The sequence below is a fragment of the Lepidothrix coronata genome, unplaced genomic scaffold (genome assembly GCF_001604755.1).
Source record: "Lepidothrix coronata isolate B3197 unplaced genomic scaffold, Lepidothrix_coronata-1.0 Scaffold68, whole genome shotgun sequence".
NCBI lineage: Eukaryota > Metazoa > Chordata > Aves > Passeriformes > Pipridae > Lepidothrix > Lepidothrix coronata.
Window position 1 is genome coordinate 2343242 of NW_016690248.1, and position 125216 is coordinate 2468457.

At 40.3% G+C, this 125216-nt stretch overlaps 2 protein-coding genes and 1 long non-coding RNA gene across 13 annotated transcripts in view; 2 read left to right on the plus strand and 1 right to left on the minus strand.

The window, feature by feature from the left end:
* The first annotated feature begins 1485 nt into the window (after window positions 1–1485).
* CNGA3 (cyclic nucleotide gated channel alpha 3) lies at window positions 1486–30059 on the plus strand. 2 transcript variants are annotated; one of them, XM_017818398.1, is made up of 9 exons: window positions 1486–1588; window positions 10676–10807; window positions 14488–14604; window positions 16037–16216; window positions 17818–17871; window positions 22145–22276; window positions 23395–23502; window positions 24245–24351; window positions 27626–30059. In XM_017818398.1, the coding sequence occupies exons 2-9, from the start codon at window positions 10707–10709 to the stop codon at window positions 29029–29031; spliced, it is 2205 nt and encodes a 734-aa protein (XP_017673887.1). In that variant the 5' UTR covers window positions 1486–1588; window positions 10676–10706; the 3' UTR covers window positions 29032–30059. The 2 variants fall into 2 exon arrangements, with proteins under 2 accessions (XP_017673887.1, XP_017673886.1); XM_017818397.1 differs by lacking the exons at window positions 17818–17871; window positions 22145–22276.
* Window positions 30060–39822: 9763 nt separating this feature from the next.
* Window positions 39823–93965, minus strand: UBE3A (ubiquitin protein ligase E3A). 5 transcript variants are annotated; one of them, XM_017818391.1, is made up of 15 exons: window positions 93868–93928; window positions 90004–90093; window positions 84586–84653; window positions 76794–76940; window positions 76065–76183; window positions 72629–72673; window positions 62501–62811; window positions 57414–58669; window positions 49647–49791; window positions 45773–45978; window positions 43527–43691; window positions 42498–42653; window positions 42331–42404; window positions 41705–41848; window positions 39823–41468 (listed from the first exon to the last, which is right to left on the minus strand). In XM_017818391.1, exons 5-15 carry the CDS (start codon window positions 76082–76084, stop codon window positions 41348–41350), a joined length of 2643 nt encoding a protein of 880 aa, XP_017673880.1. In that variant the 5' UTR covers window positions 76085–76183; window positions 76794–76940; window positions 84586–84653; window positions 90004–90093; window positions 93868–93928; the 3' UTR covers window positions 39823–41347. The 5 variants fall into 5 exon arrangements, with proteins under 5 accessions (XP_017673880.1, XP_017673881.1, XP_017673882.1 ...); XM_017818392.1 differs by lacking the exon at window positions 76794–76940 and having other exon boundaries at window positions 93868–93965; XM_017818393.1 differs by lacking the exon at window positions 90004–90093 and having other exon boundaries at window positions 93868–93886.
* Window positions 93966–111266: 17301 nt separating this feature from the next.
* The window catches only part of LOC108499065, a 45938-nt gene continuing 31988 nt past the window's right edge, over window positions 111267–125216 (plus strand). The window contains exons 1-4 of one of the 6 annotated variants that reach the window (XR_001875406.1): window positions 111286–111424; window positions 113935–114012; window positions 115109–115216; window positions 118951–119258. This is a non-coding gene — a long non-coding RNA (uncharacterized LOC108499065). The other 5 variants (XR_001875405.1, XR_001875403.1, XR_001875404.1 and 2 more) reach the window with 5 other exon arrangements.

Below are 125216 nucleotides of genomic sequence, written 5' to 3' on the forward strand. Positions count from 1 at the left end.
GACAGACAGCTTGAGTTTCTGATGGGGTTTTAAGAGTTTTAGACATGGTCTTTTCTTCTCCTCAGGCCTTGTTGTGTCATGTGGTTCATCTTTCCCATGTAAAATGATTCTCAGTGAGGGGAAAGCAGTGAGTAACTCCACAAACCTGACCACTTCAAATGAATTTCTAATGTCGCATTGCGTTCAATGACATGCAGCAAAATGCAGCAGCTTTTCCTTTAGGAATGACATGGCTTCTGCTGACATTTTCCAGCTGAAGAATCACTTCATATATAATACACACTCTTTGTTTTCAGCTTTTCTGAATCCTGTGAAAAGCAGAATCAGAGGTGAACAGGTGAAGTTCGAGGGAATGCAAAAGCCTTGAGGGAGCCTCAGCATATGAAAATGAGCGTCAGCTCCCTCCAGGAGGTCAGGGAGTGAGGGCCAGAGCACTGAAGAAGAAACCTGTTCAGCGGTACATCGAGGAGAAACGCCTCTCATGAGGGAGAAGGTGTCGGCCCCAGCGGGGAGACCGGCTGTGGGGTACCATCCCCTCAGGTTCGCCTCAGGCTGGGACGGCGGGGCAGAGTCCCGGGAAATCCGCGCCGCGCCGGCTGCCGAGGGGGACGCGCTTTCAGCCGGCAGAGGCACGTCCCCACCCGCCATCCTGCCGATCCCCGCTCCCGCCGGCCCCGCCGCCGCCCCGCTCCGGCCCCTCCGCGCCCGCCGCCGGCCGAGAGGAAGGCGCAGGGGCAGCGTGTGCGAGGGGAGGGCGGCGAGGAGCCGGCCCGGAGATCTCCTCCTGAGAGCCGCCGGCCCCTCTGGGGACGCCGCCGAGCATCCCTGCTCTTCCCAGGTTCTCCCCTCGGCACGGCCCCCGGGGCGGCGGCCGAGGCAGCAGCTGGCGCGGTGAGCGCGGCCGGGAGGCAGAGGGGGGCGGCGGCGGGACTCTGCCTGGCCCACAGGCACCGATGCTCCGGCCCCCGCCCCGGTGAGGCGGGATGAGCTCCGCCCCGCAGGGAGAGAGTGCCGCGGGCGCCGGAGCGTGTGCCGCTGCCGGGAGCCACTTCGCCCGGTCCCGTCCCTTCTCGTGTCGCCGCCCGGGGCTGCGGGTCCTCGCTCCGCCAGCGGCCCCGGGCCGGCCCTGCCCTGCCCTACCCGCGCCGGGCTCCCAACTTTCCTCGGCGTGGCACGAAATGTGCCGGGGCGCCGCCGAGCCGCTTTGACGTCTTGATCCTCTCCGAGAACTTAACAGGATCGCAAAGCCCTTCGAGCGGCTTTTCCCGGTGAGCCGGGTTTAGGCGCTCGGGCTCTGGCCGTAATCCGCCCGCGCCGCGCGGAGGGGCGGCCCGGCGGGCCCTGCCCTGCCCCGCCGCCCCCGCCGGGCCGCGCCGGGCCGGGCTGCGCTGCCGGGGCTGCCGGGGCTGCCGGGGCTGCCCGGCTCCGCGGCCGGGAAAGGTTCCGCGCTGGAACCGCGCCGGGAAGGGCAGCGCTGACCGCCAGCGTCGCTCGAGGATCGCGGCCCCGGGGCATCCGCATCCCACAGGCAGGCGGACGGTAGGACGGAGCTCCAGAGTTCGGGTGCTGCGGAGGAAAGCGTGGGCAGGTGAGTCTGGAAGAGGAGGCAGTAAGCCTCCCTTTCTGTCATGCCCGTGAGAGCGGGATCGTGTCCTGCATCGGACTTCAGTTCCAAAGCTTAGCTCAGAAGCTTGAAATGAAAACGTAACTTACAATAGTTAGTTAGTTAGTTAGTTAGTTAGTTAGTTTTAAATGAAAGTGTTCATTTGGTTAATTGACACAGAGTTCTGCATACTCACAATCAAATTGGATTCAGGACACGAATCCATACAAAAGTGAGGCCGAGGGGCACTTACACCATTCCTGTTGACCGATACTTAATTTTGCCAGTTTGATCGATGTGTCTCTTAACTTCTCTGCTCTCTGGTTGCTGTGGTGTAAGCAGGAGGTTGTTTGTATATGTTGTTTCCTGTATAAAGGAAATGCTAGCAAATAATGCAGGTAGTGAAAGGGAATAATTTTCCAGTGATTCTCAGTGCTCCCAATAAATTGACCTTGGTTCTAGCCATATGACATCTTTTGCAAAACTCCTATAGTGTAATCCAGGCCATAGTGTGCCTAAGAATATGCAAGATACAATAATAACTATAATCAGAGTCTTTCTCTAGTGAGAGGTCCACTCACTTGCTGAGAGAAAAAAGTCAAAAGAAGTCAAGAAAAAATGACCTGAACGTTACAGTTCTCTGAAGAAACGATGTTAATGTAAATGTTGGTACCTGTTGAGTGTGGACACTTTTAACTGTATTTTGTTTTCCAGATTTATAATTGTTGCATTCAAAGCAAGTATTAGAGGAATGTTGTATTTAAAATCTGTAATGTTCATTGTTACAAATAAGTAAAGTGTAGTTTCAGATGTTACAGGTTTTGAAATAGCATAACTTTGCCTTCAGTTACCAGTTTTTTTTCCCTCTGGTATTGTTTATGTAATTTTCTTTGAGTTATGTATGCTAAAATAATCTGATTAGAAAAATACAGGTGTAGATGATAATGGGACTGTAAGGATGTCTAATTAGCAAGGGTAGTCATAGTAAACATGCAGTGAACAACTTGAGGGAAGAGCGCATCAGTGTTAAAAAAGTATACAGCATCCTTCCATATTAGCATCTCTCAGCTTTGCCTTCTGTGTATCCCAGCCGTTGTCATCTAATTTGCACCCAAGCTCAGTCATTTTGGTTCAGCATGTTGTCCTGCAGCCTCCTCTGATGTTGCCATCTCTTTTCATTAACATCTCTTAAATCCTCTTCTGTTGAATGTCTTGTTACTGCTTGTGAAACGTGACAGAATTTACCTCTCAAGCTTTCCTTCCCTAGCCAAGTGGAATAGCTCCAATGGTTTACGTAATGTGGGCAGGGAGTGAATTTGAAGGGGTAACACTCACATGTACGCACGTGCATGCATGAAAACTTACATATATATTTTATAGACATGCATCCAGAAGTATAAACTTGCTGTGTTTTAGCTGTATTCATGCCCCTGTTATGTTCCCTTTTAAGAGTTATCTTGGTAAATGAATGCACTGACAGAGACATTGTCAGAACTGGTGATTTTCAGACAGTGGCTACAGAAGCCTTGCACAGAGCTTATTTGCTGTATAGAAACATGGGTACTGAGTACCTGCATCTTGTTAGCCCGTACCAGCAACAGAAACAACATGATGTAGCTTGGTTGTCTAGTCAGCTGTAATTTGTAATTTACTGCGTTTTAATTTACAACATTATGTTCAATATTCATGGCTAGTTTTTCTTAAATAGTTTCCAGTCTAAAAAAATAATAAATTCACAGAAAATGGTCTGCAAAAAAGTTTAGCAGATCTTAGAAAATTGAACTGCATTACTAATAATTCATAAATACAGAAGGGAAACTCAGTTCAAATAACCATTTATTCTAAAGGTTATTTTGGTACTACAAGGTGCCAGGGACTCAGCCATCAAATGGAGCAAGGCTAATCATGTGCATTTCATTCTAAAACTCTAAATTTTACATACAAGCATATGCAGTGTTGTGTGGAGTATATGCACATCCTAGAGTACCTGTAAAAGGTATTTGACAGATCTTTGGTACTGAGGCTACTAGGCTATGCATGTAAACTATGTTCATTTTCAGGAGATGTCAGTGCCCACAGACTGTGGTAAATGCAATATTTTCTAGCAGAGAGTAATAAAATTTGAAAAGTGTCCTTTTAAAAGAAGTCCTAGGATTTAAGAATTGTTGATTCAAACTGTTATGCATAATGATTCATGAGGGTAAGGTGGTGCAGCTTGCTGATTTTCAGCCCCTTGGGTTTGATCTAGTAGCCTTTATACAAAGTTGATGTCCATGACAACATGCCAGAGTCCTATCTGTGGGTTAATTTACAAACCTCCAAGTGGTTGTGCCTTGTCTTCACATCGTGTAGTTACTTAAAGATCCAGTGTCCAGTCTTTGATGTCCATTTGTTGCCTGTTCTGGTCGTATCATTGGAGCTGCAGGCTGTCACACGTAACATACACAAGATACAGAAATACAGCTGAGCTACAACTATTACCAAGTGATATAACAAGGATCATGTAGGTGGAGGTCAAATCCCAAAATAAATCCCAAAGTCTTAGCAGGGTTGAACCTGAGCGGCTGTGTGAGGATTTAGAATGTGTCTTAACTGAAATGATGTAAGTGATCCTATGCAGCTTATTACTGCTTCCATAGCAATAAATGAAATGTTGAAAGCCTCAAGAACTACAGTATTTTACCAACTAGACAAACACATAAGATCCATTACAAAACTGTATGTAAGGTCATCCTTTACTTTGTGATGGTGAAACATATTTCACCTTGAAAAGCTGGTTTTTGAATTCTGTCATATTTTCCCTCCGTCTAAATAAATAAGCTTTGAGAATATTAAGTGGCGATATAAATAGCTTGATCTGCCATCACTGCTTGATAAACAACTACATTTATTTTGTATCAGGTGTATTAATTCTTGGTTGGTTAATGATTTTGAATTAAGTTAGGGTGAATTAACATATTCTGCCCCAAAGTGGAACTAGTAGAGTAGCCTAAATGTGAACTCTCAGTGCTCTTGAGGACACTGTAGTAATTCAAAGTTCTTTCATGGATGTTTGACAAGCTGTACAATTCATTTTGGTGGCTTAGCTGATGGCCATCAACTTCCTAAATTTTATATAATTTATAATATTAAAGTGTGTGCCTGGGTTTTTGTCCTACTGAGTATGTGCAAAATTGTCTGAAACATAGGACAAAAAGCTACTCAGAGGCCTTGACAGTGTCCAAATAGCCGTGGGTCCTGAAAACAGACATTCCTGCTGCTGCTGCAGTGTATGTCCTCAGAGCACTGAAAACCCATGAGAGAGTTATGTGTGAATATATCCCATAATCTATTGGTAGCAGGCTCTGGAGAAAGGGGAAAAATGGTTTGGCTTTCTTAACTTGAAGCAGACTCAAAAAGCTTTTCATTTTTGAGGTGCAGCTGCTCAGCACAATACAATTTGCTGCACATGAGCGAACAGATTTGAGAAAGAGGGGAGTTAATGTCTGTCAGTTGGGTGCCACCTCTTTTTGACCTGGAGTTAGATGCTCAGTTATTTTCAGTCTCCCATTTTAGCTTCAGTCTTTTCATATTGGCTAGCACATGTAGCTCCCCTCTTAGAGCCTTGTTCCTGGGTACCTGAATTTCTGTATGCCTGATTTAGGATATCCACTGGATGGCACAGCTCCTTAAATTTAGATACTGCAGCCTTCATACCTCTTGTTCTAAGTCTATACAGATATGGTTCTAAAGAGATAAGTAGAACGTGACTTTCAAAACTAGTAAAGGCTTATGTGAATCTGAAGTTTTCATATGTTATTTGAACTCATATTTGTTGTCAAACAACTTGCTGTCTTGATAAAACAGGTCTTTTATACCAGACAGTGCATATAAAATAATTTGACACAAAACATCAGTTTCTATTGAATCCAAGAGGATAAAAGAGTACATGAACTATTTGCATTTGGAGTAGGCAGTGCTATCAGTAATGTATAATTTGTCGCATTTTTAGTAGAATAATACATCTTTGTCATTTAGCTCTAGTTTCAGTCTCAGTGATTTAAGTACTGAAAGGCAATATTCTTGAGTGTGGAATTATTTATTGTTCATCTTTTTCAGGTTAGTACAATTGGTAGCAAGGACAGAAAGACTAAGTGAGAAAGCATGTTAGAATTCTGCTTAAGGCATTGGTAAATATGTCAATCTTTCAAGAGCTAGGAGGGTTTCAGCTAAGTTTTATTTTGCTGGATGACTAGATTGAGGGTCAGAGAACTATCCTTCTGTTTGTCTGTCTGTTTCTCTTGTTCAGTCGCTTGTAGGCTAAATACCTGTTCTGAGGACCTAATGTGGATTTATCAGGCTTGTCAGCCTTGAGGTAATCAAGTTTTACTCTCAATGTAATTACTACCTTTAAATATTCATAGTAGAGAGTGTAGTTCTGGGATAATAGAGATTTTATAGAAGGCAAATACCAATGTGTGGTGGGTGCAGGCCCCCAGGGGCTGGCAGGGTGCTGTGGGGCCCTCTCTGAGGAGCAGCCAGGGCTGCCTGTGCTGGACACAAATGTCTCCAGCTGATCCCTTGCAGCCAAGATGGTGGCACTCTGGGGAAAAGCACTTAAGAATGAGTATAATGCTATGAAAACAGTGTGTTGGGAATGAGGGGAGGAAAAATGGGTGAAAAACAGTTCTGCAGACACCAAGGTCAGAGAAGAAGGAGCAGAGGTGGTGTTCTAGGCACTGGAGCAGAGATTCCCCTGCAGCCCATGGAGGGGACCATACTGGAGCAGACATCCACTGTGGAGGACCCTACAGTGGAGCCAGTAGCTATTTCCTGAAGGAAACTGCAGCCAGTGAAGAGGAGCCCATGTGTGAACAGGTTCTCCTGCCAGGAACTGTGGCCCGTGGAGGATCCACACTGGGGCAGTTTGTGAAGGACTGCAGCCTGCAGCAGGGACCCACACTGGAGCAGGGGCAGTGTGAGGAGGAAGAAGTGGCAGTGAGGAAGCATTATGGACTGACTGCAACCCCTCATTCCCCACCCACTGTGCTGCTGGGTAGGGTGGAGGAGGTTGAGGAGTTGGGAATGTAGGGGTGAAGCTGAATTTGGGGAAAAAATGAAGGATAGAGTTGTTTTTGTTTCTCACCATCCAACGCTATTTTAATTTGCAATAAGTTAATTGAATTTTCCCCAATTTGAGCCTGTTTTGCCTGCGATGATAATTGCTAAGTGATATTCCCGTCCTTCTCCTCTACACATGAGCTTTCGCATCTTACTTTTTCCTGCTGGACTGCTGAGGAGGGGTAGTGAGAGAGCAGCTGGGTTGGCATCTGGCAGCCAGCCAAGGCCAGCCCACCACACTACTGTAACAACTATGTTTTTAAATACAAAGCTGAGCTCTACTCACTTCTTAAAACTGCCTGATAAGAACCAGTATTTAGTAGCAATTTTGGAACTGCAGATCCCAGACAATTGGAGCTGTCTCTCTGTGGCCCTGCAAAAGGTGTTCGCGGACCCTCACGGCTCTTCAGGACTTTCCTGCTGGTTCCTCCTGATAGCTCATGTTAAGCTGCTCCCTAGTCAGTCACTTGCCAGATTTTGGATCCAATGTTGAAATGCTGATCTCCTCCCTAGACCACTGAACACATTTATCATTAGGATTCTTGGAGGCCTAGAAAGAACAAATATTTCTCCTTTATCAGATAGCCAGTAATTTTTCAGAATTTTATGGGGTTCATGCAGTGCCAAACCATGTTACTTCAGGAGGTCTCACCACCCGCTCTGTACTCAAATTGCTGCATTATTTATTTCTATCAGTCCTGTGTTCAGTTTCCCTCCACCACAGCTGGGCACACAAAACACACCTTCATCCACTGTCCCTACCTCCTTCCAAAAATGCATGATTGTATTTTATTGCTTAATAATAGAGTTGTATTTCCATGAAATGTTCCCCTCCTCCTTTCCTCCAGTATAGTGTAGAATAAGAGTTCAGAGCACATTGTATATTGAGTGTGAACTTTACAGCTGAAATTATTGTAACGGATCTGAAATGAGCTCCAATTTTACCTACATAATTTTATTTTATTCTTCATCTTTCTAGGGTGAGCAAGACCATTTTTATTTCTCTCCCTTCTCTATGTCCTTAATCATTCTTGCCATGCTTTTATGCTGCTTTATCTTTCTGTTCAAGAGAAGGACTAATAGTGTGCTAAGTAAGTCCGCGCTGTTGTTTTGTGTTCTTTGTGTCATTAACATTTTCCATGTATATATTGTCAGTTATTGCATCAGCAAGCCTGCAGTGACCTGAACGTGTATCATAAGTTCATACGATGGTCTGAGTTGAAAGGGACCTTAAGGACCATGTAGTTCCAACTCCCCTGCCATGGGCAGGGACACCTTCCACTAGACCAAATTGGTCCCAGCCCCATCTAACCTGGCCTTGAACACTTCCAGGGATGTGGCATCCACAGCTGCTCTGGGCAACCTGTTCCAGTGTTTCACCACCATCATAGTGAAGAATTTCTTTCTAGTACTTAATCTAAAACTACTCTCAGGTTCCCTTTCTGAGAGCATATGGCCCATTTGGAAGCATGTAAGGCGGTAGCTTACATGCTGTTCACCTGTGTTCATTGGTTTCCATTTGCCTATGTTGCACATCACTTGTCATCAAATTGAGAAATTGATATAGTTGTTGGGGGTCACCCTGAAGTTCCTTGCACTCCTTTTGTTACTCCTGCCTATAATGTTTTTTGCCATACTGAGATCTTCTTGTATCACCACTCCTTCTTTTCGTCAGCATCATTAATGACAGATTTTCCTGTGGAGCTCTGAGGAATACTGTTCTTAAACTTCTGCAGTGGTGAGGGAGGCTGTTTAATCCTGTTCTTGTCTGTCTTCTCATTTTTAATCCAATATAGTATTTGGCTTCATATCCTATGACTTGTTTTGTTTCTTTAGTGGCATAGTTTTTGGAAGTCTAAATAAGGTTTATGAGTGTTTTCTGTATTCAGCGCTTCCACTGGCATACTCAAGCCTTTCGAGGAGATTTGGAATATCTAATTCCAGTATCTATTAATAGTGTTTAAGTCCAGACTAGTAATATCTAATTTCAGGAGATTAGTAACATCTAGAGAAGCCATTTCAGTTTTAAGTTTAAAGAAATACTATACTTAATGTTTTCTTAACCAAACTTTCGGGAGCTGATGCACAAGTGTCTGGAAATCCATATTCACACCTACAGCATTTGAAATACAGAAAGGCATTGTTCACTAATCTCCAGATTCAGGGGCAATGCATCTTCTCAGTGAGAGAATACATGTTGTTGGTAACAAATTATCGACATCATCCCAAGACTTCAGAAGGGTTTTATTAAATCATGGTTTTATTGTTTCAACAGTTTTAGTGTTTTAGCAGAGTTATTTATTTGTTGGATATTATAAACCAGGTGACCCTTGCTTAAGAACTGCCAGAGGTAGACATCAATCTGATTGTGAATCATCAGAACTGATCAGTATTACTGTTGTGTTAGGTCATCAAGATCTTAACTCAGTACTAACTTTGTGCTGAAAATACATCTTTAGAAAAAAGTTTAATGCTTTGTTACTTATGAATCATTCTTCTTTTCCCACCACCAAGCTTTTAAAACCTTGAGTTATGTTTTTAGCATAAATTATCTGCACTTTAGAAATTAATTCTTCTGAGTGAACATTCCAATCTGAGGCTGGGTTAGAAGAACTCAATTTTTTATATTGATGTGTAATAAAAATGCCCATTTTTCCCCAGTAAAACTTCAGTTAACCAGCATGAACAGGGCTCAGCTTAAGGTGAGACACAGACATTAACTGACTTACACTGAGGCAAAATTAGTAATGGGAAATACTAATCAAAATTTCAGGTGTTAAATGATATGCAAGTGCTATTTCTAAACTGATTTTATTATTTCTGGATAAAAAAATAACCTATTTTATATTTTGAAATATATTAAATAATTTTAAAAGTTGTATGTGATTTTCTTTAGTTGTCTGGAAGTTGAGTGCAGGGTAAGTTGGGTGTCTATTTTTTAAGAAAGTGGATACATAACATAGTTCTAATCATGGATTATGAGCTTTGCTTCAGGAATAATTTGGGACAGAAAGTTAGTTTCTGAAAGATCTGTGAATATTGTGTAGTCAGTGAGACAGAGGATTTCAGGTGAAAAGAGACAGTAGGTAGTCTGAGGGAGTTAACTGATCCTAAGAGAATTTCATTCTAGTCATATCTCAAACGAAAAAGTTTCCTGAAGGGAGTTTCAAAACTTAAATTTTTCTGTTTTAAAAATTCAAAGCTTTCACTGAAAGTCTTTCAGTTCCTTATTTGTAAGACACTTGTCTTGAGCCTTAAAACTTATTTTGCGAGGATAGATGTGATTTGAATTTGGAAAGGCATTTAAGGTCAAATCTGGAAAGGGATTCAGATCAATATCCTAAAACTTGTAAGAGGTGAGTGGCTAAATATCTTAACAGAGACTGTCTTGAAGCAGTATAATAAAAAATCTGAGTATATGTTTAGTGCAGAGTTTTAATAATATAGAATTACTGCATGGTGTATAATAAGCTGAGGGGTAAGTTTCATTAGTTATCTGCTTGGTTAATATGTATTTTTGGAATAAACAGTTTAGTCACAAAATAGATAAAATTAGCACAAGGGAATCAATGTAAAATGGAATGGGTTGTCCTAGCACATGTATTATCTAGCTATTTTTGGTTGACTTTCTAAATGTAATCTTTTTTTAATGAGATTTTATATGCAATTTCAATGGGTAATAAGTATGACAGTGTAGGTATTCATAAAGCCCAGAAACTAAAAAGAATACGGTGTCATGTAACCCTTTTTTAAGGTCATGATGAATCTTCTTTGTTACACTTTTACTAGCACTTTTTTTTTTCTATCTACTACAAGTAAATCAAGAAACATGTCATATGTATGTGTAAATATCACTGGCTGTTATTCAAATGGTTGAAATTGCTTTTTACTGTTCTTCTGTTTTAATAAAGCACTCTTTTTAGTACTGAGCACATTTCTTTTGCAGTCTTCATATTTTTTTTCCCATTTCAGCTGTCATTTAGATGTTGATATGTAAAGCAAAATGGCAAAAATCAGCACCCAGCACTCCTACCCTGGTATGCACAGACTGTCTGTCAGAACTACTGATGAAGATATTGAAAGGATTGAAAATGGCTATATCAGGTAATACATTCCTTTCATCAGAGTCAAGAGGACAGATTGCTGCATAATTTGTGGAACTCCTCTAGCACCAGGAATAGGAGATAGAGTTATGGGAATGTTGTGTCATCTTGTTGACCCTGTGCACTGAACTGACTTAGCAACGTATATCCAAAGTACTGAAGAGACAGATGCAGGGAGGTTGCCATGGCTTGCAGTTTTGGAACCAGAAGCTGTACTACCTCAGGAATAAAGCTTATTTTCACCTCACTTGAACTTATACTGACTCATTGAGGAGAAACATCTTTCTGAAGTCACCACACAGATAGCAGGGTGTGTGCTCCCGACAGAGTATTTGGAATTTGGTGAAAAAAAAAAAAAGATCCTTTCAGCACCAGTGAAAAGCCTTGGGAAGTTTTTTTAAATGTAGCCTCTGCAAATTGCCTAGTTCATATGATAGGGAACATATGTGATAAACATATGTATAAAGAATATCAACATTTTTGTATTGGATTTTCAGAGTCCATCATTGTACAGAGGAAATGTAATAGTTCCTTTACATTTGCCTTCCTGTTTTAATAGTTTTAAAGCGGCTGTTTAAACTGTGCCAGTGAGCTTGCACTTACATTTTGCACAGTACCAGTCATTTCTCTAAACTGAGCAAACCCTGCTGGGCCTGCAGGAAGGTGTCTGATGATCCACAGCATTTGTACAGGCTGGAAAAAATGTTCTGCTTTTGTCTTGTTACAGTCAACCACCTCATCTATGTGGACCTTGTCAGAGTGTTTCTTGCTGTTCAAACGTATACCCAGACTGGAGCACTCAAACTCCTGCTGGGCTGATAGGACTGCCTGCTTTTTGAGGATTTTTGAATTGCATGCCCCTAGTGTCTAGTATGGATGTGATTCCTGCCCTGTTTGAATTGGTTCTTTTTTCCTTTTTGCTTTGCTTACATGATACCTTTTGTCATGTGAGTGTACCTGTACTAGGGAAAATGGAGCTGCTTCTATTCTGCACAGTATGTCTTGCTTGACTTATTTAGATTTGGAAGAGCCATGTCCCTTTGTCTCTGTTTACAGTGATATCGCAGAAACAGGGAAAACACAGAAATAAGCATCTTCCTTTCCTTTTTTTTATGTCCTAGTTGCAGAGATATCAATGATTGGCAGCTCACAAATGGAATTACTGATGGGGATGTGAGAGTGGGGTCATAAAGGTTTAACTGTAAGATTGAATCTCTTTGGTCATCTGCAATTTCAGAGGCAATGTCTTGCTTTTGACAGATAGAGGGACTGAAATATGAACTGCACTTATATCATCATGATGATGGTCTTAAAGAAACATTTATTTCAAAGAAATTTGCTGCTATCAGCATTAGTTACGGGAGTTCATCAAAGATGAAAAGATTTGAAAAATATAAAGATATAAAAAAGATAAAGATATAAAAAGATAAACCACAAAAAGATAAAAGTATAAGAGCTAAAAAGATACAATATTACTCTTTAAAAAAGATCTCATATTCAGGGGGTTTGGATTGCTCAAGTGATTGCTAGTAAGTATATACAATAGCTTTGTAATACCACTCAAAGAATTTTGGTACAGGTTTTTTAAGTTCAATTTTGTTTTAGAATATGTCTGTACCAAAAGATAGGTCCCATCCAGAATTTTAGCCCTTCTCTATTTTGTGGCAAAATATACAACTATAGACATTGGGAAAAAACCACCAGGTTTTGTATAGTAGCAAGCGTTTCTTCTTTGCCATTGTCTTCCTTCAGCTCCTGTTGGCTGTAGTTCAGCAAAGCAATTAAACACATTACTTAGTTCTCACTAAAGTTAGTGGGTGTTAAATTTATGCCTAATGCTAAGGATGTGCTTAAGCCCTTTTCTGCTATGAAATGAGGCATTATCAAGAAAAAGAATTCACTGCAATAGTTAACAGAGAGCTACTCCTGATCTTTAAGCTGTCATTCTCATATATGCGGGAGTAAGTGATTCTTGTGCCCATATTTTTAGTTCTGTAGCATGTTATGAAGTTGGTTCATTTTGTTAAAATAAAAAAATTGACAAAACAAAAAATAACAAATGAATCTCCATTTTAAAAATCCAGCCTCTGCAGAGAAACAGCTCAAACAGGAGAGGCAACACAATAGTCTATAGGCACAGGTTGCCTGTCTAAAAGTTGGGGTTCAGCTGAGCCCTGTAGACATCTGGATTTTGGTGCCTTTGTGTGAGAAGGTGTCTATGTTCCTGCTGTCATGAGTGGAGATGTAGTCAGTACTCACAGTCAGCAGCACCTGGGAAACTGTTCAGCTTACCCTGGAGCTGAATAACTCTTCAGGCTCATTTGGCTCTGTTGATTATGAGAGAGGTATTTAGTTGACTAAAATAGGCATCTAATGCTATTTGAGATACCATAGGGTATTTGAAGCATTTAGGTGTTGCTAGTGGATGTGAGGAGAGACCTGTGTGCTCTGGAGAGGTCTGATAAAGTGTTTTGAAGTATTCCAAATGGTACTAGACTCCTATATTGAGGCAGCTGAATCAAGCTGAAGATAGCCACTGACTATAATGAGAACTTAGATACTTATTAGGCACTGCCCAGCAGCAGTATTAGAATTTATATATACACAAAATGTATATTTGTCTGTAAACAGGAATGGAAGTACTTAAAAATAGCCATGGTAGTGCAGTCTAAAAGATGGACTAGTCCAGCATCCTTTTGCCAGCAGGTCTGTAGGCCAGTGCTCTAGGAAATAGTAAAAAAGGTGGGCAAACTCTACTACATCTAGCTCAAGAGACTTCTTGAGATGAATGCAGGCTCTGTGTATCTGGTAATCCATAATGAATTTCTATTCCATGAGTTCATTGATTTTCCCCTAGAAGCCATGTGAACTTTAGCAGCCACAATACTCTCAGCACTGACAACATAAACTAGGTTATAAAAGTATTTCAGTACTAGGCAGTGTCTACTGGTGTTTTGTAATTAGAAGAGAAGTAGAAAACAGTTAAAAGTTGAGAATCCTGGGACTTTCAGGATCTATTTTAGTATTCTTTGTGTAGAAATAATAAAATTTTAATTCTATGTTTGTCAGTTTCTCAACTGTGAGTGCACTCCACAAAACTGAGCTGCTAATTATCTTTTTGTGGGCATTGAAAGTGCTGTTGCCAGTTCTTTTGAAGATACTGCAACTATCATTATAGTCAATATTTTCCTGGCAATACGGATGAACAGACTCATGTGAGAGTTCATGTCTGCATTACAAAGGGGGAAAAAAAAGATCCTTAGTGGTCGTGATAAAGTCTTGTAAAAGTGAATACAAAAGACTGGAAAACATAGAGAAAATCTTAGGAGTACTAAAAAAAAATTCAGAGTGAACCCTCATAAAGTCCGGAATTTCAAAACTCCATTACTGAAAGATGAGGCTAAATTTTCATCTCTTTTTCTCAAATGCTATTTTTTCAAGTGCTCATGAATAGTCTCTAGCTTCTGAGCTTGCTGGAACGTATGACAGAGCCTCCCCTGACTTTAATTCACGTTGGATGGCTCCAGAAAAGTCGGAACATAGGATTATCAAACATATGCTGTGTTACTAAGAAGACAATTTGCTGCCCTGTTTCCTGATGTAGTAGGTGGAAAGAACTGGTTAGGGGTAAGTCTGGTGAATGCTATATGGAATTCTTAAAAAAAAAAATTGCCTTTGCAGAACCCATTCACTGTGTGAGGATGCGTCTTCAGAACTGCAGGGAGTCATTTCTGTGGAGGGAAGACATGTATCTGAATCCCAGACGAGCTCATTCACAGGCAGGGGAGCAATGGCAAGGTAACATGCTGACTAGTAGAACTTCCAGCATTAAATTTAATTTGTTGAAAGAGACCACTCACAATTTGGAGTCAAAGAAAGAAGAGCTATCACTTTCCAAAGAAAATGGATGAAGAAAGTCTATTAAGAAGTAACAGAGGTTGCCTTTGACCTTGATTCTCAACTCTTCACTTATTGCTAGTAAAAATCTTAGAATCTGAGAGATGCTGAATAAACCCACACAAAATTGTCAAATATAAAAAAAAATTATTTTTACATAATCAGATCAGAAAATATGTTGAATGCTGTGGAAATGCATGAAGTGAGGCCAAACTGTGAAGTAAATGGGTAAGTGTTTGATTCTGGCTGATAGCAGATGCAATGTTACTGTACTATCAAATAAAACATAACGATGGTTCCCTTTTGGTAGATGGCTCTGGCAAGGGAGGAGACAGGAGATCTTGTGTTGAGAGTGCAAGAGTTTCTCTCAGTTTTTAGAATCCAATTATGTTTATAATGGATTTGGAACCTTAGTCAGCAAAATTGAAGTCAACCATTGACTTAAACTGTTCACATTACCAAGACTTAAACATAAACCTAAAGTGGAGCTTCAAAAACTTATTGTGTCTGCTTTAAATATTTCTGTCTGAGACTGCAGAGCTCTGCCTTTGGATACCATTATTACACACAATACAGACCATGCTCAGTTTAAACGTAGTGTATTCCAAAGAGCAAAGAAAAAAGCTTTTATGAAGCTAAGGTCATTTAAAGAGTGTTGTTTACACTTAAGCCTTTTGTATGGGGAAAATAAACTTCTCTGGTTGTCAGATAGCGACGCCACCACGTGTAGATTAAAAAGTGTGCAAAAAGTTGAGTTTAGATGAAAAATGTTTATAGGTGTGCATTTTGTGTAGACATAAAGCACATGAATATTTAAATTCATACTGAGAACTTCCTTTTTATGCTTTATATTGTTTACCCTTTTTCAGAATAGTTTGAATTACGTGTGTCTGGCTACCGTTAAGTATGCTCTGAATATACAAGGTAGTTTCTGATGAAAACATAAATGCTAAGCAATTTAAATGTTATGGTATCATAACATGACTCCTGACTGCAAATTCTCAAGGACCTAAAACAAGTGCATCTGATGGACTTCATTGAGTATCTCACACTGAGATGGAAAGGCCCTCATTGACAAGAATATTGTATTGCTTCTGCAATGCTAATACTGTGGACTAGGAACTAATGTGCGAGATATTTTTGTGATCCACTGCAAAAGATAATCTGTGAAATTGAGGGAAGTGACTGGGTTTACAGTTGATCCATCAAGTTTAATTTCATGGCAGGTGGAGAAGTGGAGAAAAATCCTCCTGGGCTGCTGTTTGTGAGAATGTTTTAAGGCATCTTATGCTCTTGTCTGGTTCAGTCAATTTTGTGTGTCTGTTCCATGCAGGCTGTCACGATTTGTCTTATCTGTAAGGTCATGGGCCACAAGACATTTGCATCATGAAGACCAAAGGCCTGATTCTTTCCTGGAACGTATCAGAGGGCCGGAGCTCGTAGAGGTGTCCAGTAGGCAAAGTAACATCCGCTCCTTTCTGGGTAGCCGTGAGCGGCCTGGGGCAGTAAACAGGTAAGATGTGTTTATACTTTAAATGAAGATGACTGACGTTATGGTATTTTCTTGGTAATTAGGATCTAAGTTTTATTTTAAGAAGAGGGTAAGGAGCTTAGCATGGGAAATGCTGCCTGGGAATCTTCATATAACTGAAGTATTACAGCTTTCAGCAGACTTTCTCTTTCCCCCTCAAATGCACTGTGGCAGAGATCTTGAAGTAAAGGATTCTGGTCATACTGCTTCAGGCAGAATGATTTCTCAGAACTGGAATTTTATCATAGGCAAGCTGTGCAACTTGATGTTGCTAAACTCATCTCTACTGAGGATGAATATGATTTTTATTTCAAGAATCCAGAATATTGCTAGCTATGGGTTTTCAGGACATTAATATTAATGCACATTATCTGCAAGTATTAGGAAACTTCAAACAAGCAGTTGTGTTGTTATACCTACTCAGGAATTCATCTGCTAACATTACAGAAGGCTTCTGATGCAGAAATGACAAAATCTTTTGGCTGCTGACTTCACTTATTACTACATACTCATTCTTTGGTATGAAAGACAGGTTCAGTGTTATCTTAATTTTTTTTTCCAATAGAGCAACAGAGGCTTGCAAGAGAAAACTTTATGGTTTTTGACTTGCTGGATTATTATTGCTTTGTAGACATATGATACAGTGTTTTAAGTTTAACTCCAGGTAGAAGAGGCAAAAAGGAAGTCCCAAAACAAAAGCTGACTTTCTGTTTATTATGCTTTGAAGCAGAGACTCCCATTTTTTAAATTTGTTTTTTTCTGCATAGTTAAAGATTGGTAGGTAAGCAAGTAATAAGACAATTTGTTTCAAAATCTCAGCTAGTCATTCAGATTAAAGCAAAAATCTTTGAAAGGCTGTGCATGGTACAGGTTACCTTGATTTATTGTGGTCCAGCACAGCCTTATTATCTTCACTTGATCTACTCCTTGGAAATTCAGCTCAAAAGCACGTATTGAATTAGCCAGACTATTGTCTCATTTCTCAGATGTCTGGATCTGTAGCAATTGAAAAGTAGCAACTTCAGATTTGAAGTAATTAGAGAGGACAGCATTGATCCTGGGCCAACAGACCTCTACATGAGGCTATTCAAAGTGAATTTGAGAGTATCCATCCTTGCCTTCTCAGTTTTACATTGTTGCTGCTTGACAGTAACTCCCAGTTGTTATATCCTGAAGGCTTAATTCTGCAGCAGTGGTAGGTATGCTCATTACTTATCCACAAGCCTTGACGCTGCATTCGTGAAGATGAGTTGAAAGGACTGAAGAAAGCTTAAAATAGCAGCCCCATGAGTAAAAGGCTAAAAATAGTGAGGTGCATATTGCCATGCACTGATACACCTAAGAACAAGCTTCAGGCATCAAATGTGGTCACAAATGGGTATGCGAAGCACATGGTAAAGAGAAACTGGTGCCTTGAAGCGGTTATGCAAAGAGGCTTATCACAGCAGTCAAAGTTGACCTTCCTAATCTTATCAGTGCATATGTGAGGTGCTAGTAAATTAGTCTGTCATGTCTGTGAACACGTGCATGAAATACCAACAGTCTTTACACTCTTTAATGTGTTTTATTTAACTTGCTTTCAGTCACTGGCCTTTGGCCAGATTTAATGTCAACTATAGCAACAACACCAATGAAGAGTAAGTACTGATAACTTCTAAACATCTTTCTATACTACTGGCACCTTGTCTTTTTCCCTTTCCAGCCTAGTAACATTTGTAGTTACTGTAGTTACTCCTTAGCTCTCACTAAGCCTTTCCTAGGAATATAGTTTTATTATAGAGAAAGGTCTAGTTTTCTTAGTATGAAAAACATTCTTCCTGCTCCCTGTGAACTTCTTTTTGTCTGAAGTTACCATTTCCTCTCAAGGACTGAATTTGATCAAGAATTCAGTCGCTACCTCCTGTTGTTCAGCTGGCTGATTTTACTGCATCACCAATTGATTTATTAATTCTTCAGTTTTTAAATGAGATTCATGTATTAATTTTCTAATAGTGATTTTCCTCTTTTAACATACTGGTCCGTTTTTGCAAATCAAGTGCCCCAAAAATTTCAGATTGTCAAATGAGAAGTGGATACTGGTCAAGGTACCAAGAAAACACTTCTGTGTGCATCCTTTTAAAGTGTGTTTCAGTTCAGCAGATATTGTTGTTTTAGAGAGAGTGAAAGGCACCATGTTAAGGCCGGTATTGTAACAGAAGCTCTAACAGAAGCTGTCCTTTTGTTTTGTCTGTTTTATATAATTGACAAACTATTTCACAGTGTTACACCAAAGAGAAATTTATTGAACAGTGTGATGAGCTCCTGTAATTTAAAATCACCCAACACCAATGTTTGTTTCTTGCTCAGCTGTTGGAGGACACATCTGCTCTTTAGTATCCAGCAGCAGATCTGTTCTCACGCATGATGATAGTAAATTTTTTCATTGTTTTCCAAATGAAAGCAAAAAAAAAATTAATCAAGACAGCTTCTGATTGTGTCAGAAATACTTTTAGAAAACTCTTGGGGTTTATTTTCTTGAAATAATTTTGTCATGGGCAAGTTCAAACTGTACATTTTAAATGATGCTGCAAAACCTTTGTGCACATACGTGGACAAGAAGTTTTCCTCCTCCTAGAGCAACTGTTTGGTTTTGTTTGCATAACTTTTATTGAAAAGGAAAATCTGTGTGCAGCGAACAGTGAGAGAAATGTGTAGATTTTTATTCAGACTGGTATAAAAGAAGTGCTATAAGCCTGCAGCTTAGCCTCCTAGATGGGGCCCAAAGGATTGATTAGGATGAAATACTTCTGTCTTTCTCTGTTTCTGACAATGACTCATGTACCTTGGGCAAGACTTTCATCCTTCCAATTTTTCGTCATTTTTAAATAAATACAATACCTGTCTGTCTACCTGCCCGACAGTCTGAAACATACTTGATTTTCAAAGTACTTGACACATGAGAAATGCAAATATTTGACTAATTCAAAGACTGTGACAGCATTTTTATGAGGCTGACGAAGATGTTTTCCAAGTCTAAAACTGTGGAAACACAGAATGGATGCTGCTCTGTTGGGGTCAAAAATGGCAGACACAAACAACTGTTTTATTAGTTACTGCGTTCCAGTTTCCTCAGTGGCACTGATAAAGAAAAATGAATGTCTTTTTTAAGCTTTAGGTTTTTTATTATGTTAAAGACCTAGGTGTGCCAGGTCTTGGGGGACTGTTGGTGATGCTTTTGAGTCTTTGATTATGACCAATCTTTTTGTCTGAGTGACTTCCATGGGCAGACTGCAAATAGGTGGGAGTGTGGTAAGGTGGGAGGTATGACAATAGAAAGATGCAAAGAGGCCACATAAATGGAAGAAACTCAATTATGAAAGATACCTGTAGTGGACAGATGAGTTTGTTGAAGATCTCAGGCCAGAGAAAAATAATTATTGGCATGAGATGCTGTGTAAAATAATATTTTTTCACTTTTTAAAAATAAACCATAAACATAGGAGGGAGCTGGAATGGTCAAAATATTCCCTCCAAAGTCCACCACCAACAAGACTTTTTGATTGATTCTCTATCTCAACCTACTTTTCCCTGCATAACAAGATCCACAAATGTATAGCCCTACCCTTTGCAAATTCTGTTTACTTATAACTTTTGGTAAGAATGACAGACATTTGAAATCTTGAGGAGCTACATTGATGTTGATAACAGCACCTGTGAATTGCCTTTAAGATCAGACACCATTTATAGTAATCTGCAGTGAAATCCTGACATGTTTTTTAAACAGGAAGGAGTTTTGGGGTCAGATTTGAAAATGAAGCCATAAAGTTCAGGGCAGTCAGTGAGCAGAGAAACAGATACTTGAGCAGCAGTTCCCACTGCTGTGTAAGAAGCAGCCTTGGTAAATGAAAAGCTGTTTCTTTGATTTGAGATGCATGCATAAATAGAAGATCAGTCAAGCTAAAGGTTCTTTTTTCCTCCAGTCGTACTCCCTTGCAGTGTATAATTTTTAAAGTTTCAGTGGTGTTGGTCAGCTTGGTAGATATTTCCCTGGATGTGGCGAAGTGTAGGATCTCAGCATTTTTTTGCCAAACGAGCCTGGGCTTTCCAAATCACACTGTGTTGCTCCATCACTATGGAAATGTCTAAGGGTAAGAATTAGAACAGCTGCTCATTGCTAACAGGTGAAAGCTGCTACTATCTTAAAATTGGTGACTGTTGTCTTCTCCTTTGGAGTGCTTCTTTCTCCCTGTAACAAGCACAGTCCTCGACATGACTGCCATTCACAGACTAGACCTTTCTGATGTGAGCGGTATGAGCAGGTATGCGTGAAAAGCACAAGTCCTGTTTTTCACCTGTTATTCCATACTCTGCCTTTGCTGTGGGATGTGGCTCTCATTGAACTAATGTATCCTTTCTTGACACTGGTGCAAACGGAGACTCAGACCCAGTCTCGGCAGTTCAGAGAACATGAAGCTCCCATGGGAGCTAGAGTCCCTGGCTTTCATCCAAACCAGACATTATCTGTGGGGAGTTATGTTTAAATATGCATTATCCACATATACTGTAGTGTCAGGAACAGTTTTAGGCTTTTCTGTCTAATGGGGACACTTTCTTCTTCAAGGACTAGACAAATTTCAAATAAAAAGAAGGAGATCTCAGGCAATGCATTACATGATTCTTGACCAAGGCATGTAAAAAATTTAGCTTTAAGATTATGTATTGGCAGAATCTTAAGAGAGATGTTAACTTTCTGCAGTTTATAAAGGATTTGTGGACCTATCTGCTATAAGTTAACATAGATCTGACTTGCCCCATTCTTAGGTTTGTCTGAACAGAAGAGTCTTGAACTGTCTTTATATCTGGCTTATCACATTCTAATGAGCTTGAACAGTATGAAAATCCATGTTTGGAGTTAAATTTTGAAGCCTGAGTCAGTGCTGGATACTTTGAAATGTTAGAATATATCATGTTAAAATGGTCCCTATTTTAATTTATTGAATGGAAAATGATCAATTAACTTGGAGACTATCATGATTCCATCAAGTCTAGGCAAAATTCCCATTGATTTTAGGAAAGGTTGGAACTTCATGCTTAATGCTCAGCCTTTGAATACTGTGGCAATGGAAAATGGGCAGAGCAATTTGAGCATAGCTCCTCTGACCAACCACAGACACTTGCATCTGAGCAGGGCAACCCGTTCTTCTATTACAGTTGATGGAAAGCAAAGAAATCCTTTTGGAGCACAGGTCATCTTGTGGACTCATGGACTATGCCACATCGAATATCTCATAGATATAGTAGATCTCTATCTCTTACATGCAACTAAAATAGGATGGCTTAATCATGTTGACTGTAAAGCATTTGTAAAATGACTACTGTATAGTTAAGTGAGACACACTTCTCTACATTTGCTGATTTTGTTCAGATATTGTCTGGAATTCTTCAAGGCAATTGTTAAAACCAAAGGTAATTAATTAGTTATAACTTTGCTGATTTCAAAGAACCATGAGAGGAAATTGAGCATCATTTTGTTTAATTACTATTAAAGCTTCAGACAGTCACAGTGAGGTTTTAGCTATGCAAAGAATGTTGACAGTTTGTTAAGCCATTTCAAGTTTTGTCATCATTTGATAGATTTCTTTTTAAATGTCTGGGTTCTAAAGAATGAAACAAATTGAGAGCGTTTACTTAAAATCATCCTGGTACACTGATGTCTGAAAAGGTCGAGAAAGTGTGGGTGACTAATGCAGAGAATCAGCCAGCTGGTTACCTGACGTGAGAGTGTGGTGCTGCCAGGGTGAGAGGTCTCCGCTGGATCCCTGTCCTACTCTGTCTGGAGAGTAGTCTAGTTTCCTCTGCCTCAACATCCACCCTCTCCCTAAACTGCTTCAATATTGGTAATATTGCTAAGCTTTGCATTGTGTTGTACAGCAAAAAGGAAGAAAAGAAAGAGGTTAAAGAGGAGAAAAAAGAGGAGAAAAAAGAGGAAAAGAAAGAGGAAAAGAAAGAGGAAAAGAAAGATGACAAAAAAGATGACAAAAAAGATGATAAAAAAAAGGAAGAGTAAGTATAAAGAACAAATATGTGCTTGTGACATACCTCCCTGCACTACAAAACATGGTATGGCATTTCATCATAACACTTTCACTATTACTGTGGACTGCAGAACCTTAGCCTGTCAAGTCTTTAATACATTTTCCACTTTGGAAAGGTTTCAGCTGCTTGGCAGAGTTGTTGCATCTTGAAGACCTATGTTTAGACCTGTGTCACGATCAGCTTCCTATGGCAGTAAAAGGGAATTGAGCTGCCTTTGGTCACTTTGATTTGAAGATCACTTTTTTACTATAAGGACATTTTAGGACAGCAGCCTGCTTTGCAGAGCTGCACAGACTTTTCATTGTTCCAAAATGACTCAGAGTCCATAACGACTCAGAGCAGATGAACCAAAACTCTGGTTCATCTTACCAAGAATCTTACATGTAGAAAATTAAAGATTTGCTAGTAAGTTTAGTTATTTCACTGACTAGTATATTTAATTACTTAGTATGGTGCAGTTGATGGCTAGTGATCACTGAAGTTTGCTTCTGTTTGTTAGGGGATGATGTATTTCTGCAACAAAATGAGATCATTTGAATGCTTTGCTCTTGCTTTGTCACCCTAAAGCTGACACATAGTACAATTTAGTATTAGCAGTTATTAAAAGCAACAATGGAAGCAGATGAAAAAAGAGAATGCATTTGGTTGGACTTCACAGTTAAGGAGTATGTTACAGTAATATACTGTAAATTTATATGTATGTGTGTATATAGTGGCATATTCTATGTAGTCATGGGGACATGTAGTTAGGAATCATTTCCAAAAGGAATCTGCTTGATCTCAAGACCTTTTTCAGTGGGGGGCTTATACATAAAGGCTATGGGTTTCAGCTTGGATGATGTGAACGTCCGGGTTTTTCTTCCCACTCTTACTTACTTTTTCCAAAGTCGGGTCAAACAAAGAAATAGAGCTTGTCAGATGGGATGCAGCTAATGCTTGGTATCCGATCTGGGCTGCCTGCATGGATACTTTCTCTTCTCAGGCAGCTGTGAGTTCCTCACAAGATGAGCAGCCTCCAGAAGAGGGAGATCCAGCAGGTTGCTTGTTTACATTTCCAGTGTAAACCTGCATGTTTTCCTTTCCAGGCCAAAAAAAGAGATCTTTGTGATAGATCCTTCAAGCAATCTGTACTACAACTGGCTGACCATAATTGCTGCACCCGTGTTCTATAACTGGTGTATGCTAGTGTGCAGGTATGGATTTCAGTTAATAATAATTCTATGTTTCAATCATTATGTTTCCCATGTAAATCACCCCCTCACCTCCCTGCAGTATCTTTTGGGTGGCTTACTTAGAAGATTTACCATTCATATACCCTTAGGGATATATGGTATGTCTACCACTGGGAATAGATGGCCAGTGTTTCTTTTTTTATCTTTTAGTCTAAAAACAGGTGGTTGTAACTTGCAATAAGTGTCCTCGTGAGCACTGATGTGGCCTTTGTGTGCCACCTGCTGGCTGGCGGCTGAGGTGTGTTCTGGCCACTGCCAGGGATGAGGGCTTCTCATCTCACAGGAGAGAACAGAAGGGAGCGGTGGGGGCAGTGGTGGGGCGTCTTAAATTAATATAAGGCATCTCTAGAGACGAGGACGGCTTGCAACTGAGAAACAAACCTTTTATTTGGGCACTGTCCTAATGGAGATGTGTAGCCCACGAAACCCGATGCATTTTTAATGGGATATGTTTAGGGATATGTTTAATCCTCCGTAAGTGCACTTGCGTGGCATGTATGTGTTTGAGTTTTGTTCCTGGCCTGAACACCTTTGAATTCTGAAAGATCTTAGTATCTGTTCAGACATGGCTCTAGCCATGGAGATATGGTTCCTGTAATTTTTCAGTTCTAACAATGTGTGCTAACATGCTGCTAGGACACATACTGCAAATACTCTGTGCAGTTGGTGTAATTTTTTTTTTTTTTAATCTTTGTTTCTTTAGAGCCTGCTTTGATGAGCTACAAATGGACCATGTTAAAATGTGGCTGTTCCTGGATTATTGCTCTGATATCATCTATTTTTTTGACATGTTTGTCAGATTCAGAACAGGTGAGTCTTTCTGGGATTTTGGGTGTTTTCAAATACTACATGTATATAAAGGCTGGAAACAGAAATTTCCCTGTGAGGTCTGACCAGTGTAATATCCTGTCTCTGGCAGACCCCAACAGTGGAGGCTTTGGAAAGATGAAGTGGCTGAGCAGTTTGGATTTTTTTTAAGGCTGAACATTCCAGCACTTGTTCTTCATTTGTCTCTAAATTCAGTTCTATCAGTGCTGAATAGGCATGCCAGAAGCTGACTGAATAGGCACTGTAAGAGGCTGTGTGGGGAAGGGACAATAGGGCATTTTGGGCAAGAAATGAACTGTACCACACAAGTGCTGTTTTCTTAACCAAGTTGTGCAGCATCCTGGTCAGAAGTGTCAGCTGAATTGCTCAAGCGCAAGAGCCTGGCACCAATGTCAGCCTTCAGTCTGTGGTCTTCTGCCTGGAACCAGCAGTGCCTCCCACTGTATTTTCTGCAGCCTCTGTGAGGTCCTGGCCAGATCTGCCACTGCCTGGTGCTAGTTAGGGTTAACCCAGGCCCCTTTGTTTAGGTCTTTCCTTCCTGGAGGAAGTGCGAACTTAAAGGGTCTGTGAGGACTGTGCCATGTCATGCTAAGTGGTTCTCTTCAGCTTCCCATTCGTGGTTCTGTAATTCTGGCAGGCTGAGAAGATTTCCTATTTGAGCATGCCCAGCTGATACAGATTCTAACCTTACAGGGATATCTGGTTTTAGCTAAATGAGGTCATAATATAGGCCTAAGCAAGGACATACAGTGATCCATAACATTAAATTGCTGTAGTACTCCTTGGTACACTTTGATGCTTGCACTTTGGTCCACTCAGGCAGTGCCTGGGCACGATAGGAGGACAGCAGGGGGTGGGTTGTTGTTCATGGTGTTGTTGTTGGAGCTGCCTGAAAGAACTTACATGTGAATATAAGCTGTCATGGTAGCTGGTCTCAGAGCCAGGAAGCGTTTCCTGTCTTGTTCTATTGACTGGTACAGACAAAGCCTCAAAATGCCTTGAAAGGGTCCAAACCCACACTGATCATTAAAACGAGAGTCCTTTTAAATCTTTCATTTTAACATGTTATCTATTTATCTATTTTTATTTATTTATTTATTTATTTATTTAAAACTGTACTGACAGCTTGACAATAATTATGGCTTGTGAAAAGTTATAAACATAATTACAAGACAGAGGCTAAAAATGCTGTCATGTGGGAAGCACACAACTCATGGCAAGCCAAATTCTTAAACTTAGCAAGTACCTTGTTCAAAAGGAAAGTAAATTTCAGATACCAGCCTAAATCACAAGACTGCTGTATTTGGGGCAGGGGGAGGGGGGCTTCATCTTCCTTGTGTAGTTAGAATGCCAACTGTGCCAACTAAATTTACCTTCTGCAGTTATATCTGTTATTGTAATGGGAAAGAATCGAGCAGAAATTGGGCATCTCCAGGCAGTACAAGTTATAAATTTCCATGGGCTACCCTGATAATTATATGTCTTAAAGCGTGGTTAGGTTGAATTTGCGGGTGTGGATTGGAACCGCAGAATCACAGCAGTGATCTCCTGAACACTTCAGTGCAGGTGTCTGCTGCAGTTTCATGCACTCCAATAAAGAATTCACTTCTTTTAGGTGCCAAAATCTTTCTCATAACAACCCCTCCTGGCTCTGCCTTTCCCTGCTGCCTTTTTCTCTAAGTCTGCAGGGTCCATCTGCCCTGGGGACAGAGGTCCTGGAAGCCTTTGGGGAAGAGTCTGACTTCTTGCTGTCTGAGGGCAGGGCCTGGCTTTGAACTGGGATCTAGGTAGCCCCATGAATACTCTAATCCCCATCAGCTTCTCTGTGGGGCATTTCTGTCTAACTGCAGGGCCAGTTTCACTGTATTTCACCTATTTGGTGACTATGCACTGTGAAACAGAAAAGATTCATGTCTCAGCAGCTGGTTGTGTTTAGCATACTCTATGTTTTGATGTTTTCAAAAGGTTTTACTGTAAGACTTCAGTTCCATGAGGGGACAAAGAGAGCTGAGGGGGTTTATCTCCCTTCAGGAGGAAGGCATTTTCAAAGTTATTTTTCATAACTTTGAGTTAGAAATTCATCTGCCTGGCCAACTTTTCTGTTTAGTTGCATAACTGTTAGTAAGGGCATATCTGACCAGCCTTTTCAGCAGTTTTCTGGGATGTAACACATTAACGGCACAGGAAATACTTCCATTTGTAGGCACCATCAGTTTGCAGATATCCAAAGCCAGATGCACACATGAGGCATCTCTACAGATCTACCATACATTCCAGAAATATAGCTGTGCTGTGTAGGGCACAAAGAAATGAAGCTTGGTCTTCCTCAGCAGATGCTTCCCTGAAAAAGCTGTAGGTTGCTTGTAGATTGCTAAGGGATTAGTAAAATGTGAAAATCCCTCACATACGGGGAATATTTTGGTTTTTTCTCAGTGGACTTTTCCTCCTGAGTGGCCCAGTGGGCAGACAGTTGGATATCTCCACTCGCAATTGCAGCAAGTATTTTGCAGTGCATAGGCTGTTCCTTGTGGAAAATTTTCAATGCCTTGAGCTTTCAGAGTTACCAAAGAGCACTGTGGCTGTACTGTCTGCAGTAAAGGTCTCTAACTAAGTTTATATCTCCTTGTAATCTTTTTAAATCTAATATTTCAAAATAATTTGAATGAATATCAAAGTGCAAAATTCTAGCTCTCTCACTGGAAACACTAAAAAGTGCAAACCAAGGAAAATCCCGTCAGTTTTACGTTGGACACAAGAGGAAAAGCATGGCTCAGGGAGCAGGTCAATGGGTATCTATATTGTTTGGAAAAAAGTTTCCAACGATCCATTATACCTACTTATTCTTGGTATTTATTTAAAAATATTTCTCTCTGATTTTATACACAATTGCTTAACACTTGCATAACTTTATTTATGACTCATGCCAATGATTCATAAAAAATGAGACATTTGAATCTCCCGTCTCCTTTTGCAAAGATACTTAGAGGAAAAAAATACAGCTGTCCCAGAATAGAGTAGAAAACTTCAGAGAGAACTGTGGTAATAATAGAGTCATTATCCTTAATCATTATATATCAGCTTTGAAACTTGATTGAAATATTTAAATTTTTAGTTAAATGACCTCATAATATATGAATGTCTGTATACATAACAGTAAAAATTTTAACGTTCTCAGCTATCTGAAATGTAAGTCACTCAGTACTGTTGATGGTATTTTTATTCTAACAAGTAAAATCTGTATTTTTGTTCTTTGAAGGCTTCCTTGAACAAGGCTTGCTAGTTAAGGATGAAAAGAAATTACGAGAACATTATACCAAAACGTTGCAGTTCAAACTGGATGTGCTGTCTCTTCTGCCAACAGACCTCGCTTATTTGAAGCTTGGTTTGAACTACCCTGAACTACGATTTAACCGCTTGCTGAGGATTGCTCGGCTGTTTGAGTTTTTTGACCGTACTGAGACCAGGACAAATTATCCAAACATGTTTCGTATTGGAAATCTTGTGTTATACATCCTTATCATCATCCACTGGAATGCGTGTATATACTTTGCGATTTCGAAGGTCATTGGATTTGGAACCGACACTTGGGTCTATCCCAACATTTCTATTCCAGAGTATGCGCGCCTGTCTAGGAAGTACATTTACAGTCTGTACTGGTCGACGCTCACACTGACGACCATTGGAGAAACACCTCCCCCGGTGAAAGACGAAGAGTATCTCTTTGTGGTCATTGACTTCCTGGTGGGTGTGCTGATCTTTGCTACCATTGTTGGTAACGTCGGCTCCATGATTTCTAACATGAATGCTTCCAGGGCTGAGTTCCAGGCCAAAGTGGATTCTATTAAACAGTACATGCAATTCCGAAAAGTGACTAAGGATTTGGAAGCCAGGGTTATTAAGTGGTTTGATTACCTCTGGACCAACAAGAAAACAGTGGATGAGAAGGAAGTTCTCAAAAATCTGCCTGACAAGTTGAAGGCTGAAATTGCCATCAATGTCCATTTGGACACGCTGAAGAAAGTGCGTATATTCCAGGATTGTGAAGCTGGACTTCTCATTGAGCTGGTACTGAAACTGAAACCTACCGTCTTCAGTCCTGGGGACTACATTTGTAAAAAAGGAGATATTGGAAGAGAAATGTACATTATTAAAGAGGGAAAATTGGCTGTGGTGGCAGATGATGGCATAACCCAATTTGTAGTCCTAAGTGATGGCAGCTACTTTGGTGAAATCAGCATCTTAAACATCAAAGGTAGCAAATCTGGCAATAGGAGGACAGCCAACATTAGGAGTATTGGTTATTCTGATTTGTTCTGCTTGTCTAAAGATGATTTAATGGAAGCCCTCACAGAGTATCCAGAAGCCAAAAAGGCTCTGGAAGAGAAAGGGCGTCAAATTCTGATGAAAGACAATTTAATAGATGAGGAGGCAGCAAAAGCAGGAGCTGACCCAAAAGACTTGGAAGAAAAAGTAGGAAGACTTGAAACAGCTCTGGATACGCTGCAGACTAGGTTTGCGAGGCTCATGGCAGAATACACCGCATCTCAACAAAAGGTGAAGCAGAGACTTTCCAGAGTAGAAACCCGAGTGAAAAAATATGGTAGTGGCAGCTTATCAGTTGCAGAAGCAGAGGCTGAAAAACCTGAGGAGAAAAAGCAGTAATGGAGCATTTATATTTCCTCATTTATTCGAGAAAGTTGAAGCACTGAAAGCCATAAATGTATGTAAATATGTGTGTGCATACATAGACATGATTATTTTTATATGAACTCAAGAGAATGGTTTTTAGCACTTTTAACTGAAGCAGTATTTCTTTGCAAATAGACCACTGTCACCATCTTCTTAGGGGGAAATTTGGACTGGCATTTGGGTACTTTTTTGTACTGGGAGTGGGTTTCTTACAAGTTATGCTCAGAATGTCTGTTTTGTTTGGTACCTGTAGGCCTTGACACACTGTCTCTTCCCATACATCTTGTGTTAAGAAGGCATTGTACTTGAAGTAGAAGGAATTGGTTTTTTTCTTTTTTAAGGGCTTAAAAATATTTATAGGGTACCCGCTGTACTTTGCTACCTTAGTAGCTGATTAAATGCATGGACAGAATCCGGGTTTCTCAAAATCTTTGTTCTTTCGCAGTGTAGAGTCTGTGCAAACAGTTGTCTGACAGCAAAGCAGCATCACTTACCTGGCCATTGCAGTGCAGCCCTGCACGGGTATGAAACAGCCATGCATCTGGATGTGTTAGTCTAATTCTTTCTACTGAGCTGGGCTCTGCACAAAGGACCATGCTGAGAGAGTAGCAGTGCTTATTCATGTCCTTTCTGGCATGGTCTGTGACGGCCTTTGCTGCTCTGCAACTGCTTCACTAGGGGACAGATTGTGAAATCCCCCCTTTTGTTTTTCTTAGCACAGTTCCATCCCCACTGGTAAAACATTCACTTGGAAGGGAGTCCCCAAAAGCTCACTGGCGGAAGGCAGCTGGGGCAGTATGGCTTCACCAAACCTGGGAAGAGAAAAGAGGGCCCTGGTGCATGCAGTTCCTGTATGTGGGATGTTGAGTGAATTCCCTGTCAGCAAGCGAGCAGTCCCAGAGGGAGGCTATGGAGAAACTGTGTGGGCTGGCAGCATAGGCTGTCCCTGCCTGCCAGCCAGCTTTCTCCCACAACAGGGTTTCTGTGAGGCAGGGAACAAGCACCATGTTGCAAAGTCATTCCAGTCACTAGGCCTATGTTTTCTTCCTTTTTAAGAACAGGTGCCTACTCCACCTCTCTTTCCTATTTACTGCCATCCTTTCTCCAAAGTAGTTGTCACACTACCACCTTTCTGTTGGTTAGGGAGAATGCAGGCCACATTTGGTCAGGTTGTGTTGGTTGATTTTCTGCTTGCTGCAGAGTAGTTGTCTGGCTCTGAGTTGAATACACGTCTGGTCCACTCAGCCTTTTGTGATATTCAGGTTGGCACTGAGGTTTCTTGCTCTGTCACATTGCAACCTCAGGATTTGCATCCTGCACACCCCCCCTCTTAGCTTTCTCCACACTCCTGCTCCCAGTTTGTTTCTAGGCCTCTCTCCCTCCCATTGAGGGGATTTTTTTTTGGTATTCTCCTGCTGGGAAGATACTAGCTTTCATTTTTTGCTGTACAGTATTTTTCTGTCATGTAACTTTCCCTATGTTACTATCCTCCCTTACCGCACTGCTTTTTGAAAAGTATGGAGTAGCACAGCCTGTTCAGCACCCATGGCACAGGAGCTGGATTCTCCAATGGCATTAGGTATTACCATGGGCACTGCTCTGACTTTTCAATTGTCCTCAGTCCTGACTGAGGAGCCCTAACAGCATGTGGGATTGATGGCATGTGGGAGAACTGGTGAGAAATCCACTGAGGGTGGTTTAACTGCATGGTAGAGGAATAAAAAGGGGTGGTTTTGCTAAACTGAATACAACTGCTCAGAGTACGCACTTATCTCTGGGCAAGCAGCTGTCCCCTTTCTATTGACACTTTTGAGCCTAGTGACGGAGATAAATCTGTCAGTGACTAAGGAACAGGGCTTTGCCAGCAACACTGGCAAAGGGACCATTGGGTAGTAATGTCCACACATGGCCCATGTCTAAACTCCTGTTATCATTGGCCTAGAAGACAACTACACTTAGGTATCCACTGTAGACTGGTCTTAACCTCTATTATCAAAATTTCCACTGACGGTAACAAGTGGTTTGGAAAGTAGCTGAGACCTGTATGTGGCCAGTGGCATTAGGGAGTATTGGTCTGTCAGCTGAATTTTGTCCTTATTTTCTTTAAGGATTTGAGACCAATGGGGAGGTCAGAGAGGCTGCTTTTGGCAGGGTCTAGTGCCCTCGCTACCCTTGAGGAAAGCAAGGCTGAGGTGGAGCTGGGTGTGGGCTCGTGGCAGTGGACCATGGCAAGCACAAACGGGGCAGTCACAGGCTGCTGCACCTCGTAAGAGAGGCAGGTACTGCACTCACCTGTGGCTGATGTTCACTGCTGTGTTACTCCTACACCACATCTGGTAGGTGTTTTGTACTTATTGACGTGTTCTACATCGGTCATTATCCTCTGTAAATATCTGTCTATCTACCCAACATAGTACAGCTGTTCCAGCCCAATAGGTATATACAAGTAAGGCTGTTTAAAGTACTGTTTATACCTGTTTAAAAACCTTACAAACACAAGACTGCTTCTTTACCCGATGGATCAGAACAGCCTAATCTACCAGTTAAATACATATTTGCTATTCCCTTTCCATGCCTCTTGGTCTGGTTTTCATATGCCAGAAAAAGAGGATTGTGATGCTACTGGTTTCAGTCACTTTGAAACATACAGCTTCTGGCATGACGACATCACATCCTTTGATATCAATTTATCTCTGTAAGATGTTTTTTCCCCTTCTTTAATGTGGCTACAGCGTGTACATTAAAATATTCTGAGTAATGTTCAAGCAACTCTGTGTTTTCTCTTACCCATGTCACTACATATTTTAGTATTTCATGACAGACTTTGATCATTTCAGCATTACGTGGCCTGGAAAATCATTAGCTGGAACAAAGATCTGAAGTGACAGAAAGCTAAGTGGGAATGGTGTTCTCCCCTCACTGCAGGGCAGCTGGCACACAGCTTTGGTCTGGTGCCCAGTTTTGACACCATCGCTGTGTTTGCACATATCACTCAGGCACATGAACCCGACCACCACCCCACTGCCCAAGGGGTGCTGGCTCTGTGAGGCACAGAGTCTGATGGGCTTTCCATGCAGCTGCCACCTGTCTCCTGTCCTCCCCTTCCCCAGCTCCATGCAGGGCAGCACAGCAGGGACAGTGCTTTGTCTAGCAGAAATAAGTGTTAACAGCTTTCTGCTACTTGCACACACATCACCTACCAAAAATTACCTGGCAGGGGCTGGGCTGGGCCTTCAACCCACCACGAGAGAAAGCAAGGAATGGGACAGTGCTTACAGAGTGTTTGAATATAGGCCCCAAAACTACAAGTTGGGGATAATGGCCACTGTACCTGGGCCAGTTGGGGGGTATTGCTGCTCCAAACTGGGTGTTCTGAGTGAAACACCAGATGGGCAAAGGAGATGTTTAAACATCTGCTCCACATGCAAAAGGAGAGTAAAGGTGGTGGAACAGCACACCATGCTCCAACTGCTGCTCAGAGCTAACTTTTCTAGGGAAAAGGCCTCCAGTCATGGACCCTGTGCCCTAACAGCAAATGATTAAAGCCTTGCTACTCTTGGAAATGCTCTCAAATCCTTTTACCCTCATCCCCTACTATTATTTACTTTACAGTTTTTACAGCAGAAAACTACTCTGGAAAATTCAATGTACTGGACAACAGAAGGGGCAGTGACAGCAAAACAGCTCCTGTATTTGTACAGCTGAGGGTTGAGGTTAACTTGACTGTGCAGCTCTGTCTTTGGGAACAGCCCAGAGAAAGTACAACCCTGCTTTTAATTCTTTTCTCTTAGGCATCTGCTTTACAGTTTTATTCCTGCCAAATATTTATTAACCTACAAGAGGGCTCTGCTTTACATTAAAAAATAAACTGCTCGTTTTCCTTTCCCCCACAAAAGCATCAGTGCTTTCTCTGAGCTGGTCTGTATGTTGCTGGCTTGGAAAACACATTCCTGTCTGTATCACTGCTGACACCAAGGATGAGAGAGAGGTTCATAGGCCGAACTAGTCCAGGTTGTTCAGTAAGATAACACAGTCAGGCGGACTAAAGGAGAGCTGCTCTTCACCCTGAAGATTTGCAAGATGACAGCATCTGCACTTGGCTTCAAAGGGTCCCAGCTCTTCTGTTAATGTTTCCAACCTGGAACAAACAGAAAGACTCAAACCCTTGTTTATGTAATTCAACATTTGTAAAAACCCTGTGTGTATCCCTTAGAGCAAAATGAATTATGCACTAAATGGATCTGGCAACCATATAGGCAGTTAAAGCACAGGATTTCAGCTGTGGCAGCTTTCCTGAGTGAAGTCATCAATCCTAGACTTCCACTCTCACTCCTTAGCCCCATTCACAGTCCAAAGCAGGAGGAGAATGGTGCCTGGGAAGTCCTTACAAGGAGGATGGGGAAGCCTTCCTCCCTTACACTCTGCCTTGGGTGGATGGGGAGGAAAACACACACAAGCCCTGAGGAACAAGCTCTGGGGCTAAAAATGGTCAGGCCTTTTGTTTCTGAAGTTCAGATTTTGCAACTGTTTCCATCTCACAGATCAATGGCTGAGGCCTGCTGCTGCCAACTGCCCTTGCAGCTTCACTGTGGAAAATACAGTTCTGTTGTTCTGTGTTTGCAATCCTCCCCCTTCCATACCCTAGGAATGGAGTAAGGAGGAAAGACTTGTATTATTTAAGCAATTATTTAAGGATGAACACAAACATCAGCTTTACTGCAGACACACCAGCAATTCTCACACACAGATTTCCTTCATCAGCTCTACTGATTCTGCTATGCTCCTGTAGGGAGAGCACAGGCTGTGATGCCAATGGCTCAACTTCCATGGGCTGTCTTCCCAACAGACCAAGGAGGACACTGTCCAGCTCTAACAGAGACCTGTCTTATTTATATAGGTAAATCAGGGGTAAGTTATTAACACCAGAAATAGAGATGCATGAAAGGAATTACTACTGTCTGCTATTCCATTTTTCTTTCCTTAGCATTTGTGGTGGCTGGTACCAACCTTTCTGTAATAGGCAACTGAAGAACATGGAAAATCAGAAAGCAGAAATGATGGGGAGCTTGATGATTAGCTATTAATTTCTCAGCTTTTTGTCTATTTTACTATGTCATTTCTTCATTTTCCTGGCAAGACAAAAAAACCCCCAGACCATTCCGTTCTTATTGCTAACAGTTATTCCCCCCATTGCTCTGGAAGTGGAGCCTGCCCACAGCAGTCGCAATACCTGAGCAGCTCATCCAGGTGTATAGCATGGCAAGAACCCATCGGCACTACCTGCCTTTCCAGAGAAGGAGACAGAAGCACAAAAGGGTTTTATTTTGGCATAGCCTGTTTCCAGGCCTGATGAATCAAACCAACTGTACTGTAAAGATCTACTCTTTTTAGGAGAACAGACTGGCAGTTACTCACTGAAGTATTTTAATTGCAGAATAGCATAGATAATTCACCCAATTTACTTCAGTGGGATTCCCACTATTTTCAAATTACTTGCAAATTTAGGCTGTTTAGCAAGTCCTCAGGGCTGCTTGTTCACAGGTACTCCTCCAATGTGTGGCACAGGGAAGCCTCCCTTAGAGCACCAGCTTTGGGCACTCTTGGTGAAGGAAATGATCCAGAGGTGAGATTTGTAATAGTTCTGACTACCAAAAAGCCAACGCTCCACCTCTTTGCAATAGCACAGCTGCCTCTGACCACACTTGCGTGAAGGCTAGGAAGAAAGCTTATGTCTACCAACACAAAGCTGCAGAGCTTTTCTAGGAAAGAACCCTTCCAAACACATCAGTTGCCACCACAGCTGATTTATCCTGTCAGCCACAGCCAGGCTCCTCCACGCCTGGTTCAGTCCCAAGTGCTGACAGTACAGATGAGGCTCACAGCTACCAGGCAGATTGACAGAGGAACTGCCCCAACCAGAACACTTTCAGTTCAGCGATTCAAGGCTGACTGTTTCACCTGCCATAACCCAAATGCTGTTAGCAGTGGCAGCCAAAGGAGGAGGGGTGGGATGAGGAAGGAGAGGAGCAAAAGAGCCATGCAGCACCTCGGGACAGCTGGTAGCAGTTCAAAACCACAGCCAAGAGCAGGGGTGACAGACATGCTGTGCAAGGGAGAAGCACCAAGCAGCTCAGCTTACTGTCACTGGGGAAGGAAGGCTGTTAGAGAAGAGATGCTGCAATCTGCAGCCCAAGAAAGCAGACAGGGAAGCCCCTTTCTATCAACCAGTTTTCTGATTTACACTTGAAGTTTGGTGGCCAGAAGGGGCCCAAGCCAGATCAATAAGTGACAAGGACGACTCTGCTGGAGCATGCTCCCCCCCTCCAGCTACTGCCAGTGCCAAGGACAGAAGTGCAGCACAGCAGAGCTGCCTACTCCATACAGGTTTCAGTCCTACAGAGCTTCACTCTCACCTCGGTAGGGGGAAGGGAAAATTGCAGAGCAAACTCAGGAGATGATGAGATCAACTGACATTGCCATCAGCCCCTAGGAAACTCCAGAGGCCACAACCACCTTTGGGATGAGAGATTCCCAGAGGAAACGTGAAAAACAGCAGAGTATAGCTGCTGGAGGCTTTCACCTTACAGATTCTATGAAGAAACTGCTGAAAGAGCCCATTTTTACTACCCACAGCTCAGCAGCAGGAACACTTGGAGGCAGCAGGCAAACGACTGCTGCCACTTCAGCACCACCAGCTGCCTCCATTGCCACTTCTGGTCTGCAGCAGCACGTGGCAGCCAAGAGCGCTGGCTCCAGGCCATCCCCTGTCCTGCAGGAGAAGCCAAGAGCACAAAAGAGAAAGAAGGGACTAAGCACATCTTCTTAAGGTGGTAACAGCTGCAGTGGGTGGTCCCAGAAACAGAATCCCAAATCCAGGAAACCTTTCCTAGGCCTGAGACACTGAGAAGGCCTCTCTTCTCCAAAGTCAAAGCCAGCAAGGAAACTGGCTTGGATGATAAAACTGTTTGTCCAAAAAGCTGCAAGTCTGGAGCAGGATTGCCTCAAAGGCCTGAGGACGCTGTCTGGAACAACTCCGGTGCAGAAGCAATGTTCTCACCTGGGCTGTTTGCTGGATGTTCCAACTGGGGCAGAAAGCAGAGCCTGGTGGCTGCAGCCCCAAAGCAGTCACAGGAATTTTGTTAGAAAGGGTATCTTCCTGTGGATTTTAGTTTGGGAATAAAAGACCCTCCACAGAGAGATTCAAGGTGTAAAGAACTAATGCAAGATAAGCAATCCTTATCAGATGCTCATAAAGAAGTAAGTCTGTGTTGGGCTTCGAAAAGAATGTACTGGTATTGGTGAGGCCAGAATGTCACCTGCTTTGTTTCAGGTGACTTGCTACAAAATTCACAGGATTCATGCATAGATGGCAGTTAAAGAAAACTAAAAATCAGTGTGCATGGCACAGGGAGATTATTCTTTTGAAAATTTGAAAATTCCTTTTCATTTAGGAGAAACATGCTTGTGTCGAATTTCCCATTTTTTGTTAAAAATCAGTTGCATTAGGAAATAAACCCCCTTTATTTGTAACATTGGCTCACCTGATCTTTATCCTTGCTGCTCAAACACTGAGTGCTTGCAAGGGGAAATAACTAAATCAAATGTAGCGGCACACAATGTACGGCAGCTCAAAACTTGGAACAGAAAAGTTCAACTAGCTGCCATGTTATAGACAGTTTCTCCTGAGCATCGTTGCTTGCACTGCTGTACTATACAGGTCTGGAAGCAGAAGAATGCCGTGGGGAGGTAGATTTGAGGGATTTTCTCTGTACACGAACCCACTGGCACAGCAGATACACCAGAGCTTTCGGCAAAGTTAAAAAAGGCTTCATGTCAGCTTTGCACATGACAATAGTTCAGTCACAAATCTTCAGGCTGCTGCAGTTTTTACCTTCACCTGACATTGCTCAGTACAAGCTGCGAGACAAGGCCATAGAAGCAGCAGCATCCCTGCACACACAGTTGTTTATAGCTGAGCTGTGCTGCATGTCCTTCCAAAGGCAGAAGCCTAACTCCAGCAATCGCTGTCTGACTTTCAGAGCCAGCTCTGCTCTCACTCTTTTAATCTCAAAACTCTGCACAAACCTATGCAGCAAGATAACATAAGCAGTTCCTAATGCTACTTTATTGTCCTAAAATAGAATGATGATTCGCATCATTCTACTTGCACCTCCAATGTCCTTGACTCTTAGACACTTCCCCACACAGAAATCCCAAAGCAGGATATAATACTGAGCAAAAGACATCCATAAACACAAGCACAGTAGGTAAACTTCAATTATATATCAGGATCACTTTCTTGATGTAGCCTACTGCAGAACAGAACAAAACTATACTTGCATATTGGAAAGATGCACATCTGCAACTAAAACCCCCTTCACACACACATTTTAATTTTGTTAATGAAAAATAAAACAAATCAACAGCTGAAGACACCTTTAGATGCAGCACTAGAGAAAAATACAATGACATTATTTCATGGGTTTTCTGGGTGAGAAGTGACCTGTCTAAAGACAAATGCCAGTATTAACTCTTATTTCCAAAGCAGCATCCCTTCCATGATATGCTACAAAACTAAATTTTAAAATAAAATTAAGTCCTTGATGGTCTTACAAATTTGGTGACAACTTTAATTAAACTTTTAAGTATAAACAAGAAGTGTAGGTAACCTCACAGACCCTTGTGATTGAGATTAAACATAATAAACTTGACTCTTGTCAGGAAAGGCTTGATTTTGCATAGCTAAACTTAGAAGAAATTCCTGCTCCATCTTGCATGCTGAAACACTGGAGTTTTTCTGCAGAATAAATAAGGCACAACTCAACATTCCATCCAACTGAAACATCTTCATCCTGAAAATTCTTGAGGCAACCAGGAAATTTTTAATCCTCTAGTGAGATTAAAAATTTACCTGCAGGTAACTGGCTACAACAGTGCCAGAGAAACACCTTAAAGCTGATGATGTGGGGGTTGTCCTCTTGCAGAACATCAGCAGTGTGGAAACCTGTGTCCAACTCCCTGCTCCACAGAGCAGAAACCCAGGAAAGCATCTGGGTAGCCCACACTGCAGGCTACCTGGAGGCTCAGCCCACCAGGTCCATCACACCTGAGTGTTATTGTATGTGGTATGAAGCTCCTGCTTCAGCAGCGAAACCCACTGTTGGGTGAGAGGCACAGACTGACTGCTGAAACAGAGTTGCTTGGAGCCCTGGGCCTATTGCCAGCCTGTTCCAGCATCAGCTTTCCTCAAATTGCAGGGTTGGAGGGGTCCCCTTGGCTGCCACAGTCCCGTCTCAGGCTGCTGCCTGCCAAATGGAAGACAAGCGAAGTCAGAAATTCACAAAATGCTGTTCCTTAGTTAACTGAACTGTGCTCACTCCTGACGGTCATTCTGGAAATCTTTTTAGCAAGAAGCAAAAGCTTTCTATTAGGGTGCAGAAGGAGATACTTGAAGAGGCATTTCTCATGTCAAATGAGGCAATGCTGAGACATCCAACACGTTTTCTTGTTAACGTATTAAGGACACCCTGTGGAGAGAGCACCGGCACACTGGCATCAGACTCCTCCCTTGGAAGAGGAATCTTCTGTCTCACGAGAGTTATTTCAGCGACACATAAGTACACTTAAGTTTCCAAGGTAAGCTTTGTATACCTAAAATATGCTAAATGCTGTTGAAGGACTAAGTGAGGATGCAAGACATTTTGTGTGTGCCTAGAGCCGCCACCCCTCCCCCCCCCAAAAAAAATCAAACCCCTAAAAACTTAAAATGTCATGTTCACTTTCAAGCAACAGAAGGCTGACTGGTACTTCTGCAGGGCAGGAATGCAGCCTGCAGCTACAAGACTTCAAGACTTACTTATTTTAAACTTTATCAACTGCTGCTGCTGGACATTTATAACACCACTAAGGAGATATCGAAACTATCTCCTTAGTGGTATTTTGGGGGAGGCAGTATATATTTAAATGAGAAATCAGCCAAATATGAAGTATTTATATCTTACCTGAAAATGACTCCTTGACAAACAGCTTATGCTTTTAAAGGCCAATACAATTATGTACTATTTTAATCTTAATGCTAAAGGAAAACAGAAAAAGCATATTTACAATGTCAACACCTCAATTAGAAGGCTTTGTGTCACTATCCAATTATGCTATCTGCATAGCTTTTAGACCCACATAAAGAACCCCAACATGAATCATGTATACCTGTCAGCTGGGCATACCCACATCAGAATAAAACAAGTTGTAGGGATACAGCTTACAGTATTGGACTGTTGATGCAGTACATACCACACAGCAGTATCAAGATGTTCTCATACTTGTAACGAAGCACCTCAAGGCACTCGGCAAATCTTGTTCTCACCACCTACAGCAAAAGATGCTCCAGACCTGAAGGGCTCAGCAAAGATCTGTTGTCAGCCACACTACTGAGAGGTAGGATATGTTGTGTTTTCCTCTTCAGGGACATGCAACAAGGTGGACATTCAAGAAGGTATGTCCTAAGGTCCACCTTGAGATCAAAGGCCAGAAGACAGACAGCACCTCGCCCTCCCCAACAAGTTTCAGTCCCCACGTCCAGGCCATCTGGCATTGGCTTAGATTTGACAGGGGAACATGGCTGGACCCCACATCACTACAGTTCGCTTCTGGAGTTTCTGTACCTGCAACCCTCAAATTATGCCATACTAGAACATTTTCTAATCAAATAATTTAATATCCAATTTATCAAAGTAAGGAAGTCACTTGTTTTCTTTTTCACTGAACCGTGGTGAAAAAAGGTCATTGTTTTATTCAGCATCATAGTTACATAACAGTTGTCTGTTTCTATTACTAGAAAGAATTTATTAAAATAGTCCTGAAAGACATCTTTTCTTTCTGCAATGATTTCAAAACTATGCCTCTTAATGCCAATTCCACACAGTCACGGGTTTGATCGGTAGTAGCCAGTTATAGCAATTGTCAAGGCACAAGCTCAGCTCTGCACACCCGCTGCAGCTTGTATTGCAAAAGAGATATGCCAGTTATGTCGCCACTTAAAAATGCATAATCCCTTCATCGTATATTGCAACAGGAGAAATTAACATTAAACACAGACTACGAAAGGTAAAGGATTTATTTCTGATATGATTTGTAGAGTTAAATTAAAAACCTACTGAATACTTTATGTAGTAGATGAACATAACCTTAGTACTTACTTTCTAACAGTTTAATGGTTGGAAGTGTACAACATGAAGTAGGCCTCATGTTTAATATTGTTCAATTTTGCTTATTGTTAGATGAGATTAAAATACAGTAGCCATCCCTTTAGATTATGGCGCAACACTGATCATGTGCCTTGATAGGTAGGAAAAATGATTCATTAAATAAATGATGATGACATAACATGTAGGGAAGACTTTGGATTGTCTATTTAAAATGTCAACATAATAGGCAATTAAGAATAAAACTTCATTTTAAGTGCACTTCCACATGCTTTTTTTATAATATAGCAAAAACTTCCTATCTTTTTTTTGAGACACTTCACTCCCTACTCTAAAGCTGTTCATTGAAAATGCACTTTCCCCAGTAAACTTCTTTTTTTAAAAAAGTAACTAAAATTTCTATCCTTTCATATGCTAAGAAATGTTTCCTAATTAAAAACACAGTTTATTACAAGACATGTGAAGACAACATATAGTGAAATGAATTTTAATTGTTGTGCTGTGACTAAAGTAAAGTTCTCAAGGCTGCAATTTAACATTCCAAGTTCTCCCTTCCATCTTTATTGATTCTTAAGATTTTGCACAGAAACTCTTTGGGGGCTAGAACAGCAGTAATTGCATCACACTGTTTTCCAAGACTTCAAGTTTCAAAAGCAAACTTCTCAAAAAGTACAGTTCTTGATTTGATTAGATACAGGGACAAAAATATAGCACATACTTGAAGGTTACATGGTCTACAAATGATGGCAATATTTTCCTTGGGAGAGTACAGTTTGTTTTCTTGTAAATACTCAAAAAGGCTCAACTTCAAGCAGTAATAAACACAAGCAAAAGTGATTTAACCCTTAAAATAAATATTCAGGAAAACCTCTCTGTACATACAAGTGAAAGAATATGTAACACTTTCACGCTAAAAGAAAAAATAAAGATTTTGTTCATATAAGCAGCTGAAATCTGCTGTTCCAGCCCAATGTCCCCAGTAAAGAAGGGAGGCACAAACACAGGTGACTACTGTAGCTCACTATCTTATGGCCTTTTTGGACAGGGACATCATCACCATCATTTTTTAATCCCTTTTGTTATATTTATTACAGCATGCCAAATCCTTTGGCATACGTGATGGCCTTCAATAATCTTTCTTTAAGCTTTTCTTTGCTTGAGTACTCCGGAAGCAAAAGTACATTAAAGCATGTGTGAGATGTAGGTAACCTGGGGGAAAACAAAAACAAACAAACAAGATACTAATTCAGATCTGGGAACATGCAGTACATGCAAAAGAAATACATCGCTATTTCACAAGTACAAAATAATACATTTAAAGGAAATTTACTCTTCTTATAGATTCAACTTTCAGATTTAACTAGGTTAATAACTTAAAAGCACAGAATTCCCTTCCATTTATGAACAAACACAAAAAATGTAGATTTTTTTTTCTTTTTATTTACCTCTCTGTATCTGGGCCATTTTTGGCTATGATCATCTTTAACTTTCCAAGTCCTCCCACAGGGGCTCTGTCTGTGCCTGTTGTAAACTGCAAGAATAGTCTTTTCTGTTCATCCGTAAATGAATGGACTATTTCCCAGAATTCCCTACCAAGGAAGAAATCAAAAAGTAAGTAAACTATAAATTTTCTTTGGTATAAATGAAAAAAGTAATTGAGCTTTGAAGGTGTAGTAATTCTAATTAGGCTTAACATCAAGTTTACAAGTTGTATTCATAAACCAAAACTAACAGAATGTATTTACCAATCAATGAGATTCAGAAGTAGAAATCAGAAATATTATCCAAACACCGCAGTTTAACTGTCTTTAAAACATTAACTTAGCTAGGAAGTGTTCTGCAGATATTCTTATTTTATTTTATTATTCCTATTTCCTAAGGAAATACTGATTCAACAATGCTTATATCATCTCCTCTTTTCTAATAACAATACTTGAGTAAAGTGAAATTATACATAAGACATTTGCATCTCCAGTACTAGAAAAATACCAAAAATTACAATATTAAATTCATTATTAAGACACAGGCAGATAAAGTGCTTTTTTATCTTTAAAAATTAGAAAAAAATTACCTAATAATAAGAGAGTCTCTTGTATAGCCACCATCATACTCTGTGGTTTCTTCTAGTGCTTGAAAATCTAAATTCTGTAAGAAGATGATATTTTTAAAGATGACCACTAATTATATATTTAGGATCAAAAAAAGCTCCACTCTCTGGTGTACATTCAGAATTCTTACCCTACTTCCACAAATAAGTAATTCAATTTCCTCTGGTCTAAATAAATATTTCAAAGGAGATTCATTGGTCACCATGTGGAATCCTCTCCGAAAGGCCTTGAACTGCTTTTCTACCGACTTATTGAGTATGTAGTCAGCGTACAGATTGACAAATTCCTGCAAAGAAATAAATCCCTTAGTGCTTCAACACATGCCACTTGAAGTACCTCCCAAAAATACAAGACCTCAAAATATGTGTAATTCTATAATTCTACATGGATTATCTGGGCTCAGCTTTTATTCAGCAACAATAAAGAATGAGTCTCAATGTTGCTCAAACAGGCCGAACACCACACCCAGAAGCTACACATGCATGTATCGATGCTTTCTTTAAGAGGAGCCTTTTCCATTCACAATTACCCTGTGGTATGCCAATTTTAAAAGGCTTTTAAATTTACATTATAAGTGAGACCAAACCTTTATAGAGTACTACATAATTCTACATATAGTAAGCATATCTAAGAACTACAGATTCTGTTTCGCGGCCCCTGGCCTGGCACGTAGGCACACGGCGCGGCGCTCGGGCCCAGCCCCAGGCGCGGAAAGGAGAGAGAGAGGAGGAGCTTCACTGGCGCGGACTGTGCCCTCGTGGGAGATGAGAGGTGTAGCCTCGGAGCACACAGAAGAGGACAACTCTAAACCTGGGCAGAGGGAGCTCGATTAGCCCTGTAAGGCCATCCATCTAAGAGAAAGTCACTGTAATTAAACCTACATCCTGAGGACCTTGCTGCCACCGTCCAAGCTCGCTTGGCCCCAGCAGATGAACCTTTGGGTTAAAGGGTGGGTTCAGTTCTGCGCATACTGCATCTCACCTAAAAAATCCACTGCGCAGGCTCGAAGGCCTTACCCACATTTGCAAAGCCCTGTAGCGACATCTTACCAGCGCGCTTGTAACAAACGTGGGCAAAGCCCTTCCCAAATCTTCGTTTGCGAAGCCTAGCCATGACCCACGACCATGATGACAGATTCTGCTTAAAAAGTTGTGCGTACCTTTCTGTTTTCATTTGTAATAGGAATTTTATCACCGTTTTCCTTTAAATCATGCATCATCGGATTGCCAAAGAGATCCGTGTGAGATATTTGAAATGTTATCATCATATCATCTTCCACACTTCCTTCATACTCTAGCAAGTCTCTCAAGCTCTGGTAAAGAACCTAACAGAATAAGAAATACAACTCTGTCAAAAAATGAGCTTCAATAGATTTCACCAAGTAATACCAGAGGACATGAAATCACCTGCCTCAAAAAAGGGTTGTTATATTCTGTGACACAAGTCACCTGAAATCTCCCATGGCAGTCCAAACAATGGTTTATTAAGCTCAGCATTTGTAAAAATGAAAAACAGCAGATATTAAGATAAAAAAGAAACATGGCAATGAATATAACTCTTAAAAGAGCCTATCAGTACCCAGCAATATTCCTAAATGCAATGGTCAAACCTGCAACTTAAAAGCCATTAATTGCCTCTTCTTAACTCTTTTGAGACGGTATTTACTTTTGGCATTCAGAACACGTTACACTAGTAAGTGGAACATTTATGTGTTAAAATCAAAGAAAATGCTGTATTTTATATCATATAAAGTTCAGGCATCAGGCTTTTATCTCCTACATCTTGATTTAAAACGCAAACCACATAGGAAGTAATCCTGAAGCAACACAGATGGGGCAGTCTTTAACATAAGAAGACATTTACGAACAACAAAAAATAAATCACAAGTTAGGTCAGAATTTACCAAGTGGAATCTGAAATTACCTGGAAGAGTTTGCTCTATTCAAAGGAGCAACCAGCTTTCCTCCCTGCTATGCCTTAGGAAAAGCCCAAGACTCTCTTGGAAACCAAAGGCTATGCAGAAAAGGAACAATTATTTGGCTGAGACAGATGTACAGAGCTAGAAAATGCAAAGGGAAGGTAAAAGCAACAACTGTGTGCAAGAAGTAATAAATGAAAGTAAGCCTCAACCTCTCACTATCTGTGTCTTTTTGATTCTTCCTCAGGACCTTTAAAAATAACTTGCATTGAAAATGACTGGACTTGGAACTGTTGGTGGTGAAGGCTGGTGAAAACCCTATTGTTCATGCTGTACAGCATTAGAAAAAACATTGTGAGGCTTGACTACTGAGAATTTCATTTTGGTTTGAAAAGCTCTGAAGTGTTTAATTCATTTTAGAATACAAAGAGTTAAAAAAGGATTATTTTAAAAGTCAGTGTAGGTGTCAGAGGAGAAACATAAGAGCACGGGAGAAAGATTAGGAAATGCCCTGACTGCCTTGTTCTGTAGAAATAAATCCACTTTTTCTGTCACAAAAGCTTTTGAGTATATAATAAAAATCAAAGAAAACTCAGGGCACCATCTATTTCTCAATATTATACAGAAAAACTGGTTGAATCTGGTACACTGTTGTATGTAGCCATCCAAAGCAGACTGGATAATGTATTTGTTGATCACACATGCCTCATTTTCAAAAATGAAAAGTTAGTTCTTTCTAAACAGTATCATTATTCATCTTCTTTGAATAGCCTAAGATTTTGCATAACTGCTCATAAAAGGGGAATGTCTCACCATCTGAAATTAAATGAAGCTTACTAACAACTCACACCAGCCAAGATGAGGGGAAGCTGCTGGTGATCTCTGATTGCAGGTGGAGCACGGCCAAGACATCCTGCACAGACACTTAATGCTCTACCTACCAAAGCTCACGTACAGCTCAGTGCTTTTGTACAGCCGCTAGCTGGGAAGGGGTGGGGAAGATGGATGCTGATCACTGCTCCCAGACTGTAGGGATATTCATTAACTGCCTCATCTATCTTTTGCTTTAGACAAAAAATAGGAGCATCACACCTTTGCATGTCTACTATTACTTTGACATTTTTTTCCTAGAAATCTACTTCTACAAATAGCTATAAGAAGCCTAATTTTAGAAGTCTCTTTGGGAAGATACCATTAATATTTGTTTATGCTTAATAGTGCTTAATGATATTTAGCAATTCATGCAGTAAAAAAATAAAATGAAGCTTTACTGATACCCAGCTTTATTTGTTGACTTTACAGTTCTGCCTCCTCCAAACCAGAGGCTTTATTGCTTATGAATTTATTTTAACAAATATAGACTCTTCACATGAGTCACTGGTTATTTCACTTCCACTTCTGACAGTGATCTTGCGTTTAATTTAAATCTACATTAAGTTATTGCATGGAAAATATATTAATAAACTCAAAGAACATAAGGAACTTACAGGATGAGAGTCTGCCAGATCACGGAAAGTTCCTTTTTTGCCCATTAGCTTCCTGTAGACAACCATGGGAAAATGTACATCCAGTATACAGTTGTTGTAAATAGCCAGACCCAGTACTATGCCAATCAGAGTAAACTGACCCTCAGTTTCAAAAGAGGACGGATTAAACCAGAAGAGTTTTGTAGATTCATCGTATGTGAACATCCCTGTTAAAAAAAAAAAAGTTGAACAATATCTGTTACAATTCAATAAAAACAGCACGTAAAACTTATCGTTATTAACCCATTTGCATTAGCCTTGAAAACATGTTTAAACTTAACATTATACTGAATTTAACGGCAAAGAGAAACTATTTACCTTAGGGTAAACTGGAGCTGCTCAAAACACTGTTACTCACATCACCACTAAAAATATGCAAGAGACCTGTGATACATCTGCAACACCCATGAAGCTGCACCTGTGCAAGCTTTCATCCCCTCCATTTCTGAGGAACCAGTAACACATTGTCAGCATCGATTGTAACTTTGACAAATACAACAGGGCAAGAAAAGAACACAATCAAAAACCATGTGGATGAAACAATCCCGAAGGATTCCAATTACTAAAACGTGACAGCCTTTCCTCAAAGGCTTTTTCAGGCCAGTTCCAGCAAATGAACAGGACTAGATGCAGCCCTGTGACTGCATTAGAAACTATGAAGATGGAGCAGGGATTGACTATCACTCATGATTTTAGAGTTAGATGCCCAACAGATTTGTTTGCTTGTTTCAAGGACCATTGTTTCTGCAGCTATTACATACATCTGAACTTGAGGGGAAAAGGGACCATGGGACCACAGGAGGAGCTGCAATTTTACAGCCTGTCACTGTTCAAAGGGAGTCATTTTGCTTTGTCTCCCTCTCTTCATTCAGCTCACTATTTCAGGTGACCAATTTCTGCCCAACTCATGAGCTGAGTGCTGAAGTCTGCAACAAACACCTGAACGGGCACATGACAGAAGTTGCAGGGAGAGGATATGACTGTGCGGACAAGAGATAGGCAAAGAGTCTCTTACCCTTTTGGTTGTATCAAGACACAAGATAGCTCTTCATGAAACCAGAGTTTGTATACAGGCTATAAATTATTTAAATGAATCCTACAATTAAATCCATTGCTTACCTGACTAGATACTGAAACAAGATAAATGCAAACCCCATAGACTTAAGGGGAGAGAGAGACTGCCCTGGACAAGTATAGTCCCAGTGACCTGTTGCTTGTACAGCTAAGTCTCATGATTCCCAGGTAGAACCTAAGAAAAAGTTCCCCAGGCTCCTTATTCCCAACACACAAAAGTCAGATCCATGTGGTCAAGAATATCGACTACATTTGCCACAGGGATTTATCTTGCAGCTCGTAAAAGATATGCTTATTTACAAGCTATGTAGATGTACAAATTGATTACTAAGCCACACGAACAGAGCCACAAAATCACTCTTAACGACTGAAAATGTCACCTTCAGCCAAGAGATAAAGACTGATTTCTCATTCAATGTCAGGATATGAACTGCAAGCTCATTCAGAGACTCTGGCTTTTCCCCAAAATTGATTATTTATCTCAGTAAGGTACTAGGACAGGGTCAGCTATTCAGGAAGCACACAAATAACAGACTGACACATCAGATAAGGTAACTGGAAAATCAGAAACAGATAAGCAACTCAGGCATATATAGGAGAAACATTATATAGAATTATATAGAATCCTGTGTTCCATTTTCTGAACTGACTGAAGTAACCTCTGGATTACTGGCATATAAAAGCAATATGACTTGTACTTTCTGGAAGATGACAGAAGAGTTAAACTGTTAAAACACAAAACACACAAATCCACCAAATGTGTAATCACGAAGGATTAACAGCTTACTCAGATCCACATCTGGAAACACTTTAATGTGAAATACAATATTTTATTCCCTGACCAAAATTAATACTACAGTACATTAAAATAATAATGAAACACCAGAAGAAACTGGAATCTTCAGTAAGAGGAAAACAAGTGTATAGTGTTGCTAGGGATATTATATGAAGTTATCACTTCTTCCCTTTTTCCATAGTGACTGTTGCTCATAAATCCAATATTTTTTCTGAGTTACTGCCTCCTCTGAGAAAAACTTTAAGGTAGTCTAATATGGAAACACTTGAAAAAAAACTATTACAACAATATACATCACTCCATACCTACCTATTAGAGGACAGAAATTTTAAATTCCATTTAAAGGATCTCCTTTGTTTTCTCAGGTAAATAAGTGTTTAAAAATCAACAAAAGGCACACTTGGTACATATGGTGCATACATAACCTGTTATGCTGCAATGCATATTAATAGGTGCCAAAGAAAAGACGACTGTGAATGCAAGCTACATTTTCTGCTTTTACGTATTTATGCCAAAAGCCAATAAATGTCCTTTCCCCTTACCCCCCAAGTTACTATGAATACAAAAAGTGTACATACTTTTTTGTATTTTGAATATAGAAGTAAAATTTAAAATGTGCATGCACATCTAGTCTACAAACACAGTAAGTATATATACATTGGCTGGATCTTAGCTGAAGCAGACTTTAGCACTATTAAAAAAGAGTATTTCAATACAGGCACCCATACAAGTTCTGTTAAGATAAACTTGGGTTAAAAATCTATTTATTTAGCATTGGAAAGATAACTTCATCAGTCAAAGTACTAAGACTTCCTTATTTTGCAATACTTTAATTTATTTCAAGTAAGCTTGCTATCTCAGATTCCAAATCTCTCCGAGTTAATAGTTTTCAGAGTAAGACTTGCCTATGGCTCTGTACCACTTGTTACAAGAACTGTCTTGCATATGGTGAAGGGCAAGTGCCAAGGTTCATATTCTGTTACTGACTCTGGGGACTTCCTCTTTAACCTGGTCAAAATGCATTTCTGTGTATTTTTGTCAATTTTCTAAGCTACAAAACCAAGCTTTCGTTTTTAAAACTGTCCAATGAAATCAAATCAACTAATGGCTGTTGAGCTTCTTTAACAGAAGCCACTACAGGAAGTACAATGTGACATCATATATCACATAGAATATATGAAATTAGTATAGGAACCTGGAAGATCTCATTTCTATTCCAACACAAAGTATTTGTATAATTTTATAACATTTTAATCTTTTCAGAATAGCAGACAAGCTGCATACCAAAAGCAGCATGTCCTTGCATGTATAAAGACAAGCATAAAAGACTGGGGCAGGAAGCAAAGGAAAACAGGGTAAGATGGAGATGTGACTGCTACAATAGAAATGTTAATTTTTGGCCCCAGTATATCAAATTACTCTTGGTTCTTAACTAACTACAATCAAATTTGACATTACGGCCACACTTTGGATCTGTAGAATTGAGACTACCAGATTTATTAAGCTGGAGGAAGGGGAGGAAATAACTCAAAAACTCACCATAGTCCTACTTTTGCTTTATTGCAGAAGCTCTTCCTCTTTGGTTTGATTACTAATTCTAGAAGCTAATCACAAAGCAAAGTGAGGAGAAAGGTGAGAGAACAACAAAGGAACCCTCCAAAGAAACCCTGTACTACTGACTTGTATCTAAACAAGCAATGACAGCTCTTACTAACTACACACAGTTACTCCTTTCATCATTCCTCCTTAGGAGGATGACTGATGATGACAATGAGCCTCAATGTGTGTCAAATACTCTCATGATCACCAGTGAATCTGAAGAGCTTCAGAGAGAAGCAGCAGCGGATATAGAAAGGCAACGTATAAACACAGAACAATCCATATTGGAAGGGACCTTCAAAGATCATCCAGGCAAACCTTTTGTGAGAACAATCCATTAAATTAGTAAATTATTAGAACACATACCAATATCTGGATTGAAGATTTCTTCCACAACCAGCTGAAAAAATTCTTTGGAAACACCTCCTTCATCTACCCCTTGCTCTCCTTCAAATTCAACATACAATTGCTTCTTCAAGTCTGCAGGATTTTCCATGGCAATCATCTCTAGCTATTGAGTGAACAGAGAAATATTTCATTAGTAAATCTGTTTACTAGAAGAATTTAGTCAAAACTACCCTCCAAACTTAAGAAGAAAGCAAGGATAAATCAAAACAGTAAAACAACATAGAAACCAAAAGTAATGCTAAACTACTCTAAACACGTTTTAGAATCTGGGGATTAATGCAGCAAGAAACTTTCCACAGATCTGATCTGTGAGCTCATTAAGGTTCACAGTCTGTTAGCCTTCTCTATTTCTATTCTTCTAAGCACTTATTTTAAATAAGTTATCATTGTGTTGCACACAATTCAGAGAAAACAGGAAGAAAACAAGATATATTACTGGGATAATTAAATTCATCTGACAACGAAAAGAGTCTACAGTCTGATCTACATGTTTGACAATAAATGGTTTTCTGAAGGGATTACACAGATATGTTTTCAGAGTGGAAAACAGAAAACAAGCCTTTGATGAGTAGTTGCATCTCTCAAACAAAGAGCTGAGAAAAAAATTCCAGAAATAAAAAAGACACTAATATTATAGTCAAAGTGATCCCCTGTCCTCAACCCTTATGAGGAAGTCTCAAAAATCTCTTGCTCTTATTTCTTCAGTGCCTCTAAATAGATCTACTGCACTACTTCTATGAAAATGGAAGTTCAGTTAAGGCCAAATAGAAGTTCTGACATTTCATAATAAAGGGTTTCAAGTCTAGATAACGGCCATTACAGGTCATAGAATCACAAAATGGTTTAGGTTGGAAGTGACCTGAAAGACCATCTAGTTCCAACTCCCTTGCCATGGGTGGGGACACTTTCCAGTAAACCAGTTTCCTCAAAGCCCCATCTAGCATGGCCTTGAACAGTTCCAGGGAAGGGGCATCCACAACTTCTCTGGGCAACCTGTTTCAGCGCCTCACCACTCTCAGAGTAAAGAATTTCTTCTGAACATCTAATCTAAACCTATCCTCCTGTCATTTGAAGCCATTCCCCTTTGTCCTGTCACTATGTGCCCTCATAAAAAATTCCTCTCCAGCTCTTGTCAGCCCCCTTTAGGTACTGTAAGGTGCTATGAAGTCTCCCTGGAGCCTTCTCTTCTCTAGGCTGAACATACACAACACACCCAGCCTGTAAGGTGAGGTGCTCCAGCACTCTGATAATTTTTGTGTCCCTCCTCTGGACTTGCTCCAACAAGCCCATGTCATTCTTATGCTGGGGGCCCAGAGCTGGAAGCAGCACTCCAGGTGGGGTCTCACCAGAGCAGGGTAGAAGAGGACAGTCACCTCCCTCGACCTGCTGGTCACAATGCTTTTTATGCAGCCCAGGGTACAGTTGGCCTTCTGGGCTGGGAGTGTACATTGCCAGGTCTTTCATTTTTTTACAACAAAAATGTATTCTTTCAGTAAATCAAAAGTTAAGCAAGAATATTTTGCAGCTGATTAGAATTATGCTGCTTAAAAGCATAAACGCAGCGGTTAAAGTTATGCAGCACAATTACACTAAACATACCTATGTGGCAAAGAAAACTCAAAAGCAGTAAATTACAGCACAGATGGACCTGTACACTCCTCTACCAAGACAATATTACTGGTTAGATTTGCCTCTCATTTGGGCCAGTGCAAACTGTACTTACCAAGTGTCCTTAACACGTTGAACCATTTCTTTTTATTTCGCTACCCTACCTTATGCACACACACATGCTGACACACTCTTTACAACCCAGAAATTTATTACAGAAGTGTAAAGTAAAACAGGAACAGAACAGAGAAGGTAAAGGCAGCAATGACACCATCAAGTCATATTATTACACCACCAGCAAGACACATTTTCTCCTACTAACTGCCAAGTCAGCCATCCGTGTTCCAAGCAGCACAGCAGGGCTGGATGGGTGACAGAGCCAGGGTGGTTATCATAATGGGTTTGAAGACTTTGCAGCACCTCATGCAAAGGAGCATGTGGAGAAAAAATTGCACTATCTGGTACTGAAAACTAGACTCAGAAAGAGAGGGAGTACTGACTTCATAGCATATAAAACTCAGTTAAAAAAGCACGAAGGCAAGCCATGAAGACCCCAATAATGAGAGCAAGTGAGATCAGTCTACATCTCAATCAGGTAAACGACAAGATTTTCTGAGAAATTTAGTTATGTACTACCTAACGTGTTTGGTATTCTATTGTATATTATTTGCAATAAAATATTTTTGCCCCTAAGGAGACCAAATAACATTTATTCTTTGAAATTCACTGTATTTTATCAACAATACTTCTGCTGCAATTCCCCTATCACTGGTATTCTCATCCCATGCTTTCCATAACAGTGCAGTTTAGCACCTTGCCTTTTATGTAAATCTTAAAATTATGCATCTTACAGATGTGTAAAAGATTTATTTTCATGACTATGATAGCAATGGAACTTAAGTCATGTTCCAAGTACAACTGTGACTTTTTAAAAGCAGAGAACTAGCAGTTATTTTAAAACTGTAAATACAGGTTATGTGTTCAAGCTGGAGAGACACAGGTTCTGTCTGAATTCCTTCCACTTAAAACCAGCACTAATAAAGCTTTGGTTTTTTCTCTCCTATTGGCTTGGTAGTATTTACTACCAGTAATTTAGTATACTGCAAGTTTTATGAATTTGGATGGGTTCTGAGAAAGCAAGTGTTGCCTCTGCATTTCTTTTGGAACAGCAACCCTCTGTCACAGTGTGAAGACTCTCTTGTGTCATGAAAATGCACTTATACCTAGGAAAGTGTTCATATTTACCATCATCATCATCATGGCTAGGCTTCGCGAACGAAGATTTGGGAAGGGCTCTACCCAGTTCATATTTATACATATAGTGCAACTAAAGAAATGTCAATGATTTTTTTTAGGTTTTTTTTTACTGAGAAAAACAGCATTAAAAAAAAGGGGAAGGAAACACTCTTAGTTGAGAAATGTTGGCTAGGCAGATTGGAACAGCATGCTGCTTGTGTGCAAGGGAGTCAGATACAGGATTACCCAAAAGCCAGTATTTTGAGCAAAGCCTGATGCTCCTTGAAGTAGATTCTATAAGCAGGACAATGTTGCTAAGCTGCTCAACTGACAGTTGTAGGTTTAGCTGCTCCTTCGAACATCTGTGTCAACACTGATGCTTCACAAGAAAAACTGAATTCAGCAATTACACACAGTAGTACAGAGGCACTGGATTTTAGCAGAACTGCAGCAGTGTTTCTGTAGCAAGGAATTATGACCTTCAGTTATAGTTATTTGGCTCTTGGTTGTTTTTTCCCCTCTTGTTTATAATAATCAGAGCTACCTCAATCTTGTCAACACAGATGTTGCTGGATAAACATAATCTATGTGTGTGAATTACCAAAGTTTTATATCATGATGGTTTGACTGGCCAAGTCATTGAAATCATCATTACATTTTGCAGGGACTTCCTAAAAAGGACATGTGTAGCAGGTCTAAAGCAAGAGCATCAAAAACTGAGTATCTGTGAATCCAAAAGCTGAAAGCTGAGCGACCATGTCATAAAGAACATCTGTATTTTGTTTGTTGAAACACGACACTGTACCACAACTTAAGAGATGGTGTGATTCTACTTTGCCTACAGAATAACACTGTGCTTTCCTGAATTATGGGAATCTTCACTGAATGGCAGAAATATAATAACATTTAAAAGTTTAATGTAACACCAGAGTTTGCCTACCTGCTTAAAACTGATAGTAGCTCAACTACTTTCTATTCAATTAAAAATGGTTGAAAATTATTATAAACCACCTCAAGTTCTAGCCATGTAGCATAAAAGCTCTCTTTAGGGCAGTGGCAGGAATATTTTCCATGCTAGATGGCAAAAATGACAGAAGCAGTGCTTATTAAAGTTTGAAAACATCAGTGACACATCATGGCATAAGTCAGTCAATACATTTTTCTAAAAAATGGCATGTGAAGCAATAGTTACAGTGTCCTCTCCAGCTGTACTTCAGAGCTTGAACACATCAGCAGTCACACATACTCTGCATCCAAGGCAGACTAGTGCTGACATTTTCATCTGGACACAGAAACACTGACAGTCTAAAAGAACATCAAAGCTGATGAAGTACTTGGTTGCTAATATATGGGAGAATCTGCCTATTGGTTTCAGTTGTCACAGTCATTTACACGCAGGAGAGGCTTGCTGCCTGCTAGCTGTCTACATTACATGTGAAATTTGTCAAAGCTAGTCTCTAATTTTCAAGCAAGTACAAGCCAGACTCTGCTGAAGGAATCCACCACATTTTCACTTGCAGAACTTGTGTGTCATAACTCACACCCTTTAAATTACTGCTGCCTGAGAATAAAGCCACATCTAACATGGGCCATGGGGGTGGGGGAAGAATAAACTCAGAAGAAGGGGATGAAAGAAATAGCTGCTGGGGGATGAAAAGGCAGAAGAAGGGATTTAAGGATATATTTCCTTTCATTACTACCACGTGCATGTACTGTGACTCAGCAGGAGTACAGCTAACCTATTAAACCTGTTAGACAGAATAAAGCATGTTAACTGCTTTCAAGAATTGCAAACTGAGCTACCAACTCCCAAATGTAAGGGTTCCTTAAAAAAGTGGGGACTAGGATGTTACAAATTCCAACGTTCCACTCCTGTCCCCAAGTGACTTTTCAGAATAACATACATACAAGTAAGCATAGAGTAAGTATATAATACAAAGAAAGCATGTTGTTTCATTAAATAGTTTTCAATAAAAAAAGGAAAAATAAGTTTCTAAGGCAAGTTTCATACATGAAAAGAAATTGAACAATGAATCTGTAAAGAGATCTTTTCCTTAGATGTATGTGTTTCAGGGTGAACTAAGAGTCTCTTAATAAGCAACTTGAAACAAGTTATTGCTTCAAAAGTATTTAAAAGGTATTGCTTCAAATTCTTGCTAAAAGAAAGAAGTACAACACTAATAATAGTAACAAAAAAAAGAATCAATTACCAGTACTCGCATTTGCTTTAATGCTGTCCAAAAAGTGAGAAAATATATATACTGAATTATAAAAGCTTAAATATTAAGTATCAATAGGTGAAAAACAGCTTGGAAATAACTTAATTAGCTCAACTAATTAGCGTGAAAAGGTCAGTGCTTAGTCCATTTGCAAGAAATTATGAAGGCTGATAGTTATATTTGTTTGAAAAATATCCAGCATCAATAAGGAAAATATGAATAAGACCATCTTAACCTCATTTTAGTCAATATTCCTGAAAATGCTTTTATCAGGAAGTTATCAGTAATTTGATATAACTGAGTTGAGTATATCTCAAAAAAGTCTGCACCGACTGTTCTGTGAAGACACAGGTCTGGTGCACTCAGTGCCCATCTTTGACTATCATCAGAAATATAGCCAGCTGCTTTAAAGCTTAAGACATAAGACTAAGAGCTTCCTCCACACCTATTTCATACCAATTAGGAAGTGGGAACAAATTGTGAAAATTACTAAAATCACTTCTCAACCAGTTACAGAAAGTGCCCGTAACAACAGCATGTAATTCTTGAACAGATCAGGCACTAGCTGAAGGAACTGCAGGACAGTGTAGAACAGCACTTTCCCTGCAATACTTTTCCAGCCACCAACACACCTGCAGCGTAGGGACTCCCTGAGGTTTGTGTGCGGGTTGCATCAGAATGCCTTTAATGTCCATTAGCTTTTGATGGATCTTCCTTTCATGAACAATTACAAGTTCCGGGCAGAGACACTCACCATTTTAAGGTATAGTGTGGAAAAAAATATGCCCCTTTGCTTATGCTAAGCCTGCTTCCTGATAATAAGGCTAGGTGCTACCAGGTTGAGAAAATTGGATTTCCTATTCAACTTCTCCATTCCATCTTTTAGGTCCTCGCCATCATCTTTTTTACCCTTAAGAGGACTTTACAATTTCTTTGAAGAGACTCTGGGCTCTTGAAATGAATTGCTATTGCATTCTTTTTGATATTAAAATTAAAAGAAACAAATGAAAGAGACGTAGGCACACTATGGTCAACAGCGTCATTGTATTGTTCCATTCACTTCTTTTTTAACTCTGAACATTTCCTGAGGAATATTTAAAATCTGTTCTTTGAGCACTGATACTCCTTATCATCAGTTAAGACGTATCAATAATTAAAAGGTGGATTCTGTACCCACTACATACATTTATGGATACAATTTTCCCCAGGTTCGCAACATCCCACAACAGCTACCTTGTAGAATCTGTTTGAAACGACAGGGACCCTTTCTCCAGCCAGGATGGTGAGTCTGCGCTCATCTCCATTTTACTGAATATAATCTACTTTCCACTTCTGAGATATGGCTGGGCTGCACTTGGTCTTGATGATTACCACTACAGTTCAGACTTCTTCAATTTAGAACAATTTTATGTTTTCCTTTAATTTTCTGTCCCAGAATAAACAGTTTAAAATTTTTACTTTCCTCAGGGCTTTGACAGAGGCAGGTCACCATAATTTAGCATGTTCTGGCAGCTTAAATTAACAGTCATACAAGGATCCATGGCAACTGCCCAGGTACGTAACTCCAAACTGCTAGGCTGTGCAAGGACTGCTGCAAGTGCATCACAATTCAAATCAGTATGTTTGAGCTGAATCTGATTTAAATTTCCTAAATTTCCTAAGGACCAAAAGTGTGCACTGCAGTGACTGCTGCGGCCTGATTGCAACATAGTTGCTGCAGCAACTATGATGTTGATGTTGCCCACCAGCTTTCTAAGCAACATTAAACATTTTTTTTGTCCCCAAAGATTTCAACTTCTTTCCCAACAAGCTGTATATGGAAGAATGCCTTTCCTGATATTTATGTATTTTCCTTTCAATTATCAGCATAAGGAGGAAGCTCTGCTTTCTGTCTGCTGTAATTGACATAAAAAAGAACATCTCCCTAAAACTAGCTCTTATGGTCTTCTAGCCCATCCTCTCCTTAGGAGGTAGTACTGTCCCTCCCTTTTTTCCAGTATTTACATATCCCTCAGCTGAAGAGTAAAGGAAAAACTCCCATTACATCAGTGGACAAAACATAACTGGATACAACTGTACGTCTGATAGGAAGTGAAATTGCAAAGAGTATTCTTAAATTAAAAACCTGGTAGAGAGTAGGCTTTAATCTTAAAACAGTATATTTCTCAATTGTCTGATTTCTCCTTTCTCAGTCATGTCAGTATTTGCACCAAATTGCAACAACGCTTTACTTCTAGAAGTTCAGAAGTCCACAAGAAGAGTACACAACTGAAAGGTTTTAATTCCAACTTCCATCTGAAAAACCCTACTATCAAAAGATGATCCAGGACAGTCCAGAGGACAAAGAAGTATTGAAACAGAAGCTGGTCACTCTCACTGTTAAGAGCTGTAACAATGCAGAGACTGACAAGGGAGAATAAGAACTATATGACACTTTAAAACATCTAAGTCTGCAACCACTTTGAGTAGTAGTTCTGCTGAACATACAAATCTTCAGCATCACACTTAGAATTCAAACAATCTGGTAAAGGTATTTGAGATTCTCCTAGAGGAAATCAATATATATCCACTCACACAAAGTCCTTTTCAGTTAGTCAAGGCCCATGTAGGTTGCACCAGTCAGAACCAACAAACCTAAGTTCCATGTTGCTGTATGACTTACCCGGACAAGCGCATCATCTATGATGTGATCACGTCTCACTTTAAGTCGCAAATATGGGTTGAGCTGCTGTCCTTGAACTAAGCTGTAGAGTACAGTTATGCGTCTTTCACTGTACATCCGGATTCTATTGTCATAATACAATCCCAGGTTCTTGGTAACAGCATTCAATATGAAGGGACAGGTCATAAATGAGAATTTATTTTCTGTTTCTACTTTGAAGAAAGTGTAGTCCTTGTCCATTTCTAGAACATCATTCAGTGGTTCATTAATAAATTCTTCAAAAGGGATAAGTGGTTTTCTGCAATCTATAGTTTTAACACCAAGTTCAGTTTCCAGTGGGTCCACTCGAGGACCTTTTTTATTTCTTCTTTCCTCACCCAACAGCTCTTGAAGAGTTAGTTCACTTGATTCAGGGATGGGTTCCTCATCTTCCTCTTCATTATGATCTGTATCCACATCCCCTCCTACTACATTTGCATAGTAAACCATTTTCAAGCACTTTGAAGCAGCAACAACAGCATCATCATCATTCACTAGGTTACGACTATTGAACTCGTTGCTTATGACTTTGTAGGTAATAAGCTGCTGAAATGTTTCCATCATTCTCCGAATTTGGTCTGCTCTGTACTTCGACCACAATCTGACCAGTTTTGCTTGAGCCGCAAGGGGTAGTTTGCTCATTGCTTTGCAAAACAACGGTAGAGCCATTTCCAGATATTCTGGGCTATGAAGATTGCCATTCTCCATAACGATAATAAACAAATTCAGATAGTTAGGATCCCGAGAGTACACGTTATGGTAAGTCAAGTCACATTCCACATTAGGTGACAAGTACACAAGTGCATTTAAAAAGGCAGTTTCTATTTTTTCATTAGAAAGTAACCTATCATAGACCCGTCTGACTGCTTCAATATCTACAGACACTTCATCTGGGCCTAGTTTTTGGAGGTTATTATCTCCCTGTGTGTTATCACCTATTCTTGATGACGAAGACGACGATGCGCCAGAATCTTCTTCCATAGCTGCAGCCGAACAGGCAGCTTTTTCCTTTTCATCTTCATCTTTGTCTTCATCCTTTCCTTGAAGGGACTTGAGCTCCTCCTTGGTGTGCTGCTTGGCTTTTCGGAAACTCTGTACCAGTGCTTCAGCACTAGAAAACACTCTCCCAATCACCCGGATTAAAGGGGAATAATCCTCTTTTTCTCGACATAGTTCAAGAATTTCATATATCTTGTCTTCCGTTAGAAAAGTCACATCTATAAAAAGATAAAGTTATTAATTTTATTAAGATAAATATTAAAAAGATAAAATATTTCTTATTTGCTCTTCTGAAGAAATCTGTGTGTCATATCACAAACACTGGAAAAACAGTATCAGCGCTGGATAGTTTCAAAACAGACACTTTATAATTTTATTAGCATGAAGAATCACAATTTCATTCACTGATTTTGTAAAATACTTTATTCATGGTTGTCAATCAGAATGCGCACAATGCTGAAACTGTTTTTCAGCCAATTAACTATATTTGGTAGTTAACAGTACTATATTGCCTAAACAAGAGCAATCAGTAAGAGGTTTAAACTGCAACAATACAGTCTTCTGGTAAATCTGCACAGGTAATGTATAAATTATTCAACTAAACAAACCAGATTTTATCAACCTCTTTCTTTCAAATGTAGCATGTCTATGGACTTCACACATTCTTTCTCCCTTAAAAACAGATCTTGAAGAAAAGATTCAATAATTTGTTTTGTTGTATGTTAACGGAAACATAAGATTTCTTATTTTTATTTTTAGTGCTTTCTGCAACTGTTTTTATACTAAAATTGTGCCTGAAAATCCTCCCAAAAACCACAATGTATGCTCAGCAATGTATGCTGCCTTCTAAATTACACACACAGTGAGGCATGTGGGTTATTTCTTTGTACATTAAACCTCACTGAGACAAACAACTTGGGTATACTCATCAACACGCTATTCAGATGAACAAGCTGGTTTACAAACATCATCTGCTCCAAATACCTATCTGTCCTCCCTCTCCCCAAACTCCTGATACAAAATAAGTCATCTGGGAGGCCCATTTGTTATTTGAAATCTCCTTCTCTTTAGAAAACAAAAAGAGAAAACATTATTTTTAGCTTTCTATGTTACTTCTTAAAACAGAACCCATAGATGCTTTCACATGAGGTGATGCTTTAGAGTAGGATTACCACAATCAAACCCTGAAAAGATATTCTAGTTTATGCAGATTCCTCTGAACTGCCACAATTTAGACCTAAAACTGAATCTGTTTAATAGCATCTCTAGAGATCTAGAAAACACATATCTCAGAACTGTATTCATCAACCATGCTAGAATAACTACCTCTGCAGAAAGAAGTGCATCATTGTAATAGACATTTTTAATAAAGACACTATATGTTAAAGTATTTTGAAATGTGATTATCTACACTAATATTCATTCCAAGCAGTCATTAAATTAAAAATTCAAACTAGATGATGCAAAGACAGACAATCTGTTGACTTCCACAGAGCCCCACGCCACTCTTAAAGCACACATAACACAGGAAAGGTTAAGATTATGTCATGCTTCTTAGATTGATTTCCAAGCAATCTGAAGACAGTGAAAAAGCTCAAAACTAAAATCTGTCCTGTTAAAAAAACAGTAGTACTGACAACATTATGAAAAGCTTAGTGCAACACCTATTTTTATCTGCTGCAGTGCATGCTCAAGAAGCAAAACTCATCTAAAAGAAATTTAACTGCTGATACAGATGTTGTTCCATGACATGGCTCCTCAAAATGAGGACCACAGTCTCAAGTTCACTGACTCTGGACCACCGAGGTCATTCATAACATAAAAATTAGCAGTACAAGTTGGTAACTTAACAATATAACACATTTCAGATTTTCATACTTACAGCAAGGATTCTCAGTCATTCTTCTAAAAGTTTTAGTATTTCAGGAACTAACCATGTGCAAGTTCTGGTTAAAGTATTTAATATTACCATCAGCAGTTTCATAGCAGCTTTAAAAGTCATATCCTGTGACTAGTACGTAAAGGAGCTGCCATAAGAGTCTGCCTCATTTTTACTTTACAGCAGTGAGAACAGCTGGAGGAAAACAAATGTAAGCGAAGCTTCCTTCTAACACAAGCCAATTTTGGCTTACTTATGTCTTTACATGCCTTCTCCTCTCATCTCTTCTATTTCAAAGAAGCAAGCCAGTGAAGTAAATGCAACTCCTCCCAGACCTTGTTCTCAGTAACACTCCATAACAAATCTGTACATGAAGTCAAGCTCTAGCAGTGATCCTTGATGTGAAAAAGACTACCTGTGATCTAAATATTGCCAACAACACACTCCCTAATTAGCAAATTTATTAATTTTATTTTATCTCTTATGGAACCTTTTTAAAATTGTGTGCTCGCTGCCTAACCTTCTCTCTTTACAATTTAATATTTTGGTGATTGAAATTGAAAATAGCTTCCCAGGTAATTACAGAGATCTTTAAATGGTGCCTCCTCTCTCTCTGACAACAATTGTAACCTATGCTTTTTATATATTTGTGATTTCTCTATTTCCTTCCTTTTAAACTGCCATCTAAGATATTACCGAGATGCTTACAATGGCTTCCACGTAGCTTCTTCCCCAAAGGTAAAAGTTCTAGGGCTTAGCACTCCAGAAAAGTAAAGTAAATAATTACTTCTGAAGGGTATTTCTTTCAATTTATTTAGAACTTTAAATCCTATGTCAAGCATAAAGGCAAGCTACACATCCTTTTCCTTGGCTTTCTTAAACTCAACTGCAGTTTTCCCAGTTGGACTGCAGTGTTGCAGCAGATGGACCTTAAAAAATTTCAGAGCATTAGATTCCTTAGACATCATCCAATTCCAAAAGTAACTAGGTCTCAGAGAGCATTACTGTTCTCTGTCTATACTGCCACAAAGAGAGGTCAATACTTGTGATGTTCCGACAGAGGAAGTCTGAGTCACTGCTGCAGCCAATAGACTGTCTCTGAAGGTAGGTTGAGAAGACTCTGAGGCATCTACCCTTAGGAGAGGGGATGGTTAGAGAGAATGAGGAAAATTCTGTATATGCACAGCTCCATTAAAAATACACACAATCAAGAGACGAATCACAAAACAGACCCTATGTGCCTTTCACCCACCTAATACTACACTGCCCCCCCTTTCTCCTCCCTACTGTTTGCCTCTGCTTATTCGGATCATAAATAATTTGGGGACAATTTTATCCTTGCATCAGATAAAGAACAAACTGATGCAGCTATTGACTGGAACATCTTAGGTCCCCTATAACACCGTCCTATGCTTTATTGCTGACTCTATATGCCTCTTTAATTCTTTGCTGTAAACAATTTCACCTTCTTTAGCTAAAATGAATGAATCTGAACTTCTGTGTTTATACCACTTATTGTCATAATCCTTAAAAAGATCTGCTCAAAGGTTAATGGCTTTAATTACATTTGGCCTGATTTCTGTTAGCATCACAGGTTTTTGGCAACAACTAGCATTATTCTATTAGTATGTACTTACTATTTGAGAGCTTGAAAAGCTACATAAAAGTTAGAAAAGATATACAGAACATCATTTCATTTTTGTACACTGGCTTAGAAATAACTTTGCTTAAACATTTTTTAGCTTAGTAAATGTATTGCCTATCATCCACTGTATCATTTTTTTCATCTGTTAAGTTTCTTAACATAGAATCTGGAATTAGTTAAAGCATAACTTTTATAACCCATTAATTGCAGAAAAGTTATGAAACTAGTGAAACTAAAACAGTCATACAACAGCACCTAAAAAAGCCTTTCCATATTTGCAAAATCACTATTGTCACAAGACAACAAATGCACGTTGATTTTAACAGACAGGTGGTAAAGATCCACATTCAGAATCAGTATTCAGCATTAATCCAGCCATTTTTCAGAATCCATAGTAAAATACTTGATCGCCCAACATTGTATTTTACTTAAGAAGTCAGCAGAACCCCACCACAGTGAATTCTGTTGGCTTGTACTCTTGCATATGAAATGTGTTTTATTTTAGGAAAATTCTAAACATCTTACCTTTAAAGTCATCTCTTGGGCCTTGCATTTCCCTCTTGTTCATTTTTCTGTCAGTGCAGGAATTGTTATGGGCACCTTTGGAATTGTTTTCTAGGTAAGCTGAGCTCGTTCCTTTCTTGGAGGGATGAGGATCACAGAGTTTTGCATTAATCTTATAAAGCTCGAGGGCCTTAATGGCTGCTGCATTGTTATCCATACGGAGAAAAGTTGGACAGGAAGCACAAAATTCATTCGTGCAGGCTTCATTTCCACAGCCCTCGGTTAACTGGTGGTAGTAGCGCTCTATTAGATGCTTTGCAGCTGCTCGCTTCCTGTAGCAAACATTCAAACAGCAAGTACAAGGATTAGTAGAGCTTTCACATACAAAGCTCATTCAATAGCATCAGCAAGGCAGAGATTAGTCAGGCACTGAAACACAAGATTTCTGTCAGAGAGGACACAGCAGGAGATTTTTTTTTTAAAATGCAGGATTCTCATTTTGACAAATGTAAATATATTTAACACACAATTTAATTTATAGGTTCTATGTAAGAGCAAGATAAATCCTATTTATGCACAGCTTTCGGCTTTACATTGTTGTGCTATAGTGGAGACAATCTTCTACAGTTCTGAACAATCTCAACCGTCACTGAAAAAGAGCAATTTGGATGCAAAACAAGGCTGCAAGTGAAACAGAACAGGATCTCATACAGTTTTTGAATCTAATATATAGTACTGATGCACAGTTGCCACTGACAGAGGGAAGAGGCATGAAATACAAACAATTCAGACATTTATTTAGCATACTATCAATAGTACACTAATAAGATATAAAGCCTTTAAAAATCTAAGCCATTTTAGCAAGATTCTAGATGACTAAATTATCATATATGTAGTCTATTTAAATTCATATGAAAAATATTCCTTGATTAATTACACTGATGCCAAAACCACAATTACAGATGAGCTAAAGGCTAAATATATTTCTCCTCAGCTTAAATATATTCTCTAAAAAAAAAGCTATTTGCCAAATCCTTCCCTTTCTCCTGCCATTATAGGTGGCAAGCAAACATCTGAAAAATCACAGCTGTATTGCTATACAAGTCCATGTGCTCAGTACTATATATACACACAGAAGAAAATTGAACTGCCTTATTAATAAGGTCACAGACTTCTACAGAAATTTGCAAATAGTAAAGAAATTACTGGAAAGCTGCAGGTAATCAGGACAGAAGCAGCTGCATGCAGTACTAAGAGCACCATAATTGACTGCATTTTGGAAAGAAACCCCCAAACCTTGACTTAATTTAATGAAAACAAGTTATTAATGAAAATTATCAACCAGGAAACAATTCAAACATTTTGAATAGCTGTAACATGCAGGCCTTTAATGCAACTTCAGTGATACAGTACTATAAAGATTAGAACATAGGAAGCAAGATTTTCATCAGAAATTGTGATATTAACTTAAAGTTGCCTTTCCTGATGTTGATGCATGCACAGATTCTGCATAGAACAAGTACTTCAGAACTTAAGTGCTAGACCCACTGGTACTACTCAGCACTTGCTGCACCTAGCTGTTAATACTGGCTGGCTAAGTATCAGTTTCAATCCAGCTGCTTTAGAAGGGAAAATGTTCTGACTGTGACTACTGAGGTGTGTATTACTCAGCAATAACACCTTTGCTCCTTTCTGTTCACCCTTCAAGATCTCATTATCCTAGAGAAGAAAATATGTCTTAGAAAGAAAACCATGACCTCGATGTCTACCTGACCTTCCAAATGCTCCAGTGCACTACAAGACAAAAAAAAACAATTGAGGAGAAATGTTTCCCTGCCACCTCGAGATGGAGGTAAAGGACCATAAAAAAAAATTAGGCAGCATGAGCAATATCATCAAAGCCACTACTGTATAAACAGGGAATAGCTATATTCTAATCCAATGAAAGAGTTCTATTCTCTCAAATTTTTATATGTATACTTAGGAAAATCTGCCTCTCTCCATGTACCTCTAAAAGTAAGTGGTTTTTAATCTTGTCTTTCGTACTTCAGCCATTAGCATAGAGGCTTAAAAACACCAGTGTTTTAATACAACTTAGACCAGTACATAATTTCACAGACATCTGTTTGTGAATACCAAGATTTCATGCTTTGATCATTCCTGACCTTTGATCATTCCAGACCTTCAGATTTAGAGTATGAAATATTGTCGTTTGAAAGCAGGTAAGTCTATCACATGAAAAAGCTGAATTTTTACACCTGAGCTATGGCCACATCTCATCAACATGCACACCTTTTTAGCCCACATATCTAGTTTGAAAAAAGTTATCTAAATGTATAAACACTGGTATATTAACACCACATTTTAACATACTAAACAACACTTCCCCTTAATTAGGGGAATATCTGAGATGCCAGGAGATAAAGATAAGCTTAGATTTGGCTCTAACAGTTAACTTCTGAGGGACTCAATATGTTTTCGTTTCTAATATTTAGCTACCAATTACTTTTCAAACTTTGCCATGCCTACAATAATGCTGTTTGTACAAACACTTTCATTTTGACTCATGGCTGCAGACTCACTGGCTCAAGTTCTGTGAAACTTCATTAGAGACAGAAGCTCTGACTGAAGGTTAGATTATTTATTTATTTATTTTTAAAATCAAATATGGAAGCAAACAATACGATGTACAACAGTACCAGAATACAGCAGTATTAGAATTTCATAGAATGTCCTAAACGGGAAGGGACCCACAGGGATTATCAAAGTCCAATTCCTAGCATTGCACAGGACAACCCCAAGAATTACATCATGTGCCTGAGAGTGTTGTCCAAATGCTTCTTGAACTCTGTCAGGCTTGGTGGTTTGACCACTTCCTTGGAGCTTTTTCCAGTGCCCAACCACTGCCTTGGTAAACATCCCCTGACATGGCTTCATTTTGTTCCCCTGAGTTCTGTCACTGGCCCCCACAGAGAAGAGATCAGTGTCTGCCTTTCTGCTTCCCCTCATGAGGAAGCTGTAGACTGCAATGAGGTCTCCCCTCAGTCTCCTCTTCTCCAGGCTGAACAGACCAAGTGACCTCAGTCACTCCTCATACGGCTTCCCCTCAAGGCCCTTCACCATCTTCATAGTCCTCCTTTGGATGCCCTCTAATAGCTTTGTACCTTTCTTATATTGCAGTGCCCAAAACTGCACACAATATTCAAGGTGAGACCGCCCCAGTGCAGAGCAAAGCAGGACAATCCCCTCCCTCAAACGGATGTCGATGCTTTTCCTGATGCCCCCCCCCAAGGACACGGTTGGCCCTCCCTGCTGCCAGGGCAGTGCTGACTCATATTCAACCTGCCGTCAACCAGGACCCCCAGGTCCCTTTCCATGGCACTGCTTTCCACCATCTTATTGCCCAGTCTGTAGGTACATCCAGGGTTCCCCCATGCCAGGTGCAGAATATCTGGCACTTGCCCTTGTTAAACTTCATGTCGCTGGTGATTGCCCAGCCCTCTAACTTGTTGAGGTCTCTCTGCAGGGCCTCCCTGCCTCTGAGGGAGCCAACAGCTCCTCCCAGTTTAGTATCACTGGTAAACTTAGTATCCCTTTGAGTCCTGTGTCTGAATCATTTATGAAGATGTTGAAGAGCACAGGGCCCAAGATGGAGTCCTGTGGAACCCCACTAGTGACAGGTCGCCAGTCTTATGTTACCCCATTCACTATTACCCCCTGTGCTTGACCTGTGAGCCAATTGCTCACCCACCACATGATGTGTTTATCCAGCTGTGTGATGGACAGTTTGTCCAGAAGGATCCTGTGAGAGACAGTATCGAAAGCTTTACTGAAATCCAAAAAGATTACATCAACTGGCTTCCCTTGATCAGCTAGGTGGGTTGCCTTGTCATCAAAAAAGAAAATTAAGTCTGATGAGCATGACTTTCCCCTTATGAAGCTGTGCTGGCTGTGACTGATGACTGCTTTGTCTTTCAGGTGTTTTTCAGTAACTTCCTGAATCATCTTAGTAATTTTATGAGGCACAGAAGTGAGACTGACAAGCCTGTGGTTTCCAGGGTCATCCTTCCTACCCTTCTTGAATACTGGGGCAATGTTTGCCAGCTTCCAATTTACTGGGACCTCTCCAGATTCCCAAGATCACTCAAAAATCATTGAGAAAGGCCTTGTGATGACATCAGCCACCTCTTCAAGTGTTCCCAGATAAATCCCATAAGCCCTGTAAACCTATAGCGATCCAGCTGGACCCCCCCTACCTCTCCCCGGGCAACTATCCCACAGCCTTTGGACATGAGCTCAGACAAATTATTTAAGAATACAAAAAATGGTGGAGACAAAGGGAGGATACAAACCTAAGAAGGTAGAATAAATTTACCGAGCCTTCCATAAGAGCTACCCTTACTGAGGTCCACTGTTGGAAGTACTTACACAGAAAACGCAGTTCCAATAAGTCAATGTGTGATTTTACAGAACAGTAAGATATTCCACATCACATTCCCACTGGGGTACTTCAGGAATTATTATCACTGCTCATTGACAACAGTCCACATTTCCTATTCCCACATTATTCAGCAAAAACCCCCATATCATACCTTCTGTGTTCTCCAGAAGTGAAAACCTGATCACTTCCTATATTCCCTTCCTCATTTAGCATGCAGAAAACTTAAATTCTTGACCTGAGGGATTAAAACTGGTTGATCAAGTGAGGTAACATAAAACCACTCTCTATTCTTAGCTCATGCTACACCCGTGAAGACCACAGCTCCCTTTAAGTTCCCATAAGGGGATCTAACTCTTCCCTTATAAACTCAAGGACTAGTTCACTGTACATTAGCACACAGTTACTATTGTAGCTAAAGCTGCAGTGACTGACCTGCATATACGTTTCGGAATACTCATATTGTTCTTGCACATCCAAGTATGAAACTGCACTGGTGCAGATGCAGTTGTGAACATTTCACAGATATATCACAGGTATCTCCTTATGCCTTAAGGGTAACTCCCCACACAGTGGGCCTGGTATAACCTCCTCAAGCAATACAAACTGCTTCAGTGAGGAGAAGAGGCACCTAAAATAGACATCAACTTCCTTCCCCAATGTCCAATAATTTTGTAAGCACATTACTCCATTTAGCATGAAATTAGTATTCACTGACTTACTTTGGCAGTACTTAAAGAAAAAAGAATGCCTTTAGGTTTTTCATTTGTTTATTTTTAACTAGTAAAAAGCCAGATAAAAAGTACTTCACATTTGTAATTTAAATGCTGCCAAAACTGTGGAGTATTACTAGAAACATACACCACTGATCCTCTGTGTTTGTAGATTCTTTGGCAAAGGTGAACTGGGCTGAATTTGGGTAGTAATTTTGAATGTCTAAAATCTATAGGAAATAAGATATTGAGTGTACTTCCTCAAAAGTTCCTATGAAACAGAATCTAATTTGCATTTCTCAAATATTTTAAACTAAATACAGAGCAATACTATGTAAAGGAAGTTTAAAATATCTGCATAATTGCATCAGATTTTGCTTTCAAGTTTACCTGAATTTCAGAAATACACATGAATGTTTCATACTTGTCTGGAAATACCAGCACGAAATTACATACTTCTGAATGGTTTCTGCTTGGGACACAACAACTTTTATATTAGTTTTACACAGAAGTCTCACATTGGGTGGGAGTGTTGATCTACTGAAGGGCAGGAAGGGTCTGTGGAGAAATCTGGATCAACTAGGCCTAGGCCAAGGCCAAGGCCTATGGTATGAGGTTCAATAAGGTGAAGTGTCAGGTCCTGCACTTCAGTCACAATGACCTCACGCAGTGCTTCAGGCTGTGGGCAGGGTGGCTGGAAAGTGGCCCAGTGGAAAAGGAACCTGGGGGTGCTGGTCAACGGCAGCTGAACATGAAACAGCAGTGTGCCCAGGTGGCCAAGAAGGCCAATGGCATCCTGGCCTGTACCACAGTATGTATCAACAGTGTGGCCAGCAGGACCAGGCAGTGATCACCCCCCTGTACTCCGCACTAGTGAGGCTGCACCTCAAGTGCTCTGTCCAGTTCTGGGCCCCTCACTACAAGAAAGACATTGAGGTGCTGGAGAATGTCCAGAGAAGGGCAACAGAACTGGTAAAGGGTCTAGAGAGTAAGTCATGCAAGGAGTGGCTGAGGGATCTGAGGTTGTTTAGCCCAGAGGAGCTCTGAAAAGGAGGCTCAGGCGTGACCTTATCACTCTCTACAACCACCTGAAAGCAGGCTGTAGCCAGGTGGGGGTTGGCCTCTTCTCCCAGGACAAGAGGACAAGCTGCACCAGGGGAGGTTCAGGTTGGACATCAAGAAAAATTGCTGAAAGAGTTGTCAAGCTTTGGAACAGGCTGCTCACAGAGGTGGTGGAGTCACCATCCCTGGAAGTGTTCAAGAATAACTGGACATGGCACTTGGTGCTACGGTCTAGTTGATAAGGCAGTGATTTGTCAAGATTTGATGATCTTGAAGTTCTTTTCCAGCCTTGATGATTCTATAATTGCTCCAAAATAGCTGATTTTAGTAAGTGGAAATTTACAACAGCCTGTTTTACAATGGCAATTAGGAATTTGGAAGTGTCAAAATGTTCATAAGCTATTTTCTTAACAGAAAAAAAAACAAACAAAAACCAACAAAACTATTAATATCCATGAAAACTAGAAGAAAATCTATGTTTGCCATTTGGATAGGAAAAATAAAACAGGGAAAGGTTTTTTTAGTACTTATAGCAAAATAACTTTCAGTATATGCATTAACAAACAGAGGCAGAAACAGACTTACGCATCTGCAACAGTTCTACTACCCTTTGGAAACTAGATGACCAGTGGATCAAAAACTGTTAAAAAAAGTGTGGATTGTGGATGGATATCTGTGAAGTTAAATACTGCTTTCTGAGAGTTTCAGTTTCAAACCTTGCATGTTGGTTTCCTGCTTCTGTTTAGTTAGAGTAAGAGCAGCAGCGCTAGAGAAGACAAGCTTCCAGTAATAGCACTGCCCAAAGAGACCCTTTTGAAGTGCCCTGCACACCAAACTGCCAAACACTGCACCCAGAGTTGGAACCAAGCCTGCTGTTCCAGCAGTTTTGTAACACCTTTTCCCCACCTCAGCCGCTGACACCACAGCAAATGTGCACGCGCGTGGAACTCACATTTGCCAAACCTCGTTCTTTCCAGTGTAGTGGACCCCAATAGTTGGGGTGCAGACCGTGAACCCCCTTGGACCATACTGGCTTCACCCAAGGGACCTCCCTTCCCCACCATATATTCTAGATCCACTGTGCCTCCAGGAACACATTATGTGCTGACAAAGTCAGGCATGGCACTTCCTCAGGAAGGGTGAACCTGAGAACAGATCTCTCCTGGCTATATGGAGCAATGCAGGAAGACTGATAGAGAGAGGGAATGAAGAAAACAGTCAGCATCTATCTCGTAAACTTGTCTCTCAGAAAAATTACCTTGCTACAGCCCTATTAGAAAAGCAGAGAGGAGTTTCAAAATTGCAAGGCATCCCATCCTCAAAAGCAGAGAGAGGAAAGATGAATGCACAAAAAGCCATAGCAACACACCCAAAACTTTGTCTTGATATGTGACTACATACAATGGAGAGTGAAAACACATGAACAAGAAGTTGTTACTGGTAAACAATTAAATTATGTAATTTAGTGCTAAAGAGGTTTTAAGAAAATTATACTAATCAAAGCTGAAAATCAATGGAGAAGTGTGACAGGAGTAGATAGAAGATACTGACCTTAAAAATTCAAAGACTTGAATGAATGTTAAGGTAAAAAGACTCCTAACTCTGAGCTAGCACCACAATGTTCACTACATGTAGAGCCAGAATTTGAAAAGCCTTGGATAAGAGCAAGACTTACCCATGGAAGATTTTGCTGTGTAAGAATCCAAGAGTATTTCTTTTTTAATTAATATTCATTCACACATGTGAAACATATGTGATTATGCTCTTGGTATAAAGCTTTGCAATGCAAACCACAGAAATAAATAAAGCAATTATATCAGCCAACCAGAGCAAAAACAACTTAACCATTCATTGTGGAAATAACAAAACACTTGCCTAAGTCCCTGCATTTACTAATGACTTATAGGCATGTAAATAACATATTTTAGCTACACATTCAGCCTGCCATTCCACCTTATGTGGCAAGAACAACTATGCAGCAGGATTGCAAAAATTCTCAGTAATAGGTGCTGTACACATCAAATTGCGATACACTTTTAAACAATTTAGTTTCACAAGTATACTATATAGGTACTACTCAAATATGTGAATTCCTGTGGCTTCACTGGCTTACATCCATTACAGATAAATACCTGAAATCTATAAAGTCAGGACAACTCTGATTATTGTTCTGCACAAAATAAAGTACTCAGCTATCAAGCAGAAAAGCTTACTACTGTAGATTATTTTTTCAGGTTCAGTTTTAAGGAGGATAAACAACATACACAAAAGAATTGTCAAAATTCTAGAAGGAAAAAAAGACTTTTACTGCCTTTTCCTTCTGATTTATCATAAGTCCTTACAGAGTCTTTGTTTCACACCACTCCAGATGACTGCTCCTGATACATCTTTCCTTCCAATGTGTAAAAAACAGTAGTCCAACTGACAATATCCAGAGTGGACTACAGCCAGCCTGCAGCCTGATTTCCCCCATTTGGCTAGGCCAGGGAAACAAAAGAACACAACTCAACTTGCTGCAGGAACAATAAAAGACAATGCAGCACAGGCCACTACTGGAGCAGAAATAAGAGACTATGGCAGGGCTTTAGCCCTGCAACCTCTAACATGTGTCCACATAGTGACAGCCAGTCATCTCTCAGGTCTGGATCGCTATTAACCTGTACTCCTAAGGAAGCAGCCAGACAGCACTTCTGCAACAGATGGCATAAGAGAGGGAAAAGAAATTTGTCATCCCAGGAGAAATGCTACTCCTAGTGCAAGAAAAGGCATCACTGCAGTGAATTGCTAAACACACATCAGAAAGGCATTCTTGCTTCCTTCTCATCACTTTTAAAATTAGGTATGCAGTCCAATGTGTGTGTGGGCTCAACCTCAGTTTTGCTCCTCCCCAAGTCGGGCAGCTACAGTAGAGAAGTCCTTGAGCAATTCACACTATGTCCCTAGCCTACAAAACATCCAGAAACTGGCATCCAGCCCACGGTGCGTAAAATACTAGACCACTTGGGGGGCAGGCGTGGAGGAGACAGTTTAAGGTCAGAGAGGAAGTTTGTGACAGAAGAAAAACGAACCCAGATCCTTTGAAGCTTTAGACAGTACACTAACCATTGCGCTTACACTCCCTCTATTATTTTGGAACTTTGTTGTAAGCCAGAAAAGCAGAGTTTGTGGTTTCCCTATTTGAGTTCTATGACAGGACTGTTTGAATAGCTAGGAAAGAATCTTTGTTCGCTAACTCACAGAAGAATAAAGTGTCAAATAACCTTTTTTTTAAAAAAAATGGTCCTCTCATTCCTGCAACCCTTTTGAATTTTAAATACAAATGAACATTTCAGCCCATCACAATCTGCTTCTAGTTGATCTTGGCTTCTATGCTAAAGGCAGAGAAAAACAAGACTCAGAACTGTCAGCAAGATGCTATGCAAGATTCACTGTTTAGTGAAAGAGAGCCAATTTGTTGTTTCTAGAATTAACTAGTATATGAATTCACCAAATTAAGTCAGACTTTTTTTTTCCTTAGTTCAACAATCCATGCCACAACAGATATCAGCAGGTGTTGTGCCTTAGTACTGAAGTGTCTTCAAACCCATGCAAGATGTTAGTGAACAGCAGGTAGAAATTACACCCTTACTGTCAAGTCTGAATGCAGGCCCTCAGATTTCTGACACTGTATTATGCTACCATCTACTGGTTCACGTTAAGTTAAACCTCTAAACTTTCCCTTCAACTCATTCACCCTCCAAAAAAAATCATCAGTTTATACAGAGGCTTGAAATTATTTTTCCATAGCAAAATATTAACTTGAAACTTTCTAAGGTAATTCTACAGTTCTACTCAGCTTTTGTCTTCTTTTTATGAAGCAGATGCAAGAGCAGCTGTTACATAAGTTCAAAAGATTTTTAAACAAGATACACCAAACTCATCCACTCATTTACTTACATTCGGCTAGTTTCAATGTTCTCAGAGTGAGGTTCTCCTGGTGATCTGCAAAACCAGATAGAAAACCTTAACCTTTTGTTCTTTTAAGTCATTACAATATGAAAAGTTATGAAAGGTGGAAAGTAATGGTAGTGTACTATAGCCACTAACAGCATCAACTTTTTGACACTTACAGATTTAATTTATTTTACCAAACTCTAGAATACAGCTTGTAACATAAAACCTGACAGTATAATTAAGCCAGATTTCTTTAAGGAGGACAGCGCTTTTCCCCCACTGCTTATGCAACAGCAGCCATTAGAGCAGAGATCTGCTGGCAGTACTTCTGTATTCAGGCTGCATAGGGCACCAGTTCTGGGCTAGTTCTTCATAATCACTTCTGTAACCAAAATGTATACTCAAAGTTTATCAGTGATCAACTGCAACAAACAGATTCTCTACACAGCTGGACTCTAAAAAGTAGCAGTTCAGAAGCAGGTTCCAACAGAATCTCATAACAAATTTCACATCTCTCTCCACCTGAATTTGTAGACGTAATCTCAGATAGCTTTTTGTTTCTTCATTCCAGCCAAGAGATCAGACAGTAATATTCAGAATTAGGTGTTATTGTCTGGCATTTTTGAATACACAAGCAGTACCTGTGTTTATCTTGGCAACCCCTTTGACTTAATTTACAGAATAATTTAAGGGGTATAGCTTCATACTAACTTAAGCAGGCTACATTATATCTATTTAGCTCCTCCTTACTCCCATTTTCTTCCTTAAGGAAGCACTGATTTAAAAAGTTAACTTTTTTTAGGCAATATTTTTTTCTTCCCTTTGGGACTTCCCTTTAGTCAGTGAGTTTGTAACTAGACAAGCCAGAAGACAAGGCAGTATAAATGCAGTGGTTTTGATTTTCATTGCCTTACAATGCCTTGAAATCACACCCTAAAGGACCTTATCAAATCTTTACTTGGATATGGATTTTGGTACACTTGACCAGAACTGCCACCCTGGAAATATTCTGAGGAGTGGAAACAGAGCACAGCCACTACAGTAAAACTCTGCAGCTTACATGAACAAAAGTCCCTTTCATGACAGCTCTCAAAACAGAAGTGAGTTAAAATAGAACTCACTTTGTAGGTTTCACCAGAGTCTGCTGGAGGACTTCAGTTAGGACAGCTAAGCAGGCTTTCCCATAGCTTTTTCAGGAAAAAAAACTTTGTTTATAGAAATGGAATTTCTAATATTTACTACATGACTATCTATAATATTCTAAATGCTATTGGAAATCTCCATCTGTAGCCTGATAAATTTTTTTTTCTCATGTTTAACTGTGCTATATTACTGGATGGTCTCTAAAGCTTGGATTGTTCTCCAAATTCTCTACTAAAATTTTAGTTCCTTTATTAAAATTCTGTACCTTAACAACTTTCTGCATTTTACCAAACAGACCCAGTGCCTAGAAAGCATTTCTGGCAGACAACTTATAATTCCTAGGCTAGTTGGATACTATGCAGTGACAGATGATGCAGAACACAGTACATTATTTGTTTCTATTTCATTAACTTTTAAAATTTACCTGACATAAGGACAAAATTCTGAACTTCCTATTCAGCTACCTTTATACTCATGCTTAAAATGTAAATGTTCTCTAACTGGAAAATAACATAAAAACCACCCAATCTCAAAATTTGGCCTCTATTTATTCCCTCCAATTATGTTTCCCTTACTCCTTAAGTTCAGGACAAGATAGTTGCTGACAAAAATAATGCTCAGCAGCAAAACAAATAAAAAATTAATTTCCCTTCAACTCCAGTGACCAAAACAAGCCACTAAATACTTAACAAAAACAATCTCAATTTTTCTTTTCCAATTATTCACCAAAGCATTTAAGCCATACAATCTGAGAAGCACGTTTATATCCATACTGGCTAGCTCCTATTTACTTCCAGGACTTCAGAAAATGATAGCAAAAAGTCTGGACGTTTGAGGTGTTGCTATCTTTATTTCAGTACTGGGAAATACAACACATTGAAGCTTTGGGAAAGAGTAGTGCTTCCAGTTGCTATGAAAATATGAGTGAAGTAGTGGCATTAAAAGAAAAACATCAAGAGTACTAATCACTTTGAGCCTTTAAAATAAACAGCAGTATGAAGAATTAGAGAAAAAGAGCAGTTTGGTATCCAAACTTTGCAGGTAAAAAAGGTAGCCTGGTGATTTGCAGTACAGATATGTAAACACAGCTATCAGTATATCCAAAATCCTTTCCTATCCTCATAATTTGTGAGTATTTTATCTGGGCTGTAAAGAGACAGTACTGTTCAGTACATGTTACTGTGAAAAAAAAAAAGTTTATTCTATAAGAGAAACAATTAAAAGCTCAACAAAACCCCCGAAACAATAAAAACATGTAAACATTTCAGCAAAGTTCAGAAAAACTTCAATGTAGTTGAGTCGAAAAAGGTTTGGTCCTCTAAGATAAGTGGTTCTACAGAAAACAGGGATCAAATTCCTTCGGCTTATTGTTTTCTAAAACGTGAGCAGACCTACCATAATTATGATTTGCAGAACTATTAATGCAAATATTATCTCGATTTTAAAAGGTTTCAAATGGCAATGTAAGCACCAAATAAAATGAGCTTTCAGTAGTCATTAAATGAAGTGGAAGATCAATCTAATTACAAAAGTTGTACCTGTTTGCTAAGAAGCTATTTATTCTGCAATACCCAATTGTTTACAAACAAGATACCTTGTTATTTTCTCTGAGCAGGCAATAGTACTGAAAAACAACTATATAGTACAGCAAGATGTCCTTTCATTATGTTTAAAATCTGAAACAAGAGTTCTGCTCAGAGAAAATCTCAGAGCAAATGCTCTTAAAAATTTCAGCTTTGAATTAGATTGTAGATACTGATCACAAGACATCAACTAATCTGAATACTGCAGTATGAGCTAGCAAATTAAAATGGTGGCTCATTTACAACAACATAGGGAGCAACTTCCCCATTCTGCAAGCCAATCCTTTTACCTTCAGTGTACCTCTTCAGGAGAGGAAAGTAATGGTATGCATGCATACGCATTTTTAACATCATCAAGCCTCCTGGACAAATACTTTAAAAAAAGAAAAATGAACAAACTGCTTAGATAAGTATGCTAAACAATTTATACAGAAATTCAGTACGACAGTAAAAACTACCAGAGTTTTAAGTGATAGTATTGTTCCTAAGAAGGTTTTTATGGAGCACTAAAGCTCCAAAGGCAAACGATGTGAGCTTTGAAATCACTGTTAGCAAGAGTGTAAGTCAACTTTGCCAGCTGACTTATCTTAAACAAACAATATAACTTACTACTATTTATAAAATTAACTTTAAGCCATACAAATTAAATACTTTAAAATAAACATGATAAGTAAGAAAGTCCTGAGAAACAACCTGCTATGCTTTATACTTACCTTTTACAAGCTGTGGCCATTCGGTGACATCAGGGTGATCACAATTTTGAGTCACTGATCAAAACCGAGTTGTCACACCAGTCCTGAATCACGCTGGGCTAAGCATAAGCTTAACAACTCTAAATAAGTAAAAAATAATGTAGTTAAAAAGCCCTTAAAAATTATTTTCAGCCAGTCCTCTAAATAAAAAAACCAACATAGAACAGAAGAAAAATATTGATACTAAGCATTGTTTTATCACCAAGATTAAGACTGACTTACAATCATTTTTTGCAAAGCATTCTACGACTTCTAGAGTAACTTAGTACAGTGCTATCAACTAGTGACTTGAAAATTCACTAACTTACTTTTAGTCTTTCTAAAAAACCAAAATCCAAACCCATCTTTGGGACCAGTGGAAAGCACCCAACATTAATACAACAAGCATTCAAAGATCTGGAAGCATGTGTGTAAATATGAACTATAATTTCTAACTAGAATAAAATTTCATTATGTGTTTCCCTGATACAACTCAATGAACATTGTTTCTTAGCAAGGCTCTGTTCCCAGGGGAGCAAAAAGTAACCTGCACTTTGTTGTGTGCCTCTCCCCAAAACAAAGTAAGCTACAGCTATGTAAAACTTTCAGAAGAGCAACCTTTGCTATCTGTGACAAATCTTTAGATTCTTTGGTCCATTTAAATCATGTGTCCTCTCTCCTCTCCCTTAAATTTTCAAAAATGTATTTTACCTGTCAATTGTTTCCCGTGATCTGGCTCCACTGGTATAAATTGAAGGGTTGGTCCTTTACTTTGTCACGCAGGTGGCAGCCAATGATCACTCAGCAATACTCGTGCCCAGAGCGCCCTGGGACCACCCCAGCTGATTACTTCCATGGCTGAAAAGGAACCAGTTAGTCTCTTACCTACTGCTATTATCTACTCTAAACTAAAGTTAACTGATAAAATATTTCCAAACACAATACTCAACACTCAATTCATCCCATTCTCTCTCCCACCCAAGCTCCTAAGTGCACTGGACAAAGCCTGTAAAGCAAAAAGGCCTTTGATGGAGAGTCAGATGACAAACAGCATTATTCACTTTCTGCTAATATAAAGTTTTGATAAAAATTGGAGTTATTAGTGTATTTAGTAAATAAAAAGTTATCTTACTTCCTCTAAACAGCAGTAGCTATGAAGACAGACCTCTGTACCCTGAGAAGTTCATTCCTGTGGTAACCCAGATGAAGCCCCACATTTGCCAGTTGCCATGCAGCAAGCGCCTCATACAGAACACCAAGGTGCACAAAGCTATTGAGGGCACACCAGCAGCTTTTTGCAACACCCACAGTCAAAGCAATCTGGTGCAAATACTAAGAGAGCACATCAGGTAGCTTTAAATGTCTCAGTAAAAAACATTTGTTTCTTTACTGCACCTTCTTTTGTGCTTCAGTCCAACCTATTACAAGTCTTTCAGCGAGATCTTAGATTTGATTCTCAATGCTACTTTGTATCTGTCAACTTGTCAGAGATATGAAATCACCGACCAGTAAGCAAGGGTTATGATTTTCTAAAGTTTGTCAGGAAAGCTGACAAGTTTTGTCATTCTACAGTTTGCTATTCTGATACAAACTCCGAACAGAATGAAATTTGTGTTGGTTTCAGAATGATGCTTATTGGTTTTACCATGAACACTCCTTGAGATAGAAAAAGTACCATTTAATGATTTTAACATCAGTAATATTTGAGTGTTGTCACCTTAACACAAGTGCAGTCGACATAAGGAAAGTGAAAACCAAGCTGGCTAGCAAAAATCTCCAAAACAAAACAGAGGTTCTTTAGTACCTATGTTTTACAGGTGTAAATTGTCAAAGTTTAACTGAGTCAATGCCAGGAATGCAGTACAACGATTAAAAGTCAGTTGAAAAGGTTCCTCATTTGTCAACATTAAAGGACAAATTTTCAAATTAATGTTTGCTGAACAGAAAAGCAAAAATTAAGATGGTGATGCAAAACTAATAAGGTGTAAAACACTGCTTAGGCATTCTGATTGTTTAAGACCTGAAAATGTCCACTTTCAGGCAAATCTTAGCTCTAAAGAAACAGATGCCTATTCTAACACTGATTCTAGCACTTTGCCCAAGTAACTTTCAGTGTGCTGGTCAGAGGACAGATGTATAATCTCTAAAGCCTTGTTGGTTGGAAAACCTGCATTCTGTCTGACTGCTGGAAGTATCAGCTCCCTTCTGGAGAGGGTTTGACCAATTGCTCCCTACCTAGACTTGGTCCTATATCACCCAGACTACGCGCAAAGGTTCCTTACAGCAGTCTTCCATTCAAATGGAAGCCTGTTAGAACAGCAGGCTGACAGCAACCTTAGTAAAACAAGGTCTTCCCTGAGACTGTTTCATATGGGAGAAGTCATGAACACGACTGACAACAGTGAAGGAGCATATAAAGTGCTGGATTCAAACACCACCAGATTTTGGAACGTTAAAAACATACATTAAGATGGCAGCTCTACAAGCGTAGCCAAGAAAAGTTAGTGCCAAGGCCTGACACAGATCCAATTCTGTTAATCAGATTTACCACGCCACTGAACATAGGATCTACATCAGTTCCATGAAGAGAGGCAGTATCTGAACTGTCACAAATCTCACTGAGCCAAAGTTAACTCATCTAAGTTTTGTTGTGAAATTTGTATCTACAAATTGAATTTATCATGCGTCAGAGCTTTGAATACGGTAGTTTCAGCATTTCTGATTTGTTGCATGATATCTTAAAACTAGACTTACTGTACTGAGATCTAAAAATCTCAAGCTACTTACTTTTCAACCATCTAGATGCAAAAAATCTAAATTAATAATTTTTCCCATCTATCTCCTCCTCATCCTACCTTCCCCACCTATTCTTGCTGTCACTCCTGTGGGACAGAACATGATTGGCAAGGATTCCCTAGAACAGATGAAAGAACTAATTTTTCTAAACCTTCTTCATTCATGCATCAGGAGAGTAGTGTCTGCTGGCAAAGAAACCAGCATGTTGAAACATGGGGTGGGTGGTGAAGGAGACTTACCATCAAAGATCACTTATTTTGAATCTAGTTTGAACAAAGGACATTTTGACTATCTGACACAAACAAGGCAGAAAAAAATCAACTGGTAAGAGTAAAAGGACACTACTTGATCAGGAAAGGGAAACCACACTGAGGAATACACTAACATCTTGGATAAGGGTATTATGAAGAATAGGAAACTGACCTAAACCAACTGCTTTTTTTGTCACAGGAATTCCCTTACAAAAAAACCCCCGTTTCTAACTTAACTTTTAGAAGGTAGGAACAGCAGCCCCAGAGCAGATATTTATTCTTTGTACTCAAATGAATTTCACTGGTCTTTGCTGTTCTGATCATCATGGCTTACGGTTTAGGCTTTCACAGACACACAGAGCAGCTGAAGGTATGAAACGAAGTCTGTGCCTGTGGAGTATGTCCAAGAAACCCAAGACGGCCGCTAGGCTCTTTGGGACTGGGCAGGCCATATCTGCCTAGTGAATACTTACGAGGGCTAGATTCAACTAGGACTACAACAACCCCTACTGCAATTAGGAAGACAATACACAAGTTCCACGTCTTCAAACCACATGTCTGAAGAACCTTGTGTGTTTTGGGCTAGCCCTCATCAAGACAGAACAGGATAAATAATGTTTATACAGTGATTTGGAACACCACCTATTTCTCCAAGGTAGCATAGGTGAATATTTTCTGAAAAGAATGTTCCTGTCAGCTCAAGAAGAGGGAGGAAATAAATAATAAATGAGTGAAAGAACAAGATGTCAGAAAGCAAGTTCAGATGCATCAGAAGGGGCTAAAAGCAACTTAGTTGCATAGCTTGATGAGATCTTCTCTTTGCACATTTCATTTACTGTTGAAAAGTCTGCCATCACATGAGCCAAGAAGAGGTCCCCAGCTGCAACATACAGAACCTAACGCCACAGCATGAAGAGTTTAAGTACTTATTTGTCAGCAATGAAAAATAAAGACAAATAACTTCCAGGTACAAATCACTAAATTAAAAGTTGTTACTTATATGGATTTCCTAAACCTACTACTTTCCCTGGGTTATTTGATGTTTATTTTCTGTGAGAGCACAGCAATCTGGCAGCTGACACACAGTATCTGACGTCTACGAAGATCCCTTAGAGAAGGAACACTTTTGTATACTATAACTTCTTACTGACCTTATTAAAAGATGGGTGCCTTGGGAGGTGGCATGTGTAAGAATTTAGGTTTCCTTTACAGAAGTAGCTATCCAAGTAATCTTTGATCCAATTATTTTTTATTATTCTCTTTTTGATCTATGTTGAATATGAGGGTGATTCACATCTGTACAAAGAAGTGCCATGATCTACCTTACCATCCAGCACCAGAATCTGAGTTGCTTAATTAATCATCTCAAGAAGATACCACTAAAGATAGCTTTTGTATGTTTTCTGAAGAATCTCTCTGAATCCTCCGAGAATGAATTTTATATGTTCCCAGAATGACTTTGAACACCACAATGAAACAGTCATCTCTGTACAGTAAGGAACTGACAACTGATAGGAAAGTTGGCCTTTTATAACTTGAGATTGATTCAAGTGTCTTGAAGAATATTTACCAAATCCCTACGTTCAATCTTAATTGTCATCTGCAGAGAAAAACCAAATAAATAATGTAATAGGCACATTTAAGCCTTAATTTCTTGATAAGGTTGGAAATATCATTTACTTTGGCTGCCTGCATGCTGCTTCCAACACACAAAACATAAAAAGTCATAAGATTCCAGAAGTTGTCTTCATGCATCTAATTAGAAGGTCAAATTATTAATGATCCTACGGTAAAATAAACCTGCACTAATACAATCTGATCATACAAATCCTAATGGAGCCACAAAAAACCCCAACCAAACAGTAATAAGGCACCTATATGTTGGGTTTTTTTCCACTGCCCAGTAAATGAAACAATTCAACTAATAACAACAAATGCAAAATCACATTCGTTAGAAGACCAAAAGAATTGGGTTCTATCCTGGAAAATGCCAACCTGAAGCGACTAAGGCAGTCACAACCTATGAGCAAACGTACACACGCTCCGAGTATCACAAGAATGACAGATATGACTCATGAAGGATTCATGGAAAAGTGTCTGTTCATCTGCACAAAGTATTTCAGACACCTTCAAAACTTAAACCCAGTTCTCCAATTATTCAATATTCTTCAAAAGTGTAGTAGAAAAGAGCTACAAAGACAACGTGAAGATAGAGGAAAATGCATTGTGATTAGACAATGAAAAGAATTCAAAGTTAATCAAGCTAATCATTATGGACACTGGAAGAAACTAAGTCTTCTCATAGCACAGAAAGAACAAAAATATCTTCCAACTAAAAGAAAGCACGCTAACACCCCATGACTAGAAACTGAAGAATGCAGGATAATGAGGACAAGTAATACTTGAAGAAATTATTTGGGGTGGGAATCTGAATTTGCTACTATCTTCAAATTAAAGTTGGTGCCATTTTGGAATTTACACTTCAGTAAATATACAAGTTATGAGTTTAATAAAGGTAGAATTTTGTGCATCTCAATACAAAGAGATCGAGCATCGATTTATACAAATCTCCATCCTATAATATCTGCATAATTACTTTGCTTTTATGTCAATACTCTACTGTGCTGGTTTTGGCTGGGATAGAGTCCATTTTCTTCACAGTAGCTAGTGTGGAGCTGTGTTTTGGATTTGTGCAGGGAACAGTATAGGTAACACAGGGACGTTTTTGTTACTGTTGAGCAGTGCTTGCACAGAATCAAGGCCTTTCCTGCTCTTCACCCCACCCACGAGCAGGCACAAGGAGTTGGAAGGGGACACAGCTGACCCCAGCTGACCAAAGAGACATTTCCCTATCATATGGTGTCATGCTCAGCATATAAAGCTGAGGGAAAAAGGAGGAACACGGATAATGTTTGGAGTCATAGCATTTGTCTTCCCAAGTCATTGTTTCATGTGACAGAACACATGTAACTGTCACATGTTCCCTGCTTTCTTGGAGATGGCAGAACACCTGCCTGACCATGGGAAGTGGTGAACAATCTCTCTGTTTTGCTTTGCTTGTGTGTGCAGCTTTTGCTTTATCTAATAGACTGTCTTTATCTCAACCCATGAGTTTTCTCACTTTTACTCTTCCCATTCTCTTCCACATCCCACTGCTGGGGGGAGTAAGAGAGTGACTGTGTGGTGTTCAGTTGCCAGCTGGGGTTAAACCATGATATCCACAAAGCACGGAATAACAGAAAAATATCTAATGTTTGCCCTCGTTCCCTCCCCTCAAGTCAAAGTTAAAGGCCTGTGTGTTATTTCCATTTTCTACAACTGCCCCTGCAACTCTGGACCCTAGATTTTGCCTTCAACATTTAGTTTTGGCTTGCTATTTCAGTAAGATCATAGATGTATTTTATTCACTTTTGTAAAAGAAGGAGAGACTCAAAATTATCTTTAGCTTCTCCATTTTTCACTTAGACTACAGCTGATTTTTCTTCCACTACACACACTTCTAATTTTTTTGCAGCAGAACCATTTGTTTCTATTTCAGTTATACCTGTTACTCCAGGCTCTCTCCAAAATGATACACAGTTATGAATAGAAAGCCCCTCCTACATCAGTAGGTGAAATCCAATCATCTATTTAAATTTCTTTTAGTACCTCTTCTTTTACTGGCTAATTATCAAGTTCAGTTACTTTCAGGTAAGTTTTACAGCTTTGCTTCAGCTTTAATATTTAAACTTTCATTCTGTCTGTCCTTTTGCTTATGGTCTGTTATTTTGATTTCTTTTGCCACCCAGTTTTCATGCTGCCTTCCATGTAAAGCACCTTTCTGTTCACCAAGTCTTCAGTGTCACCAGCATGTCTGTTTAAATACAGTTTATATTAAGACCAAGCAACCATGCAATTTTATAGCATGACATTCAGCTTTTCTGATGTTCCAGTAGTATTCACTACTCACCATTTGTGGGGGACTAGAGGGGAATTCTTCATCACTTTATGAAGCACATATCATTACAAAGACTCTACGCGTACATACAGTGGCAAGCAGTTAAACATCCAGAAAAAAAGCAGCCAGCAGGAATAATGGCAATAAATAAACAATGGCTTAGGTTTGAAGAGCAATCACACACACAACTGATATTGAACTGGAGAGCAAGAAGCAGGTGGGTGGTCCCAGTGGTGCTGTGGGTGCAAAAATGAATATACACTACCTGCCAGATGCCTGCTAGAGTAAAGGACCAATCTACACAATTCTCTCAGGAACATCTGGATTGTGATAATGTAACATTGTAGCTTTTTGACAGATTTACAATTTTTAATTAGTATACACTACAGCTAAAGTTCCAGCTTAGAATTAATCATATTATTATCACCTACCTATAGCTTCCTACAAAACAACTTAAAAACATCCAACAACTTTTCTGCAAACTTGAGACTTCAAAACTTTAAGTACATTTCTATGTAAATTACCTTCAAAAGAAAAATCCAGACATAAACCCATGGCACAGAAAACTCCTGTCAGCAGTTACTGAGCTCTTCCCCACATTTTAAGAGGTTAAAAGAGGAAGTACATACATAGCTTAGAAGCTGTTGTTGAAGTCAGTACGTACAATCTTATACATGCATTAATAGACCTATTTAATATGGTAGAAAAATTAACTTAAACAATAATTGGTTTTTTGAATGCAGTGATGCAAACAGTTTAAAAAATTCTTTATATACCAAGTTGCAGAACTATAGGACTTAAAAGACACTGCAAAGTGGTGCATCTCCAGGTACACAGGAATACCAGGTATCTCCACGGAACTACACCAGAATAAAGTCAGGAAATGGAAATCAAAATAACTCGAAGTTCAAGTTCCAACCCTGCTGCAATACACGTACATATTTTTAAACTGGTTGGACATTTAGGAGCCTAGACAAAAAGAGATACATGTACCATGGGTTTACGTTAACACTGCTAGAAAAGATTATATTTCTGTAATTCACAGCATTCCTATTCGTAAATTTGACTTACACTGATGATTGCATAAGTTTTTAGTAGTTCTGAACTTACTTTTCGAGTCATATCTAAAGGGTGTACAAGCCTGACTATAAATATGCTCAGAAGCAAATAAAATCAACCCACACAGCTTTCAGAAAAACACCAATTCTTATCTAATCCATGGAGAAATAAATGAATGGCAGCAGCATGATGCTGAGTTTGTTAAATCAAAAGGGAATTCATCAGTGTTATATCACGAGTATTTATTTTCTCCAAGAAAAATCAAATAACTCAGTTTTCTAGAGAATTACAACTAAGTAATAGTTAACATCATCAAAAAATAAGGGGCAAATGAATGTGTGTTTCTTCCTGAATTTATTTTCAACTTTGTTTTTCTTTTTAAAATCAGGAAACAAAAGTGTAACTATTTGCTTTTATAATTACTAGAATACAAATAATATAAGTGAAAACATAAACATACCATATCTTTCAAGAGCTGAACAATCTTGCTCTTTCAAATTCCAAAATGGACTTCTACAGTTCTTGTACCTATAATGCAAAACATTACAGTTCAGTTTTTGCACCATGCTCCATATTGATCTGAAGCTCAATACGACTTTAGGACAATACATTCAAGAATGGCTACTCAATTAGTCACAACTCTGCAAAGAAAGGAAACACAGAATTGTACAATATGTCAACTTGGAAGGAACCTAACAAGGATCATTGCACCCAACTCTTTGCTCCTCACAGGATACCTAAAACTAAACCATGTAACTTACCAAACTAAATCATACTTCCTATAAAAAAACACAATAGAAAATACTTACTACGTTAAGGAAGCTACAAAAGCAGAAAGTTCATACAAACAGTGTTCCCTATTCTTTCCCCTGTAGTGATACTACAGGACTTCCCATCCCTGGAGGTCTTCAAGACCAGGCTAAATGGGGCTCTCAGTAACCTGGTTTAGTGGAAGGTGCCCCTGCCCATGGCAGGGGGGTTGGAACTAGGTGATCTTTAAGGTCCCTTCCAACCCTAATCACTCCCTGATTCTATGAAATCTAGCAATTACTTTCCAAAAAGTTAGTCATTTGGCACAGAGTAATACATTTTCAGTACCATGAAGATTTGATACATAATTTCTTGGTTTAAAAACTCTTTTAAGAACAAAAAAATCCAACAGAGCTTATTTTAGGCTGATCTCCAACACAGATCAGAGTTCTCATGAAGGAAAACCCGATCTGGTTACTTTAAGCGTTGATTCAGGTTTATCTTTAAATATGTCAAACCTCATTTAGTGCCAAGGGCCCATTCCTTTATCAGAAAAGTGAAATGGGGTGATCCTGGACCAACAGAGTCTTGCCAGTAAAGCTCTAAGCACTAATAGTTTATACACAATTTTTTGTATTAAAAAAAAGTTATGTAGGGCACTCTAACTGTTTCATGAAACAAGGCTGCTATTTTGACAAAAAATTCTAATAATTACGGTAGCTTTCTGTAGAGTTAGGATTAATGATACACAACTGTATCAAGAAAACTTTACTGCCAGTCAGAAGAAAAAAAGAAAAATTTATTTGAACAACATGAAAGAGTAACTGATGATTTTCCTGTTTGGAGGTAGCACTTCCACTCCATATCAACAACAGAAATCCAGAACCCTTTATATTCTACTGAAGAATAATTCTTCACTTACGGTAACTCCATTAGACATTCAGTTAAAAGTATTCTAAGAAATGTGACCAATATTTTCACACCTTGCATAGCAGGACTTCCATCTTAAACTTCAATGTAGATATTTGTTCCTGTACATACACAGAGCAATGTCATCTGTATAAAATTCTCTCATTCTCTTCTAAGGTACAAAAGCACCAATTTTCAGCGTGCACAGAGTAGGAGGAGAGCACCAAGTACAGCATGAAGAAGTATCACAAATACATCTACCAGGGATCTTATGAATATTGCTCAGCAATAGGAGGAAACAATGTTTCCCAACATAACTGAAGCTAGGGAGTAGTGTAGGACAGTACCATTGATAGAGTAAACAAGACCACAAAGGAGGAGATGTAGACAGGGGATTTTCCATAATAACATGCAGTTAGCAGAAGAGCGAATAATTCCAGCAACACAAAACTGAAATTCCTGGACTTCCACTTCTCCTTCTTCAGTCTCAACCCACCAGCCACCACTAAGGCAGAACAGAGAGTTCAGCAGTCCACTAAAAACGTTTGCTCAAAGATTACACGGCCAACAACAAAACGAAATAAGGATCTCTAATGCTTGTCCAAAAGGAATGAAAATGATTTCATGAAGTCAGACATGCTTTCACATTCAGTTTTAGAATACTTCTTAATTAGCACTAGGCCACATCTGCCTAAAAAAAAATGTAAATGGCCAGTGTGACTAAATTCTTGGCCAACACTATTGTGTCCACTCAACATTAAAAAAAATCTTGATCTGTCACATGACCAGAGCCAAGAGAGCTGCTTGTTTACAACTATGTCATACATTTTCAATAAGAAAAAGAAACTTCAAGGCACACTGGATTATAATAACACAGACTTGTAAACTACTGAATTAACCACACAGCACTAAACAGAATTGCAAAATATTTAAGAAATTAATTATAAATTACAAAAAATGCTTTGCAACTCTCATATCTGGTTTGATAAAAGATATCATAAAATCACCTCTATTAGTCCTTAAATGATATTTTCCACTTGTGTATTTGGGTTGTTTGCCTAGGTTTTTTTTTTCAATAACTGTCATACAACAGGAATAGAAAAAAAATTCTGAGAGCATTACCCTAAAGAAAATGGTAGGTATGTTATCCAGTATTATAGATTTTCTAATACAATTTCAAATATTTAAATTCAATTAATAATAATTTTCTTCCACAACTGACATTTTAATGTTAACCAAAATAAAATTTAACCAAAATCACGTTAGCCAAATAAAAAACAAGTATTCACAAACATCTTTCTTTCAATAAGATATTCAAGTTATAGAAATCCTACAAATGGAGTATTTATCACAACCTTACTTTGTAAAGGGCTCAACCTTCACAACCAAAAAATACCAGTGTTTCACAGAAGTGGTACACTCTCTCAGGAATTCCCTTGTCCTGGGATTTGCAGGTTGTATGGACTCTTAAGTATGTATTTCTATTATCTACAACGAGCAAATTTTCCTACAACAGCTGAAACATGCCTGGATTTAGCTACTCAGCCAGTGTACACTGGTATACCTTGGACTTTCTAAAAATAAAGTAGGGTGTATACACATAGTAAACCATAATATTCATCACCAAGACTTTGGACATGAGATTTCACTATGAAAAGAAAAGCAATCATTACCTGAATATGGCTATACAAATAAGAAAGATGAAACACTGTACTAGAAACAGAAATTCTACGGTAGCGGTAAACTTCTTCAGTATTATCTACCTTTGCAAAAGTTTTTGATTCCTTTTAAGAAAATGAAAAACACCACACTGTAAAATATAAATATTTTAAGCATTACAGTAGTCAGCTCAAACACATGACTACCATAATGCAAAAGAAAAATTCATCTACAACTATGATAGCCTTTCTTGAAGTATTTTGACATACGTCCCACTTCAGAAGTTCAGCTCCTTTAAGAGCCATTCCACCACCCTCTAACACCCCAAGTCTGCTGAACGGCAGCTGCTCCAACCTGGGTCCCACAGAGCATTCCAGAGCAGGAGCACACAAGTAATGCCAGAGCCTGGCTGCCTGGACAAGCCTGGCATCTCTCAGCACTGTGCAAGCTTGGCAACACAATATTGATCGCTCTTGTGCCTCCTCTGTGCACAGCTCCTAAAGGTAAGGGAGAGGAGTGTTTGTCATCCTAATCTCCTCGTTTCATCAACTTCTTTGGTGTAATGACTATCAAGAAAGTATTAACAAGTCCTAAAAGGGGTCTGTCAAAGGAAACAAAGATGGTGGTCTTCCCTGTGAAGTAGAAATGAACTAGCTTCACCTCTAGAACTCTATCTCAGTCAAGACAGAAGTTCTGTCACAGTTTTCACATGACACCAGAATGAAAAGCAAACTATATGGACTAATTGTTGCCAGATAGTTATGCAGCAACTACAAACCTCAAATACACGTTCCATGATTTTCTGCTTGCGATCCTACTGGATGATGCACAACCCATGAAGATCAAATTCCCTTTGTGTTTCAAACTATCCTATAGTTTACACATAAATTTCATCTTTAATTATTTAGGTCACAGCTTTGACATTTTGTCACGAAAGGACTGAACATGAAGGCATATGGAGGACAGGGAAGCGATTTGAGACAGCCACCACAGCTTCACCAAGGGCAAGTCTTGCCTGACCGACCTAGTGTTGTTCTATGATAGAGTGACTGCACCAGTGGACAAGGGAAGGGCTACTGATGTTGTCTAGTTGGACTTGTGTAAGACCTTTGACTTGGACCCCACAACACCCTTCACCCTAAATCGGAGAGATGTGGATTTAATGGTTGGACTCTTGGTGGATGAGGAACTGACTGGATGGTTGCATGCAGAAGGTCAATGGCTCAATGTTCAGATGAATGTCAATGGCAGCTGGTATCCCTCAGGGGTCCGTACTGGGACCAGCACTGTTCAGTATCTTCACTGACAGACAGCGGGATTTTAGTGCTCCCTCAGTAAACCTGCAGATGACACCAAGCTGTGTGATGTGGCTGACAGGCCTGAGGAACAGAATGCCACCAGGAGGAAACTGAACAAGCTTGAAAAGTGGGCCAATGAGAACCTCATTCAACAAGTCCAAGTGCAAGGTCCTGAACCTGGGTCAGGACAACCTCTGGTGTCAATACAGGCTGAGGGATGAGGGAATTGACAGTTGTGCAGAGAAGGACGTGGAGATACTGATGGCTTGCGGACCAGAATGTATCCTGGGTTGCATCAGAAGCAGCAGAACCAGTAGGTTGAAGGAGGCAAGTCTGCCCCTCTACTTCACTCTTCTGAGACCCCACCTGGAGCACTGCATCGAGTTCTGGAGTTCTCAGCACAGGAAAGACACGGATCTGTTGGAGCAAGTCCGGAGCAGGGCCACAAAAATGATCACAGGGCTGGAGTACCTCTCCTGTGAGGAAAGGCTGAGAGAGCTGGCATTGTTCATCCTGGAGAAGAGAAGGATCTGGAGAAGCCTGACTGCAGCCATTCAGTACTTACGGGGAGTTTATAGGAAAGATGAGGACAAACATTTTAAAAGGGCCTGCTATGACAGGACAAGGTAATGATTTTTAACTAAAAGATGGTAGATGAGGACTAGATATAAGAAAGGAAATTTTTACAATCAGGGTGGTAAAACACTGGAACAGGTTGCCCAGAGAGGTGGGAGATGCCCCATCCCTGGAAACGTTCAAGGTCAAGCTGGACAAGGCTCTGAGCAACCTGACCTAGCTGAAAATGTTCCTTCTTATTGCAGGGAGGTTGGACTAGATGACATTTAAAGGTCCCTTCCAACCCAAACTATTCCAAGTCTATGGAAAAAAAAGTAGTACACTCCATATTAAGCAGTCAACTGGTACATCAGTTCAAGTTTGTCCTAAATCATCACTGCTGTGATCCACCTCTGGTGACAGTCCCACTTTTGACATACTACATAAGGTAAGCACGATCCTCAAAATGAAATCATGTTAGTATATGAAGCATGTTTTTAAAGTTATTTGAATGGATGCAAACAGCAACACTTTTCAATGAAAAGTACTGGGACAGTTACATGCTATTAACACCCCTTTTGAGCCACCAGATTGAAAAAAAAAGTTCAAACCTCTGCTTTGCTAACCAGAAGTTTCTGTTAAAACACATACACTTCTGCTCTAAGAAAATGCAAGTTGCTTCAAAAGAAGCAAATCACCCCTCTTACCTAAAACAGTGAAGTGAGGGTCCAGAGGGAAGCCACCCATTTAGTTCCACTCAGCTGAACAACTGCAGCTTCTCCTAATTCTTCACCACTCTGTAAAACATGGGCAAAGAGCCATGCAGGATGATCACGGAAAGAATATTGGTAAAGACTGACTTCCACCCCCTTCCTCCATTCATCAGTTTGCATAATACAGGGAAGCACGCTCAACCTATTAAGGTAAGTAAGAACTAGTTAATGCTTCCTTTAAGAGATTCATTCATAAGAGTATTTTCTGAGACAGAACACCATGGTAATATTTAATTTATAATGTAATTTTGCACCCAGTAAGTTATTTTGTCCATAAGTTCTGTCACTCCTAGCCACAGCAAGGTGGAACTATTCAAAAATAGCAATTTAAAGTGCTATTTAGTCACGTGTTATATTGCCAAACCTGGATCTCAACATTGTTTCATTTTCTTTTTCATGTTTCTCCTATGAGGTTATTTTCTGAAGAAATGTGTCACCAGCTGGTGCAGCTATTGAAGTGTGGCTTCCTTACAAAATGTTACCTCTAGATTGTATTTGCTGGCCTTCTGCTAACCAACCAGATATGTCAGACACATTAGTATTCATACGAACCAGCTTTTTCCCAAACTTTTATTCATGGACAACACAACCTTATGAGGCTGTCAGGCACTGCCTGCAAATACCACAAGTTAATGCAGTAAACACTGAGGTCAAAGTATCTAAGGTGACAAAATTAACTTCAAACAAGAGATTTGCTCATTGCTGTTGTCTCTGGGAACCAGCTATTTAGCAACGCTTACAGCACATTTCTGGAAGGGGGGAAGGAGTAATTTTTTTTTTAAGTAAACAACATACTCTATATTTTTTTGTTACAGACCCTGGTAACAAATTTATTAACCCTCTCCTTCCATGTACGAATCAGAATTTGATTAACGACAGGAAACTTTTCAACACTGCTTCTCTATGGAACTATAAAATTACCTTAAATATACAGGATAATTCAGAAAAATTGTAAAACACGCTTCCTTTGTTTAAAAATCATTATCAGTTCATTAATTAGAGCGAAGACCCGGCCCACAGTACCAGAAATGAAGACTGATGCTGGAAATGAGATGTATGCCTACATACTTCATGAATTCTGTCCCCTTTTCCCTCAATCGCATGTTCTATTTTTAAAAATTAGTGGCTTTTATCTTCAGGTGTATGAATACATCAGTGTGGGGAGGGAGAAAGACATTTCCTGTGCTTAAAAAAGATGAATTCTCTCTGGACAATCACTAAGTAAACTGAAACTAAAAGTAGTAGAGAGTGGAAGAAAATTCTTTCCTGCACAGCAAAAAAGAAGATGATGCATATTTACAAACGGTAATCACTGAATAAATTTCATCATAAGTGTCATATCATGTACTACACTAATTATTGTTTATTAAAATGTTATATACTTAAATATGTTCACAATTAAGCATGTTTACTACTTAAAACTCAACTCAAAGATATTTCTACCCCTATTATTTATTTGGTAAATAGAACCTGTGAATTCAAAGAACTAATGAAGAAAATGTCAACAAGGGACATAATCATAATGAAACATAATGATTTGATACTGTGGTACATATGTCATTTCATATTTTTGAAAGAGAAGTTAAATTATATGAAAAAGAACCTGTTTTATTTTCTCGAGTCAATTAGAATAGAGACAATCTCAAGGTGCTCTAACAAGCTGAGAACATCCCTATATGTATTTAACATATACACCTAATTTCAAATCCATTCACAAAAGAATCATTGTTTGCATGTTTTTAAGCAACGGCAGCAATTAAAAAAAAAAAGACTAAGTTTTGTTTGGTATTGAAAAAAAAGGATTAAACACACACAACTTCAGAGTTCTGAGGAGGACTTGGACTGAGAAATCCAGGCGTTGAAGCACACTCCTGTGAAAAAGTCTCTGCTTTTTCAAGCCTGGCTTTTTCTACACGGTCACAGAACCATATCCCAAAACGAACCCAAACAAATCAACCGCTGATATTGCCAAATTGGTGGTTTTGTTTCTAAATTCTTAGGATATACTCAGGACACTCCAGTGAAGAGAAACAGCAAAGCACTCTGATAAACAAAATTAACTTGCTAATTCCATTAGGAAAGATGCTACATTAAACAGCAAACATTTACAGCAGAATGGAAGGTATTTGTAAAAGAGATGAAGCATCTATAATTTTGCACAGAAATAATTTCAATTAAAGGTATTTTTCAGCTTTGTAAACCTAAGCAGTGGACTAGGTCTTCTTTGAATGTTTTTCTGTATTGAGTTGACAGAATATTACTATAAGGAAGACAAGTCATAAGCACTGCAAACTACATCTGTTTAAAAGACAAACATAAGTGATAGTTTTCTTCACATATCCACAGCAGTTTAGCAATGCACATTTAATATTTTCAATTCAACACACTCATTAAACTGAGTTTTACCATGTTTTCCAATTTCTCAAAAGTACCTTACACTGCTTCCATGATAAAAGGGCACAGAGTATTCAGTGCCACCATCCAAACCAAGCAGTTTGTGAAAAGTGTAAAGCCCATTTTCCAGCAGTTTTCATTCTTATCAAGAGGTACCTCTCACCACCTGCATTATTCTCCCCCACCAGTCATAGATGTTTAACAACACAGTACAACCTCTAAGAGTGTAGCTTCTCCCTTAGCAGGGAATCTTTCACTAAGTGGATGCTATTTGCATAAATTAGGAACTTAATCTTATCTTTTAGACCTCTCCCTTTCAAACCAGTCAGCCAGTCAGAAAAAAAAAAGATAAACTGACAATACAACCACCTAGGTCTTACTTTGTTAGGAAATCAAAGTGAAAATTGGGTACAACTTTCCACTGAGCAACTTTTTGCTAGACGTGCAAGATGCTCGACAGAACCAATCTGAGAAGCCAAGTTCTCACAGGGCTTATGGTCTGCAGACTCCTACTGAGGCAGGTAAGTTTCAACACAGACAGAGGGAGCATCCCTGAAGTGATGGGTAAGACACGTGGTTTGTCTCAGAGTTAGAACATCAGACACATTACATAGAAGGAAATACAAAAAAGTATTTTCATTAACTGGAGGGAAAACAAAAAAGGAATAACTGCAAGTCTATAGATTACAGGTTCCTGCCACTTAAAGGAGAGTCGTGGAACATGTTTTGTTTCCTAAGCAGTAGTAACTTCTGAACGACCACAACACATCGTCTTAGCCATCTGATTTACAAATCAACAGTGAACCATAACATCCTTTAAGAGAAATACTGCTTAAAAACTGAAACCCAGAAAGACCCGCAATCAGGAGCGACCGATCACATGCATCATCAAGGCTGCCTGCGCACAGGTGAGCAGACCCAACTCCTCAGGCTGCGCAGGAGGTAACAGGAGCAAGTGAACGGAGCCACTTTGTGAAGCAGGCCCTGCACACTGGTCAGAGACCCTCGCAGCACTTCCCGTTACCGCAGCGGCCGCGCCGATGGTAACGAACCGGCCTATGCCCAGGGCAGTCCCGCGGAGCAGCCCCGGGCCGGGCAGCGGAGGCAGGGCAGGCGGGTTCATCCAAGGTCGCCCGGTGAACCCGGTTTCCCGGGGGGGCGGGGGAAGCCCGGAGCCACCCGCCCGGCCGGCCTTCCCGCTCCTGGGGAGCGCCGGGGCGGCTCCACACCCGTGTGCCTCCCGGGGAGCGGGAGAGGACCCCGGGGGCGCTGCCTCCCGTCCGCCCTCCCCACCCCGGCGGCGGAGAGAGGGCAAGGCCGCCCCTCCCGCGACTCCCTCCCCTCCAGGGTCGGCGTGAACCAGGCGCCATCCCCGCTCCCACCCTGCGCGGTACCCACACGGACCTGGGCGCCGCGGCTGCTGCTCCGGGGCGCTCCCGCCGCCGCCGCCGCCCGGGCTCATGCGGGGGCCGCGCCGCGCTCGGGGCCGGGCCGCGGGCGAGGAGGAGGCGCCGCCGCCGCTGCTGCCGGTGCCGCCGGAGCCGCGGCCTGGCGGGGCGGAGAGGGAGAGGCGGCCGGGCCGGGCGGGCGCGTCTCCTCCTCCTGTTCCTACTGCTGCTCCTGCTGCTGTGCCGGGCCGGGCCGCGCTCAGCGCGAGCCCCGCGCCTCCATCTTGGGACAACGCGGATGTCGGCGCGGCGCAGGCTCGGGGCGCGCGGGGGGGCGGGAGGGAGGCAGGGAGGACCGGCCGTGTCCCGGCGTGCAGCGCGGGCGGGGGCGAGGCGAGGCGAGGCGGCGGCGCGCTACCCACCGCGGGGAACCATAGAGAGCGGCCAGACCGGCACCTTCCGGCCCTGTGCGCTTGCGGCGGCGCCCGGCGGAAAGGGCGAGGAGGGGTAGCGCCTGCGCACTCACGCATGCGAGGCGAAGGCCGCCATGTTGGAAGAGGGCAAGGGGGGGGAGGTGGTGGGGTGGGGCCGGGGCTCCTCCCCGTCAGTAGAGCGGCTGTCAGCCCGGCGCGCGAGGCGAGGCGGGGCGGGGCGCGGGACCGTGCGTGCGCAGTCGCAACAGCCCGGGGGGGGTGCGACTCGCGGTCGGGCGAGGGGCGCGGAGGTATGTGGGGGTGCGCGGCTGGTTGGCAGCGCGCACACATATACAGGCACATACACATGTATACAGGCACATATATAGACACACACGTATACATACACGTACACAGGCATATCCACACACATGCAAACATATACGTACACACCCACACACCCATACGCACATATACACACATTTACAGACATACACATATATATGCACATATACACACATATACATACACACCCACATACACACAAATATACACATGCGTGCCTGCACACAGTCATACGTACACACATATTTACGCCCATACATATACAGACATACACGCACATATACATGTACATAACCATGCACATACAGATATTTATGTATACAAACACACATATCACACATAGACACATGCATTACACATGTGTGGGTTGACAGGTACACATACGTACATACACACCCACGTGCAGGCACACGTACCCTGGGACACACACAGAAAGACACATATGTAGGAGGCATGTATGCAGGGTTGCACATGCCCATGGGCACACACAGGTGCTCTTGCGTGTGTGAATGCACATGTCACACGCATGCACATATATGTGCATGCATGCTGAAACACGACAGGCATGTGGGCGCACATGGATGCACACACATATGTACAGACCCTTGCGAGCACACACACACACACACACGTACACACACACACACGTGCACACACACACGTACACACACACATGCACACATGCCCAGCTGTGCTTGTAGCCATGGAGGCCAGGGCACAGCCCAGGGATTGCCAGCACAGCAAGGGGTCATCACTGCTGCGTACAAGGAGAGTGGCCGCCACCAACTCCATGCCTTCGGCAGGTCCCCACTGAGCCCCACCACAGACTCTAGCCCGACTGGTGGGCCCCATGGCAGCCCGCCCAGGGTTTATTGGGTTTAATCTGGGCAGGCAGCCAGGGCTGGCCGTCAGGAGGGAATGCTGGAAGGGGAACAGTCAGTGACCTCTGGAGGGGAGCCCATGCTGGAGCCATATGCCGGCCTAAGCACAAGAGGACAGGCAGTGCCAGGCCTGGCCAATCCTGCCCTGTCCAGCCTCTTGGCATGCAAGCAAGGAGAGGATGGAGAGACCAAAAGCTGGGAAGTTTCCTTAACGTGGGAGCAGGCCTGCTGTCCCAGCCTGCAGCAGTGGGCAGAGGGCCACCATAGTGTAAATTTAGGTCACCAAGCCTGGCGATACTCAAACCCAACACCCTGGGGTGCACAAAGGGCAGAGCTGACTAACGGGCTGGGAAGGGTCGGGAGTGAGGCTCAGGGATGCAGCCTGTAGGTTGGGCAAGAAACCCTCTGATCCTCCGATCAGCCCTGCCTGAGGCCTGGCTTGCTCCTCTGCTCCTATGAATAGTTTTTCCATTGCCTCCTGGGTAATTCCTTTCCCTCCCCTACCTACAAGCAGGCCTATGTGTTGCGAGTACTCTTTTTGTGGGATTTTAAAAACATAAGTAAAAGTTGCATTTGAGCAGGTCAGTGCTGAAAGCAGGTTGATCAAATAATTTCAAAATTGGCAAATGCATACAAAATATGACTTTTTTTGGATATTGAATTTTTAAGTTTTAAATATGTGGATCTGCAAGCATTGAAGGGGAGAAGGAGTAAGTAGAAAGAAAAAAAGGAAAACCGATCTGTATGTTTTTTACATTATCCCCTAATAAGGGGAATTAAACAGAGGTGGTTTTATTGTGGCAGAAAGTATGTTTTTTTTGTTTTGTTTTTAAAAGTGTAAACTAGAAATATGAGAAGTTCTCAAATGTTAGAATAAGCTGTTAAAACCATAAACATAAATTCTCAAAAACATGATACTGAAGCCAAGGTCTGGGCCAGGAAATGAGTTTAAGAACACATGAATGTATAACAGTTTTTAGCACAATTATGGAAGTCCTAATATGTATGTTGCAGGCTAATAGCTGGTAAGACCAGTGGCCTTAACATCATTATGCATCAGTGCAGAGTCCTAATACTCAGAGGGAACATGGTGGACAGATGTATAATTGAAATATTAGGACTGAATGAAGTATTCTTGTACTTCAGTGTGATCTGAAAGCAGGGTACATTGTTGTGCTCAGATGGACATTGGTAATCATCTAAAAATAATCACTGGAATGAGCACAGCCCTTCTGCATCTGGAGGCTCACTCCCACACAGTAGCAAAAACTGCCAACTTTCATGTATTAAAATTTTAGATTCAGGCCACAGTTTATTGTGCCATGAGCTTTTCTGTTACCTCAGAAATAATAATATTGAGAAAACTGGATCTGGAATATGCACTGTCTTGCTGCTTTTCCCTTTCTCTGTTGCAGATCCCACATGTCCAGTCCTTATCTCCTGCTTGACTCTGTGGATGCTATGGGAAGCATGTCACAGTATAAATCCAAGTAAACAACATCACCCGGTCCCCTTTTACTTACACAGCCAGTCTTCTCATCACTGGTCAGGCATTATTTGCTTTTGGTATATCCATGCTGGCTGTTTCCAGTCACATTCTTGCTCTTATTGAGTCTGGAAACAATCTTCCAGAGTTTCAGGTGAAGCTGCTCAACCATACCTTCCATGATCTCCATACCCCAGGGGCCTCTGTCCCTTAGGGATCTCTCACAAATGCCATGATCATTCAGAGATGGCAGAAAGTGTCCTCATAATGACATTGGCCAGCTCTCAGTGTTCTTTGTTGCTTTCCAGCTGATGCTGTGAGTTTACATATGTGCAGTTTATCCAAGTATCCATAGCTTCCTCCTCCTCTTCTGAAAACATCATCTTTCTCCCTCAGGCTTTGCTACTACCCATAGGAATCTGGGAGCTCCAAGACCACATCATGCCAGTAGGTATTCTTTTCTATGTCCTGTGCCACTAACGCTCTGCCTCACGTAGCAGCAATGCCACAATTTCCTTAGTCCTCCTTTTGCTTCTGATGTACCTATAGATCCTCTTATTGTCCTTCACATCCCTCACTTGTTTTAACTCTGGTCTAGCTTTAGCCTTCACAATCTTATCCCTGCATGCTCAAATGGTTCTCCTAAAGCACTTCCTGGAATATGTCCCAGTCAATCGTTGCTGGAAGCTGTCTCCATAACTTTTATCAAGACATTAATTCATCTTGTTTTCTTATAGCAGAAGGAACAAGGAGTGCTCAAAATCCTATCCAGGGTAGGGACACTTGGACTTATATGATGATGGTCTTTTTTACCCCGTCTTTCCAAATAGCTGACCCTTGACTGGACTTGGGTTTTTTGGCCCTCACAGAACATGAAGTGTATTTTTTTTCCATGGATTGCAATCCTGAGATCTCGTCCCTGCTTAGTAATGAACAGTTCATGACCCATCATGGCGCCGAGGTAATATTGTTTAGATGTTTCTCAGCTTTTCCTCTGAACAAACCAATGCAATTGTGAGGAAGAGGCAGATGACAGCAGATGGAGAAGATATGCAGGATGGATTAAGGTGATATGTATGCTGGGGTTTATTTATTGCACTGGCTGGATGCAGAGGTATGGGAAGGAAACTTCTCTGAATAGGACACAGGTATGAAAAGACTCAGCCTTCCTTCTGTTTTAAGAATCTATGGGACAAATCACATTGTCAGGGGACATGCAATATTCCCATTAAGGAATATACCCAGAACAAATTGCAACATAGCAGTGTTTTATGGATTACCAAACTGCATGATGGATTTCACTTTGATTCTGCTGGGGATAAGTTCCTATTTTGGGGGGAAATACTAAGTCACTTTTAAGTTCTATAGCATGTACTTGGTACTTTATTTTACTTTAAGAAAGCTTGACTAGCCACAGCTTAACTCTGGCCATTGATGGGCCCAAGTTGCTTCTCTTACAATGGGGATAATTATACTTTCCTGCCTCATTTAAGTATGTTTCCTATTCTGAAGTACCTAGATATTAGGGTACAGAAATGCTTTTGCTGCCATGAGTGCTTTCACCTACTTTACACTGGTATAGCCAACTGCTGGAAAGCAACTGAATCTGCCCAGTGGAACAGGTTCTTAATTTGGAAAAATCTGGTTGGAATTCCCAATGGAAAAGCCCCCACTCTCTCCCTACTTCTTGCTAATCCCTGCAGATTCAGGGCCTGAGTATGGACTGCAGCTGAGGGGAACAAAGTGTTTGACTGTATTTTGCAGTGATCCCCTCAACAGAGCAGACTGTGGTGAGATGCTCCAATTACATGACTGAAGCAACGATCGTTAAAAAAGTAAAAATCAACAATTAAAGCTAATAATCTGGTCACTAAGTAGAAGTCCCGCAGAAAATCTAGTCTCAGCATTTTAACACTTGGAAACAAGCAGGGTTTTTTTAACTGCTGAAGGGAACAAATGCAACTTCCTGATACACAAGTTGTATGGAATAGTCAGTGTTTTCCAGCAGGAGGAAAAGGACATTAAAAATAGAATCCCAAACTCATTCACCACTTACTTGTGATGCTGGAGAAATGCCATTGTTAACCAAGTCTGCTGCATATTAATTTCGGTAATGTTGATGTTTCACTTCAGAGATTTGTAGCAAATAATTTCCTCTGGAGAAATCTTTGTAAACACACACAAAGCACTGTGTGTGTCCTGTTCTCATTTAATTTGAAAACCCCAATAGAAATGACCTGATAATACTATTTTTTTGATATTGCTTTTAAATAATTATGTGAGTGAAAGTTACATAGTGAAGCTCTGTAAGTGTAACCCCTTAAATGATAAAGGTACACTGAAGTGTTCTGAGCCTTTTTGAGCCAAGCCAAATGCTTCAGCTTGCTGGTAGCTGAAGCCTTTATGCATCCTTTTGCAGATAAAAAGATAAGGGAGGCAAAAAGTTCATCAGCAATAGAATGAAATACTGAAGTTCTGAGTTAGTTGTTCCTCTTCTGTAGGCATTTCTGAAGGGCTGTGCTTCTGAGTCTGGAGAAGCATACTTGTTCTCCCTTTTCTCCAGATAAAGAGAGGAATTGGTCTCTTGGTTAAGCTGTGATATGGAGGTTCATGTTGTCTTGAAATGGCTCTCATTTCTGGCCTGAAGACTTAATTGAGTGAGGTTGTTTCAGTTCCTCCCTGCAAGCTGAAGGAGGTTTCATGATGCATTTCACTGAAAGAGGATTGTCGGGTGAAGTCTTGTTTCCCTGAGTGCTTTGCCCAGACCAGTGGCCTCTGGAAGGAAATAGGGTGAAAAGAGAAGCAGCTCACATGCACCCCTTCGCCTCCAAGTCTCGTGTACCATCTTTCTGCTAGCCTTGCAGTTACCTCCTCCAGTCTTCTTGAAGGAGCAGAATATAGATAATTTTGTTCTTTCCTGTGGGATGGGGAGTTTGTGGTCTGCTGCTGGTCTTCATGATGTTTGCTTTGCTCACCTGTGCAGATAAACTGGGAATACTCTCTTTTTTTGGCCATTGTGCATTCTTTCCAGTTCTGTGCCTTTAGGTTGCCAGCACTGCAGGCATTTTCAACCCATTTTTTTCCACCTTCCTGCTCTCTGCTGTCCTGTATCAACACACTTTTCTACATTCAAAACCTGGCCCTGGTTTCTGACGTGTCTGGTTTCAGAAAGAGGTCTCAAACAGTTGCTGTATCTGTGAAAGATATTTAGGAATGATGCTTTTGTTTACTCAGAGATTTCATGGGGACATCTTGGTATATTCTGCAGCACGCAGCACTCCTAAAACTGCCTTACATTACATAGCTATGCAGGTTTGGGCTAGCCGTTGTTTTGGTTGTAGAAGAGGAGCCTCACTGACAGCTGTTCTTCTGACCACGTGCCTACGTTATTTTTCCTAGATATATATAGAAGTCTGACTTGCTGAGCAGAGCAAAACGGCTTTGTGCAATTAATGTGACATGCTTAATAATGCTTGGAAGGGTGCAGGCATCTGCATTTATCAACCTGCCACAGCCAAAAAAAAAATCTGACAAGCAATCCCAGTGCAAACACAGCACATGTTTTTCTAAAAAAGGGACAGCACAGTGCCCAGTTGTAAAATTGCTTTTGAGATGAAACACTCTCTATTTCCAAGAGAAACTTGTGTCATGCCAGAAACTTACTTTATCCTTGGGTTATCCTACACAGTGACAAATTCAATTTAGGACTTTTTTTTCTTCTTTGGCATTTTAATTTCATAATTACTTTCCTATTTAAACAGCTCATTCCTTGAATGCAAAGTATGGTTAGGTTATTAGCACTGCAGTGGCACCTTGGTGAAATCAGGTTCAACCAGCTCTTCATATTTTTCCCAGTCAATAAATGATTTAATAGTTCATCATGACATAATTGAAAAGTTGAAGGCTCAGATAATTAGCACCAATATGCAGCTTTCCACACCCAGCATTTTATACATCTGCTTTACTAATACTGTAGTCTGGAGAGGTTTCAATTTGAAAAGGAGGGCACTCCTGAGGGGTGTCTGCATGAAAATGAGACCTTATTTAGCTTGAGAAGAAAAAGCATCAGCCACATCTCCAAGGTCCCTTGTCTTGGGTGCAAGATATTAGAAGAGAAGCCCTTTCCTCAGCAGCAGCACTCATTTTACTGTACATGTTGCTGCTGCAGAGACAGTTATACCAAGTTCAACCTCCTGTAGCTATTAAGACCTACCCTGCAGTATGACCTTACTCAAAAGGTAGAATATACAACTCACAACATTTCTTCATCAGTGTATAAACACCATATTCTTGGCTGGCTGCCCCTTTCAGGAAAACAAGAGGAGATTGGGGAGAAGATGAAAGGTTGGAACTGCCTCACATGCTTTCTCATTGTGAATTGCCTGGTTTCAGTATTAGGGGAAAATTTAATTCCTGTGTTTTGCGTCTCGTTCCCCACCTTATTTTCAAAGAACATCAGAGGGGGAAGAAGGACAAGGATGTGGGAGGCATTGATCCTTGAAGAAGAATGTAGCTGGGGACAAGGAGATGAAAATGTTAATTTATCACCAAAGTGGGGGAGAATTGTGTTTGAACCGAGAGGTTAAAAATACTATAGATTGTTTGCCTCCTGAGACAAGCGCTATCAACAGTGCTGAGCTCATCACAGAAGGGTAGGATTGAGAGACACTATACAGATAAAGTTTTGTGCTTGGAGTCCTGCTAGAGCATGTTGGAATCTGACCTATGTGCCTGAATTGCCTTTCTACGGAATCTACTGTCTCAGCCCTGTCTCAGCCCCATGTGACATTGGCATGTGGCCATGTCACACCTCTTGACCCCAGAACTGAAATGTACTTTGGACTGATAATACCCATATTGCAGAAGAGATCACCAGGCTGTTATGTACCCAGAAATTGCAATCAGTAAGTGCTTGGTCTGAAAAAGCACTGAGCATCTATCTGATTCCTGTCAGTCCACCACTGCTGAAACATAGATCTATGGTAAGGGATCTTGTTTGCATTAGTGCTTTTGCTTTCAGTTTTCCTTTCTTAATTTTACATTTTATAATATTAGAACATAATACTTTCTGAAGAAATAGAGCTATTTTCACCGAGCAAGTGAAATCCTATGTGGCAGAGGAAAATCCACTTGAAATAGGTGGGAATTTTTCCTCAATAAGCACTGAAATGTTTGGCCCTTGGGATGGAATTAGACCTTGGAGTTTTACCAAGGTGCTTCAGAGATCCTTGTTCCCATTGCTTTTCTCTTTCAAATATGACTGGAGCTGTCTAGATTCAGGACTCATTTGAACTAAAAATAAGTATCTTTTAAAACAATCTTCATTCTCTGATCTCTTAGAAAGTCTGCTGACGTATGAAATGGAGTATTGCTTTTGGTGCTGATTTTCTAGCCTGTGGTTTAATCTGTGTGAACTCTGAAATGCTATTTTTACTTTACTAAAGGCCAAGCCTGTGAGTGAATGATTGTGTTGCTAAAGATCTGATAAGCTTCTTTGAACTAGTTCCTTTAGTAACCTACAGTACTAATTTCTTGTAGGTACCTGAAAATAAAACCCAGCTACTTCACATTATTTAGAGACATTGAAGAAGAAATATAGAGCTCTTTATGCACATGAGAATCAGATTCAAACAGATACAATAAATGTTTCCTTTGTAAGCCTAAAAGTTCCCCTAAAGCCTTGCAATCGTGGGAAAAAATATATAAAAAAAAATCACAGAGCAGATGTGATTCTGTGCCCAGGGATTATTCTATAACCCTGAAAGGTTGAACAAACACTGCTTTTGCAGAGGGAATCCGTGAGTGAGTGCTTCTATGCTTTTCCACAAGTGACATCTGATTTAAGAAGTACCTCACCTCGTATCCTCACCATTCTAGAGAGGATATTGAAAATGAATACAGTCTCATGCTTGTGAAAATTGATCAAAATTGATGTCACTGCAGACTTAAAAGTGTTGTAAAGTTGAATAAGTAATCACAAGACAAGACCGTTATTCGATGTGGATTCTACAACAGCAGATATCATGGTGTCATCTGCTGGGGTTCAGTTTCTTATTCTTACTGTATGAACAAGACTGGATGCTTGTTTGTTATTTAAGACATCTTATCTGTAATGACCATAAAGGAGTTGAAAAGGTACAGTTAATTTTAAATTGGTGTGTTGTTGGAGCCAAAATTGCATTTTTGAGATTCAATCATGAGCTTCTGTGTTAGAATGGAAAATTTTCCTTCAAGGCACAAATTACCTTCTCGAGCTTGAAGCGAACAGCTGGAAATAGCTGAAGAATCTGTCCCTCAGAATGGGTGGAAATATGGTGAGATGCATTGTGTAGGATGGGAAATTTATCTTTTATTAAAGTACCTGCACTGATTTTACTAAGACTGGCATGTTACACCCCAGAAGGAATACCCTTCAGTTTCCATCTTATAATTTTTGTTAATTCCATGCTTACAGACACTGTTATGCTCTCCACTCTTCAACTAAATAAATGACCTCCTAAATGTAGCAAGTAACACCCCCCTGTTTTTCTTTCTTTCCCTTCTCCATAAAAACACTCCTACTGATCCTGAAAGCAAGATTTACACAAGAAAATCTTTGCCCTGGGAGTAAATAGTGTGGTTTGATTTCTCTGCCAAGGCTCCAGGTTTCTCAAAACCTAGTTATAAGCATCTAGAAACCTCAGCTAAGTTATATAGCATAGTAAGTGCTTGCAATAATTTATGAACTGGAATTAGAGTTATAGAGTTATTTCTAATACTATAATCCTTGTAATGCTGGAAATAGTATCTTCATACAGTGTCATATGCTTAATTGCTAATTAAGGCATAGCTTGCTAAAACACTAACTAGCATGCTTAAATAATTTTTTTGTCTTAAGAATATGATGCCAAATTTGTGAAGTGAAAGTAGTTGAAAATAATATCAAAGTTAGTGTCAAAAAACTCAGGGTTAGATATGAACTCTGAAGCTTAACACTAAGTGAAGTTTTGATCCTTAGTCTTACTGTAACAATATGCAAATATGGGTAAGGAATACATAAGGATCAACAGCTCTATACTTCATGTTGAACTTTCCTTATGTTCTGCTTTTGGCTGGAGTAGAGCTAATTTTCTCCATGGTGGCTAGTGTGGGTCTGTGTTTTGGATTTGTGCTAACACAGTGATGAAGATATAGAGGTGTTTATTATTGCTGAGCAGTTTTCACACAGCGCCAAGACCTCTTCTGCTTTCCGTATTGCCACGCTGGCAAGGAAGTTGGGGGTGCATGGCAAGCTGGGAGGAGACACAGCCAGGACAGCTGACCCTAACTGACCAAAGGGATATTCCAAAGCATACAACATCATTCTCAGTATATAAAGTGGGGGGAAGAAAGAGGAGTGATGGCGTTTGTCTTCCCAAGTCACTGTTATGTTTGATGGGACCCTGCTCTCCTGGAGTTGGCTGAACACCTGCTTGTCTATGGGAAGCAGTGAGTTAATTCTTTATTTTGTTTTGCTTGCATGTACAGCTTTTGCTTTCCCTATTAAACTGACTTTATCTCAACCCATGAGTTTCCCATTCTCTCCCTGATTCTGCTGGTGGGGGAGCGAGCTAGTGGCTGTGTGGGGCTTGGCTGCTGGCTGAGGGTAAACCATGACACCCTACAAGAAGAAAACACCTCTCATGATGTCCCACAGAGGACATCTTGAGATGTCATCCCAGACACAGAGGGCTTGTGACCTTTACCTTCCTTGTGCAGACACGTATTTATGGTGAGTGAGAAGTGAAGAGACCACGCCACAGACACCCATTGATGATTCCTCTCTACTCATATTTCAGTTTCCACTCATTTATATTATAAATAAATAAATATATACCTAGCACAAGAGAAGCTCACTTTCCATGGTGTTTATGCTGCTGACTACACGGAAGTCATGTGAATGATGGAATATTTGAACTACAAGATCTTTTACAATACATTTACATTAAACAACACCCTAGATGAAGTCTTTCCTGACCTACTCGAGCAAATAATTCTCTTGTGTATAGAGATCATGATTTGTCTGATTTTTAAGTGTCTGTTGCCAGCAGTGATTGATCTAGAAAGCATTTTGTTTTCCCTAGCTTTTCTGTTTGTATTTATGTGTATGTGCATAATGATGCAGGGAAAAAAAAAGTCAAACATATGATAAAGGCTAAAATTTGAAAAGGTTGTTTTGGAGTGTTAAAACATACCTGTATTGGGCTATCATACACCTACACATAGACAATGCTTATTATTCTGATGATGAATTGGTAGGAAAACAACAGTGGCTTATTTTTGAAAAAAAATTACAGGATTTGAATTAATACACATACTGCTAAAGTAAAATGGGGATAACTGGAAAAAATTGCTAATTACTTATATAGATGCATTGTAAATCTAAATGAGTATTCATGAGGAATGACATGACTGATAAGACCCTTATATGATGTAGATTTTCCGTCAGTGGTTATCACTGTGTAGTCTGCTGTGTTACAATTTCTTTCTTTTACCATTTGAGGAAGACTTGTGTTTGAAAAGATGTGTGATATTGTTAGCTTTGTGGCTGTGAAAATGTTTTCAGTCAAGGCAGCACAGATAAAAGGGCTGCAGGGAAAGCATCAGAAAGTGATATCTGTGCTCCGTGGGTGCTGGCAGAAGCTGATTATTTTAACAGAGTTGCTCCCTAGAAGTTTGTGCCAGGTTCTGGTAGCTGCAAAGAGTGATGATTGCTGTAGGGTTGTCTGTGAAAAACTAAATTTTGTCTTTAGATAAAGTAGTTATAAAGGTACTGTATGCACTGCTATCACTATACTAATTTCTTATCCACTTGGGAGGATAAAGTGAGAGGCTTTGGACAGCCTCTGTTGTTACAGAGAAGGTCATACGAGGTGGGTTTTGCAGGTTCAGTTCTTTGTACAGTTCTTTGCAAGAAGAGAGATTGTAATGTGGGGAAATCTTTCTGTAGATCCAAATTCCCTTTCAACCATCTTGTTATTTGAGTTCTGAAATCTGACTTTTCATATATGAATTGATTAATACAATTGAAAAGATCTTGTCTCTTCAGTAGTGTTCCTTGTAACGATCTTGTAACATTGTATTTTCTTCCTGCTCAATGTAAGTCATCTCCGGTGTCCCTCTCAGCTACTGGAATTTCAGCTTCCATTTATTTTGTAGGAATGTGGTTAAAATCAATATGATGATTAGTTTTATTACTTTGTTTTTTTACTTGATGCATCTATAGAACACCTCCAGGTACACTTAACACAGATATAAAAGGAGTAGCAAAGTTAAGTAGCACATATAAGCAAGTACATGCTAAGGGACCAAAATACCCTTCAAGCTCTCTGGCCTTCTAAATAACACTCTTAGAAATGGTCTAGTTAAAAAACTAATTATCCTCAAAGCATCCTCTGAAGTGATTTAGACTTGGTCTTTGACAGGGAAAGTGAGTTTGAATGGTATATCCTCTGAGACATGAGGCCTCTATCTGGGTAACTATGAGGATGGCTCTGAACTGTGATACCTGCACCCTGACAGCACATTAGGGAGTGAGCCAGCATGCATCAGTCCTTCCACACTGCCTGCCCTGCTTTCCACGGGAAGAAAACCTGTAAGAAACTCAAGAAAGAATCTATGGTGGCCTCCATCAGACCCCTCATCTGGACTTTGAGAGACCCAGACTTTGGGACACAGTGCAGAAGGCACTGCATTTGCCCCATAGTTCTTGTGTAGCATCCGAGTCCTTGAGCTGATGAATTACTAGGCTAAAAATACTCAGTACTGGATTTGGACCAGAGAACCGAATTTGGAAGCCAATGGAGTTTATGCAACATCGAAGTTGTGTGGCCCAAGGGGATAAACCTAGATGTGCAGCTGCCTGAGATCTGAGTTGCACAGAGTAACAGCACTTGGGGAATTGTAGAAACGTTCACACTTCCAAGAAGGACTTCTAATTCCTTAGCCAACTGGACAGGCAGAAACATCCCCAGCTACTGCTGCTAGCGATCACGTTGCAACACTGTGGGATCCAAGCAGGGGATTTTATATTTGGGGGTCAAATTCTTGAGGGAATGTAAAATGGCTCCCTCATGTTCTCTGCACTGGGGAGCAGATGACTCATCCTCACTGCACAGTTATGCACTGAGCAGGGATGTTTTTTTTCAGTATTGACCTAATAACATTCTTATTGGTGTTATGCAGAACAGAAGCACAGCAGAGCTAACCATTTAGTGCAACTATTTAAGTAAATGGTGCAAATAACACTTCATATGTGAAACTTGCAGGAAGTCCCAGGGCTTCTGGGTGGATGTCTGAGTCACAGGGAGGGGGTGTCACAGAAAAGGAGTTTCCTTCTCAGCTCTCCTGGCTTTTGTTCTTAAAGATTTATAATAGATTTTGCCAGGATAAACCGAGTGGCTTTTCCCAACTGCATCCTGTAGGTCTATGGTGCCCAAACTGAATGGTCTTTAACATTAGTCTTTAAATCTTTTAATGCAGTGATTAAACATGACAGGGATTAAGTCCCTGTCCAATAGCAGCTCACCTGGGTGCGTTGTTAGATGCAAAGCACAAAGCCAAATGCTCTTAAGCACCCAAGCATACGGCTGTTTCAAAATGTAGCAAGCTCCATCACGTCTTGTGATTAGGAAGCATTTCTTTTTTATTGAAGATAGAGTGGAATAAAATGGTGATAAAAAGAAAGACTTCCAGAGCAGAAGAAATAGATTGCTGACGAAGGTTAGAAATGCAAGGATTTTATCCTAAGTGTTTTTAAATATAGGTATGTAGTATAGTTTAGATATATTTATGAGGTACCTAGTCTAATGGAAAAAGAACTTGCAATTTCGTAATTTCCTCAAGTATCCAGGCAAGAGACTAAATTACTCATATAAAGCAAATCAAATAGAGTTTGACACACAAACCATCAACTAATAAAAACATTCTTCTGGTTGCCAAGTCACCTAAAAATCTCTCAGAAAATGTCGGAAAGGAAGTATATGTGTAAGCCATTGAGCCTTTAATTATGCCAACACATGGTATATTTATTCTTGCAGAATTTTTGCCTCAGCATGTTTTTTCCCCTCATCTTTTTATGTGGTTTTTAAGGTTACCATACAATTCATACTTGATTTTAACTCAAAATCCTTTGTTTCCTTATTGGCCTTTTCCTATGATGTTAAATTACTATAGCAACTGAGTGCTTCCCATGGCTTTATTTTCATAACATCTCAAAAAGATGAATGGATAGCATTACTGTGCTTTACAGATTAACAATAGAAAGTTTGAGGTAATAAAATGAAGTAAATTTATTCATTTATTGAGGGAAAATGCCATTTAAAGAAAATTAAATTGTTCATTGATGGGTTTTGTTTTTAGCTGGAAACCCCTCTGGGAAGTGTAATTGTGTCACTCTGGAAGTGTAATACTTCTGTTTTTTCCTCCAGAAGAATAAAATCAAAATATTTTCCTTCCACGTTTGAATTTAAGAGGAACACATTTGGGATTTTTTGCACTGGCTCAAATATTTAATTTGAAATCTTGTATCTTAAAAAGAAGTGAACTCAGTAAGTGGAGCAGAGTCCTTTGCAGATTGTGTCTCCTAGCGTATATTCTCTCTATAGGGTTACATTATGCTACCAGCTGTGGCAGATGGAATCAAGACTGGGAGCCTGGCTTTCTAAAAAGCAAAGAGAACCCATAGATTTATAATACTATTGATACCTGTGGACATGCTAACAGCCAGGACAAAAATGTGAATTTCCCTGCAGAACTGGTGCTGGGTGCGAAATGAAGTAGGTGGCGGAGAGCAGCCGCCAGCTGCCTTTTGTGGGGTGGCTTTTGGGAGATATGGGATGCTTTGTCAGAAACTCCCATAGGCATTTCTGGACAGAAAATTGAAAAAAAAAAAAAGGAGAGCCTCAATACCTCTCAGGTCCCAAAACTTTTGCTTTAATCTTTCTACTTTTTCTTTGCTTGCTGCTTTGCACTTCTTGCTCTCTCCTGTTGCCACATGCTTGCTCTGCATTCCTGGCTCTCCCCAGACTTCTGTACTTCTTGTGCTATGTTTTATTTATACATTATTCTTCCTATTCCTTTGCTGAACACCAACCCCTGCTTTGCTCTTTCATGCTCTCACTACTCAGCCAGTCCCAGTTTTCCAATTCTACTCCCCCTGAATGTTGTTTTCCTCATTTTCTTGTTATTCTCCAAACCTGTGTCTTCCATTTTGCCCTCCTGATCTTCTTTGCCTTTTCTCCCTCCAGCTGCTGGTCCTCATCTGCCCCCTTCCTCTCCAAAACCCTTCAGACTGATTGTCCCCATTCTCTTCATATCTGAATCAGATGTCTTTTACATGATGCTTAGATGGGGTATTGCTCTTCACTTTCAGCCACTGCTCAGGCTGAAGCATCTCAGAGCCATGGAAGTGCAGCTCCAGGCAAAAGGGATAGCATGTGACAACACTGTCAGTCACTTTGAGGAGACCTTTCTGAGGATGGAGGGGTGTGGACATCAATAAGGCTGCTCATGGACAAACAAGATGTGTAAATCAGGATCCTTTAGCAAACCTGGGGAGGATGTGGGGGGCAGAGGGAAGGGATTGTGGGTGGAAAGCAGGGGGTTGAGGTGGAGACTGCCCAATTCCTCCAAGGTGGCCTTTTAGACAGCCTTGTTACTGCCAGCTCCTCTCCAGGGTTTGCTTTTCCCATCCCCTCCGAAGGAGCAAGAGTTAAAGTAAATGGAGGCAGCTGGATGTGGCCAAAGCCCTTGGCATGCCTGCCTGACCCATCCAGCGGCACCTGCCTCCTTCACTCTCTCCCACCCACACCCTTCATGCACAGGGCTGTCTCCTCTCTCCAGGCAGAAAGGCAGCATGAGGCAGGTGCTGTTTCAATTCTGCTCTCTTTTTTTGATGCATGGTGGCATGATCTGGCTAGGATTTTGTGGGGTTGCATAAAGGATGCTTTGGCCTTTCACAAAATCCCTTTACATGAACTGCTGCTGGAGGGAAGCTGCCCTCCAAGGGGGAGAGATTTTTCAACACAGGAGATTATTTGCAGCAATGTGTGCAGTCAGGGTTGGTCAGAGCCATCTTCCAGCTTAGTTGCTGCCTAACCTAAATTTTGAGCTTGCTCAAGGAAGGCTGAAGAAACAGGCAAATGGTGCATAAGCTGAGGACAAAGCACACTGAAACTGAAAAACTGCACAAGGAAAGACATCCTCTGCATGGCAAAGAAACTGATCTGTACTTACTGCTGGACTTATCTGTACCTTATTTCTGAAAAGTGTTCATCTGTATGGATAGTACAGCTGGGTTAAGTTTAAGGAAACAAAGACTTTACCCAAAGGTGTTCTCCATCCCAGGAAATTACCTGAAAATATAATACATATGGAGCAATCTAATTTTTAAAATGGCTAAAAAAATTAAAAGGAAAACACTTTTAATGTGTATTTTAATGAGTTTCAAGGACAGCAAAAAAAAAATTTAGCTGTATGTGGAAAGCTAATGTAATCCATATCAGTAGGGAGTTACCTAACACATCTGGGAAGAGTTCCTGCTGGTGGCCTTTGCTGGTCATCTTTGCAATGGAACAGGCAATATGTGAATGTTTTGGGGCCCCTGCTCTAGATTCTTCTCTTAGAGCCTGTTATTTCTGTTTCCCTTGTTTGCTGACAGTCACCAACTGGGTCCTGACTTTGGGGCTTGGCTGTCCCACAAAATGAGCGGGAACAATGTGCCTTGGACCCCCAGAAGGTACAGGTAGAAATGATAGAGGCCTTTCTGATAGCTTCAGTTGGGGTATTTTGTTATTATTTGTGTTTCTTTTGAGCTGAGAGGCTCACAAAAGAAGATTTAAGTACCCTTGCACTGAATTTCACAGGCAAAACAACCATGAACATTGAAAATAAAAGTGTCTGTTGAGAGAAGCAGGAGGTGAAAACAGCAGGTGCCTTGAATGCTGCTGCAAAGATGGTCACCGGGGTTAGCAGAGGTCCCAAGTAACCTACAAGTATATAAAAATGCTTTTCAGCTAAAATAAATCACTGCAGCTTCCCTCTCACAGCTGACCAGAGATTTACTCAGTTTACACTCAGTTTAGGATCCTCCCAAAGAGCTTGCAGCCTCTTCTGAACTCCTCTGCACAAATAATCCCCAACTCTTGCTAAGTGTCCAGGCAACCCCAAAATAATTTTTATCTTTATGCTTTCAAATATCACTGTTGCTAAGGGAAAATCACTATTGTTTCCTCCTCAGCTTTCTCTTTGCTGCTCTCCCCCTTGTCAGTGAGGATTAGGCTTGACTGCAGCTGATTTTGCTGTCTCACTCCCTGCAATGGGGTGCCAAGCATTCCACAGTGACACAGCAGCTTTTCCCCTGTCCCTCCATTTCCCTTGGCTGCTCCAACTCCCCCAAAGCCACGGGGCTGCAGATTTTCAGCGATGCAGGTAGGTGATAAGACTTTGAACTTTTGCTGGGGGCTGGCTTGCTGCAGCGGGTTTGAAGGGTGCAGTGAGGTAAAGGAGCAGGTGAGGGGCAACTGGATTATAATGGACCTTACCAGGGGTGAAGCAATTCAGTGTTTACTATGATTCTGCATTGGTAAAACAACACAAACCACTTTTTTTTTCTTTATTTTTTTGTGGAAGCAAGGATACCATTATGAAAAAGTTGTAAGTATGTATATCGATGTGTGCATGTGTGCACATATGCTTGTTTGGATTCAGAAATGGAATTGATGGCAACTAAGACAAAAAATGCAAGCACATTCTTTTTTACTTTTGTCAGACCTTTTCATGAGCCTGACCAGTAGTCACAGGACTACTGGTTGTTGATTTTCAAAAATGCAATGAAATTGTGATCCCATTGACATTTCTATGAATTTTAATGGATGTGAGCTATTAAGACAGTGAATAAAACCTAAAAGACCTAACTTTTCTCTTGACTACTTGAAATATGGTGGTTTATTATTATTGCTGTCATTCTTGCGGCCAGTCTGATGTGCTAATACTAAATTTCAATCTTTTTGAAGACTCTCCTGGAAAACAAATTAGGAAGAATCCTGCATTAGCATGGACAGCTCACATTCCGCTCTAATTGGTACATTATAATTTTCCCTCTTCTTATTTTCCTTCTGATTTTCTAAAGTACTTTTCAGTTTCTCCAAATCACTTTGTAAATTTACATTCTGGCTTGGCCGGTCTATTTTTCTATTTTAGAAAAGACAAGTTGGCTTGGCTAAGTAAATTATTTTCCTTCAGATGAGAGGGGTTTCACTGAAGTGTTAGTTCACAAAATGCAAAGTTCCCTGACTGGTGAGCTGTATTAATTGACGCAGATGCAAAGTTGTCCAGCTGGAGGAGTTGCTACTTGTAAAGGCATGAGTACGAAAGAAAGTTGTTCCCCCCACCCCACCCTGTGTTACCTGTATATCCAAGGCCAAGGCCAAGTCTTTGGGTGGGGTGCCTGCGGGATAAGCCTACGGATGAGCAGCAATGGAAAGGATCTTACCTCTGCTTTTTCTTTCAGGTTTCACGCACATGCTCACACTCTGCCACAATCACTTTGGTCTTCCCTGGGTTAAGTTTTTAACTCAAGATGCCTGTCTCAACTGAACTTCAGAAAACCCAGGAAAGCACATCATCTGTTTTATAGGGAGCAGGGATGCAGAACCAAATGATATGAGAGCACCTCTGCAGTACCAGCTGATGCTAGTGCAGAGGCTGAAGATATCATACTAATTTCATTTTTTTTGTTTTGTATTTATACTTTATCGCACTGGTGTCATCAGAGAAGCTTAAGCTCTAGACGATAATCTAGACAAGCTTGTCCTTTCTATTTCATTGACAATCATCATCTGTCCCAAAAATTTTATGTACTCTAAGCTGCTTACACTCAAAGACTTTTGACTTTACTTTTTTTTTTTCACTGAAATCCTTGTACCTATCTCTGGCTTGAAGTCTTATGCAGACTGAGAACTGTATTGTGAAAAGTCTGTGAATAAGTATTTTGGCTGGTTAATATTCCCTGCCCGGTGCTGAACAGCAAATTATCTCTGCATGTATTAAAATGCTAACCATTCTAAGAACTGGTTCAAAACTTATATTAGTTATTGCAAAACTTCATCAACTTGCTGATCATTATCTGTGCACTGGAACAGCCCGTCTATACAAAAATTAAAAATCAAAGAGCAGATCAGGTTGATGATGTTCTCAGCTGTATTTCTTTCTGTCAGTGTGTACTGAGGGACTGAAGGAAAGAGGTGTGTGAAATTCTTCCCAGGCTGTAGTTGGCTGTTTTTCCTTGCTGCTCTGCCTGACTTTCCCCTTAGGCTGTACTCAGAGATGAACTCCTGTACAGAAATGGGGAAAATCTCAGAATAATTGCACAGCCCTCAAAAAGAGCAGCTTGTCCTTTATAGAAGAAAGAACTAGCAAGTAATATTTTATGTATCTTTAAGGGAAAGGAACACTACTTGCAAATGAATGATTTTATATGCAATGGAATTTCAAATCAATAAGCAAAAAGGAACACATAATGCATGGATAGAGGCGTCAAGTGAATCTTTTCATCAGGACTCTTGGAAAATGCTACCCAAGAAAAAAATTAGTTGTGTAAAAAGCTATGATATGCTTAACTCTGCAAGCAGAGTGGCTGTATAATTAACCACACTATCCGGGGAGGATGCTGTGTTAGAAGATCAGCTGAGAGAAGTGGAGTTAAAATAGCACAACAAAAGAACTGTGGAGAAGAACTGATATTAGTGACTGCCATCCACACATGCAAAGGAATAGTCGTTGCATTTCAGATTCCAGTCATAGCAGACTTCAGAGCCTCTGCTACTTTTGAAGAGAAACATACTGAAACTAGGATTTCTGAAATAGTGAAATAATGAAATACTGAAAACTCGTGTGTGTGTTATACCATCTTTTTTTTGTTCACAAACCTTTGTTTGTAGGTTAGAGGTTTGGCCCACCCCAAGTCCCTGAATAGGCAATGAAGAGAGAGGGACTCCTGGCTGGAATCTGCAAAAGTGGTAAAGCACCCCTGCTTGGTTGTGAAATCCCTGAGAGCAACACAGTGGACCTTAACAAATATTTCAACACAGAGTATGCTGAAAGATATGCAATATGGCAGATATGCCAAAATTGGTCCCATTTTTCTATTTCATATCTTCAAAAAAAAGCCAAAAAAGATTTAGTTTTAGCCAAGCCACTAAATAAAAAATGGAATCATCATACGGTGTGTTTCAACTATGGCAACAACACACGAAAACTGTTAACAAAAGCTATAAATTGAGTATGAGTTACCATGTTTGAGCATGCAGGGATGAAAATAAGACCAGTTAGGGAAATTTGAGGTATCTTTGTTCCTCTCTAGAGCAAAGACACCATTTCCAATCTTTTCTTGGACACCTGCCATCTCTTGCTGCCCTTGTACTTCCTGGGTTGCTCATGGCTCTTCTCTCTTGCACAGATAGTGACATTTTCTCTCAGTGTCTTGTGTCAGTTTATTAATCTTTTCTGAAGAGCACTGTGCTCAGGGCTTCTCTCTGTTTTCCCCTGCTGGTTTCAAAGTGGGAACACCACTCTCTCAAAATTTGGCTGTTTGGGAACTCAGCTGAACTGTGGGTCTGGTTTTCATTTTTGCAGTCTTGTGAATTTTGTCTGTTTTTGTCTCCCCGTGGCCACATTTAGCTTCTCCCAGCTTTTTCCTATTTGCTGGTGCAGTAGAACAGGACCTGCTAATTCATAAAGAGGCATTCCTGTGTCCGCTCCAGCATCCTCTTTGGGACAATGGAAAGGGCCAGATCTGGCATTGAAAGGTCTGAGAAATGTTGGAGCAAGATAGATGGAATGAATCTCCTTGGAGGGGAAAAAGTTTGCTCTTGCCTACCCTCAAAGACCACTTTATGTCTTGCAGCCTACGCTGGAAGGTAGCTTCCATTAAAATCAAATCACATCTTTATTTTTAGCACTTGACATATTGTCTTTTTTTCCATGCACATTTCCATTCCCTTTTAATTTGCAAACTCCCAGCCTCGGTTGCCTCCAGTGGGAAGGAACTTCACCAGGCAGTCATATGCTGTGGGAAAGGATTGCTCTTCACCCTTTGTCTTTCATTTTCAGCAGATGCCCTCCTGCTCCTGTATGATGGGAAATGATGAACAGGACCCATTTTCTTTGGTGCCATTCATTATTTTGAACACCTTCATCTTTTCCCTTCTCTGAAGCAAAAAGGTTTGATTTTACTATTCATCTATAAGCTTTTCAATGCCTCTAATTATTTTCATTGTCATTTCTGAACTCCTTTCATGTCTGCTCTGTCCTTCTCAAGGTGTCCAGAACTGATCCAGATGCACTTGGTTTGGGTAATAAAAAGTGTTTTCAGAATTGCCTCTCTGTTTCATTCTTTTTCTTTCCTAACTCTTCCTCTTTTTAGCACTACGAGACATCTATGGCAAAATACCTACAGTGACAACCAAGTGTTTTTCTGACTCTTGACAGTTAAATTTAGAACCTAGAAGATGTAGTTCATATTCTTCCTCTCAGAAAGCATCATCTTCTGTTTGAAAATGCTGCATTCAGCTGTGATGGCATCTTGCTTTGCTGATATCTCATCCAAGCTCCTCTCTGGATTTACTTAAATTTTTTTGCTTTCCACCATTTTCACTCTCCCATTTCTTTGTTAATTTTCAAACCCCCAGAAAAAAATCTTTTGTCACGTGATTGTCCAAGATTGTTTTGTATCTGCATGTTATTTCTCTCCATTCCCAGAGCCTGAGTTTATCTGTACTTGTTACAACATAACTTGAGTAATTTTGTACTTTTTTGTATTGTCCATTTTTAAAATACTTTTAATCCAGGTCAGATTAATCTGGCATTACTACGATTTATTAGCAGGTCTGAAAAAGTCTGACTAGTCTTGACTAGCCTGTACTTATGATGAAACCACTTTATCAACTAGGATAAATCACTAAGATTCACTCGGAAGCACAGATGTCAATCAGATCATCAGTCGTACAGGCTGCAGAAGGCCACGGTGCAGCAAATAATAATTGTTTGCAAATTTGTAGGCTTTTTTTTTCATGAGACATAGTGACCTACAAACAAGGAGAACAGTGTAGATATGTATATCATGATTACATCGGCCATCATAGGGCCAAATTGGCTGATCGGAGAAGATGACAAAATTCTTTTTTAGATAAAAATGCTTATTCAAGAATTGCTAAATCTTTTCTCATGACTGAAAAATAGTAGCAGTTAAAAAAATTTAATTAGGTATTTTTAAAAAAAAATGCAAAAAACCTCCACACAAAGCCCAGTTTCTTTGTCAGTTGCTGGTTTCTGACTTGGGGACTGTTTCCAGAGCAACAGTTGATAATATAACAAACACTGAAGGAAGTACACGAGATAATTCCCTCTTCTATTTTAGGTGAGAGTTGTGTCCCTCCATTATCGCTAAGGAAATGAGGAGTATCTTGCACCGAAAAGTATTCATTGTGCATCTCTGCCTGAAGTACGTGGAGCCTGTGCAGTATGTTTGATACCTGATGTTTGCCAAGAGATGGAGCTGCAGAGTCAGGCTACCTACCAAGCCTGACCCCGTAAATCAGGAACGATAGAATAAAACCCTTGGCAGCAAAAGCCTGTAGCCTCTCATACTGATGCCTGCTACTCTTCCCAAGTGACAACGAGGCTTGTGTTGGGCACTTAGCCAACTCTGTCCAATCTATTCCAGTTTATTTCATTAAGCCATGGCTCAGAAAAGCCAAGAAACAAGCCATATTAATCTTGATGGATCCTGGCCTCTGCTCAGATAATGTTATAGAAAATGCTCAGCAGCCCCAGAGTTGAGCAGTAACAGGATGAAAACAGCTGCTCTCTTGGACTTGCCTTAAAACCTCTGTTCCCTACATATACTCCTGTGAAATGTCAGTTCCACTGCACGGTTGTTACTCAGCTGGTAATTTTCTGGGTTACTTTCACAATTTAGGCATTGCTCTAAACCTTGTCTCAGTTTTTAGTCATCTGCAGTGTGAGACAGAAGATAGCAAAAGGATTCCCAAACTGCCAGGGACCTGAGTTTGTCAATCTGTGAAGTGTCCCTCTCCATATGGATTTACAGGCTTAGCTCTGGAAGCCATAAACCTGTGTTAGTACAGAGTAAAGCCAAGTATTTTTGGAGCAGAGCTCGGGTTCAACCCTGGGTTAATGCAGTGATCTGGCACGTCTGAGCCAGCTCCCATCCACACCATGCTCCTGTCCTTCCCATCCCAGCACCCCGCCAAGTGGAACAAGTCCAGGTTTGTCTGTACCTGCCCGTAGTATCCCGGGATTACCTGGAGCTACTTCGGGATTAGGTACATCATGGGGAGTCTGCTGAGCTAATCGGGCTCTCAGTCCTCTCCAAGGCCCAGGGGATTCTCAGAGTAGACATTCCTGCAAACCAAGTCACTCCAGTTTCTGGGTCTTCCCACAACAGTTGGGTCTGGGTCTGCCACATCAGTCTCATGCAAAAAAAAAGAGCCATGAAAGGGCAAGAACTGACTTACCCAAGTACCCTCTTGCACCCGTGAGCAGTCAGGGCATTTTCTTGTTTTAAAATCTGTGTTCTGCTTCATTTGCTTAATTCAAAATCCTTGTGCCTACTGATTCATTAGGTGAGAACCAGCAGATTAATATGGGATAAATTCTGCCTCAGTTGTGCTCCCAGATGAGGGAGGAAGGGAGAGAGGGAGGTGAGGGAAGAGAGGTGAGTCTGCCTCTGCCTTTGGCTTGTGTTGCAAACCTCAGGTCTGTGCCAGCCAGTTTTGAACCTTTCTTCTAATGAAGATTTCATCCTTTGTGTTATGTCAATAAGAGAGACACTCAAAACTAAATAGATTAGAAGAAAGGCCACTTGTGTATTTGCTAAATAGGATTGGAAAAAAGTCCTTTTTCCTCCCTGTTTTTTCATGGGAAAAAGCCAACCTGGTTATAAGCATAAGTCCGGCAGAAATATCTTTGCTGGGAATACTGATCAGAGAGAAGAGTTCAAATACTTTAGGGGATAAGGATCCGGTAGCCTGTGTCTAGTTGGTATTTCCTTTTGGGTGTCCAGGGCAGCTCTTTGCTTGCTAATTTCTGAAATTGTTCTTTTCTGTAATTTTAGGCTATGATTGGCCCTGGCTGTCAGATATTCTGAAAATGTAGTGTGGCAGCCCCAAGCTGTCTTTGGAGTTTTAGACTACACAGAGTTTGGTGAAATATTTTTTAATCTGATTTCCCAGTGAAAAGTCTGTTTGTCAATCAGTCTGTTGTTTTTTGGTTGGGGAGGGAAGAAAATCCACAAATAATGCATGAGAGAAGTGGACCATTATCCATGCTTGTAGATGGCAGATGACTGGTCAATATACATGTCCTTTTTGGCCATGCGTAGATCTAAAATACCATAACACACATTGTCCCTTGCTCTGGTGTCAAAAGAGAGAAGATTTTGAGTTACAAGAAAAAAAATACGTATCTAACTTTACATAATAACTTCTTGAAATACCTGTGGGGTTTTTAGTGTGGTAAATAAATGATGGTTTTTTAAACCAAAATAACCCCCTTATACCTTAGGTCTTCTGATACAAGGACCTACAGGTACATACACTCCACTGGAGCAGTGACTCCCAGCTTTCATTACCATGTCCCTGAGCCCAACAAGTCCGTGTGGAGCCCACACTGGGCTTGTGGGACTGCTAGCTTGGGAACTGGGCTATAGTTCAGATAAAATATGCTCGTTCCTCACCTCTGAAGCCCACATTATTGGTTAGAAACTGTAGCTTTAGGTAAGCCCTGGTAACTCACTGAAACTCTGTGCCTCATCCTCTCTGCTCTGGTAAATAGAAACATCAATATTGGATAAATATAATTATATGTTTTGTCATAACTTAAAGATGTTCTTCTTTGTACAGATAAGCAACATTTTCTTACTGTCTCTGGTTTAGAGATGTGGTTACTCTCAGAGGAGTGGGTAAGCAACTCTACATGGAGCTCACTGAATTCACCAGGAAGCCCTTAGAGACTTCACTTAGCATTGGAGAGATGCCAGTATATCCCTGTGAAAGACTTGAGGCAATTTGGTCCTATCTCCTGTGGATATTTATTTCAGTTCTCAGGGAGTAGTTCCACACCCTGGAGAGCAGAAAAACCACATGCATGGAGCTGAGCTGTATTTTAACAAAGCAACTGAGAGCAATATTTTTGCACTGCACAGGTAGTCGATATTCTAAATAATGTAATTGCATGCACACGCTTTGTTTATTACAGATAAAGCGTCTCTATTAAAGTACTATAATTAAATAACCACCTTTTGTTGGAGCAGCTCTATTTTCTAAATTGTAAAACCACTTTCCCCTAGCACAAAACTTGTGCCAGAACTCAGTTGCCCCCTGAGGCCATGAGGACATTTGCAAATGCTTTGCTTCACCATAACCAGGAGCTGGGTGGGTCTGGTGCTCAAAACATGCCAGCTTTCAACACAAGAAGTAGGATTTGGTGGTTACTTCTGGAGTTAATTCTTGACTCCAATCAAAATCTTTAGTCATTAAATCATCTTTAATTTTAAAATAATTTAAATAACAGCTTTTCTCACTCTCTAGCTGAAGTCCTGTGTTAAGATGATGTTAGATACTTAGTGTATGAGGTCAAACAGGCAACTCTTGGACATTCCAGTGTTGGTCCTCTGGTAAGCCATGGGGTGACTCAGACTTCTGGAATTTTAAGTTATGAAATGTTGGGACTATTTGATGCCCTGCTCCTTTCTGTGCTTACCTGTTTGTGGAGCAATGATTCAGTGTCAGTTATAATGTGATTATAATGGGATGAGTATACACCATATTATTTTAAAACTAATTTACCTGTGTATCATTGGCTGATGTCATACATAAGATTGAAGAGTGGGAAAAGAAAAGCATAGCACATTTGGGCTTTTAAGATGGAAGTGCTAATGGGGTAGCTTAGGGTGACTGGACAACTAATAACATCAGTCAATGTGCTTCCCTTTAGCTAGCCAGACATTTTCCAGTGAAGCATGTTACTGATAAAAAATAGTTATTTGAACCCAGAATATTTCATGGACACATCTAAGGGTTCACGGTCTTTCAGTATTCACAGGTAGGAATCTCTCAGCCATAGCAAAGCTTGGAAGTAGCTCCCCTGAAAGGCTCTTGGACTGTGGCTAAGGGAAAAAAACTGCCAATGTCAGTTGGTTTTGTGGCTACACAGCACTGACTAGTAGAGGTGAAATGACCAATGCTAGGAGAATATTTTTTATGGGATGCAACAGCTGCTGGTGTTCCAGCTTATGGCAGTTTTGACATGGAGGAGGGATATGGGGAATACCTGAACACCTGAGGCTGATAGTAGTAGAGCAGATGGACTAAGATCCCTTCTACCTCATGGCTGTCAAGTTATTTAGATGAAAAAAATTTCTGTTTTTCTTTAAAAACACTTTTTTACTTTTTACTCCAAGTATGTGATTACAGCCAGTATTGTAGTCTACATCACAAAAAGGTCACTTATTGTTGGCTCATCTAAGACATCAGAAAAAACTGCTAACAGAGTAAAAAAAATGAGTAATATCTGTGTAGGCTTGGAGATCTAATTCCTGCTTTGGTTTTTTGGGCATTCCTTTGGAACAACATGAATAACATTTTCTAGGGTAATATGTGTAAGAGTAGTTTGCCCTTTGAGGGACTTGGGATGAACGTAACAGTTCTTGAAAAATTTAGGTTCAGCTCTGCTATTCCCAAGTGTTGGAATGAGCAGCTTCAAAGACTTTCAGGGATTTGTCTTTCCTCTCTCACCTTTCCCTCTGACTTTTCTTAACCTCACTGCTATTCAGCTCAAGACTTATCATAGCATATGGGTCCCAGTTCAGAGTTCCCTTCTTTTATGAGGTTGGGGTGGGCTGTTTGACACGTGTCCCACTGTTATTAATGCCACGTACTGGAAAAGAGAGGTAAAACCCTTTAGCTTCTGGAGCTGTCAGTCCGGGTACTTTTCACAAGCAACACATTCAGCCTTTTCTGATGGCTCAAGCTGTTTCTTCTGAGCTTCCTGTACTGTGTTGATATGGCAATAGGCTACCAGATTTTACATCAAGAGCAGTGCCACAGCATTTTGTTATAAAAATTTATGGAGGTTGATTCAAGATACCTGGAGAACTTTCTTAATTGTTTCCCTTACCTCTCTGGAGCTTCAAGGTCAATCTATTTTTCTGCCTACAAAGCCATCAGATTATTTCCTTTCCTGTTGCATTCCCCTTTGGAGCACTCCCTCCATAGGAACATACACCTGTGGGGAGAGGTATAGGCAATGCCTGGATATTTTTGATGTATATTTTAGCAATGCCAGGTGCTTGCAATTCCTGGACTGTTAAGCTGTTGGAAAGCCTAGCTCCAATGACAATATGCCTGGTTTCCCACCAGCTCTCAAGCTCAGGCATCTGGCCAGTAGTCCTGCACTTCTGATAGCTTTCAAGTTTTATATTCTTAGAAAATGTGTCCAAGGTTCCCTGGCAGGAACCAGACAAGGGGGCACTGCAGTGTAAAGGTCCAAAAACTAAATGATCTCAGGTTTTGAGGGTGAAAACTGGAATCTTTATTGAACACATGAAACGCTATTTAAGGGTCTCAGGGGCAGAACATGCTAATGAGGAGGCCAGGTTATGCCAACTAGGGAACTACGCAATTGATTAGCATTTCCAGTAACAAGGATTACATAGGGGGGAAAAATGATTAACATTTCCCATATCCAGGATTACATGTGGGGGGAAGAGGATTAATATTTCCAGTAACCAGGATTACACTGTGGGGAGGATGGTTAACATTTCCTGAAACAAGGATTACAAGGGAGGAGAGAAAACAAATGGGCTTCTGCATGGACTGATAGCATCATCACAAAGTCTTTCCATATCCTGCTGCAGGAGATAGGACAGTCCACACGGCTGAATATCAGTGGGTCTTGTCTGGCCCTTAGATGATGAAATTTCCCTTAGCCTCTGTTGTCCATGGCCTGCTACATAATCCTAGCAGTTCCTTTTCTGCTGATATCCGAATTTTGGATTGCTACACTGCAGGATGTGCCCATTAGCGGAGCATCTGAGCTCCATTTGTGGTTTGTAAGGGTTGGGGCATATGTTTGAGCACTGCCCTGTGGTTTCCCACATTGTTTGGCTGGGTTATCCTGGCTGCTGGTGTGGTTTTGAGGGTGGTACCGGTTGCTGGTACTGGGCACTGTGAGGAGAGCAGCAGATACCAAGGACCTTTCCTGCCAGGCAGTCTGGATATGACCACCTTGATTTTGGGAGAAGAAGTGTCTGCCATGCAGGGGAGAACCAGGGACTGCCATTTGTCCACAGTGCCAGAGCACAGCCCATTTTACCAGTCCAGACAAACCAGTAGGTGACTGCTAAGAGATTAAATGTGCTCTGGCTGCTCTAGGGCAGGATGCTCCCAAAGAAGTATAAAGGGCATATAAAACAGTCCTGTTCAGATGGCTCAGAGCTGACTGCCTCTAGAGAAGCCTGCCCTGTGGAACAGCTGGGCATGTTGCTGCTGCCGCTGTTACTGTTATTGTTATTGTGGTGATGATGATGATAATATGTGACTTTCTGAGCTTCCAACCTTCAAAACAATCTGAAGACTCTGCTCTAACATACCATAGCACACTTTAATGGCAAGAAATTGCAGATGCAAGATTCATGCCCCAAGTTGGGGCATCAAAGCTTTCAGGACCACATGGAGATCAAGAATGGTCTGGGGTCATGCTGGAGGGTGGTGGTGGGTAGACAGACACAAAGCTGGTGTCACTACTTTCAAACTGCCTGGTGGGAGCTGCTCCAGGAGCCTGCTGTCACCCAAAGCAGAGAGCAAACAAACATTTATCCAGTGTAGAAGATCATCAAAGGCCAGGGCTTAAACTGTGTTATTTGAGAGCAGACATACCCTAATAGTTCGAACCAGCAGTTAGGAAGCCCCAGTTCTGCAACTTCTTATGGTCTGCTGTCCCAGAGCGGGGCATCACTGTGCCATCAGTCCCCAGAATTTGTCCCAAGTGTGCTGGAGACTTCCTCAAATACTGACAGTTGCCCTGACATGCCTTTCAGTAGCTTCTCAGGAGTCATGGAGCTGTCAATGGCAGTAAACAAGTACAGCAGCAAGCAGATATTTCTAGGTTTCCTCCCCTTGACTGATGTTGCAAATCCCCATGTTGCAAATATGAGTATTTTTTCTTCTTGTGGGATGTCAAATGACACACTTGCACCCCAGTAGTATTTGTGAAAACTCACAGTAGCTTCTTCTAATTCAGTGTGCAAGAAACATGTGGAAATTCCTTTTCCCCAAAAGAATATAAATTTTTTCAAATAATTTGGTAATTTAAAGAAATTATTTCTTTAAGGGATGAGGAAACAAAGTTTGGGAATAAAACAATCATCTTGGTTCAGTGAACCAAAACTTCAGAGATATGTTTTTCTAGAATGACTAGTCTCAAAGTCCTGGTGGAATTTCTCCTTTTAATTAAAACCAAGGAATTTTCAGAACATGCTACATGCATCTGAATAAGAAGTATTCTGGAAGCCTGCAAAACTAAATCTAAAATAGTTCTTAAGCATAAATAACTGATCCGTTCAAAAGAGGGGATAAACCTTTCCACGGTGAATCTTCTTTAACTGATGGCAAAGACAGTTCTCGTGTTGTACACTTTAGCACTTTCAAGTTGGTGCCATGCTGAATGACTAGACCTTAAAGTGGAAGAGGAATTCAGGCCTGAAAATGATGCACTGCTTCCCAGGATATTGTTATGACTTTGATATTATTATAATTTAGCGTAATAAAGCATGGCTAGAACAGCTGTATTTTCCTTGCCATTGTATATCCCTTATATATCTTCTGTTTTATACTTGTGCTAACACATCATCTGAGCATGGAATGAGTTAGGAACTTGTACGTTTATATATTAGTCACACTCCTGATGTTTTTACTGGAGCTAAACCCAGTGAAATTATTTCATGGTTAGCTTCATTCCCACACTTGAAGAACTGGAGCTCATGGGAGCATAACTCCAGAACCAATTATAAATAACATTGCTGAATGTCCTAGTGTTCTTTGTTGCTTTAGTAATACGCTTTTTCTTCAGGATTGTCCAAATAAGGATAAAATTGTGCTTTTAAAAACATGTTGGATATGGTAGCTCAGAAGTTTTAGGATTTAGATCAGGCAGGGATAGCTAACCTAGTGTCAGTAGTTAGTTGACATGGAATCTGGTGTTAAAAACACTTCTTCAAGGAAAGACTAGGCTCTAAGTATTGCAATGCCAATATATTTTTCAAAGATTTTAAAAGATTTTTTTTCAGGTTTTTTAAAGAGACAATATGCTCTTTTGTGATTCATAAAAGTAATATTTTTTGAAACACACAGTAAAACCATCTGTACTGTCATTAAAAGAGGCATATTAGTTGCACCAGTTGTACAACCAGTAAGAAGTCATGGAGTTTGCAGTGAGTTATATATCCAAACAGGAGCAGACAAACAGGACTAACTCCTGTTATGAAACTCCAGGCTGAAAAGGGGAATGACAGGTGACATATTTTGGTTATGTGTTACTCAAAGTTGACCTTTATTTTTCTACTGTCAGTGCATAATTAACAGTTTTAAAAAGGATTTATCCCAGAAATAGCTATAGTCGAAGACACAGGAAGTTCTTTACTTAAAATGAAGTAGCTGCGTCATCCACCAAAAGCATGATATAATGAATAGACTGAATTTTCCATTTCTGTCACATTGATAGTGCACTTGAAATATAATCTTCCTGCATTTTGATTTTTTGTTTTATTGCAGAAGGAATCACTGACTACTAAAAAGGGGCAAGCTCTTGTCATGTATATTTCTAATTATTGTGAGTTAATATTTCATTACTTAAGTGAGAAAAGAAGAAAGACATTCTTATTCTTAAAGAATATCTGCCAGTGTCATGGTTTGAGATAGCCTCAAAATCCAATCCCCTAGTCTAAGCCCCCTCCCACATCTCAACCTAATGTGAGATGGGTTTTTCCAGACAAAACACACCAGACTCAGAATGGGGGAAAGGGAATATATTACAATGACTGTACAGATAAATACCATATCACATTATACACACGATCACAACTATCGCTACCATGACATATAGTATTTACAATGATCAGATCTCTTCTCCCCTCTAAATAAAA

Coding starts and splice junctions, on each gene's coding strand:
- CNGA3 (XM_017818398.1), top strand. CDS start 10,707: ATGGCAAAAATCAGCACCCAGCACTCCTACCCTGGTATGCACAGACTG. Junction 10,808..14,487: donor ATTGAAAATGGCTATATCAG/GTAATACATTCC, acceptor TTGCCTTTGCAG/AACCCATTCACTGTGTGAGG. Junction 17,872..22,144: donor AGCAACAACACCAATGAAGA/GTAAGTACTGAT, acceptor TGTGTTGTACAG/CAAAAAGGAAGAAAAGAAAG.
- UBE3A (XM_017818392.1), bottom strand. CDS start 76,084: ATGGCCACAGCTTGTAAAAG. Junction 45,979..49,646: donor AATCTTCAATCCAGATATTG/GTATGTGTTCTA, acceptor TTTTTTTAACAG/GGATGTTCACATACGATGAA. Junction 42,654..43,526: donor TTACAAATGAAAACAGAAAG/GTACGCACAACT, acceptor ATTTCTTTGCAG/GAATTTGTCAATCTGTACGC.